The sequence below is a fragment of the Oryctolagus cuniculus genome, chromosome 5 (assembly GCF_964237555.1).
Source record: "Oryctolagus cuniculus chromosome 5, mOryCun1.1, whole genome shotgun sequence".
Taxonomy (NCBI): Eukaryota; Metazoa; Chordata; class Mammalia; order Lagomorpha; family Leporidae; genus Oryctolagus; species Oryctolagus cuniculus.
Genome location: NC_091436.1, coordinates 53,438,454 through 53,561,591, shown reverse-complemented (window position 1 = coordinate 53,561,591; position 123,138 = coordinate 53,438,454). Strand labels below are relative to the sequence as shown.

Below are 123,138 nucleotides of genomic sequence, written 5' to 3'. Positions count from 1 at the left end.
TATTTATTTTAATTTTTAATCAATTTTAACATGTCCTATGTGTTTTGTAGATAAAATTCTTTTTTCAATCTTTATTTTTTTTTTAAAATTTTAAGGTAAGTGAACACATCTCACTTATTTCATATATGCAGATTTAGGAACATAGTGATACTTCCCACCCCACTCTCCCTCCAGCCCACACTCCAACCCCTCCTTCTCTTTCCTTTTTTATTCCTTCCCTTAATCTTATAAGATTAACCATAAACTAAGTAAATAGTTTAACAAATAGTAAGAAGAAAAAAACACTGTTCCTCAATAGTAGAGACAAGGGCTGTAGTAATCATTGAATCTCAAAATGTCAATTTCAGTAATATACATTACTTTTTTGGTACTCTATTAGTTATCACAGATCAGAGAAAACATATGGTATTTGTCTTTTTGGGACTGGCTTATTTCACTAAGTTAACGTTTTCCAGTTGCATCTATTTTGTTGCAAAAGAAAAGATTTCATTGTTTTTTACCACTAAGTAGTGGCCCATACCATACACACACACACACACACCCCATACCATTCATCAGTTGATGGACATCTGGGTTGATTCCATATTTTAGCTATTGTGAATTGAGCTACAATACACATGGAGGTACAGATAACTCTTTAACATGCTGATTTGATTTCTTTTGGGTAAAATCCCAGGAGTGAGATTGCTAAGTCATATGATAGATCTATTTTCACCTTTCTAAGGTATCTCCATAGTGTCTTCCACAATGGCTGTTACTAGTATACATTCCCACTAACAGTGAATTAGGGAAACTTTTCCCCCACATCTTCACCAGCATTTAATGTTTTCTTGATTTCTATATGACAGCCATTCTAATTGGGGTGAGGAAAAACCTCATTGAGGTTTTGATTTGCATTTCCCTGTTGGCTAGTGATCAGGAGCATTTTTTATGTGTCTGTTGTCCTTTTGAATTTCTTCATTTGAAAAATACCTGTTCAAGTCCTTTGCCCATTTCTTAAGTGGATTGTTTGTTTTGTTGTTGTTGAGTTTCTTGAGCTCTTTTTAGATTCTGGATATTAATCATTTATTAGTTTGCAAGTATTTTCTCCCATTCTCTCAGTTGCCTCTTCACCATACTGTGTATTTCCTTTCCTTCTCAGCTTGATGTAATCCCATTTGTCAGTTTTGGCTTTGATTGCCTGTGCTTCTGGGTTCTTTTCCAAGAAGTCTTTGCCTATGTCAGTATCTTGCACAGTTTCCCCAATGTTCTCTCTAGTAATTTGATGGTATCAGGTCATTGATTTAAATCCTTGATGCTTTTTGAGTTGAATATAAAGTTTAAGGCTGTGATCTTGTTTCATAGCTTCTGCATATGAAGATTCAATTTTCCCAGCACCATTTGTTGAAGAGAGTATCTTTTCTCCAGGGATTGATTATAGCTCCTTTGTCGAAGATTAGTTCGTAGTAGATATGCGGATTGATTTCTGGAGTGTCTATTTTGTTTCATTAGTCTACATGTTTATTTTTGTTTCAATACCAGGCTGTTTTGATTTTAACTGCCTTGTAGTACATCTTGACATCTAGTATTGTGCTGTGTCTGAATTTGTTTTTGCTTTGTAAGATTGCTTTTTAGCTATTCAGGGTATTTTCTATTTCTATATAAATTTTAGCATCATTTTTTCTAAAACTGAGAAGAATGTCTTTTTTGTTTTAATTAGGATAGCATTGAATCTGCAAATTTTTTTGATACTATGGGTGTTTTGATGATATTAACTCTTACAATCCACAAACATGGAAGATTTTTCCATTTTAATATCTTCTATTTCTTTGTTTAATATTTTGTAATTTTCACCATAGAGATCTTTCATCTCCTTGGTTATTTATATTTTAAGGTATTTCATTTTTTTGTAGCTATTATTAATGAGACTGATCTTACAACTTCTTTCTCAACTATGGCATTGTCTATGTATGCAAAGACTATTGATTTTTTGTGTGTTAATTTTATATTATCTGACTTTACCAAACTCTCTTAGGAATTCCAATATTCTCTTAGTGGAGTTTTTTGGTTCCTCTATGTATAGAATCATGTCACCTGTAAATAGGGATAATTTGACTTCCTCTTTTCCAATTTTGATACCCTTTATTTCTTTCTCTTCCCTACTATTCCTGCTAAAACTGCCAGTACTATATTGAATAAGAGTGGCAAAAGTGGACAGCCTTATCTTGTTCCACATCTGATGCTTTCAGTTTTTCCCCATTCAGTACAATACTGGCAGTTTTTAATAAATAACTTTTATAATTTTGAGGAATGATCCTTCTATACCTAATTTGTGGAGGGTTTTTGTCATGAAGGGGTGTTGAATCTTATCAAATGGTTTCTTTGCATCTATTGAGATGACCGCATGATTTTTGTTCTTTATTTTATTGAAGTGATTTATAACATTTATTGATTTGAGAATGTTGAACCACCCTTATATTTCTGCGATAAATCCCACTTAATCATGATTATGATCCTTTTGATTTGGTTTTGGATTTAATTTGCTATTATTTTGTAGAGAATCTTTGCATCTATGTTCATTAATGTTATAGGTCTGTAGTTTTCTTTGTTTCATGTCTTTGGTTTTGGTATCAAAATGATACTGGCCTCATAAAAAGAGTTTCGCAGAGTTCCATCATGTTCAATATTTTCGAATATTTTGAAAAATATTGTAATTACTTCCTCTTTGAATGTTTTGTGGAGTTCAACAGTAGAGCTATCATGTCCTGGACTTCTCATTTATGGTAGATTTTATTTATTGCCTCAATCTCATTGCTTGTTATGGCTCTGTTTATATTGTCTGTATCTTATTGATCTTGATTGGTTTTATGTAGCCAGGAATTTATGCATTTCTTTGAGTTTTTCCAGTTTATCAGCATAAAATTCTTCATAGTAATTTATTATGATCTTTTGTATTTTAGTGGTATAAGCTGTAATGTCTCTTTTTGCATATCTAATTTTATTTATTTAAGTTTTTTCTCTTTTTTTGGTTAGTCTGGTTAAAGGTTTGAATATTTTGTTTATCTTCAAAAAAACCAACTTTTCATTTTGTTGCTCTTTTGTATTTAACTTTCAATTTCTTTTATTAATGTTCTGATTCTTATTATTTCTCACCTCCTGTTGATTTGGGGTTTGGTTTGTTTGTATTTTTCTAAGTTTTCAAGATGCATCATTAGATCTTTAATTTGAGAGTTTTTTTAATCAGTGTAAGCACTTAATGATATGAACTTTCCTCTTAATACTGCTTTTGCTGTATCCCACAGGTTTTGATATATTCTATCTTCCTTTTAATTTATTTTAAGAAAGTTTTTGAATTTCTTTTTGGTATTTTCAATGACTCATTGATCATTCAATAGCATGTTACTTAATTTCCAAGCATTTGTGAATGTTCTATTGTTCTTCTTTCTGTTGATTTTTAGTTTTATTCCTTTATGGTCTGAGAAGATACATGGTACAATTTCAATTTTTTAATATTTATTTTATTTATCTGAAAGTTAGAGTTACAGAGTGAGAGAGAGAAGAAGAGAAAGAAAGAGAAAGAGAGAGATCTTCCATCCCTTGGTTCACTTGCCATTGGCTTCAATGACCGGAGTTTCATCTGGATCTCCCACATGGTTGCAGAGCCCAAGGACTTATGCCATCTTTCCCTGCTTTTTCTAGAGCTGTATGGGAAGTGGAGCAGTGGGGACTCAAAGCAGCACCACTATGGGATGCCAGCATTGTAGCTTAACTTATTAGGCCACAGATCCATGCCTGATTTTATCCTTTTAAGTTTGCTGAGACTTGATTTGTGGACTAATTCGTGGTCTATTCTAGAAAATGTTCCATACGCTGATTAGAAGAATATATATTATGTAGCTATTGAGTGAAATTCCTGTAAACGTCTGTTAGGTCCATTTGCTCAATAGTATGTTTCAACTCTGTTGCATCCTTACTGACTTTTTGTTGATGATCTGTCCATTGATGAGAGAGGAATATTGAAGTCACACTATAACTCTCCCTTTTTTTTCATTTTCATTTCTCTTTATATACAGAAGATCAGTTTAGCATACATTAAGTAAAGATTTCAACAGTTTGCTCCCACACAGAAATATAAAGTGAAAAATACTGTTTGAGTACTAGTTATAGCATTAAATCTCAATGTACAGCACACTAAGGACAAAGATCCTACATGAGGAGTAAGTGCACAGTGACGCCTGTTGTTGACTTAACAAATTGACACTCTTGTTTATGGCATCAGTAATCACCCTAGGCTCTTGTCATGAGCTGCCAAGGCTATGGAAGCCCCCTGAGTTCACTGACTCTGATAATTTTTAGACAAGGCCATGGTCAAAGTGGAAGTTCTCTCCTCCCTTCAGAGAAAGGTACCTCCTTCTTTGATGACCCGTTCTTTCCACTGGGATCTCACTGTGGAGATCTTTCATTTAGGTTTTTTTTTTTTTTTTTTTTTCCCAGAGTGTCTTGGCTTTCCATGCCTGAAATAGTCTCATGGGCTTTTCAACCGGATCTGCATGCCTTAAGGGCTGACTCTGAGGCCAGAGTGCTGTTTAGGACATCTGCCATTCTATGGGTCTGCTGTGTATCTCACTTCCCATGTTGGATCATTCTCTCCCTTTTTGATTCTATCAGCTAGTATTTGCAGACACTATTCTTGTTTATGTGATCCCTTTGGTTCTTAGTCCTATCATTATGATCAATTTTGAACAGAATTTGACTTGATCAGCCCTCACCCTGACTGTTGATGAGCAACTTGATATGTTATCCCTCTTAGTATTTTTTTTTGTTTGTTCTACTTAATACTTTTGGTTGAATACTGTAATCAATATACAATTCTTCTTAAGTGCTGAAACTTAACTGAAAAGTGATCACTGTTAAATATAAGAGTGGGAATAAGAGAGGGAAGAGATGTGCAATTCGGGACATGCTCAAGCTGACTTATCTCAAACGGTAGAGTTAGAAACATACCAAGGGATTCCAATTCAATCCCATCAAGGTGGCATGTACCAATGCCATCTCGCTAGTCCCAGTGATCAATTTCTAACTCTCCCTTTAAGTCTAATAGTGTTTATTTATCTGTATGACCTTGTGTTGGGTACATATATATTTATGATTGTCATGTTTTCCTGCTGAATCAAATCTTTTATCAAAACAAAATGTCCTTCTTTCTCTCTCTCTTTTTAAAAGATTTATTTTATTTTAAAAGCAAAGTTAGAGAGAGGGATACACACACACACACACACACAGAAAGAGAGAGAGAGAGAGAGAGATGACTGAAATGGCCAGAAGAGGGCCAGACCAAAGCTAGGAGCCAGGAGCTTCTTCTGGGTCTCTCACATGGCCTTGGATAATTTTCTGCTGCTTTCCTAGGTGCATTATCAGAGAGCTGGATCAGAAGTGGAGCAGCCAGGACTTGAACCCAAGCCCATATGAAATGTTGGTCCAATAGGTGGAGACTTATTCCACTATGCCACAGTTCCTGCCCCCCTTCTTTATCTCCTTTTAAAGATTTTGATATAAAATGTGTTTTATTTGATATCAGTATAGATATGCCTACTCACTTTTGGTTTCCATTTTTCTGGTACCTTCCAAACCTTCTTTTCCAAACCTTCACTTGTGGTCTGTATGTATCTTTTTTTGTGAAGTGAGTTTCATATAAAGCAGCATATGATGGGATCACAATTTTTTATCCATTCAACCAAACTAAGTCTTTAGGTTGGTGAATTTAATTCATTTACATTCAAGGTTAGCAGTAATAAATGAGAAATAATACCTGTCATTTTGTTGATAGGATAATGATTCTACCTTGCTCTGCTAGTGAATTCGATGGTGTCATGTCAGAATAATGAGTTCTATCTCCTTAGTAATATATTCATTCATGTCACTCATTGAGTTCCTCATTTCTTTAATCTATCTGTATTCTCTTGCATTTCATTGAGTTTTTTTTATATTCATTATTTTGAATTCTGTATTTATCATTTCACAGATTTCCTTCAGTTCAGGATTTAATTCTGGAGGATTATCGTGTTCTTTTGGAGACATCATGTCTCCTGTGTCCCTATATTGATGTCTGCCCATCTGGTGTAGTCATCCCTTCTTCTTTATGGAGTAGGCTTGTTTGTAACAGAGTTTGTGGTTTAGCTGGAATGCAAGGTATCACTTGGCTTGTTGCTTTGACTTTGGTTCTAGGTGAGCCAAAAGGTGTAGTCTCTGAGTGATTTCTTTTGTCTTTTCATTGTCAACTGTGTCTATAAATGACACAGTGGTCTAGTCTGCTGCAGTTCCTAGGGATACAAGTGTGGCTTTGAGAAGAATAAGGGTTTTCTTATCTTTAGCCCACAGAGAGTTCAGACATCTATCATATTTTAGCACTTTTTTTTTCCTTCCTGTTATTCCAGCATCACACTCACTCTCCTCCATTGCATATTCCATTTTCATAGATAATTAAATTTCATGCTATTATTTGTACCTGACATAAGATTTTTAAAACAGAAGCATCTTCAAGGTTAAAGGAATAGGACCAGTGTTGTGGTGAAACATGTGAAGTTGCTGCCTGCAATGCCAGCATCTCATATGGGCCTTTGTTTGAGTCCCAGCTGTTTTAGTTCTGACCCAGCTCCCTGCTGATGTACCTGGGCAAGCAGTGGAGGACAGCCCAAGTCCTTGGCCCCTGTGCACATGTGGGAGGCCCAAATGAAACTCTTGGCTTGTGGATTCATCCTGGTCCAGTCCTGGTGGTTGTGGCCTTTTGTGGAGTGAATGGAAGATTCTCTCTCTCTATCTCTCCCTCTGTCTCTCTGTTACTCTGCCTTTCAAATAGAGAAAATGCATATTTTATTTTATTTTTTTTTAACTTTTATTTAATGAATATACGTTTCCAAAGTACGAATAATGGATTACTATGGCTTCCCCCCCATACCGTCCCTCCCACCCACAACCCTCCCCTTTCCCACTCCCTCTCCCCTTCCATTCACATCAAGATTCATTTTCGATTATCTTAATATACAGAAGATCAGCTTAGTATACATTAAGTAAGGATTTCAACAGTTTGCTCCCACACAGAAACATAAAGTGAAAAATAATAGATGATTTTTTTTAATGATGATGAAATCAGATCAGACCTATTGTCATGTTTAATCCCAGTGAGAGTCAAGTTGGGAGTTGATAGTTTCTTTTCTTTTCTTTTTTTTTTTTTTTTTTTTTTTTACAGAGGATCAGTTTAGTATGCATTAAGTAAAGATTTCAACAGTTTGCACCCCCATAGAAACACAAAGTGAAATATATTATTTGAGTACTCGTTATAGCATTAAATCTCAATGCACAGCACATTAAGGACAGAGATCCTACATGAGGAGTAAGTGCACAGTGACTCCTGTTGTTGACTTTACCAATTGACACTCCTGTCTATGGCATCAGTAATCTCCCTATGCTCCAGTCATGAGTTTCCAAGGCTATGGAAGCCCCTTGAGTTCTCCGACTCTTATCTTGTTTAGACAAGGTCATAGTCAAAGTGGAGGTTCTCTCCTCCCTTCAGAGAAAGGTACCTCCTTCTTTGAAGACCTGTTCTTTCCACTGAGATCTCACTCACAGAGATCTTTTGCCAGAGTGTCTTGGCTTTCCATGCCTGAAATACTCTCATGGGCTTTTCAGCCAGATCTGAATGCCTTTAGGGCTGATTCTGAGGCCAGAGTGCTATTTAGGACATCTGCCATTCTATGAGTCTGCTGAGTATCTCACTTCCCATGTTGGATCACTCTCCCCTTTATTTATTCTATCGGTTAGTGTTAGCAGGTACTAGACTTGCTTATGTGCTCCCTTTGACTCTTAGTCCTTTCATTATGATCAATTGCGAACTGAAATTGATCACTTGGACTAGTGAGATGGCATTGGTACATGCCACCTTGATGGGATTAAATTGGAGTCCCCTGGTATGTTTCTAACTCTACCATTTGGGGCAAGTCAGCTTGAGCATGTCCCAAATTATATATCTCTTCCTTCTCTTATTCCTACTCTTATGTTTAACAGGGATCACATTTCAGTTAAATTTCAACACTTAAGAATAACTGTGTATTAATTACAGAATTAAACCAGTCATATTAAGTAGAACAGACAAAAAAACTACTAAGAGGGATAATGTATTAAGTTGTTCATTAACAGTCAGGGCTATGCTGATCAAGTCACCGTTTCCCATAGTGTCCCTTTCACTTCAACAGGTTTCCTTTTTGGTGTTCAGTCAGTTGTCACCGATCACGGAGAACATATGGTATTTGTCCCTTTGGGACTGGCTTATTTCACTCAGCATGATGTGTTCCAGATTCCTCCATTTTGTTGCAAATGACTGGATTTCGTTGTTTCTTACTGCGGTATAGTATTCTAAAGAGTACATATCCCATAATTTCTTTATCCAGTCTACCGTTGATGGGCATTTAGGTTGGTTCCAGGTCTTAGCTATTGTGAATTGAGCTGCAATAAACATTAGGCTGCAGACCGCTTTTTTGTTTGCCAATTTAAATTCCTTTGGGTAAATTCCAAGGAGTGGGATGGCTGGGTCGAACGGTAGGGTTATCTTCAGGTTTCTGAGGAATCTCCAGACTGACTTCCATAGTGGCTTGACCAGTTTGCATTCCCACCAACAGTGGGTTAGTGTCCCTTTTTCCCCACATCCTCGCCAGCATCTGTTGTTGGTAGATTTCTGAATGTGAGCCATTCTAACCGGGGTGAGGTGGAACCTCATTGTGGTTTTGATTTGCATTTCTCTGATTGCTAATGACCTTGAACATTTTTTCATGTGCCTGTTGGCCATTTGGATTTCCTCTTTTGAAAAATGTCTATTGAGGTCCTTGGCCCATCTCTTAATTGGGTTGTTGGTTTTGTTTTTTTGGAGTTTCTTGATCTCTTTGTAGATTCTGGTTATTAACCCTTTATCTGTTGCATAGTTTGCAAATATTTTTTCCCATTCTGACGGTTGTCTCTTCACTCTCCTGACTGTTTCTTTTGCAGTACAGAAACTTCTCAATTTGATGCAATCCCAATAGTTGATTTTGGCTTTGACTGCCTGTGCCTCCCGGGTCTTTTCCAGAAACTCTTTGCCTGTGCCAATATCTTGAAGGGTTTCTCCAATGTTCTCTAGTAACTTGATGGTGTCAGGTCGTAGATTTAGGTCTTTAATCCATTTTGAGTGGATTTTTGTGTAAGGTGTAAGGTAGGGGTCTTGCTTCATGATTCTGCACGTGGAAATCCAATTTTCCCAGCACCATTTATTGAATAGACTGTCCTTGCTCCAGGAATTAGTTTTAGATCCTTGATCAAATATAAGTTGGCTGTAGATGTTTGGGTTGATTTCTGGTGTTTCAATTCTGTTCCATTGGTCTATCCTTCTGTTTCTGTACCAGTACCATGCTGTTTTGATTACAACTGCCCTGTAGTATGTCCTGAAAACTGGTATTGTGATGCCTCCGGCTTTGTTTTTGTTGTACAAGATTGCTTTAGCTATTCGAGGTCTCTTGTGCCTCCATATAAATTTCAGCACCATTTTTTCCAGATCTGAGAAGAAGGTCTTCGGTATCTTGATTGGTATTGCATTGAATCTGTAAATTGCTTTTGGGAGAATGGACATTTTGATGATATTGATTCTTCCAATCCATGAGCATGGAAGATTTTTCCATTTCTTGGTATCCTCTTCTATTTCTTTCTTTAAGGTTTTGTAATTTTCATCGTAGAGATCTTTAACGTCCTTGGTTAAGTTTATTCCAAGGTATTTGATTGTTTTTGTAGCTATTGTGAATGGGATTGATCTTAGAAGTTCTTCCTCAGCCATGGCATTGTCTGTGTATACAAAGGCTGTTGATTTTTGTGCATTGATTTTATACCCTGCTACTTTGCCAAACTCTTCTATGAGTTCCAATAGTCTCTTGGTAGAGTTCTTTGGGTCCCCTAAATAAAGAATCATGTCATCTGCAAAGAGGGATAGTTTGAGTTCTTCCTTCCCAATTTGTATCCCTTTAATTTCTTTTTCTTGCCTAATAGCTCTGGCTAGAACCTCCAGAACTATATTGAATAGCAGTGGTGAGAGTGGACATCCCTGTCTGGTCCCAGATCTCAGTGGAAATGCTTCCAACTTTTCCCCATTCAATAGGATGTTGGCCGTGGGTTTTTCATAGATTGCTTTGATTGTATTGAGGAATGTTCCTTCCAAACCCAGTTTGCTTAGAGTTTTCATCATGAACGGGTGTTGTATTTTATCAAATGCTTTGTCGGCATCTATTGAGAGAATCATATGGTTTTTCTTCTGCAGTCTGTTAATGTGGTGTATCACATTGATTGTCTTGCGCACATTAAACCATCCCTGCATACCAGGGATAAATCCCACTTGGTCTGGGTGGATGATCTTTCTGATGTGTTGTTGCATTCTATTGGCGAGAATTTTATTGAGGATTTTTGCATCTATGTTCATCAGGGATATTGGTCTGTAATTCTCTTTCAGTGCTGCATCTTTTCCCGGCTTAGGAATTAAGGTGATGCTGGCTTCATAGAACGAATTTGGGAGGATTCCCTCTTCTTCAATTGTTCTGAATAGTTTGAGAAGAATTGGAGTTAGTTCTTCTTTAAATGTCTGGTAGAATTCAGCAGTGAATCCATCTGGTCCTGGGCTTTTCTTTGTTGGGAGGGCCTTTATTACTGTTTCAATTTCTGTCTCAGTTATGGGTCTGTTTAGGTTTTCGATGTCTTCCTGGTTCAATTTAGGTAGGTTGCATGTGTCCAGGAATCTATCCATTTCTGATAGGTTTCCCTGTTTGCTGGCATACAAGTCCTTGTAGTAATTTCTGATGATTCTTTTTATTTCTGTGGTGTCTGTTGTTACATTTCCTTTTTCATCTCTGATTTTATTGATTTGGGTCTTTTCTCTTCTTTTTTTAGTTAGTTGGGCCAATGGGGTGTCAATTTTGTTTATTTTTTCAAAAAACCAGCTCTTCGTTTGGCTGATTTTTTGTAATGTTTTTCTTGATTCAATCCTGTTGATTTCTTCTCTGATTTTAATTATTTCTCTTCTCCTACTAGATTTGGGTCTGGTTTGCTGTAGGTTTTCTAGATCCTTGAGGTGAATAGAAAGCTCATATATTTGGTGCCTTTCCAATTTCTTGATGTAGGCACCTATTGATATAAACTTTCCTCTTAACACTGCTTTTGCTGCGTCCCATAAGTTTTGGTATGTTGTGCTGTTATCCTCATTTACTTCCAGAAAGTTTTTGATTTCTCTTTTGATTTCTTCTATGACCCATTGTTCATTCAGGAGCATGTTGTTCAATGTCCATGTGTTTGCGTATGCTCTAGGGATTCCTGAGTTGTTCATTTCCAACTTCATTCCTTTATGGTCTGAGAAGCTGCATGGTATGATTCTAATTCTTTTGAATTTGCTGAGACTTGCTTTATGGCCTAGTATGTGGTCAATCCTAGAGAAGGTTCCATGTACTGCTGAGAAGAATGTATAATCTTTAGCTGTAGGATTGAAAGTTCTGTATATATCTGTTAGATCCATTTGGGCTATAGTGTCGTTTAAATCTACTGTATCCTTGTTGATCTTCTGTCCTATTGATCTGTCTATTTCTGAGAGTGGAGTATTGAAGTCCCCCAGTACTATTGTATTGGGGTCTAAGTCTCCCTTTAAGTCCCTTAACAAATCTTTTAGATAAACCGGTGCCCTGTAGTTAGGTGCATATACATTGATAATTGTTATATCTTCCTGTTGAATTGATCCCTTAATCATTATGTAGTGTCCCTCTTTGTCTCTCTTAACGGTTTTTGTGGTAAAGTTTATGGTGTCTGATATTAAGATGGCTACGCCTGCTCTTTTTTCATTTCTGTTGGCATGGTATATCTTTTTCCAGCCTTTCACTTTCAGTCTGTATGGATCTTTGTTGGAAAGATGTGTTTCTTGTAAGCAGCAAATAGATGGGTTTTGTTTTTTAACCCAATCAGCCAAACGGTGTCTTTTAACTGGACAGTTCAGGCCATTCACGTTCAATGTGACTAATGATAAGTGGTAACTTTGCCCTGCCATTTGCCAAAGATAAGTTCTAATATATGCTTTGAATTCCCTGTGATCTTTTGCTGTGAGCTTTCCTTCCTTGGTTTCCTTCCTTTACCTTCTTTCATATTGATGACCGTGTTTCTTTGTTTCTGTGTGTAACACATCTTTAAGCATCTTTTGCAGGGCCGGACGAGTGGCCACAAAGTCTTTCAATTTCTGTTTGCTATGAAAGGTCTTTATTTCACCTTCATTCACAAATGAGAGCTTGGCAGGATATAATATTCTGGGCTGGCAGTTGTTCTCTCTTAGTACCTGGGCTATATCTCGCCATTCCCTCCTAGCTTGTAGAGTTTCTGATGAGAAGTCAGCTGTGAGTCTGATTGGAGATCCTCTGAGAGTAATCTGACGTTTCTCTCTTGGACATTTTAGGATCTTTTCTTTATGTTTCACTGTGGAGAGTTTAATTACAACGTGTCGTGGTGAGGGTCTCTTTTGGTCGTGTTTATTAGGGGTTCTGTGAGCTTCCTGTACTAGGATTTCTCTGTCCTTCTCCAAACCTGGGAAATTTTCTGCTAATATCTCACTAAAAAGGCCTTCTAATCCTTTCTCCCTCTCCATGCCTTCAGGAACTCCTAGAACCCGAATGTTGGGTTTTTTAATAGTATCCTGAAGATTCCTGACAATATGTTTTAGATTTCTAATTTCCTCTTCTTTTCTTTGGTCTGACTGTATCCTTTCCTGTTCTCTGTCTTCTAAGTCCGATATTCTCTCTTCTGCTTCTCCCATTCTGTTTGTAAGGCTCTCTATTGTGTTTTTCATTTGATCTATTGAATTCTTCACTTCAGTCACTATCCCAGTTTCCTGTTGTACTAGTTGTTTCGTTTCATTTTGATTCCTCCTTAATATTTCATTTTCACGAGAGAGATTTTCTATCTTGTCCATTAAGGATTTCTGTAGTTCAAGAATTTGTTTTTGAGAACTTCTTAATGTTCTTATCAATTTTTTGAGATCTGCTTCTTGCATTTCTTCTATGTCATCATCCTCATAATCTTGAATTGGGGTGTCTTTTTCATTTGAGGGCTTCATGGTGACTTCCTTGTTTTTATTACCTTGGTTTTTGTGTTTGTTATTTGTCATATTGGAGATATTTGGTTTCTTCACTGTGGTGCTTTTTCTTGTTATACTATGACTCTAGATTAAGTGGACTATCTGTTTTTGATGGAGCCTTAGGGCTTGAGATGGGTGTGGCCTGAGAGCTCTGTTTGGTGTGCCAAAGGTGACACTCCCAGGTTAGGCGTGGTAAACCTCTCTCTCTCTCTCTCTCTTTTTTTTTGATTCAAAAGGGAAGTTATTCTGCACAGCTGAACAAAGTTGGAGGTAGTTAGCAGGCAAATGATATACCCACAGGAGCCAGAGATCAGAAGCTCTTTCCCAAGGACCACACAGGGAATCTGTTCGGCCCTTAGAGTGGGCTCAAATTCTCCTTCAGTCTCCCACTGGGTTGCCAAAGTTACGGAATTGTAGTGTCTCTGGAGAGTGCTCACGTGAATTCCGTGAGTTCTCTCCCCCACCGTCTCTTTTTTCACAGTCTCAGTTCAGTAGCACCATAAATTTACTAAGTCCTAATCTCCTGTTAATTCGCCCCACCCAGAGTCAGGTTTTACTGCTAGGCTCAGGGCCGGTGCAGACCTGAGGTCGCTCTGCTTATGACGTATGTCCAAGATGGCGCCTGCTCTTTGTCTTGCTCGCCCTTGAGAGGTGAGCGGAGAGAGAGAAACCCGTGTCCGTACCAGTCACTTTTTTTTTTTTTTTTCCCTCTCTCTTTCTTCCAGTTAGCTTGGTGAAGTCCCCCCCGCCCCGGGGGTCGTTCCCTCTAGTCTCCTCTCTCCGCTTGCCTGCCGGTGTCTCGGGTTATTGAGGTTCGGCTCACCTCGCGTTCCAGCGCTGGTGTGTTGAGTCTGCCGCTGATGTCCCGAACTGTGGGCTCCCACGCTCTCCACGCAGGTCTGCTCCCCTTCCAGCGCCGATGTGTGGACTCGGAGCCCTGGACGTCCCAAGTCTCCCCGCTGTTGCACTCCCCTTCGAGCACTTGCGCGCAGACCCTGCAGCTTGCGCAGCTCAGTCCCGCAGCTCGGCTTCTGAAAATGCATATTTTTTAAAAAAAAGATTAAAGGGATAAACCCAAAATAATGGAATTTCAGTTACCTGCAAGGAGGGTTTGGGAGAAATACTGCATGAGATCAGTCATGGGGGGCTGGATTGGAAGAGGAGCAGCCGGGACTAGAACTGGCGCCCATATGGGATGCCGGTGCCACAGGCCAGGGCTTTAACCCACTGAGCCACAGCGCTGGCCCCCACTGAGTTCTTTTCTACATGGTAGACAAATAAGGTAGAGTTTATCAAATAAATTTTGTTCAGGAATCTTGAACTGTACTCCCTATAATCACATATTCCCTAATACAACATTATGCACACAATACAGAAGTTTAAAATGATGAAACATCTATTTCTTTTTACCCAGATTGCTGTATTGGACTAATAGTTGAGAGTCATAAAAATATTCTTTTTACCCTGCAAATGTTGGTGTTACAGTATTTTGAGCCTTCTTTTATTTTATTTTGGCCAAAATATGATTTCCTCAGGAAACATATCCATTTTCTTCAGAGAATTTACAAATAATCATCACTGTTAGTTGTTTGGTGTCCATCTCTTCTATTGTACTTGTAAAATATTTATTATTTGTTTATTTATGTGTTTTTTAACTTTTTATGTAATAAATATAAATTTCCAAAGTACAGTTTATGGATTACAATGGCTTTCCCCCCTCATAACTTCCCTCCCACCTGCAACCCTCCCATCTCCCGCTCCCTCTCCCATTCCGTTCACATTAAGATTCATTTTCAATTATCTTTATATACAGAAGATAAATTTGGTATATATTAAGTAAAGATTTCAACAATTTGCACCCACACTGAAACACAAAGTGTAAAATACTGTTTTAGTACTAGTTATAACATTAATTCACATTGGACAACACATTAAGGACAGAGATCCTACATGAGGAGTTAAGTGCACAGTGATTCCTGTTGTTAACAATTTGACACTCTTGTTTATGGCGTCAGAAATCCCCCTAGGCTCTAGCCATAAGTTTCCAAGGCTATGGAAGCCTCTTGATTTCACTGACTTCGATCTTATTTAGACAAGGTCATAGTCAAAGTGAAAGTTCTCTCCTCCCTTCAGAGAAAGGTACCTCCTTCTTTGATGGCCCGTTCTTTCTTTCTACTGGGATCTCACTCGCAGAGACCTTTCATTTAGGTTTTTTTTTTTTTTTTTTTTTTCTATCACAGTGTCTAGGCTTTCCATGCCTCAGGTACTCTCATGGGCTCTTCAGCCAGATCCGAGTGCTTTAAGGGCTGATTCTGAGGCCAGAGTGCTGTTTAGGACATCTGCCATTCTATGAGTCTGCTGTGTATCCCACTTCCCATGTTGGATCCTTCTCTCCCTTTTTCATTCTATCAGTTAGTATTAGCAGACACTAGTCTTGTTTATGGGATCTCTTTAATTCTTAGACCTATCAGTGTGATCAATTGTGAGTTGAAATTGATCACTTGGACTAGTGAGATGGCATTGGTACATGCCACCTTGATGGGATTGTTTTGGGATCCCCTGGCACGTTTCTAACTCTACCATTTGGGGCAAGTCCGATTGAGCATGTCCCAAATTGTACATCTCCTCCCTCTCTTATTCCCACTCTTAATAATTAATAGAGATCACTTTTCAGTTAAATTTCAACACCTAAGGATAATTGTGTGTTAATTACAGAGTTCAACCAATAGTGTTAAGTAGGACAAAAAATACTAAAAGAGATGAAGTATTAATTTGTTTATCAACAGTCAGGACAAGGGCTGATCAAGTCACTGTTTCTCATAGTGTCCATTTCGCTTCAACAGGTTTCCTTTTTGGTACTCGGTTAGTGGTCACCAATCAGGGAGAACATATGATATGATATTTGTCCCTTTGGGACTGGATTATTTCACTCAGCGTGATGTTTTCCAGTTTCCTCCATTTTGTTGTAAATGACTGGATTTCATTGTTTTTGACTGCTGTATAGTATTCTATAGAGTACATGTCCCACAATTTCTTTATCCAGTCTACTGTTGATGGGCATTTAAGTTGATTCCAGGTCTTAGCTATTGTGAATTGAGCTGCAATAATCATTAAGGTGCAGACAGTTTTTTTGTTTGCTAATTTAATTTCCTTTGGGTAAATTCCAAGTAGTGGGATGGCTGGGTTGTATAGTAGGATTATATTCAGGTTTCTGAGGAATCTCCAGACTGATTTCCATCATGGCTTTACCAGTTTGCAAATGTGTTTGTTTAATTTGAGAGAATGAGAGGAGAGAGAAGGAAAGAAAGTAAGGGAGTTGGGGTGGGGAAAATGGTTTCCCATTAACTTTTTTAATCCCCAAATGCCACAGCAGCCTGTGTTAGACCAGGTCAAAGTTAAAGCCAGGAACTCAATCTGATTCTCCCACATGAGTGACAAAAACCCAGCTATTTGAGCCATCACCACTGCCTTCCAGGATTTGCATTAACAAAAAGCTGGAGATGGGAAATAAACCCAGATACTCTGATGTGGCATGCAGACATCAGAGATTTAAATTTATTTATTTGAAAGACAGAATTACCAAGAGAGGTCGAGACAGAGAGAGAGGTCTTCCATCCACTGGTTCACTCCCTAGATGGCCACAATGGCCAGAGCTGAGATGATCTAAAGCCAGGAGCCAGGAGCCAGGAGCTTCCTCGGGGTGTCCCAGATGGGTGCAGGGACCCAAGGACTTGGGTGATCTTCTACTGCTTTCCCACCCCATAGCGGAGAGCTGGAGAGCTGGATCGGAAGAGGAGAAGCCAGGTCTTGAACCAGTGCCCATATGGGATGCCAGTGCTTCAGGCTAGGGCTTTAACCCTCTGCGCCTCAGCGCCAGCCCCAACTAATAATGTCTTAAACACTAGACCAGACACCCTCCTTCCTCTGTTATATTATAAAACACTGTGAAGCTAAATAATGTATCTATGTTTACTGGAACATACTCAATATCTTATATAGAGCCTGCACATAATAGACACTCAATAATTAGTTATTGAATGAATGAAAATGTATATTGGAACAGCACTGAAATGTATAATTATAGCTTAGCCTGTGCTTCTTAGATGGATGAATGTAGCTTTAGGAATCCTGCAGCACGCAGAAATATTCTGAGCGCTGAATATTGGTAAAGATAATTCACAAGCTAAAAGCAGAAACTCCAAGTTTATATTAGTGTTCTCCACTTTGAAATGTCATAATGAGGATTTGTTTGGGAAATCAGTAACATCTGCTTCCTTATTTATTCATTCTTTGCTCTTCTCTCTTAATGAGGCTATATAGCAAGCACCTGTCTGATTGTGAGCACAAGAGATTGTTTACCACCTTCTTGTTATTTGTTTTCAACAAACATACTCCACCAGGTTCACGGTTCATGTTATGAATGTGGCATGTGTGTATTTTAAGGAAAAATATGTGCTACATACAGCTCTTTTACAAACGCTCATTTATTTATTTGAAAAGCAGAGTGGGGAGGAGTGAGAAAGATTGATATTTCATCCTCTGGTTCATTTCTCAAATATCCGCAACTCAGTAAAACAAGGAACAGTCCAAACCAAATATCTAATTTGACAAAACATTAGGAAATTATGTTATAGGAATAGGCTATCAGTGAATTTTCTGTAAGAGTTGCTTAGGAGTAGAATAGTTGCAGTTATATGCTTCTACATGAATATAAACAAAAATATGGGGTTGGCAGTTTTGCATGGGCGATAGAACATTGGTAAGAGACAAAAATCAGGCTTCTTCCTTGAGATTCCAGGAAATTAACAGCTTTAATACCTCAAACAAAGACAGACAGCTATGCGTAGACTAGCTAGTGAATTATTGCAGATCTGGCTGCTTTGGTTGGCAAGCAATCGTTGAAAGTTTTCTTCAAAAGCTTCCTTGTAGAAAGAGATAATAGAGCTATTTAAAACAAACAGGTACGTGCTTGCTTTGGCAGCACATATACTAAAACAAACAGGTAGAAACCTCTGTTATGATCAAAGACAGTGTAACAGATAACTAACAGATAAATTTATCTATGACTGCTATATAGAATTCTGCTTGGTTAAATTTTTTTAATAGGCAAATCATTTGATTTAACACTGCAAATTCTTCAATTGGTCCTCAAATATTATAGAAAAAATAACCCTTTAAATATGCAAAGTAGAATATTGAAGCTGTAAACAAGAAATGAGATTGAATCATAAATATGCTTGTAGTGAAAACTATCATTGAATCTCTTGCAGTGTTAACAGTAAATTGATTATGTAGCAATGTAGTGCTTTGGGGAAGTATAGTGAGAAATTGGGCCATTTATACTGATCATTCTATTCTGAGAATTGCTTGCTTTATCTGAATTAGCTTCAGAAAATTATCTGGCAATTGAACAAAGTTACTTTTCATTTGCTTGTGGATGCTTCCTTCCTTTTCTTGCTGAAGATATTAAACAATGCCTCTAGTCTATTCCTTTATTCGACAAATACTTATTTACTCTTTTTTTTTTTCTGTCCTCCCACACTTTATTGACAGCACAGGTCTGCGCGGCTGGGTGTGGCCCACGTGAGGGGCGCTGTGAAGCATGGGGGGGGGGGGGCATAAATAACATGGGAGGAGGTGGCAGGAGAGAGAGAGCCTCCGGGGACCCTCCGGGACAAGGGCAGGCAGGGGGTGGCTCCCTCCTGCTCCAGCGCCCACCAGCAGGCAGGGGGACGCTGGGCAGGGCAGAGCCCAGCGGGGATTGAGGCCGAGGGGCCCTGCTCCTGAGGCTGGCTGGTGCCTTCAGGGGCGTCGTAGATGTAGCTGCCCACTGCTCCGCTGTTCACTCCCTTGGGTCCGAAGAGTATTCCATAGCAGGGCTTGTGGCAGTAAGGGCTGGCCATCGTGCTCCGCGTGCCCGCTCGGCGTCAGCGTCTTCCCACAGCGCTTGCATCGCAGGCATGGCCGGTGCCAATCCTTGCCCAGTGACGTCACCTTCTTGGCGAAATACACTCGCTTGTTGCAGCGAGGGCACACTTGGGCTCCCCGGTGAAGGTGGTGACGCTGGAGGCTTTGCTGGGCCCCTTCAGGGGGCCACTCGCCACCGCTCTTCAGGTCGGGCGGCGGGGACCTCGATGGGGCCGGTGACTGCAGGCCCCTCGGCCGGGGTTTCTCGTAGATGTAGATGTAGGAGCCGGCACCGCCGATGTTCACGCCTTTGGGTCCGAACAACATGGGTAGCAGGGCTTGTGGCAGAAGGGCTTCCTGTCACGCTCGGCGTGGCCGCCTGGCGTCAGCGTCTTGTTGCAGCGCTCGCACTTGAGACAGAACTTGTGCCAGTCCTTGCCCAGGGAGCTCACCTTCTCAGCGAAGTACACCGTCTTGTCGCACTTGGGGCACTTGGAAGCCATTGTCGGTGCGCCCAGTCGGCCCGCGCCCTCCGCCCGCGCCTCCGCCCGCCCCGCCGCCAGACGTCCCTATTTACTCTTTGTTAGTCATTGTTCTGTGTGTCAGAATAAACCAACAAAACAGGAGGTAAAATCCCTCATGAATTTTATATTTTGTTGAGAGAAGAGGACAATTTAAAATGTGTTTTTATAATATTTTAGAAGGTATTAAGAAGATTGTGAAGAATAATAAAATAGTGAAGGGGCATAGAAAGTTCCAGGCTAGGGATTTTAGTCAGGCAAGGTGATCAATCAAAACTCTGGTCAGAAGATGACATTTGGATAAAAACCAAAGGTGGAGAAAACCATGTGATGTGGGAGGCCAAGTCATCCAGGTAAGGGAGTACGAAGGGCTGAAGAGGCAGCCCAGTAGACCAGCGAGGGGGCAAGTGAATTTGGAGTAGAGTGAGCAAGAAGGAAAAAGAGATGAGGTCAAGAAACACCAAGAGACTGTATCGTGAAAGCTGTTCAAATCTTGATAAGGACCATGAGTTTTGCTTCATTAACAGAAAGTCAAGGGAAGTTTTTTTAGTAAAGTGATATATTCTGATTCTGATTTTTAAAGGGCCTTTTTATTTCTCTGTTGAGAATAGGTTAGAGGCTGCTTGGTAACTTTTGGAATAATTCAGGCAAGGAGATACCAGTTTTGATGACCCTGGAAGTAGTGGAAGAAGTGAGAATGAGTCAAATTCTGAATAGATTTTAAAAATGGAGCCACAAGTTTTATTGACACAATGAACATGGGATATAAGAAAAAAGAGAGTCAATGATGACTAAGTTTTCATTGTGAGCAACTGGAGGCACCAAGTTGCTATTACTTGGAATGAATAAGAATGAAAGAGAAGCAGAATTAGAATGAGAAATACCAGAATTTCGACTTTGGATTTTGCAGTTTGAAATGTCTACAGTTTTCACATTTAAGTGAAGAAGTCCAGTAGGAAATAGAATGTAAATGTAGAGTTCAGAAGTGATTTTTGGGACTAGGAATATAAATATAAATAATTAATATATAGATGATATTAAAGCTATGAAACTGGAAGAGATCTTCATTAAAAGTTTGTGTATATGTTAAAGAGATGAGGTATAAGGACTTACCCTTAAAACAAATGACAGGGAAGCTAGAAGAATAAATAATGAGGTGAAGCAACCAGTGAGGTATAAGGAGACTCAGTAGATGAAAGAGGTATTTCTAGGATTGATCCATCTTATCAAATATTCCACAGAAGAAATAAGATGAGATCTGGGATTTTTTTTTTTTTTTTTGAGATCTGGGAATTGACTACTATTTTTGGCAATGTTGAAGACACTGATGATCTTGAAAAGAGTAATTTTGGTGGAGGAATGGGGGTAAATTAACATACAATAATAACACAAATGGTCACCTCCAGACTGATGGTTCAGTTATTGTAGGCTTATCAGGTTAATATTGTACTATTTGAAATATTCAAAAGGCTAGCCTATTAATCAACTATTCAAGCATCAAAATATTATTAATCCTTTGCCTATAAAATGTAATGAAATATAATAGATAATATTCATTGAGAATTTATCCTATTTCAGCCACTATGCTGAAAGTTCTACAAGATAGGTCCTATTTTTTTTTTTTTTTTTTGACAGGCAGAGTGGACAGAGAGACAGAGAGAAAGGTCTTCCTTTGCTGTTGGTTCACCCTCCAACGGCCGCCGCAGCCGGTGCGCTACAGCCTGCGCACCGCGCTGATCCGAAGGCAGGAGCCAGGTGCTTCTCCTGGTCTCCCATGGGGTGCAGGGCCCAAGCACTTGGACCATCCTCCACTGCACTCCCTGGCCACAGCATAGAGCTGGACTGGAAGAGGGGCAACCGGGACAGAATCCAGCACCCCAACCGGGACTAGAACCCGTGTGCTGGCGCCGCAAGGCGGAGGATTAGCCTAGTGAGCCGCGGCGCCGACGTCAAGATAGGTCCTATTAACATGCCTATCCCAGCCTGGAAGGGACTATGTAAGTTGTTGAAGTTGGCATGGCCTAAATGCTTCAGCTGGGATTCAGCTCCATATCAGTCTGGATGCAGAGCCTTAGTTCTTACCTTCCCTAATCCATATCCATTCCTTAATTACCCAAGAGACACAAGTCCTTAATCTCTTACTGATGTCTGTTCTAGATGCCCTGCTATAGAGAGAATTTAGTGGAGCTTTTGGATGAATTTATCAAACATTCCAGAAGAAAGATGTCGTATATTTAAAGAAAACAAAACACCACAACATCTTATGCTGAGATTCTTTCTTATCCATTTCTTTTGATCAGTGTGACTCCCATGGTGATTTCTATCCATTGAGAAAAATTAGTGTCCTTCATGACAGTCATTTCTGTGTCTATGTGTCTTATTGCATATGATTGAAGCAAATCCTCCATATACTTAAAACATTTCTTTAACTGGAGAACTTTCTACTTGGAACTTCCCTTAGCCACTCTTTTAGGATGGGTCTTCAGGTGATAAATTCCCCTAGTTTTCCTTCAACTGTGAATGTCTTACTTTGCCTCATATTTTTTTAAGGACAATTTTACTGGTAATAGGATTCTGGCTTCCCAGGTTTTTTTTTTTTTTTTTTTTTTTTTTTTTTTTTTTTTTTTTTTTTTTTCAGCACTGAAAAATTTGTTCCACTTTCTTCTCAGTAGTGGAAGTCAATACTTTTATTTTAGTACTTGTTGCATAAACAATTATTATAGCAGTATTATAACACTTGTCTATCCATCTGTGTTTTCTATAATTTTTGAATTCCTTGAGAATTAAAGTCTAGCTCCCAAATGCCAAGTACATTCTGTCCAGTAGTGTGTATGCCACACAGAGTTGTAGAACAAATTGATCTTGAAATAATATTCTGATGCTAATACTTAAATGAATACTGAATATTTGATTTATGCAAAGAATTTTAAGTTATCAACTCCTTGAAGTGAGCACTTTTTATTATAAATAGCTTTCCAATTAAGACACACATTTGTGAGATAAATAGAATTTACACTTTGCCAAAGGAAAGACAGAGTGAATCTTTCATTCTGCTTTTGTTCTGATCAAGTGTCTGTCCTGCCAAAATGACTAGAAAAATTGCCAGTTATAAAAATTCATGTCTTTTTCATTTCTCAATTTTCCTCCACAGATGCACTACAGGTCTAAGGAAAATTTAAAATGGTGAACAGCTTGGCTACACTGTCTGTATCCTGAAATAGATAAAATTTTGAAAGGACTACACCCTATTTCTCAATATTTTTCTGTTATTATATTTATCCTAGAATATTTAGATAAAATGGGGAAAAAGATAAAATGCAAACTGTCTTTCTCTTAGTAAATATTATCTTAATGAGGTGTGGCTGAAACATCTGACTTGAAATTCATGGTTGTTATCTTAGTGTATCTCTAACAATAACAGAATATATGTATCTTGAAAAACACAGAAGATCAAAGGTTGGCTGTTTGTTCAAAGACAGTAAAGGGACAAACATGAAAAGACTAATAATTATTTTCTAACTTTTGAACTTTGTTACTATTTCTTAGTATATTTTTGCATTTTGCTTTCATGGTTAGTTTAAAATAACTATAATTTGCCCTAGTAAATAAGAGATGATAAAAGCATTTTCTCATGGTCGTAAAGTAAACAGAAAGCCTTCACTCTACTTCAGAAAATCTTCCAGGAGATACAAGGAAAAAAATAATTCAGTGAAGGATAGCATCTGAAGGGAGATTTCTGATAACTTAGAAAAAGTGAGCTACTAGAAGAAAAGACCAAGAATTAAAAGGTCTACATTTATGTTTCCCAAACTGTTGTTTAAGCTGGTGTTAACAGTAGTTCTCTGATACATTGATTTTTATGTATAAATATAATGGTAAATGTTGGGTTGAACTCAGTTACCAGATTATTTTCTCAAGAGCTCTCACTTAACCCTTATCTATCCCAGATATAGGCCATATCCAGACAGATACAGGCTGCAGCATTCTCCAAACCTGGAAAATGAAATGTGTTGCCATTGAGTCTTCACTGGTTATTTTTGACCTTGCCATCTGCTTCCTGTCACAGATCCATAATCATCTGGGCAAATTTTCCACAATATTAATACCCAAAGTAGTTTCAACTTGTTCCAGAGTCCATTGGTCCAGGGAACTAAAGGAGAACTTTGAAACAAACAAAAACTGGCTCATTATTTATTTATGATTTTTAAACATTTTATTCAGAACAGATTCAAATTTATAAAGCAGAAATTATGAGCTTGTAATACCGTGTGGTTGTCATATACCTTATTTCCCATTAACATATCATATTAGTAACTTTCTCAGAATTAATGAACCACCCCCCCCAGCTTCCCCTAATTTTTCAATCTGAAAACATTTTATGCCTCTTATCCTTGTTCCCAGTCTCTAGAAGTCAGTTTTGTATGCTTGGATTGAGGTATTTTATTTTATTTTATTTTATTTTATTTTAACTTCCACTTAGAAGAAAGAACACTTGGTTTTTGTCTTTTTTTAAAAAAAATATTTAAGTTAGATTTCTTTAATATGAGGGAAAAAGGACTCAAAATCCACCACTATTTCTTAATGACTGTTAACATGTTAGAATACACCTTTCCAGAGTGTTTCCTAAATACCTATATCAGAGTATATGAACTCTTTCCTCCCCCATCCCTCCCTTCCTCTATCCTCTTATCTTCCATTTTATATTAAACAACACAGCATAGACAAATGTACAATTCATTGCAGTTTTAAATGAATATAAAACATTCTTTTGTAAAACAAATACAACATAATCTGGTCTCTTTTGGTTGATTTTAGGTTGTCCACAAGTTTTGTTGATGGTGCTCTCCCTATCACAGACAACACTGTAACCAGTAGACTGGTTTGTACACCCCAAAAACTGTTTCTGTAGGAAAGATTCCTACTTGAGGGGTTGCTAGTCAAAAATAATATACATTTTAAATTCCAATAGCTACTCCTTATATTTTTCATAAAATCTTGCACTAGAAATGTATTTTTACCAACTATACTGACAATAGCAAAAACTTTTTGATGTAGTAGTCCGAAAAACATCATTATTGTAATTTGTATTACCCTTACTGCTAGTGAAGTTACAGAACTCCACTTGTTTTTTACTATAACTTTTCTCTTAAAGTTAATTATATTCTATGCCCACTTTTAATGTGAAATTTGTTTTGCTTACATAATTTCAAATAAATTTTAATTTGGTATAGTGGGGATATAGTGTTTTCTTAAGTACATCTCAGCATTCTCTTTAGATTTTTTTTTTCATTTTTAACATCATAAGAAAGAAGTCTTAAGGATTTCGTGTAATGTAGCAGTTTTTTATGCTTAATATTATACAATTATGGACCTATATAAGGTGAGAAATTCAGACTGTCAAATCTTACTCTTGATTCTTGATTTTCTATAATTATAGATTCATATATATGCATAATCTGATTGTCAAACATAAATTTTTAAAATATTACAGTATATATATGTTTGCTTTTTGTATTTTTAAAATTTTATTTAAGTTATACAAGTTTCATGTATTTCATATATACAGATTTAGGAATATAGTGATACTTCTCACCCCATCCTTCCTCCTGTCAGTGCTCCAATCCTTTTAACTGCCACTTAGAAAGGAGAACATTTGGTATTTTTCTCTCTGTGTCTGTTTTTTTTTTTTTTTTTTGACTCAACGTGGTGTCCTCCATTTCCGTCCATTTTAGTGCAGAAGAAAGAATTTTGTTCTTTTTCATAGCTCATTAGCTTTCTATTATGTACACGTACCACATTTTCTTTATCCATTTATCTGATGATAGACACCTAGATTGATTTGGTATTTTGACTATTGTGAATAGTGTTGCTATAAAAATGTTAGAGCTGATATTTCTTTGATGCAATGAAGCATATATTTTGGGTATATTCTCAGTAGTGGATTTGCTGGGTCATATGACAGTTCCATGTTCAGTTTTTAAAGAAATGTCCATACTAACAGCATTGTGATTAGAAAATATAAACTGTATACAGATTTTTAAAAATTTACCAAGCATCTCTTTGTGACATAGTCAATTTTTACCAAATTCCTTTGTATTAAATGGGATGTCAATTCTGTTTTTAGATATAAAAATATACATCATAAAACTTCTAAATATCCATCATTCTTTCCAATATTTTATTATTTTACATAAGATATCAGTTATACAGATCTTCTAAGTATTCAAACCTAGAATCTATTTTTAAAACTCTTTTAGATCAATAAAGAATATACAGATAACCCAGTAGAAAAAAAAAAGACAAAAGGCTTTAAAAGGCACTTCACAAATGAGGATATTAAAATAACCAATATCCTATGAAAAGAGGTCCAACTCCTTTCATTGAAATGAAAATTAAAACCATGAATACCAATATACACATCAGAATGGTAACATGACAAGGATAGGCAACAGTGGGAAGCAGTCGGAGTCCTTACATACCAATGAGAGTATAAACTGTTGCAACATTGGAAAACTATTTGCAAGTTTGTACTGAAGTTGAACATATACCTATACAAATTACCCAATAACTTCACTGCTGGGAATATTTCCAAACAAATGTAAACATATAAGTTTACAAAAATATTTGCAAAGTGATTTTGTTAGTGTCATGGTGAAATTCTGACATTGCTGTACTTATTTCATGGTGCACACATCCATGTTCCTGATAGTTGTATATTTGTATCTTTTAATTTTTCCCTAATAATATATACATTTATATAATAATTTAATATAATAATATAATATACAATATAATATATGTAACAATATAATAAAATATAATATATAACATATATGTTATATATAATAGTATAATATATATTTATAGATTAAATGTATCCCTAATAATGTATATATTTTATCAGTCTCTATATTGTCTGTTACTGAAATTTTACTACCAGCTTTCTACTGACTAGTATTTTATCTAGAGTAAAATTTTTCTATATTTTTCAACATTCATGTGCCATTTTGTTTTAGGCTTCTTATAAGTAGCATACAGCCGATTTCTAAAAATCTACCTTGATTTTGAAATTCTAACAAGTGAATTCATCTACCTGCAAGAAAAAAATGACCAACTCTGATCTTGTTTAGACAAGGCCATAATCAAAGTGGAAGTTCTCTCCTCCCTTCAGAGAAAGGTACTGCCTTTTTTGATGGCCCATTCTTACCGCTAGGGTCTCACTCACAGACATCTTTCACTTAGGTCATTTTTTTTTTTGCCACAGTGTCTTGACTTTCCATGCTTGCAAAACTCTCATGGGCTTGTTAGCCAGATCCAAATGCTTTAAGGGCTGATTCTGAGGCCAGAGTGCTGTTTAGGGCATTTGCAGTTCTATGAGTCTGCTGCATATCCTGCTTCCCATGTAGGATCATTCTCTCCTTTTTAATTCTATCAATTATTATTTGCAGCCACTGGTCTTATTTATGTAATCCCTTTGACACTTAATCCTATCTTTTTAATCAATCATGAACTTAAACTGATCACTTTAACAAGTAAGATAGCATTGGTACATGCCACCTTGATGGGATTGAATTAGAATCCCCTGGCACATTTCTAGCTCTAACATTAGGGGTAAGTCCAAGTGAGCATGTGCTGAAATGTACATCTCCTCCCTCTCTTATTCCCACTCTTATATTTAACAGGGATCACTTTTCTGTCTTGATCAGCCCTTGTCCTGACTGTCGAGGAATAACTTACTATTTTATTCCTTTTAGTATTTGTTTTGTTCTACTTAGTACCATTGGTTGAACTCTTTATTTAACACACAATTATTCTTAGTCATTTAAATTTAACTGAAAAGTGATCCCTGTTAAATATGAGTGTAGTAATTCTTGATGAATTTTTTATTTCTGTGGTATCTCTTATTAAGTTTCCATTTTATTGCTGATTTTATTGATTTGGGTCTTCTCTCTCTTTTTTTGGTTAGTTGAGCCATGCTGTATCGATTTTGTTTATTTTTTTCAAACACCCAGCTCTTCATTTCATTGGTTTGCTATTTTGTTTCCATTTTGTTTATTTCTTCTCTAATTGTAATTATTTCTTTCCTCCTACTAATTTTTATTTTGGTTTCTTGTTGTTTTTCTAGGTCCTTGAGATACATTGGTAGTTCATTTATTTGATGTCTTTCCAGTTTCTTTTTTTTAAAACTGTTATTTAGTAAATATAATTTTCCAAAGTACAGTTTATGGATTACAATGGCTCCCCCCCCCCATAACTTGCCTCCCACCCGCACCCCTCCCATCTCCCGCTCCCTCTCCCATTCCATTCACATCAAGTTTCATTTTCAATTATTTTTATATACAGAAGATCAATTCAGTATATATTAAGTAAAGATTTCTTTTTCTTTTTCTTTTTTTTTTTTTTTTACAGGCAGAGTGGATAGTGAGAGAGAGAGACAGAGAGAAAGGTCTTCCTTTGCCATAGGTTCACCCTCCAATGGCCGCCGCCGCAGCCGGTGCGCTACAGCCTGCGCACCGCGCCTATCTGATGGCAGGAGCCAGGTGCTTCTCCTGGTCTCCCATGGGGTGCAGGGCCCAAGCACTTGGGCTATCCTCCACTGCACTCCCAGGCCACAGCAGAGAGCTGGCCTGGAAGAGGGGCAACTGGGACAGAATCCAGAGTCCCGACTGGGACTAGAACCTGGTGTGCCGGCGCCGCAAGGCGGAGGATTAGCCTGTTGAGCCACGGCGCCAGCCATATTAAGTAAAGATTTCATCAATTTTCACCCACCCACACAGAACCACAAAGTGTAAAATACTGTTTGAGTACTAGTTATAGCATCAATTCACAGTGGACAAAACATTAAAGACGGAGATCCCATATAAGGAGTAAGTACACAGTGACTCCTGTTGTTGACTTAACAATTTGACACTCTTACTTATGGTGTCAGAAATCTCCCTAGGCTCTAGCCATGAGTTTCCAAGGCTATGGAAGCCGATTGAGTTCGCTGACTTCGATCTTATTTAGACAAGGTCATAGTCAAAGTGGAAGTTCTCTCCTCCCTTCAGAGAAAGGTACCTCCTTCTTTGATGGCCCATTCTTTCTTTCTACTGGGATCTCACTTGCAGAGACCTTTCATTTAGGTGTTTTTTTTTGTTGTTGTTGTTGTTGTTTTTTTTTTTTTTTTTCCAGAGTGTCTTGGCTTTCCATGCCTCAAGTACTCTCACGGGCTCTTCAGCCAGATCCGAGTGCTTTAAGGGCTGATTCTGAGGCCAGAGTGCTGTTTAGGACATCTGCCATTCTATGAGTCTGCTGTGTATCCCACTTCCCATGTTGGATCCTTCTCTCCCTTTTTCATTCTATCAGTTAGTATTAGCAGACACTAGTCTTGTTTGTGTGATCCCTTTGACTCTTAGACCTATCAGTGTGATCAATTGTGAGTTGAAATTGATCACTTGGACTAGTGAGATAGTAGTGGTACATGCCACCTTGATGGGATTGTTTTGGGATCCCCTGGCACGTTTCTAACTCCACCATTTGGGGCAAGTCCGATTGAGCATGTCCCAAATTGTACATCTCCTCCCTCTCTTATTCCCACTCTTATGTTTAACAGAGATCACTTTTCAGTTAAATTTCAACACCTAAGAATAAATGTGTGTTGATTACAGAGTTCAACCAATAGTATTAACTAGAACAAAATGGATAAAGTATTAATTTGTTTATCAACAGTCAGGACAAGGGCTGATCAAGTCACTGTTTCTCATAGTGTCCATTTTGCTTCAACAGGTTTCCTTTTTTGTGGTTGGTTAGTTGTCACTGATCAGGGAGAACGTATGATATTTGTCCCTTTGGAATTTTCAACAAAATGTAGGAATCTGGAAAACATGATGTCTTTCCAGTTTCTAAATAATTTGTCACCAATCTTTGCTCAATACAGCGATCATTGCTGCACTGTCAACTTCATTCATTTCCGTGAATTTTTTGATTTCCCCATTTCTTTCTTTCTTTCTTTCTTTTGACAGGCAGAATGGACAGTGAGAGAGAGAGACAGAGAGAAAGGTCTTCCTTTGCTGTTGGTTCACCCTCCAATGGCCGCTGCAGCTGGTGCGCTGCGGCCGGCACACAGCGCTGATCCGAAGGCAGGAGCCAGGTGCTTCTCCTGGTCTCCCATGGGGTGCAGGGCCCAAGCACTTGGGCTATCCTCCACTGCACTCCCTGACCACAGCATAGAGCTGGCCTGGAAGAGGGGCAACCAGGACAGAATCTAGTCCTGACCAGGACTAGAACCCGGTGTGCTGGTGCCGCAAGGCGGAGGATTAGCCTATTGAGCCACAGCGCCGGCCTCCCCTTTGATTTCTTATATAATATGCTGGTCATTCAGGAGGATGTTGTTCAGTCTCCATGTGTTTGCATATGTTCTAGAGATTCTTGAGTTGTTAATTTCCAGCTTCATTCTATTGTGGTCAGAAAAGATACATGGCATGATTTATTTATTTTTTAAGCTATTAGGCAAGAAAAAGAAATTAAAGGGATACAAATTGGGAAGGAAGAACTCAAACTATCCCTCTTTGCAGATGATATGATTCTTTATTTAGGGGACCCAAAGAATTCTACTAAGAGACTTTTGGAACTCATAGAAGATTTTGGCAAAGTAGCAGGGTATAAAATCAATGCACAAAAATCAATAGCCTTTGTATACACAGGCAATGCCACGGCTGAGAAAGAACTTCTAAGATCAATCCCATTCACAATAGCTACAAAAACAATCAAATACCTTGGAATAAACTTAACCAAGGACGTTAAATATCTCTACGATGAGAATTACAAAACCTTAAAGAAAGAAATAGAAGAGGATACCAAGAAATGGAAAAATCTTCCATGCGCATGGATTGGAAGAATCAACATCATCAAAATGTCCATTCTCCCAAAAGCAATTTACAGATTCAATGCGATACAAATCAAGATACCGAAGACCTTCTTCTCAGATCTGGAAAAATGATGCTGAAATTCATATGGAGACACAGGAGACCTCGAATAGCTAAAGCAATCTTGTACAACAAAAACAAAAACAAAGCCGGAGGCATCACAATACCAGATTTCAGGACATACTACAGGGCAGTTGTAATCAAAACAGCATGGTACTGGTACAGAAACAGATGGATAGACCAATGGAACAGAATTGAAACACCGGAAATCAATCCAAACATCTACAGCCAACTCATATTTGATCAAGGATCCAAAACCAATCCCTGGAGTAAGGACAATCTATTCAATAAATGGTGCTGGGAAAATTGGATTTCCATGTGCAGAATCATGAAGCAAGACCCCTACCTTTCACCTTACACAAAAATTCACTCAACATGGATTAAAGACTTAAATCTACGACCTGACACCATCAAATTATTAGAGAGCATTGGAAAAACCCTGCAAGACATAGGTACCGGCAATGACTTCTTGGAAAACACCCCAGAAGCACAGGCAGTCAAAGCCAAAATTAACATTTGGGATTGCATCAAATTGAGAAGTTTCTGTACTGCAAAAGAAACAGTCAGGAAAGTGAAGAGACAACCAACAGAATGGGAAAATATATTTGCAAACTATGCAACTGATAAAGGATTGATAACCAGAATCTACAAAGAAATCAGGAAACTCCACAAGATCAAAACAAACAACCCAATTAAGAGATGGGCCAAGGACCTCAATAGACATTTTTCAAAAGAGGAAATCCAAAGGGCCAACAGACACATGAAAACATGTTCAAGATCACCAGCAATCAGGGAAATGCAAATCAAAACCACAATGAGGTTTCACCTCACCCCGGTTAGAATGGCTCACATTAAGAAATCTACCAACAATAGATGCTGGAGAGGATGTGGGGAAAAAGGGACACTAACCCACTGTTGGTGGGAATGCAAATTGGTTAAGCTGCTATGGAATTCAGTTTGGAGATTCCTCAGAAACCTGAATATAACCCTACCATTCAACCCAGCCATCCCACTACTTGGAATTTACCCAAAGGAAATTAAATTGGCAAACAAACAAGCTGTCTGCACATTAATGTTTATTGCAGCTCAATTCACAATAGCTAAGACCTGGAACCAACCCAAATGCCCATCAACAGTAGACTGGATAAAGAAATGATGGGACATGTACTCTATAGAATACTATACAGCAGTCAAAAACAATGAAACTCGGTCATTTGCAACAAGATGGAGGAATTTGGAAAACATCATGCTGAGTGAATTAAGCCAGTCCCAAAGGGACAAATATCATATATTCTCCCTGATCTGTGACAAAGGGGAAACTTGTTGAAATGAAATGGACACTATGAGAAACAGTGACTTGATCAGCTCTTGTCCTGACAGTTGATGTACAATGTAATACTTTATCCATTTTAGTATTTTTTTTTGTTCTAGTACCGTGGTTGAACTCTGTAATTAATACACAATTATTCTTAGGTGTTTAAATTTTAACTGAAAAGTGATCCCTGTTAGGAATTTGGAAAACATTATGCTGAGTGAAATAAGCCAATCCCAAAAGGACAAACACTACTTGTTCTCCTTGATAGGTGACAACTAACTGAGCACCAAAAAGGAAACCTGTTAAAGTGAAATGAACACTATGAGAAACGGTGACTTGATCAGCCCTCACCCTGACTGTTGATGAGCAACTTGATATGTTATCCCTCTTAGTATTTTTTTTGTTTGTTCTACTTAATACTTTTGGTTGAATACTGTAATCAATACACAATTCTTCTTAAGTGCTGAAACTTAACTGAAAAGTGATCACTGTTAAATATAAGAGTGCGAATAAGAGAGGGAAGAGATGTGCAATTCGGGATATGCTCAAGCTGACTTACCTCAAACGGTAGAGTTAGAAACATACCAGGGGATTCCAATTCAATCCCATCAAGGTGGTATGTACCAATGCCAGCTCACTAGTCCCAGTGATCAATTTCTGTTCACAATTGATCATAATGATAGGACTAAGAACCAAAGGGATCACCTAAATAAGAATAGTGTCTGCAAATACTAGCTGATAGAATCAAAAAGGGAGAGAATGGTCCAACATGGGAAGTGAGATACACAGCAGACCCATAGAATGGCAGAAGTCCTAAACAGCACTCTGGCCTCAGAATCAACCCTTAAGGCATGCGGATCTGGCTGAAAAGCCCATGAGAGTATTTCAGGCATGGAAAGCCAAGACACTCTGGAAAAAAAAAAAAAAAAAAAAACCTAAATGAAAGATCTCTGCAAGTGAGATCCCAGTGGAAAGAATGGGTCATCAAAGAAGGAGGTACCTTTCTCTGAAGGGAGGAGAGAACTTCCACTTTGACCATGGCCTTGTCTAAAAATTATCAGAGTCAGTGAACTCAGGGGGCTTCCATAGCCTTGGCAGCTCATGACAAGAGCCTAGGGTGATTACTGATGCCATCAACAAGAGTGTCAATTTGTTAAGTCAACAACAGGCGTCACTGTGCACTTACTCCTCATGTAGGATCTTTGTCCTTAGTGTGCTGTACATTGAGATTTAATGCTATAACTAGTACTCAAACAGTATTTGTCACTTTATGTTTCTGTGTGGGAGCAAACTGTTGAAATCTTTACTTAATGTATGCTAAACTGATCTTCTGTATAGAAAGAGAAACGAAAATGAATCTTGATGTGAATGGAAGGGGAGAGGGAGTGTGAAAGGGGAGGGTTGCGGGTGGGAGGAACGTTATGAGGGGGAAGCCATTGTAATCCATAAGCTGTACTTTGGAAATTTATATTCATTAAATAAAAGTTTAAAAAAAAGAATTATCTTAAAAATTTTATCTACATATTTTAAAGGCAATATTACAGAAGGAAGCAGAATCGGTGGTGGGGGAGTGGGGGGAAGAGGTCTTCTATTTGCTGGTTCATTCCAATGTCCAGGAGTGGATCAAGCTGAAGTCAGGAGTCCAGAACTACATGTGAGTCTTCCACATGGGTTCAGGGACCTAAGGACTTGTGCCATCTTTAAGTGCCTTCCCAGGTGCATTAGCAGGGAATTGGATCAGAAGTGGGGCAGTGAGGACTTGAACTGGCACCCATATATTGCAGGAATTAACTTGCAATTAACTTTTGTGAGGTGCCTGTTCTATGTGTTTTCCTAGTTAAAAACAGAGACTCATATTGCCTCTTTGTTTTTAACACTCTGTATGTTGTTTCTTCAGACTTCCTCCCTTTTGTTATTCCTTAAAGATTTGGGGTGGGGATTTGAACCAATGGTTAGGATGCTCCAGTCACATATAGGAATATATCTGGGTTTCATACCTGTCTCTATCTCCTGACTTTAGTTTCATATCTACTAGCTCCTGACTTTAGTTTCATATCTAGGGAAACAGTGCTGGTGGCTTGATTGGGTCCTCTAAATGGGACACCTGGATTGATATCCAGGCCCCTGGCTTATTACAAGCATTTGGGGGAGTGGAGTATTTGATGAGAATTCTCTCTCTCTATCGCTCTCACTCTTGCTCTTGCTCTCACTGTCACTCTCTGCCTGTGAAATAAATAATTTTTTAAAGAATTATTATTTATGTATTTATTTGAAGGACAGAGTTACAGAGAGATGTAGAGCCAGAGAGAGAGAGAGGTCTTCCATTCTGCTGGTTCACTCCCCAAATGATCACAATGGCCAGAGCTGAGCTGATCCGAAGCCAGGAACCAGGAGCTTCTCCCGGGTCTCCTATGAGGGTGCAGGGGCCTAAGGGGTTGAGCCATCTTCTATTGCTTTCCCAGGCCATAGCAGCAAGCTGGATCAGAAGTGGAGCAGCCAGGACATGAACCAGTGTGAATTGGGAGTGAACCATCAGATGGAAGACCTCTCTCTCTCTCTCTCTCTCTCTCTCTCTGCCTCTCCTCTCTCTGTGTAACTCTGACTTTCAAATAAATAAATAAATCTTTATTAAAAATAAAATTCAACAAATATAATTTGTTATCTTATTAGGTAGATGAAAAATAAAACAGGAGGGTCAGGCAAGGCTGTGTTCAAAATCTGTGTTCGTTGTTTAGTAATCAAAGCCAAGCAACTGCATCATTATCATTCAGTGTCTATTAAATATGAATAACAACACTGACCTTCTGTGACTGCTGTGAGGATTAAGTTAGACTAAGTATGGGAAGCACTTAATTTAGTACTTGATACCAGGTTGTACTTACTGAACTTACTGAATAACAATCATTAACTGAAGGAAAATAACAAGAGTGAGACTCTATCATTGTATTTTCAGCACGTGGGTCAAACACTGGCATTTATACATCATTCATATTTCATAATCCATTCTTAAAGCCTTGGATGCAAAGTTTTAAAGATGATTTTGATTTAAAGTCCATGAGAGAATGTAGAGGCAAAAGGCTGAAGTATTGACCCTGTGCAGTGAAGAGTCCCTGTCTTAGAGCCTCAGAGTTCACACTGTACATTGAACTTAGTCATTTTTATTCATTGTGAAACCTTTTAAAATATAATTTTTGAAAACTTTTATTACAAAGATTGGATTATGTAATAAAATAGAACAGATATTTATTCATGGGGCCTACTTTTCTTTTGTCAGGAACCAGGATGTGATAACCCCGAAAATATTATTCAACATCCCCACCTACTGGTAACTCTACACAATATTATTCAATAAATGAATAACTGAAAACATCTGGTTTTAAAGATAGCAAGTACTGTGAATATACAAATATGATTTATGTGTATTGACCACTTACACTGAGTTGGAGACCTTTTTAAGAGCTTTAAAATATGGCAAATCATAGAATAGTAAAACTATTTTGGGAGTTATATCAATATAACCTAATGAAGAAAAATTTTTTATCATTGTTGAGCTGAAGAACAAGTCAACTACTCCACACAGACAGAATATTGGGCACTAGCAGGGAGTTGGATCCACAATATCTCATGTCAAAAGAGGATTGTAATCCTCCCCAATGCAGCCCCCTAAACGACTTTTCTGTCTGCAGTTTCTTCCCAAGCCAGTCCATTCTGCATTATGACATTAATTTACTCACAGTGATAAAACAAAAAATGAAGTATGTTTCTGAATAGATTATTATGAAATGTTAAAAGAATTTTCCTAGCAGAGGCAATAGTCTTCAAAACCGAGACCCTTCATTTGATAGAGTTGGACTTGTCAAACAAAAAGAGTCAAATGTGAAGCCCTGAACGCCATTGAATATGAAATGTTTGCTCTAAAAAGTTAACTTGAAAAAAAAAATGGTGATCTCAAAGCGAGTTCTTTACTCCATTAAAGGTCTCACAGTCTGGGAGAAGTGGGAGTTTGTAAAAGGATGTAATCTAGATAATGACATTCTAATCTTTAAGCCTGAGTGTGATGCCATAAGGGATGACATTTTAGGGACTTGGGGAGAAAGTGAGTTTATTTTATAAGGTGAAGCACTGTAAGTAATTCATCCCTGGAGAATGGATTGTAGAATTTGCCATAAATTCCTTGACCTTCTTCCCATTGAGAGATTAAGGTCTATGACCCTTCTAGTTAAATTTTGTTGGGTTCTGGGGCAACCTTAACACATATGGTATCACAGAAGCGACATTGTGCCACTTTCCAGGCAAAGGTCTTAAGAAATGGGCCATTTACTCTTCTTGGCTCTTGGGACACTCTCTGGAAATCCTGAGGCTCTCTGTGTATGACTCCAACTCCCCTTAGAACAATATGGTGGAGACCGGCGCTGTGGCACAGTTGGTTAATGCCCTGGCCTGAAGCGCCAGCATCCCATATGGGCACCGGTTTTAGTCCCGGCTGCTCCACTTCCAATCCAGCTCTCTGCTATGGCCTGGGAAAGCAGTAGAAGATGGCCCAACTCCTTGGGCCTTGCACCCACATTGGAGACCTGGAAGAAGCTCCTGGCTCCTGGCTTTGGATCAGCACAGTTCCCGCCGTTGCGGCCAATTGGGGAGTGAACCATCGGATGGAAGATCTCTCTCTTTCTCTCTCTCTGCCTCTCCTCTTTTTCTGTGTAACTCTGACTTTCAAATAAATAAATAAATCTTTAAAAAAAAAAAAAAGAACACTATGGTGTGGAGGCCATGTGTAAGAGCTCCAGCTGACAGTGTCAGTCTAACCTTCAAAAGCACTGAACGCCACATGGACTCTCCAAAACATCCCTTATACCAGCAAAATACCATGAATTGATCTCTGTTATTGCTACATGGAATACATAAATTGCTCAGCTGAGTCTTGTCTGAGATTTTGACTCATGAAATCAAGATATATAAAAAAAATTTGTTGTTTTATGATAGGGTAAATTGTTATCCAGCAATGGTAACCGGAAGATTCCTTCCCAACTCATTCCCAGCCCAAATGTCCTTATCCCTAAGCTCCCCGTGCCTCCCAGCACTTTTAAGCCCTCTAATCTATATTATTTCGACATTTTTCCATATTTATACCCTTTAAATCTATTACATAATTTATTCATTAATAATGCTATGTCTACCTTCTTAGCTAGAATATAAGACTCTCAAGGGTAGAGTCTTTTTGTTTGTTTGTTTTGCTCACTGGTAAATCTTAAGTATGTGGCATGTTCTATGTACTCAGTAAATATTTGTTGAATATTTGTATGAATGACTTTAGCTTGAAATAATAATTTTGTGTTACCCATTCCTAAGCAGATATGGGGTCTTGTGAAATAAGTTTACTTTAATTTTAAACATAAAAATATGTTAAATTAAGCTTGTATGTTTCCCGAATGTGGAGATATCTTCTTTGCTGTATTAATTCAGACCAGAATACTCCAGTCAGTAAGAGGTATCCTGAAACAATTTTCTAAGTAGAAAACAAGAAATATCCTTGTAGTCCTTACTATTGCCATCATCATCTTTCTGACTGCTTTCAAACCAAAGTGAAAAGCAAGAATAAACTTCACTAATGTAATTCGTTCTGTGAGGCAACAGCCAAAATGTTATCTCAACTTATTTTTATTCATTCTTTTCTGTAATAGTTTTCTTTTTTAAATCTAATTGAGTTTGCCTTCTTTCCCTAGTTTGTTGAGTACATTCATGTCTTTTCTAAATCTAATGAGATATTTGCTTTCCTTTATTGCGTTAATATTATGAATTATATTGATTAACTTCCGACACTTGAAATATCCTTGCTTTCCTGGAATAAACTTTTTTGTCATATGTATCATGCTGTTAAGCTATTGTATTGTTGGATCATTAATTTAAACCTTTTTTTTCTGATTGTATATTTTAAAACTCCAAATTTCTCTCATAGTACTGCTTTTTCTGACTATCATAAATCTTGGTCAAAAATCAAATTTGATTATTGTAATTATCAGTCATTTAAAATGTTGTGATTTTTTTGTTGACTAATATATTACCTAAAAGTGTGTTACTTAATTTGCAGATATGTGGAGATTTTCAAGATATCTTATTGTTTTCAAGTTCAGGTGTAATTCTATCAAGAGAACACACTAATATTTCAGTCTTTTGATATACACTGAAACTTTTATCTTTTTTTTAAGATTTGTTTTATTTGTTGCAAAGGCAGTTACAGAAAGAGAGAGAGAGAGAGAGAGAGAGAGAGAGAGTGACAGAGAGACTGAGATATCTTCTACCTGCTGGTTCACTACTCATATGGTCATGATGGCCAGGGATGGGCCAGACCAAAGCTGGGAGACAGGAGCTTCTTCTAGGTCTCCCATGTGGGATGCAGGTGCCCAAGGACTTGGGCCATATTCTACTGCTTTCCCAGGTACAATAGAAGGTAGCTGGATTGGAAGTGGAGCAGCCAGGACTGGAACAAGCACCCAAATTGGATGCCTGCGTCGCAGGTGGCAGCTTTACCCCCACCACTCAATACTGATCTTGAGATTTGTATCTTAATGACTCAGTATTTTTGTTTAATGTTTCACATGTGCATGAAAGGACACATATGTAATTACTTAGTGTTTGTAAATATCAATATGATCTCATTGCCTAATAATTTTTCTGATCTGCTATATTTATACTAATTTTGTACACTTATTCTACCAGTTATTAAGATATGAGTGTCAAAATCTCTAAATATGATTATTGATTTTCTGTCTTACAATTTAGTTTTATCAGTTTTTGCTTTATGGATTTTGAAATTTTGTTATTAGGTACATGCATATTGCCTTAAAGAACTGACTCCTAAAAGGGTCAATTTGTAATGGGTTAAAATGAAATGGTTTTCTTTAACTGTGAGAATATTCCTAGATCTGAATTCTCCTTCATTTTAAGCTAAACCACTCCATCTTTCTCCTGAATTGTTCTTGAAATATATAAATTTAGATTTTCTTATTTATCCAATTTATTTTATTCAAATTTCTTGAATTTGTGGTTTTATATCTTTTGTTAAAGTAAGAAAATCCTCATATATTTCCAAATACTGTTATTTATTCAGTTCACCTCTCCCTTCCTCTTCAATGACAATATTTCTAACTCTATACTCTAGATGCCTGTGATAATTAATTTATGTGTAGACTGGGTTGTAAGTTTCTAGATATTTGACAAAACACTGTTCAGTGTGTGTCTGTGAAAGTATTTCTGAATGAGATTAACATTTGAATGGCTAGACTGAGGACAGAATATTGCCTTCCCCATGTGAGTGGGCTTTATCTAGTTACTAAAGTCCTTATAAGAACAAAAATGTGGATCCCAGGAGATTAAGAAAATATTTTTCCTGCTTTGAGCTGAGACATTGTTTCTTTCTTGTCTTCAGACTTGAATTGAAACACTGAAATTTTTTGTCTTCAGCTTCCTAGAATTTGGATTCTAATTATATCATTGTCTCTTTGCTCCCACTTTTTAAGATTTGGACTGGAATTACAATATCATCACTTGAAACTTGCTAGCATCCATAATTCTGTGAGTCAATTTTATAAATCTTTATAATACATCTTTTCTTACTCAGTCATAGGACTAGTGTGTTACTATGAGTTCTACCATGGTTTTTCTAATTATGCTGAATTCTACTCCTTTCAATTGTCTTGTTTATTTCCTCCAGATTTTAAATTCGCATTCAAATATATCAGAGAGTGTTTCTACTTTTTTCTATTTCTTTTATCTCTTCTCCATGTGCTTATCAGCACTTCTTGTTTCTCTGCTAGATCTCAGGATTGCACACAGTTGTATATGAGTTTTCAGATCTTGTTTGGATGTCATAAGTCCACCGTGTGGAGGAGCTAATTTTGTTCAGTGAGACTACAGGAAGCTTGATTTCCTAGCAAGTCTGGGTGTGTCCTTACACTGCAAGCCCCTGACATCCCTGACAGGGAGCTTTACTTTCTGAAGGAATTTCTACAAAGCTGTTCACACAGAAAGTCCTCCATTCCGGCCCCTCACTGAATAAAGCAGTGAAGACATTGTATCCTTTCACTCTGTGAAAGAATCTTAATAAAATATGGTAAAGTCACAAATTTGAAAATGTCATTTTACAATCTAAATTTTTAAGTTAAAACTCAAAATTTCTTTATCTATAACATACATTCATAATTCTATAAGTTTTATGAGTATCACTTGTTTTAGTTCAAACCTTTTGGATTCATCACATCGAAGTGATGATGAAATAATTGAAATTCCAATATATGCCTATTATTGGCACCTTAGAATTATTTTTCTCTCTGTAAGCCTATACTTAATACACCAGAATAGAGTCAGAGCAGAAATCACCCTTACCTTGACCTTGACTGTATTAAAATCCTCATTTTTTACTTTAATCACTTCCTGTCTCAACTATTGCAATTTCCTTTTTTTAATGGTCTTCTTCCATCTCTGATTTCTAACACTAAGTGAATGCTGAAGGCAGCTGGCAATCCATAGAGCTTTTAATGGAAACTTGCCATCGGAGAACTTTCCATTATGTTAATTTTGCTTATATGGTCAACCAGCAAATCCTACAATAACATTGTTAATTTACCTACTACCTCTGTAGCGACTAATTGACTTACATCTCTGATGTGTCCCTTCAAAATTAACTCATAGTTATAAACATAATCATACTTTATGTGATTTAAGTTCTAATTTAATAGTTATGATAACTGAGCTTTAAAGGATGAAATGGGTGAATATTCACCTTATAAAATTGAATCTTAGTTCACATTTACTGCAAGCTCATGAATATACTTCATATGAGCTTTTTAAAATTTTTTTTGAATCTCATTGTGCATATTTTATCATTTAAAGATTTTTTTATTTACTTATTTCTGAGTCAGAGAGCTAGAGTGCCAATCCTCTGGTTCACTCTCCAGATGTCCACAGCAGTTTGGTCAAGGATAGGGGTGGAGGGATTTTTGGGGGAGGGCAAAGCTTGAGCCAATACCACAGCTTCCCAGGACTTATATTAGGAGGAAGCTCAAGTCAGGAGCTAGAGCTGGAATCAAACCCAGGCACTGAGACAAGGAACATGGGCATCTTAACTGCTGGGGTAAATACCCACTCTTGCACTTTGGTTTTACATTTTTTTGTTACTTATTTGTCAGTGTTTTAAGTTTTTGAAAGTGTGAGCCAATAGAAATTACAAACAGAATAACCTAAAATATGAAATCATATGTAATTATTTGCTTTCCATGTTAGTGTAAATGTTATTCTAGTTTATTTTTACTTCTTGTGCCATTTAATTTTTAATTGTACATATGGATTTTCATATATATCAATATTCTAAAATATTGTGCAATGCTTTGATGAATCAGTTAATGCTGAAAGATATATTGTTAAAGTTCAACAAAGTCTGAGTTATATATGAAAACCTACATTTTTAGTACTACAGAATATAGGAAGATGATCAATAAGTCATTTTATTTGAAATTTTTTAAAGATTTATTTATTTGAAAGAGTTACACACAGAGAGGGAGAGAGCTCTTCCATCCACTGGTTCACTCCCTAGAGGAGCCAGGAGTTTCCTTTGGGTGTCCTACGTAGGTACAGGGGCCTAAGCACTTGGGCCATCCTATGCTATCTTCCCAGATACATTAGCAGGGATCTTGGTGGGAAGTGGAGCATCTGGGACTTGAACTCACACCCATATGAGATGCTGGCACTTCAGGCAGTGACTTTACCTGCTGTACCACAGTGCTAGCCCCCTTATTTGAAATATTAATCATGTAGTATTTTTAGTTATTTTTAAATGTTAATTCACTTGGAAGGTAGAGGTACAGAGAAAGAGAGAGACATATTCTGTCTGCTTATTCACTCCCCAGTCCTCCCAATAGCTGAGGCTGGGCCAGGCTGATGCCAGGAGTCTGGATCTCCATCCAGGTTTTCCAAGTAGGCAGAAGGACTCAAATACTTCAGCCATCATCTTCTGCCTCTAAAGTGCATTATCAGGAAGCTGGCTCAAAAGCACAGTAGCTGGGACTCAAACTAGGCTCTCTGATATGGGATGTGGGCTTAACCCATTAAGTCACAATTTTTAGGTATTTTGATTTCATAAAAGTTAATGTCAAAGCCATTTTTTGACTTTTCTATTTCTAAATCATTCCTTCCCTTACTTTTATTTTAATATGGAATGCATGTTTTTTATTTTTTTAAAGATGCAAGCATGATCAACAAATAGTGGACATTTAAGGATAAGTAAAATAGATTCGATCTAATGCTTTTCTGTGGATTTCGCACTTTATTCCTTTGTGCATAACCAAAATTCTCTTAAAACATCACCTGGCTCCTGGTTTCCGATCAGCGCGGTGCGCCGGCCATAGCAGCCATTGGGGGGGTGAACCAACGGAAAAGGAAGACCTTTCTCTCTGTCTCTCTCTCTCACTGTCCACTCTGCCTGTCAAAAAAAAAAAAAAAAATCACTTCACAACATCATTGATCATTAATGGAAAAAATAATACAGGTACATTGTATATGTTTTCTGATGAAATAATTATTATATTTCATTCAAATGTGAATGAAATATAATAATTAAGAAAAATATTTTCTATGTAATGTCATATTTGTTTAATTATGAGTTGGCAGTCAAAGTGGAGAAACTATCACATATCATTTTTTAAAAAGTGTTGGAAAATTATCCCAGCACATATTCTTGCTATTAGTCACCCTGTTCTACAAAGTAGAGAAGGCAAAACCATTGCTTAGGATTGCCAAGGCAATGTAGAGATGAGCATATTTATAAAGAAAGTGATGAGTAATTCCTGGAGCAATGTCCCAGCAGGGGAATGCCCAAAGGCGTGTCACTGATCCCTTCAGTCTCTTTTGGAGTGTCCAGAGTCTTGGGTCTGCCTGTCTCTATTTCTGACCAGACCCATCTGCTTATCCTTGTGATCTGGATATACTTTTTACATGTCATGATATTAAACACCGGGAATGTCTGCTTGAACAATTGGGGAAGCGCACTTATTCTCATTGGCGCAGTCTTCAATCTACCCCTCTTTCCTTCTACAATTCTCTCCACTCTGCCCTTCTGAATGAGCCAATGCTGAATTGTAGTTTGGTTGAAAGTATCTTCTTTCATATCTTTTAAGATTCTAGACCATGTTTCAGGCTGGGACTTTTTTCTCCTTCATAACTTCTAAAATCCTAATGTCTTCATCTTAATGTGAGAAATGTATAAAATATGGTGCTATGTATTAACAAATATCATTTCATGCATTGATTTGCTGTGGTTCTGAGGCTAAAATCTGCATGTTTCACATTTCTTCAGGTAATTATCATACAGGTGGTCTGACTTCAAGAAACACTGTTGGGGGTTGGCATTGTGGCACAGGATTAAGCTTCTGCCTGCAATGCTGGCATCTCATATGGGCTCCTGTTCCAGTCCTAGCTGCTCCACTTCCAACCCAGTTCCCTATTGATGCACTTCCAATCCAGTTCCCTGCTAATGCTCCTGGGAAAGCAGCAGAGGATGGCCCTTGCCACTCATGTGGGAGACACAGATAAGATTCCAGGCGCTTGGTTTTGGACTGGCCCAGCCTTGACCATTGCAGCCACTTTGGTAGTGAACCAGTGGATGGAGGATCCCCCCAACCCCCGTCTCTGTTTCTGCCTTTCTCTCTGTAACTCTGACTTTCAAATAAATAAATCTTTTAAAAAAGAAAGAACACTGTTGGGGGCTGGAAGTTTGGTCCATCAAGTTAAGTTGCCAATTATAGCACCAGCATCCCATATCAGATTGCCAGTTCAAGTCCAGGCTACTCTCCTGACAATCCAGATTCCTTCTCATGTGCCTAAGAAGGCCGCAGATTACCCACATACTTGGTGCCCTGCCACTCATAGAGGAGACCAGGATGAAGATCCTGACTCCTAACTTTAATCTGGTACAGACCTTGCTGTTGTGGTCATGTAGGGAGTGAATCAGTGGATGGAAGATTGATCTCTCTGTTACTCTTTCAAATAAAAAAATAAAGGTTAAAAAGAAAAATTGTTATAATCCTTGGGATATTTATATAGCCAACTACCTCATCTTGATCTGATGATTACTTACTTATTATGTTATTGTATTGTTATTTATCTATCTTCCACTGGCACACAAAGGCAATATACTATGGAAAAGTAGCATTTACTTAGCTCTTCCATTTGATAAATTGTTATATAAAAATGATATGCTGGGATCAAAAGCTTTCAAACAAAGTGAGAAATAAGGAATAAATTCATTGTACACAACTTTAGAACTACAACCTAAAGGTAATAGACATAATTATCCATTTCCCTTAGTGACACAGTACAAAACTAGTAATTTAAACAAAACTAATTTGTTTAGCTTGGGGAAATTACCTGGGTTCTGAAAAGAGTTATTGATTTCAATTCATATTTAAAAAACAATAGATCTCATCAAACTTACTTATGATTATTAGTCAAATTATGTAATGTAAAAAATGATTAAAATTAGCATACTAACATATTTTTAAAAATATAAAAAGAATGTTGAAAAAATAAATGCTGTAATCTTAAATATTCATAAAACAGGTATTATGAGTAAAGGAGCCATTTACAGTATATTTCATAATGGAGCAATGACACAGAGAAGTTTATTGAGAATACTTGGATTCATCAATTTATTCTTAAAAATATTAACTGCTCTTTTATAGTAAGTCAAACGTACAAATTTATCATAAATAATGTGTACTGTCTTAAATTTTTGATGACTCGATTTCTTTTGTATTAAGCAATTTATTGTCTTTATCTCTTAGACCATCCATTATGTTTTGAAATTAAATGATGGATAAAATAGCATATCTTATTGAAAAGTTTATTATCTGAAATAATAGATACTTTAGTCCCAAATCTACTAGAAAAATATGTAGTAGCTAAATACTGTAATTAAACAGTTTGAGAGTGAAGTGTTGTTTAGCCCTCAGCCATGTTTAATTTCTTTAGAGGCTTTAGGGTTCATACTTGAACTGTTTATACCCATTGAGCATGTTGCTGTGAGGACACAATTTTGGAGGAGCAACTGCAGAGTTCTCTTATTTTAGGGGTAGAAGGAGAGATTTACCTGCAAAAAAATACATCCCACCTGTAGCCAGAAATTTAGGGTATGGGTGACAGCATTGTGGCATAATGGGTAAAAAAGCCACCACCTGCAACAGGCATCCCTTATTGGCACCAGTTCATGTCCCAGCTTCTCCATTTCTTATCCTGCTCCCTGATTAATGCCCTAGGAAACTTGTCAAGCTCATTATTCTAGCTGATATCCAGAATTAGCCACTAGCCAGACCCAATTTTGAGATGTGTTAGTGATAGGAACAAAAGTATTAAAAAAAAGTTAATAAATGATTGCAATTTTAACCCACTAAAACTTGGGACGGTGTGTTACATAGTCAAACCAACTGTTACAATAGAGGATTGGCTGTAACATCGTATGTCACAGAAAGTTGGTTGACTTTCTTGCTTGCTTGCTTACTTTTTAAGTTTTTTCTGTTTTCTGTTTGCTTTTGGTTGTGTCTGCTTCAATTTAGAAATGAGAAGAATATTCAAAATTGAGATACAATTTGGAAAGTAAAACTTAAAGAGTTCATGTAAAAGTTAAATGCAATAATACACAAACACCAAATGAAAAGCAATTTTATCTTATGTCTGTATATATGTTCATTACGTGTGCTTTACTTTATATTTTATTCTTAATGGAATTCACACAAGTGGGTTTACACATGTAGACATAAACAAATGCACTCCATTTGGGGGAGAAGCAACTTGAGTGCCATAATATGCTGGCATGACTGGTCTTGGCCACATGACAGTGATGCCAAGGTTTCCAGCATCAGCAAGGGAAATGAAATCCCAGCATAGAAGTGTTTTTCAAGCCTCTGCTTGCATGTTTGCTAAAAGATGAGTACAAAGTCCTGAAAGGATGGCACGGAAGGGCACAGATAGAGAATGCACGTATCGCTAGAGGCCAGCCCACCAGTGGTCTACCACAATCACCATGTATGCAATCTCAGAAGTTCTTTAATCATGCTTTTCTTTTCTTTTTTCACTGGCATGGTCTCATCCAACCTTCACTTTATTACTTGGTCTTCATAGCTTTCCTTCCCTACAATTAGCTCATTCTTTAAGATTTTTTTTCCCAATTTTTTCCTAAAACTCTTTAATTATTTGTTATTGGCAATTTTAACAAAGCATACATTTCTTAACTTGAACAAAGCCCTCCAAGATCTGACCTCATCTCATGATCCTCCATGTCCTGTGATGTTCCTTATCATCCAACTGCACATACTGACACCTCTAGCTAGCTGTACTCTTTCCTGCCTTGTGTCTCTGCACAGTCTATTACCTCTGTCTGGAATTTATTTTCCCCACAATTCCACCTGTGAGTGCATACAAATTCTCCTAGCCAGTTAAATGTTACATTCTCTGTGACACCTTCTGCTTGCTATTTATCAATTAAGGTTAAGGTTGTCTTTGACTGAGTTGGTCAGCCTTGCCTTGTGATTCCAGAACACTGTTACAAACCATCATGCTGTTTTCCATGTTGTATTCTATTATACATACCTACTCCACTAGAATGATTTTGAAAGGAGAGTAATCATGTCTTACTTATTTTTGTTCCATCAGGTCATGTTAAACTTTTCTTGTGGAATAAAGGAGAGGATGGAGGGCTGCTACCCTTCCCATTCACCTTTGTAACATGTATTTAGTAGGTATCTATTATGTGCCAGCTGCTGTTTGACATATACGTTTTGTATTTAATTTGATTTGCAACTAATATTTTTCCCATTAGTTACATGTATTCATAGAAGTCATTCTCAAATACACATAAAGCAGTACATTATTTACTTTTATGCACTGACTGACAATCTATTTTCTTTTCTTTCCTATAGCAAACATATAATTACTTTTATATTAATCTAAAGAAGAGCATTAGCCTATCATTTATTGAAATTGGAAAGAAATGTAGGTGTTTATCCATATGAGGGACAAAGGTTGTTGGAAACAATGGATGCCAAGATTCAACAAATTAACTTTCAATAACAAGTAGAGTGACTTTATTTTAACTAAAAATGTGAATTTTAAAATATTTTAAGTATACTTTCTCCACTTTAACAGCAAAATTTATATTTTTAAAAAATCTTTCCCAAGCTTTCACATATTTTATGTATAAATAAAATCCCTAGAATTGGGTAAATATCTTCTTTTTTATTTTTTTTAACTTGACAGAGTTAGACAGTGAGAGAGAGAGACAAAGAGAAAGGTCTCCCTTCCGTTGGTTCATCTCCCAAATGAGCTACGCCTATCTGAAGCCAGGAGCCAGGTGCTTTCTCCTGGTCTCCCATGCGGGTGCAGGGTCCCAAGCACTTGGACCATCCTCCACTGCCTTCCTGGGCCACAGCAGAGAGCTGGACTGGAAGAGGAGGAACCAGGACTAGAACCCAACACCCATATTGGATGCCGGCACTGCAGGTGGAGGATTAACCAAGTGAGCCACGGCTCTGGCCCTAAATATCTTCTGTTTACAAGGAGCCACAGGGCAACTTTTGATAAATATGAATAAACAAAACCTCACTAAGCTTTTAAAATCTTACATTGAAATGATTTTAAACCAGAGAAAAGTAAAGAAAGTAATATAACAAGCACCTATTAAACTTTCTATCCTGACAATTTTACTTTTCTAAATGATTTATCAAATAAGAAATCAGAATATTAGAATCAGTCACTTATGAGGGATTATAGTATGCAGGATTACAAAGGAAGAATTTCTGATTATACCATTTAGGAAAACCTAATGAAATTCCTCAACTCTTGAAATGAATGTCAATAGCACGTTCTATCAGCCATGCCTGGCTCCTTGGCTGAACTATCCTTTCTGGACCTCAAGTCAAGCTGAAATTTCTATCCTGGATTTAAGATACATGTCTATCTTTCTAATGATGATGGTACAAGAGATAGGTTTTTATTTTCATTAAATTGTCTGGTAACTGTTTTTGTTAGCTGCTGTAAGATTTCTGATGTTAATCACAAAAACTAGCTGAGAAATCACATATATGAAAGGTTTTTTTTTAATTTTAATTAAAATTTTTGAAGTTTTAAAATGTATTGATTAAAAAGTGTTGATTAGGGACTGGCATTGTGAGATAGGAGGTAAAGCCTGCAACACTGGAGTCCCATATGGGTGTCAGTTCAGATTGGGGATGCCCCACTTCAGATCCAGCTCCCTGCTAATAGCCTGGGAAGGACAGCAAAGGATGGCCCAAGTGCAAAGGGCCCCTGCCACCCACATGAGAGATCCAGATGGAGTTTCTTGTTCCTGCTTCAGCCTGTCCCAGACCCGGCTGTTGTGGCTATTTGGGGAGTGAACCAGTGGGTGAAGCATCTTTCTTTTTGTCTCTTTCACTGTAACTGTGCCTTTCAGAGAATTAAATAAAAAAAAACCACAGAGCTCTATATAGAACAAAAAAATTCTTTAAGAAAGTGTTGATTGATGATTAACAATAATTGTACATATTTATGGGGACATATATGTATGATGTGTATGTGTGTGTGTACTGATCAAATCAGGGTAATTCACATTTCCCTCGTCATGAAAGTAAATGAAATATTTCACTGTGAAATTTTCTTTTATTCATTGTAACTTATTGGCTGTTTCAAGAGAATTATTTTTTAATGATTTATTTATTTACTTACAAGGCAGAATTACAGAGAGAGAGGGAGACACAGAGAAAGAGATTTTCCATCCATTCGTTCACTCCCCAAATGGATGCTACAGCATACTGGAATTCCCAGCCTTGTCTCTCATGTGGGTTGCACTTAAGCCACATTCTGCTGCTTTCTCAGGCACATCAGCAGGGAGCTAGATCAGAAGTGGGATGGCTGGGATGCCAACAGCACAAGCGACAGCTTAACCTGCTATGCCATAATGCTGGCAGAGAATAATCTTAAAAAAATAGAGCCATTTCCCTAAATGAAAGATCTCTGTGAGTGAGACCCCAGAAGAAAGAATGAGCCATCAAAGAAGGAGGTACCTTTCTCTGAAGGGAGGAGAGAACTTCCACTTTGATTATGGCCTTGTATAAATAAGATTAAAGTTAGTGAACTCAAGAGGCTTCCATAGCCTTGGCAGCTCGTGACAAGAGCCTCGGGTGATTACTGAAGTCATAAATAAGAGTGTCAATTGTTAAATCAACAACAGGAGTCACTGTGCACTTACTCCCCATGTAGGATCTCTGTCCTTAATGTGTTGTACTATGTGAATTAACAGTATAACTAGTACTCAAACAGTACTTTATACTTTGTGTGTCTGTGCGGGTGCAAACTGTTGAAATCTTTACTTAGTATATACTAAATTGATCTTCTATAAATAAAGATAATTGAAAATGAATCTTGATATGAATGGGATGAGAGAGGGAGTGGGAGATGGGATGGCTGCAGGTAGGAGGGAGGTTATGGGGGGGGGAGCCACTATAATCCAAAAGTTGTACTTTGGAAATTTATATTTATTAAATAAAAGTTAAAAAATATAGAGTAATTTTATTTGTATCACTAATGTTTCTGTAAATGCCTTTTCAAAATCCATATTTGTCATAAAACTGTATTTAATATTTTTTCCATTCTGAAATAAATTTATGCAACTTTAAAGCATGAAAATTAAAAAAGAAAGCACTTACTTTCCTTTATGTTTCCTAAAGACTGTAATCTGGGAAATCACTCTTCCTTCCCACACAAAACTTGCCAGCTTGTCACCAGACAGTGTTGATTTGTCCTTTAAATAATATTAGTTATCTACCCCATTACCAATCACATACTTCATTTCCTGGCCCTGATTGTGGCACAACTGGAATCTAGCTATGGCTTCCTAGAAAATATCCGTCTTGATTTTCTCCAAATTAATTTATCTTTTACACTGACTTACAGTTTTGGACGAAACAACTGTTCTAACCATTAACTGGACCCCAACTAATTCTCCTAAATTCTCACTTGCTGTACAATTTTAATCTCTACCTTTATTCTTTATGGACTCCTGCAATCTTCTTAGCCATTCCTTGACCGTTCTTTCTCTCTCTGCTTTGTGCTCTCCTCTCAATCTTCTCTCATCTGACATGCATTAAGGTCCCCTTCCCTCAAATTAACATATGGTATAGTTAAGATGGAAGAAGGAAGAAATCAGACTTAAAAAAGGAATGGAGATATAAGCAATTGATGTTTATGGAACCATAGCAAAACTTGTAGCTCATCTTTTGAAAATGAGCCTAGGAGGTTTGCCCAAATTTTGTCAATTCCCTTCCCACAACGTCTGGCATAAGCAGTACTTCTCACCTGCTAAGAAAGCAGAAGATTCCTAAAGTCATTTCCTTTTAACTTGAACTTCCTTATTGTAAAACATTTTTCTTTATTGTGATAAAACTTACCACAAATATAAAATTCAGTGGTTTTTAGTACATTCACAGTGTTGTATAACTGTTGTCACTAATTCCAGAATATTTTCATGGCCCTAAAAAGAAACCCATACCCTAATGCCCTACCTCCAGCCCCTGAAAACTCCATTAAGTTACTTTTGTCTCTAACTTTATTTATTCTGGACATTTCATATAAGTGCAATCATATAATATATGACCTTTATATATGACTTATTTTACTTAGCACATGATTTTTAAGATTTATCTATACTGCAGCATGTTATCTGTACTTCATTATTTTTCTAAAAAAGATTTGTTTTATTTATTATTTATTTGAAAGACAGAGTTTCAGAGAGAGAGGGAGAGAGAGTGCATGAGAGATATATCAGTCTTCCTTCCACTGGTTTACACCCCAAATGGCAGCAATGGGCCAGGCTAAAGCCAGGAGCCAGGAGCTTCATGCGAGTCTCCTATGTGGGCACAGAGGCCCAAGGCCTTGGGCCATATTCTGCTGCTTTCCCAGGAACATTAGTAGGGAGCTGGATTTGAAATGCAGCAGCCGGGACTCAAAATGGTACCCATATGGGATGCCAGCACTGCAGACGGCAGCATAACCACCTATGCCGCAATGCCAGCCCCCACATCATTACTTTTTGTAGTGGAATAATATTCCTTTGAATGAAATAACACATCATATTTATCTATTCAACAGCTGAAAGAATTTTAGGTTGTGCTGACTTTTTGACTATTACTATAAACATTTGTAAACAATTTGTTTCTGTTTTTGGTATGTGAATACACATTTAATTCTGGTGGGTATACACTGTTGGTGGGAATGCAAACTAGTGCAACTATTATGAAGATAAGAAGATTCATCAGAAAACAAAAAATAGGTGTACATTATTACTCAGCTATCCAATTACCAGAAATATAAACAAAGAGAATGAACACATGTGAAGGGTCGGTGCTGTGGCACAGCAAGTTAAAGCCCCAGCCTACAATGCAGGCATCCCATATGGGCGCCAGTTCAAGTCCTGGCTGCTCCTCTTCTTATCCAGCTCTCTGCTATGGCCTGGGAAAACAGTAGAAGATAACTCCTTGCACCCCAGCACCTGTGTGGGAGACCAGGAAGAATCTCCTCTCTCCTGTCTTCAGTTCAACTCAGCTCTGGCCATTACAGTCATTTGGGAAGTAAACCAGCAGAATGGAAGATCTTGCTCCCTTTCTCTCTAGCTCTATGTCTCTCTGTAACTCTGTCTTTCAAATAAATAAAATAATTTTTTTTAAAAAAAAGAAATCAGCATGTAAAAGTTACCTGTACCCCCATATTTATAGCTAAGATATGGAATCAACCTAGATGTCCATCAGCTGATGAATATATTAAGAGTGGGAATAAAAGAGGGAAGAGATGTGCAATTCGGGATATGCTCAAGCTGACTTACCTCAAATGGTAGAGTTAGAAACATATCAGGGGATTCCAATTCAATCCCATCAAGGTGGCATGTACCAATGCCAGCTCACTAGTCCCAGTGATCAATTTCTGTTCACAATTGATCATAATGATAGGACTAAGAACCAAAGGGATCACCTAAACAAGAATAGTGTCTGCAAATACTAGCTGATAGAATCAAAAAGGGAGAGAATGATCCAACATGGGAAGTGAGATACACAGCAGACCCATAGAATGGCAGATGTCCTAAACAGCACTCTGGCCTCAGAATCAGCCCTTAAGGCATGTGGATCCGGCTGAAAAGTCCATGAGAGTATTTCAGGCATGGAAAGCCAAGACACTCTGGGGGGAAAAAAAAAACCTAAATGAAAGTTCTCCACAAGTGAGATCCCAGTGGAAAGAATGGGTCATCAAAGAAGGAGGTACCTTTCTCTGAAGGGAGGAAAGAACTTCCACTTTGACCATGGCCTTGTCTAAAAATTATCAGAGTCAGTGAACTCAGGGGGCTTCCATAGCCTTGGCAGCTCATGACAAGAGCCTAGGGTGATTACTGATGCCATAAACAGGAGTGTCAATTTGTTAAGTCAACAACAGGCGTCACTGTGCACTTACTCCTCATGTAGGATCTTTGTCCTTAGTGTGCTGTACATTGAGATTTAATGCTATAACTAGTACTCAAACAGTATTTTTCACTTTATGTTTCTGTGTGGGAGCAAACTGTTGAAATCTTTACTTGATGTATGCTAAACTGATCTTCTGTATATAAAGAGAATCGAAAATGAATCTTGATGTGAATGGAAGGGGAGAGGGAGTGGAAAGGGGAGGGTTGCGGGTGGGAGGTATGTTATGGGGGGGAAGCCATTGTAGTCCATAAGCTGTACTTTGGAAATTTATTTTCATTAAATAAAAGTTTAAAAAAAAAATGTGGCATACACATAGAATGACATGCTATTCAGCCACAAAAAGAATGAAATCCAGGGGCTGGTGTTGTGGGGAAGCAGGTAAAACTGCTGCCTGGGAAGTTCATGTCCCAGCTGGTTCATGTCCCAACTTCTCCACTTCTGATACAACCCCCTACTGATGGCCTGGACAAAGCAGCAGGAGATCGCCCAAGTACTTGGGCCCATGCACCCATGAGGAAGACTCAGAAGAAGTTCAAAGGAATATTAATCAGCTATAATTTTTTTTCAATATTCTGTATATTAGCTACTACTAATCAGAGAAAACATGTAATATTTGTCTTCGGGTATGGCTTAATTCAGTAAGCATAGTGATCTCCAGTTGCATCCATTTTGTTACAAAGTCAAAATTTTAATATTTTTTAAAAAAGAATATTTATTTGAAAGTCAGAGTTACAGAGAGAGAGGGAGAAACACACACAGAGAGATATTTCATCTGCTAGTTCCCTCCCAGATGGTCTCAACACTCAGGGCTGGGCCAGGCAGAAGCCAGGAGCCTAGAGCTTCATCAGGGTCTCCCACGTGGAAGTAGGCCAAGCGCTTGCATCATCTTCTACTGCTTTCTCAGGCCATTGGTAGTGAGCTGGACTGGAAGTGGAGCAGCAGGGACTCCAACATTGTGCCCACACTGGACGCCAGTGCAGCAGGCATCGGCTTGACCTGCTACACCACAGTGCTGCACTTGCCCAACCCCCTCCCTCCCAAACTTTCACTATCATTTTCTTGATGGTGTTTTTGATGCAGATATTTTGGTGGAGTTCAATTCATCTAATTTTTCTTTTGTTGCTTGTATTTTTCTATCATATTTAAGAAAAATACATATAAAACAAAGCCATGAGGATTTACCACAGTTTCCTTTTTTTAAACTCTTATTTAATAAATATAAATTTCCAAAGTACAACTTTTGGATTATAGCGGCTTTTTTCCCCATAACCTCCCTCCCACCCGCAACCATCCCATCTCACACTCCCTCTCCCATCCCATTCTTCATCAAGATTCATTTTCAATTATCTTTATTTATAGAAGATCAATTTAGTATATGCTAAGTAAAGATTTCAACAGTTTGCACCCACACAGACACACAAAGTATAAAGCACTGTTTGAGTACTAGTTATACCGTTAATTTGCACAGTTTTCCTTTAAGACCTGGTGTCTTCAGTTCCATATCCAGGACTTTGATTGACTTAAATTTTCATATGCTGTGTGAAGTAGGGTTTCAGATTCATTCTTTTGCATGTGGATGGACACCCAGTGGCTTCAGTAGCATTTATTGAAAAGGCTATTCCTTTCCTCTTGAATTAATTTCACATCTTTATTTAAAATCGAATGTGTGTTATGTATTTTGCAGCTCTATTGTTAGGTTTATGACTTGCCTTAACTTTGATTTGAAATCAACATAAACCTGAATTTATACCATAGAAGGAAGAATCTGAAGTGCTTTCTGTATTCACAAAGTAATCTCAGTGCATCAAAGAAAGAGAGAGAGAGAGACAGAGAGAGAGAGAGAGAGAGAAAGGGGTACATGAACTTTCACAAAACTTTCAGGAGAAAGGTGTTTCTGAGAAACCTTCTGAAATGAAAGAAAAAAAACATCTTTTTAAAAAAGATTCATTTATTTATTTGCAAGTCAGAGTTCCACAGAGAGAGAGGAGAGAGAGAGAGAGAGAGAGAGAGAGAGAGAGAGAGGTCTTCCATCCAATGGTTCATTCCCCAATTGGCTGCAATGGCCTGTGCTGATCCGAAGCCAGGAGCCAGGAGCTTCTTTCAGGTCTCACACAAGAGTGCAGGGGTCCAAGGACTTGGGCTGTCTTCTACTGCTTTTCCAGGCCATAGCAGAGAGATGGATAGAAAATGGAGTAGCCGGGACTTGAACCGGCACCCATATGGGATGCTGGCACTTCAGGCCAGGGTATTAACCTGCTGTGCCACAGCACTGGCCCCGAGAAAACATTTTCTCTTGCCCGTGAGAAGTAAAAGGATCTAATGTTTCAGAAAAGAAATCCAGGTACCTTTTATTGAGGGCTTACTTAGTTCCAGGCACAGTACGAGATTTTTCTTTCTAATATTCCATTTAATTCTTAGATCAATTCTACAATAAGATGTCTTAAGTCACAGAGTGAGAGTCAAGTATTCATCTGCAGAAGTGATTTTGCAGAAGTGTTTCTAGAAGTCGCTGTGGCAGGACAGAGAAGGAAATGAAGTCAAACAAGGGGGGAGATGTCAGGATGGTCTGGTGGAGGATGGCTTCAGAAACTCCAGCTTGGATTTATCAGGCATGAATTCAAGGAGCTGGGCATGTAAGTATCCAGGTACCTGGGCTGTCTCTGCCTATGGGCAATGATGCTCTGGTGGCCAAGGAAACTTCCTCCAAAGAAACTCAGGTGGTAGCCTAGGACTGGTTACTGGAAACAAGCAGAGGCTGAAGCTGGGAAAGCAGTGTTCAGAAAATGTGAAAGGGATACAAGGGATCTGGACAGAGTACCTACAAGGCCTACTGTAGGCAGGAACTATTCTTCCAATTTAGGAAGAAGAAAACAGGTTCAGAAAGGTTAAGTGTCCAGAGTTACAAAGAAAATAACTACAAACACATCTAATTCCAAATTCCTTTTCTTTAATGTAGTGCCCCCTCTTATGAAGGTACTATTATGTAGGAACTTCCACCAATCTCCTCTTTCAGATATCCTGGTTTTTTTTTCCCTTAAAATGGATCAAATTTTCAGGTATTTTTTACTTGGGACTTATTATTCTGTTTACAGAATTTTGTTCATATATATATTTGTGTGTGTGTGTGTGTGTGTGTGTTATTCTCCCTGAGGAGTTTATAGCTCACATAAATTTTCTTTAAAAGAATATTTAAAACACAATCTTAAGAATCACTATTTTGAAAGACCATTCTCCTTATTTATGTATTTTTTTGCCCAGGACCTTATGGCTTGTTTAGCACTATTACTTCACTAAAAGATCAGTCCCTAGAGCTCAAATCAATCATAATAACCACAAATTGGGATAACAGCTTTCCCTGGCTCTCCAGAGCACTGTGTGCACCACAACGCAGGTTTGACAAAGGTTGATTTTAATTCTTCAGATATTGTGTAATTTGTCAGTAAGGTCAGCTTGTCCTGGGCTCTTTAATGTCAAATTTTTTTTCACTACTGATTCAATCTACTTACTTGTAATAGATCTATTCATTTCAGAAGAGAATCACAAAAACAAGGGTGGATGTTTGGTATAGAAGTTAAGATGTCACTTGGGATACTCATGTTCCACACTGGAGAGCGTGTGTTTGATCCTGCTCTTGCTTTCCATTCCAGCTTCTTGCCAATATGCAGCTTTGGGCTTGGGTCCCTGCCACCTATGTGGGACACCTAGATTGAGTAACTGGATCATGCCTTCTGCCTGGCCTACCCCTCGCTATTATGACTATTTGGGGAATGTTAAATGGAATCTCTCTGTCTCTTGATCTCTCTGTGCATGTGTCTACATATTTTTCAAATACATAAAATAAATAAATAAACACTAGAATAACAAAATACTTTAACATTATATTGCTAGGCAGACAGTTTACTTTAAACTAAGGCAACAAGTTCATGTAGGATTTTAAATGATCTTGTGCTTTCCCACTGATCAATTCAATTGAAAAACTGCCAGAAATTCACTTAGTGTCTGTATGACTTACACACACACCTTGGATGTCAAATGTTCAGTATTTTTAAAAAATGTAAAAAGAAATTCCAGTAATTTTTCTGAACATTTTTCTTCTGGCTATGTGATATAAGTGAGCAGAGCATACACAGTTGACCACAAGGACTCCCTTTATAGGTTGGGTCTGAGGGTGACAGTATCCTGACCTTCAGTGTTGTGGAGCTAAACCCCGTGGACTGAGCAGGTTCCCAGGCACTCAGTGAACTGGCAGAGAAGATGCCGTGCAAAGTCATCCTGTGGGGTAACAACCCCAGAGCTCTGGGTGTGTGGGTAAGTGGGTGGACTCAGCCTGAATTCAACAGCTGGAGGTACCAAGTAAAGAGAAACCCTTGGACAGAGCAAGGACGCCTTTCCCACAAGTAGTGCTATAAAATGGGGGAGGTTCAAACACAGAGTTTCATCTGCCTAGGCAAGATATTGCTCATAGACTGTATTACTCTTCCTATTAATTTACCCATCAGTCAACCACCACCATGGGTCCCACTTCGGGTTTCCTATATTAATTTTAATGCAGTGTAGATTAATATTAATGAAAGCTCAAAGGTGATTTCTCTCTCTAATGCTCCAAGAGGGGGCAACAGGCTGTAGGTGGTGATAAGGCAATGTGGGCCCAAGCAGGAACCTTGGTTTTCCTGCAGAGCAGTAGGCATATAAAGGCACCTCACAATGGGAGGATTATGTGGCCATCCACTTGAGGTGGATACCTCAAGTATCCACCAAGGACTCGTGCTTAAAGAGAGCACAGCTCTGATTTTTCCACCACTCATGACTTACCATTTTGGTTTGGAAAACGATTGCAATTTTATTTTCATTCAAGCGAACGCCCATCTCACTGCAGCTAGGTATTAGAGAAGAGGGATCACCAGGGATGCATTTAAATTACAAAATACTGTAGATGGGCGTAAATGCCAGGTGAGGGCCACATCCGGTAGTGCTGCAAGGCTCAGGAATCCCAGTCTGAGTGCCTCTGCGCACAGCAGTGTGTGATGCTGTAGGATTGTCCACCAGCCACTGAGGAGTGCCCTCACAACCCCTCGGGTTATTCCAGGAGTAATTAAGTCCGCAAAGACTCGGGTACTCTCTTCCTCACGCGTGGCTGGGGCCAACTTACGCCTGCATAGAGGAGAGTGAAGTTTTCTCATACCTTCCTGGGAGTTTGAGGTGTGAAACGTGTTACTGGTGTCCTGGGCAAGAAGAGAAGGAAGAGAAAGAGGAAAGGGTGTGGGGACCCGGACTCCATTGCTAAGGGCGTGACGGGCGCAGGTGAGGAAGTGAGTTCCTTGCAGAGCATCTGCTCGGACAGCAGACAGTGGGGAAAGGCAGTGCCCTCTCGGCCTGCCTCTGGGCAGTCAGAGCTGCACCTGTGCACCTACCTCGTCCTTTCTCTGCCCAGTCCGGGGGCCCCTGCAGCTGCGGTCTCCTCCCCCGTCCCTGCGGCCCCGGGTCCTCCGCCCCGCCCCGCCCCGCCCAATCCCGGGCTCGGGACTCCGCGGGGGTGCGGGCCGAGCGACGGGTGCGGAGGTTTCTGACGGCCAGGACGATGGCCAGGGTCCCAGAGTTGGGAGACGCCTTCTCGCAGGCGCAGGCTTCGCCCAAACTTTCCCCGGAGACCCAGCAGGACTGTTGCTTGCAGCTCCTGGGCAAGGGCTTGCTCGGCTACCCGGAGGAGCGACGGTACTTGGCGGCTGAAGCGCAGCCCAGGGGCGCTCCGGGCGGCGGGCTGATCGGGGAAGACGCGGAGCTGCGGGTTGGAGTTAAATCAGGTGAGTGCCTTTCTCCCTCCGGGGATGTGAGCGGGAGGAGGAGGTGTTGTAAGCAGGGCGTCGGTAATCAAAATAAACACTTCCCAAATATGCACATAGGGAGAATGTTCTTTCCGAAAGATTGTGTTTGACAAATGAGATGAGTTCTAGGGGGTTTCGCTTAGCGCTCGGGCCCTCCTCCCCGGATAGGCCACCTGAGGACGCTTACAGGCTACTTCATTGATTTTATATCGTATTTTTCTTTATCATCCCTTCGACCTGCGATCAGAAATGCATTTAAATAACGGTAGCTTTTCCTCTGAAGAGGAGGATTCGGACAACCATGACAGCAAAACCAAAGCAGACGATCAACACCTGTCTCAGAAAAAAACCATCACGCAGATTATGAAGGACAAAAAGAAGCAGACCCAGCTCACGCTGCAGTGGTAAGACTCGCCCACGGGGGTACCAGCAAGCACCTGCCCGCGCCGTGAAAGTCTGCGGTTGTAGGAGCTTTGCTTTCCACACTTTGATTCTCCCTCAAACTTTCTGGGGAAGTTTAGAAGATGAGTTATGAATTTACCCAAAACATTCATTTTTGCTGATTATTTAGTATACAGGCATTCTGAGAAAAATGAAAAATAATCTGCAATACAAATAAAAGCTATACTATTTTGTTCATCATTGATAAAAATTACAATTTCTTTCCGTGTAAGCAATATAATGAACGTTTTATGGTTTATTTGCTGAACATGCAATCAAGTTAGTATTTGTTATTTGGTATTTTTGTGTTCATAAAACAAGGCATTAAAATAATTTAAAAGGAGAAGCAGTCTTAACGACTGCCTTTATCCAGAGGACAAATAAAAAATAATGTGTTGATTGTAAGATGAAATGTGTTTGAAATCAAAGACATACAAAATTAGTCAAGATATCATTATTAGCTTAAGAAAATGCTTGGCTATTTTTATGACACCTGTCATATATGATTTATTATAGTGGAATATCATAAATTTGATTTTGTGAAAATTATTTAAAACTTAGTTTATCAGTAGGTGTTATACGTATACAGAGCATTTTGTAATATTTATCATAAAAGGAAGAAAGATCTTAAGTAAAAATGTAATATAAAGCTTTACTACCTAGTATGAAGAAATAGTAGTACAAATTTCCTCCCAAATTCCAAATAATAAACAAGCAAATAGATAAAAAGGCTATGTATTTACTAATTAGTTATGTAATCTGCTTATGTATAAAGAATAATCTAAACATTAGAAAAATACAGCAAAATATAGAATCAGAAACTATCAAATTTTATTTTTATTCATTTAAAAATTAAAATACAATTTATACATACTATATTTTTGTGCAAATACTTGAACCTTTTCAAATATTTGAAACATAAACCAAATATTCCTCAAAAGCTAGTTAAATTATTGAAATTGGTGTCATGATTACTGCTTAAGAATACACTAAAGCAGTAAATGAACTAATTATCTGGAATATTTGGGTCCAACTATTTTCATTAAGATAATTGGGTCAAAAATGTTTTTGATTTCAGGTATATTGGAAGATCTCTCCCATTTTTCAGTTCAAATTGAATGAGTGGAAGCAACCTTAGATTTATCCAAATTGAACATTGCAGCTATGTGTAGGATTACTCTGTGTTTTGAAAACTAAAACAAAGCCGACAACAATATCAAAATTAGCCAGATGAAAAGTGGACATATGTGTGTCATTAATATCTAATTTTAAACAGCTAAATGTTTCTGATAAAAATTTCCAGTTTTTGAAACTATTACAGTCAATTTTGTATGAATTTTCCATACCTTCTCCTAAAACAAATGAGTGTTAAAGATTTGAGTCATTCCCATTTTTGAGAATTATCCTTAAGATATAGGATTATCTTGGAAGTGTTAAAAATTAAAATTGAAAATTGAAGTGAAAAAATTATCTTCAATTTTCATTGTCAACCAGGTGTTTGATTTATTGTATGCAAATTTATTTTATGTTTTGTTTTGCAACACTAGAGCAATTCTGGGTCTTGTACTTTTTTTTCTCCTTACATAGTTGCAATATGTTGCAATATGAATATATATTTGCTGCAATATATAGTTGCAATATGAATATATATTTGCTGCACTTAACTGAATGGCAAATGAAATTATCTTCAGATTTTCAAATTTTATATAGTTACATTTGTAAAAAATGGGTGAAGGCACTTATAAGGAATTATATTGTGTCTCAGTTGTATAGGATATTTCAGATAATTATAGTACTGTTCATAATAAAAGGTATAAGGATAGAAATAGATTAATATTATTTCAGACTTAAATATATGAGTTTGCCATTATGTATTTGCAAATGAATATATCACCATCTTTTCCTAACTACTTAGGGTTCAGAACTAGTGTGTGAATAAAAGTAAAGGAATGGGAGCATTTGCCAAGCTGGAACCTGTGAGCCCTTTTGTGTTGTAAATATTCTTTTAACTAAAACAGCTATCTTTAATTTCACCATTCCTATTTATATTTCATGGAACAAGCCATGATATACAGTGAGGATTCATATAGAGTAAGACATACTATTGGGAAATTAGACCACACAGAGTGATTTTACTTTAGCTGTGTTACTTTAATTTCACTAGCAGATATTCATTGGGCCATTTGCTCTTCTAGCATTAATTCTTGTGATATTATTTTTAATAATATCCATAATTGTAAAAGTCCATTCAAGTCTACTTATTAACTCATCTGTACAAATGTGTCTGTATTCAAAATGGGTATTAAGTCAATGAGCAAGTGGAAATAAAAGGAGAAAGAAAAGACTTGACTTAATTTTTGACCTCTTTTTCCCTTAGGCTTGAAGAAAATTACATTGTATGTGAAGGAGTTTGCTTGCCAAGGTGCATCCTTTATGCACACTACTTAGATTTCTGCAGGAAAGAGAAGCTGGAGCCAGCCTGTGCAGCCACATTTGGAAAGGTAAATGACATACTGCCTACTGCTTTGTAACTACTATTACTTAATAACTAAAGTCATATCAGGCAAGCAGAATGGAAACAAGTTCATCCAAGATAGTTCTCTTAACAAATAGTAGTACATTCATTTTGCAGGCAGAAATGAAATCTTGTAAGGACTGTGTTTGAAACTATAATGTGTTTCTATGTTGATTTGGAATATTAGAACCCTGGCTATCAGAAGATCTAATATGAACTTAAAACAAGTTTCATTTAAGGAGTAGCATTTCCCTTCAAACAGCATTAAGGACTCCGATATGGGTTGTGTGGAGGGGCAAAATTAAATGAGGTGACAAGTTTCTTGTTAATACTGTTAGTGGCTATTCTTACTACGTAGGTGGCTCAAGTATGTTTGTTCTTAGTAAGTTTTTAATGTTAACTAAATAGGTCTCCTAATTCTCTACTTCATCCTCAATATGTTTATATTCCAAACTCCAAGATTTTATGTTTGGATTGGTTAAATTGTTGTCATTGAATAATCTTCCTTTCTTCCCAACCTGTATGGTTAGCATAGGAATCTATAAATATGGCATTATCATACTAATTAAATTTTTTGAAGAATCAGGAAATAATGTTATTTTTTTGGGAAAGCTTTGATTTTTGATATTCTTGTCATGCTTTGTTTAAGAACCTGGGATATCTCAGAAATTCTAGGAAGTGTGGGTCTCAACTATTGTATCTCATGTAAACTGAAATCTAAATAGTAACCTGTAGAGGGACTCATTGTTCATAAAATAATGAATTCTGTGGTCAAGCCTCCTGTTTTTTTTTTTTTTTTTTTTTTTTTTTTTTTTTTTTTTTTTTTTTTTTAGCTTAGTTTTTCTATTTTGGAAGTTTATCTGTTTGTGTGGATAGTGAGATATAAAACATGATCATCAAATGACCTGCTTCTAGCTTGGACTGTATCCAATTCCTTTTGAGACCCTCTGCAAAGCATATAATCTCTTCAAAACTCAGTTGACCCATTCTATAAAATGAGGAAGTTGGGTAGGACAACTTACGTTCATGTTCGCATCACATTTTGTGCCTGCCATATGACAATATTCTTAACTGTTGACTGCTGAAGCACCTTGAGAATCTGATAAAAACTATAGATTTAGCCCCCCAAGAAATTAACAGATCATAAATTTGTGAGGGAGTGCTGTGAGGTTCATGTATAGAATATAAAATCCAAGTTAAAACTCCTGTATTATGTAGAACATGTTTTTTTTTTTTTTTAATCTTTATAACCTTTTCTTCATTTTAGCAAATTTAGGGAAAGGAGCATACAAAAGAAAACTTTTGTAATGCTACTATCAAGTAAGACAGTGGAAGTTTCATGGGATCTTCCAAAGTGGGGGAAGGATATTTAATTATGGATAAATCTGTGAGTGGAATTATTACTGAGAAACCCAAATCTCACTTGTACATAAATAAAGTAAAAATTGCTTTGGTATTACTATCAAGCAAAGGTAGGTGCAGATATCATCTGCCTTAGACATAGAGAATATTGCAACCTGAAAAGTATCTCCCTGCCTCTGCTGATATATTTCTTTCCAATTTGCACTATTAAATACATTTTCCATAGTAACTCTTTCAATTCACAGCTCATTTAAAGTTCAGCATTTACTTGATCAAAGGAATTGGGAGTGAGTGTCTTGCATTAGAGCCACACATTTTCTAAAAACTGAAGTAGTTGTCTTTCTTTTCAGACAATTCGCCAGAAATTTCCCCTCCTAACAACCCGGCGGCTTGGAACAAGAGGTCATTCAAAGTAAGACATATCAATGAACAAATATCAGATTCTTCGCTTGTATGTGAGGATTAACACAAATGTGAAACAAGTATTGCCTTTATCAGTGACTAGCACTGGGTATGCCCTTCTTGATGAAGTAGACATTTACCAACTATAAGAACTAAAACTATTTTTGTTTTAGATTTAGTATTTAGATTAGTATTTAGTTTAGTATTTAGATTTAGTATTTAGATTTTAGTATAATGCTTTGAAAGCAAAATGACACAGAAAAATCATCAGCTATTACTCTTTCTGCTGCAATAACTTAAATTATGCGGTGATTTCTTGTTGGGAGCCATACCTTCCTTCTGTCTACTTGTTACAAGTATAGGTTCCCTCTGAGAAAAATAATGAAACATATACAAATCCTGAAGCCATTACTGAAAGCATCAGTGTGAAGAAAGATGAATGTGAAAGACTAAATACACGACCAGGAGCAATCAACAACACTCCTAAAGAGCCAGTCCAAAACCAGGGAGCAGGAAACTGTGAATAGAAAGAAATGCCTTGACGAGGTTCAGAGCTTTTTTTCTTTTCAGTTTTCTTTCCAAGAAAATAATTTCTTAGCATATTCTTCTTTTCCATTCAAGACAAATGGCGTGCACAGATCACCTCTTTGGTTGTCTCTTCATGTAAATATAAAGAAAATAAGCTATCACATATATCCCCTCTCAGTGTCTTTCACTTTTCTTCTGGTTTATGGCCATCTCTGTACAACTCCCAGCTACAAGCTTTTGTTTATCTTATATCCTCTGTTCACTGTATTTTCATTTATCTTTTTCTTCTGCATACAAGAATATCCAGATCTCTTTTATGTGAGATAAAAAAAAGTCACCTCAGACTTGCTATCCCCTTCACCTTGCTCTGCTATTTTCTTTCTGTTTTCTAATTCTTGAAAGTGTAGCTATTTGTTCACTTGCCCTACACCTGATCTTATTTTTCTGTTTTAGTCCATTTCTTCATCTGGACAAAACCCTACAGGATAGTTATTACTGTTACTAATCTTTTTTGACTCCTGTCTATAATTTGAGCATTGGTACATAAACATAGGAATAATTACTGTGGTAGTAACATCAAGCAAAAGCAGATACTGACATGATCTGTCTTGGAAATTAAAGAAATATATACAGGAAACTTAGAAAACAGAAAAAGTCTCCCGTGGCTTCTCCATCACAGCATGGGGTCCTCTTTCCTCTTCTACCACTTCTTTTCTAGCTTCTCCACTGTCTCTTCCTGCCCTGACATCTAGCCCTGTACTAATCAATGGAAATATAATGTAACAACATACTTGATTCACAAGCTTCTAGTACCTTAAAAAAGTAAAACAGAACAGATGAAATTAACAATAATAATATTTTATTTAACCCAGTATATCTAAAATATTGTCATTTTACCATGTAATCAGTATAAAATTGCTAATAGTATATTTCACATTTTTTCATAGTAAGTTTTGGAAATTCCTTGTGTATTTCACATTTATAACATGACTCAGTTTAGACTAGCCACATTTTAAGTTCTCAATTCACTGATATAGATAGGAGTTTGCCTTGTTGATTACTCAAGTCACTTGCCCATAACTTTGTCTCTCCTCATTCCCACCTTCATAACCTGGTCTTGGCTCTGTCTTTCTAGTCCATTCAATGCAACTTTCTCAACCTGACCTTCTATGGTACCAATTAAATCTTAAAGTTCCTGTGCTCAGAGACTTTCACCGATTCATAATTTCTACCATTGAAGACAAAACTTTTTTTCACTTTGACATCCAAGATCCAGTATGATTTAGTAGCAACTCGCTTTCCTATCTTATCATCTACTTCTCATTTTTCATCATGGAAATTATACTCTCACTAAATTATTACTCCCAATACTCTTCACTCCGATCTGTTGCTCTTTTTATGCTGTCTCGCCACTGCCCCAAAACAATGTCCTTTCCCCCCCCATATATATATATATATATATATATATATAAATCTTACCCATTTAAAAGAACCTCATGAATTTCCTCTTTTGACTCTTTTCCTAACTTATTGATTATTGTAAGCACTTTATTTGTGCCCTTATAGCAGTTTGTTGGTACCTATCTTAATGTGAAATGAACTTATCTCCTCTCCTAAACAGACTCGATCTGTCTCCTACTGAATTTGATTCCTGTTGAATTGTGTAGGTGAAGTAAAGAGGAGACAGTGTTGACTTAGATAGATAGGAAAGAAAGAAGCAAAGCAATGCAGAGAAATCTTCTTGACAGGATCTACAAGCGAGTGGGTAGGCAGACTAGAGAGAAAGCCAATTAATCCTAGAAGGAGCCTTCAGGATTAGGGATGAATCATTAACCCTGACATTGTGACATGTGAGGCTCTACTTCTTAGCTGGATAGAACATGTGGTGACTTCTGGCAATTTATTTGATATCTATGAGCTCTAGATGTACTAAAGAGAAAGCATTAACAATTTAAATTTTTTCCTATCTTACTAATTTATATTGAAAGATATACCTAGATGTAGATCTTTATTTTATAAATCTTATAAATGGCAATGTTTTGATCTAATTATTCTTAGCCAGAAAGTTTTTCTGTCTTTATTTCCAAGAACTGTGAATATCCTTAAACTTTATCTTGGAAGATAATGTATCCACATAGTGATTATGAACATGGGGTTTTAATTTGCCCAAATCCAAGCATTAATGTCACTCCTAATTCCATATATAGTTATATGACACTGAATAGATCACTCAGCTTTTCAATAGTAAAGTGGGTATGCTATATCTCATACTATTGTTGTAGAGGATTAAATGAGGTAAAGTATAAGAATGAAGGAAGGAGTGAATATTCTTTCAATCTAACATATCCTTAATAATATGAAATTAATGACTCAATGCATCAAAAATCAGCAATACAATTGTATTATTATTTATTGAGTCTCTCATTATCTCTGATCCATCCAATAATGACACAAAATAGGAATTGCTATTTTATAAATGAAGAAATGAGAAAACTACAGTTCAAAGGTTATTGACTTGCCAAGGGCCGCACAGATACAACACAGTAATACTGTTGGCATTTAAATCAGGCTTACCTGAATTTAAAGTTTGTGCTTTTATCATATAGTAATTTAGTGAAGCCTACACTTTTTCAGATATCAGTCATATCAGCAAACAATTTCAATTGAAATTTTTGGTATTTAAAATGTCTTATTAAGATTTTTTTTACTGATCTAACAGTTCTTAAAATTTATTAATGTATTGGATTCTTCCTCAAAGTGCCAACAACAATTCAACAAGCCTCAGTCATAAAGCATTTTATTTAGAGATATTTATATTCTATATAAAAATGAATTTGTAGTACAAATACAAGTTTACTTTCTGACTTGGAATTTTTGTCCTAAGTATTTCTCTATGGTATTATTTTCACAGCTGTAATTTCTAATGTCTGTTTAGTATAGCATAAATTTATATAAAATATTTTTATCTATAAACTATGAACAATTGAACAAAACAGAAATATAAATATGTTAAGAATATCTTAGAAAATCAAGAAATAGTTTCTCCCAATTTTATTAGTAATTTTGCAAACTTATTTTATTGTCATTGTCATGTTTAATATAGTTCTCTAAACATACTGCAGTTAATATGAGGGTACTTCAAAAAGTTTGTGGACAATGGAATTAAGAGATTATTTTAGGAATAAACATTTTGAAATTGATATGTATGACAGTTCTACAAAGAGTTTATTAAATTAATGGTTATTGTGGAGTAGCAGGATAGGTTGTATCTTAGGATGCCTACATCCCAAAACGAAGTACCTGAGTTTGAGTCCTGCCAATACTTCCAATCCAGCTTCTTACTGACCCACAGCCTGAGAGACAGAAGATGGTGGCTCAAATGCTTTGTTCCCTGCCACCGATGTATGAGATCCTAATGGAGTTTGTGGCTCCTGGTTTCAGCCTGGACAAGCACAGGCTGTTGTAGGCATTTAGAGAAGATGTCTGTCTGTCTGTCTCTCTCCCTTGCTCTGCCTTTCAAATAAATAAAAATAAATATTTTTAATAGTTCGCTGAAAATGTGTATTTCGAATTTCATGGATTTTTTGTAAGATTAATTTTTCATAAACTTTTTGAAGTAGTCTTGTGTTTATTAAATTATTATGATATAAAAATGATATTAATTTATTCTAATTCCATTGGATTACATGTTAAAACATATTAATATTATGTACCTCTTCTGATGACAACTGCCTTAAAATATTCTTAATTTTTACCATAGTCTCATAAAATACCCAGAATGTGTTCAATCATTTCATTTAGAGCTTCATCATTTATATTAGATCATGATTAACTCAAAAGATTCTGTATTCCAGGAACAAGGTAGTACTACTGTTTCTAAAACTGTCCTTAGTTGTCTGAGATTCATGGAGCAATATCACCCTCCCAATGTTACTGGTTCATTTATGAAATTCAAAGTTTGGGAAACATTGATGGACAGGACAAGCACATGGTTAGTACAGTCTGAGAATTGTGAGTGAATTCTGTATCTATTATTAAGTAATAATAGAATAATTTTTCTTAAATTTTGAAGGATTTATTTATTTTCTTGAAAGGCAGAGTGAGAGAGAGAGAGAGAAAGAGAGGGAGAGAGAGAAGGAGAGAGAGATATCCTACATCAACTGCTTCACTCTCCAAATGTCTGCAACAGGCCAGGGCTAGGCCAGGCCTAAGCCAAGTGCCAGAAACTCCATTTGTGTCTCCTCTGTGGGTGCGGAGGCCTGAGCACTGTAGCCACTTGCGCTGCTTTCCCAGGCACATTAGCTGGGATCTGGATCAGAAGTGGAGCAGCCAGGATTCAAACTAACACCCATATGGGGTGCTGGTGTTGCAGGATGTGGCTTTACCTGCTGTGCCACAAGGCAGGCCCCTAAGTTCTGTTTTTCAAAGTTCTGAAATAACCAGGTATCAGTGTGACCAGTCCTCAAAGCTCTCAACTTTGTTTAGGTACTATTTCTTTCCCTCATTAAAAAGTGAAAGGTGAAAAAAATTTAGTAAAATAAACCAAATTTATTCAATTGAAAGGAAGAGATAAAATAGTTTTAAAAAGTGATATATAAAAACAAGCATAAAATCTGAAATTACAGAATCACAGTGTAGGCTCAGGTATCATTCAGTGTTGACTTTTTTTAAGATTTATTTTTATTTATTGGAAAGAGTGGTTTACAAAGAGAGAGAGGGAGAGACAGAGAAATCTTCCATCTGCTGATTCACTCCCCAAGTGGCTACAATGGGCTGAGCTGGGCCAGCCCAAAGCCAGAAGCCAAGAGCTTCTTCTGGGTCTCCCACGTGGATACAGGGGCCCAGACACTTGGGTCATCCTCAGCTGCTTTCCCAGGAGCATTAGCTGGGAAGCTGGCTCAGAAGCAGAGCAGCCGAGACTCAAACCAATGCCCATATGGAATGCTGGCATGGCAGGTGATGGCTTTACCCTCTAGGCCACAATGCTGGCCCCCAGTGTCAACATTTGAAATAATCAAAAATGGAAGAGTAATTTGTTTCCAGTGACAAGTCATGTGCTCCACATAGGAAACCACTGCCGGTGGCTTAAGGGGGAAAATCTCTCTAAAGCTTAACGTGGGTCAGAAAGCCTCACCCTAGAGCACCTACCAAACCTGCTTTTTTAACAGACAGTCAGTATGCTCGCAGTATTAAGAGCTCAGTCCTCCATCCATTCCCTCCCTTTAAAAATCTCCTCCCAGTGAAGAACACTAGCACCCCTAAAGGCAGACTGCACATTTTCTGCAAGATAAAACTAATCTCATGTTCATGTTTTATTTATCTTACGTGGTTTGACCACCAGTGTCCAAACTATACACCTGGTTTTATCCTCTGTAATATGTCTAAATTCAGATTTTGTTTAAGTTGAAATAAAATTCTGTTGATGCAAGAGTAATGAAGAGTAATTCTTCATGTTTTATGGTTATGAATGTTTTATGCCATGAATAAGCAATCTATACATATTTATATTGATGGACAATGCAAGATGTTAAAAGGTTTTTGAGGTTTATAATAGGATACACACTTTCAAAGAATTTTCACTGTTAATATTAACTTATTTAGCAAGCATTCTACTGAAGTTCTCAGTGCTAAGTAGGCCTGAGTAGTACAGTGGTGAGCAAACAGAGCCTGAATCCCACCATTGCTCAGAATGGCTCAGCAAAGTAAAGGAGAACATACTTGAACTCTCAAATAGATTTCATGCACATGACAGACTGTTTGATTTGAAGTTACATTTTAATTTCTTGTAGACTTTGATCAGTCAAATCTTGGTTTTCAGACATGATCGACAAATGCTATCATCTTATTTATTAGTAGTGATTTAGTGGGTTAATAAAACTGATATGGCAGCTGCCCTTATCATAGCAAGTTATTGCAAGTCCCTGAACAGCCTAATCCCATCATTTCCTTATCAGTTATCATTTGTGTAGTGTAAACTAACATCGGGGCTACTAACTCAGTGGGAACATATGTTTCAGGAATTCTATATAAGGACTGAAATGGGAAAGAAGAAATATAAGTGCAGGCATAAATTGATCAACAAATGAAGAAAAACATTAGATATAATGTAAATATTTTAGTAGTAAAAAGGAACAACAGTAATTTCATGTGTCCTGTTAAAAATCTCTTATATTTCATAATATGTTCACTTTAAAATGTGGACACAAGCATTAATTAATTATTCCTTATTTATAAATTCTAAATGATATCCATCACTTGAAATAAGGCCAAAGGCAAAGGATAGTTACTACTAATGAATGAAAATAATTCTGTTACACAGACATAAAGGCTACTTTTGTGATGCATACATTTTCTTAGAGAATTAATTAATTGTGTCCAGTATTTTTGAGCATTATTCATGTATCTACTTTAATAAAAACGGACAGCAGTCATATAGGGGGGAAATAATACAAGGGTTTGGAAATCTTTATTCAGAGTAACCTGTAAGAAAAGCACCAGACAGTAGTATATAAATTAAAACTAGTTGTTCCAGACCAGCGCCGTGGCTGACTTGGTTAATCCTCCGCCTGCGGTGCCAGCATCCCATATGGGCACCGGGTTCTAGTCCTGGTTGCTCCTCTTCCAGTCTAGCTCTCTGCTGGGGACCAGGAAGGCAGTGGAGGATGGCCCAAGAGCTTGGGCCCCTGCATCCGCATGGGAGACCAGGAGGAAGCACCTGGCTCTTGGCTTTGGATCGGCGCAGTGCCCGGCCTTAGCGGCCATTTGAGGGGTGAACCAATGGAAGGAAGACCTTTCTGTCTGTCTCTCTGTCTAACTCTGCCTGTCAAAAAACAACAACAAACAAAACAACAACAACAAAAAAACTAGTTGTTCCACAGTGAGATAGGCCTCACTTTTTATTTAACAATCACCAGCATATGTTCCTGTTATGTTAGAATATTCCTGGTAAATGTTTCCTAGTAGGATCTATTTTAAGGACATCTATAAACAGCAAAATAATGCAATAAAATATTGCAAGGAAGATGAAAAAATCCATGTGTACTTTGCATGAACCCACTCTCTTCATTTTATGAGGTTTATCTTTTGCTGTTAGAAAGGCAGAGAGCTGCTCATTTGTTCTCTCTTCTCTCTTCTCCAAGACACTAAATGATTATTTAGATTATAAAACATACCTAGTTAGACTAGAAAAAAAGATTAAAGAGGAGAGATTATTTTATTGATTTCATAAGAAACTGGGTATGACAGTGTTAAAACACTACAATGATTTTGCCAAATATTGAGATGTATATTGTAACAACAATCTTTCTACCTAAATAGAAATATTTTAAAATATACTAACATATTTTAAATATTAAGGTACAAATTTTTGCCCAATTTTAATATTTCACTGTGAATAAGGAAATGCATGTTCATGAGTCATTGGAAACTGCTTTATTGATTTCAATATCTCAGAAGAAAATATTTACTCATCTAATAGATGTTTGAAGATTTTTCATTACAGCAAATTTTTTTTTTTAAGATTTATTTATTTGAAAGTCAGAGTTACACAGAGAGAGGAGAGGCAGAGAGAGAGAGAGGTCTTCCTTCTGATGGTTCACTCTCCAGTTGGCTGCAATGGCTGGAGCCATGCCAAAGCCAGGAGCTTCTTCTGGGTCTCCCACTTGGGTGCAGGGGCCCAAGGACTTGGGACATCCTCTACTGCTTTCCCAGGCCATACCAGACAGCTGGATCAGAAATGGAGCAGCCAGGTCTCGAACTGGCGCCCATATGGGATACCAGCGCTTCAGGCCAGGATGTTAACTCGCTGTGCCACAGTGCCAGTCCCTCATTACAGCAAATTCTAATACAGGATACAACAAATGTAAGGATCTAGTTCTTTACCTCCAAATGTTAGAGATTGGTAGTGGAGGTAAACCACGTGCACAAATGTCAGTGATGCAAAAGATATGCCTCATGGGATAAATTACCCAGAGAGATCAGGACATAGATTAGTTTTGTCTGAAAGAACAAAAGAAGCTTTGTGAGTTAAAGGTTGGACTCGAGATATGAGTAAGAAATGAGTTTGAAAAGAGAGAAGAATATTTCCAATGGAGAGCTCAACAAAACAAAGGCACCAAGGTAGAAGACACAAGCTATTTATGGAGAGCAACTAATCCTAATAGTAATAAATAAGTTTACATAGTAAATGAGTTGGTAGAGTTTCTTGTATTGTGTTAGATAAGAGAATCTTTACTCTCTACCAAATTTAAAATTCTGCTGCCCTTGACAGAAGTTCTTGTTTATAGTTTTTTAATGACACATTGTTATTTTTTCACTTTTTTTCATGTTAGTCATTCATTTATTCCACAAATGTTTATTGAATTCCTATTATAATAAGCTTACAGTCTAGCCTGGCACCGTGGCTCACTTGGTTAATCCTCTGCCTGTGGCGCCGGCATCACATATGGGCACCAGGTTCTAGTCCTGGTTGCTCCTCTTTCAGTCCAGCTCTCTTCTGTGGCCCAGGAGGGCAGTGGAGGATGGCCCAAATGCTTGGGCCCCTGCTCCCAACATGGGAGACCAGGAAGAAGTACCTGGCTCCTGGCTTCAGATCAGCACAGTGCCGGCCATAGCGGCCATTTGGGGAGTGAACCAAGGGAAGGAAGACCTTTCTCTCTGTCTCTCTCTCTCTCACTATCTATAATTTTACCTGTCAAATAAAAAAAAAAGGAAGTTTACAGTCTAGAAGAAATCTTTATTTATATATGAATGACAAATATGAAATATTCAGATTAGTGGTACAGGTCTTAATGATTCATTTTAATTATCTGTGTTTACTCTGTCTCCATACTCAACCAGAAGAGAGTGTATTTGTGTGCATACATATTCAAACTGCATTTCTGTTAAGAATTTCTAATTGTAAATAAAATTGATATTCAAGATTTGATAAATATTTTGCACCTTAAATGTGGAGACAACATGATCTGTTGAAAGAATGTTATGTGGAGATGTGAGTGCGAATTTTGCCTTCAAACTCATTACTTTTTTATGTAAACTTTTGGAACAAATCAGATAATATTTGAACCTCTGTTTTTGCAGGTTGATATAGAAATTTGGTATCATACATGCATAACTTTTTAAAATATATTATAGATAAAAATATAAAATTTATTGCAGGTGCTTAATAAATGATTATTGCTTTTATTGTCTACTATCACCTGCTCTGATTGTAGCACAAATTAATTTGATATTCTAATCCTTTCTTTGCTTACTTTTCTCCTTCACTAGACACTCCTATAAGGTAGAGATCTTCCTCTACCTCTCTTTGAAATCTCAGCACTTAGTGCCTAGTAAGCACTGAATACATGTTTGAAGAAAGAAAGAATGCACTCTTTTATACATCCCTATAACCGGCATGTTTATAAGATTGCCTTGCAGAACATACTTTGCCAAATCAATGTATCTAAATGTAATTGGTAATGAGAAATGGATAAGCTGTTTCTTATTTGCAGAGCTGAATGTGTCTGAGCAAGTTACTTTCCTCAGGTTTCAGTCCATGTCTAGATTGACAATGCCATTTTCATTGGATCTTGAATAAAATTCATACATTACTGAAAGATAACTCTGAATGTAGGTAGAGGCATTAACTATTTCTGTTTGTAAACATCTTCTCCCCTAACTATTGGGAACGGATAGCAAAACAATAGTCATTTTATAAAGATAAGAGCCAAATAAATTGTCATGAAAATATTTTCTTAAAAGTAATAAGAAAAAAAATTACAGACCTATATTAGTATATATTGAGCCCTAAAGAATATTGCAACTTTTAAAAAATGTGATCATCTAGTGTTTTTAAAATCCAAAATAAACTGTACCTCAGTGTTGGTCAGTCTGGCTACTGTTTGTCGATCTCAGGAAGCCATGGAATTTTGGAAACATGAATGTTACTGACCATATTTTTTGACCTGTATTGATCATTGTTGCCCTGAAGTAGCAGTCAGAACACAATGTATACTCTGGCATGTTTTGAACTTCTGGTGATCACTTTGACTTTTCTTGGGATTTTTGTCTACCATCTCTGAAGGCAAAGCAGATTCTTAGTATACATGGCAAACCACTCATCCATGGTGCAATATTATTAACATGTTGAAAAAAGGGTTAGAAATGAGAAACAAGAATATCAAAATTATTATGTTTATCAACTTTTAAAGCAATGCTTAACATACTGCATCAGCAAGCATCTAAAATGTAGTCATTTAACTATAAAATTTGTAGCACAAACAACAACCTTTGCAAAGGAAATGAAATCACAGTATCTTTCCATTGTAACAGATCATCATCATCATCTATTTTATTTCTTCCAATATACAAACATTTCCTTTAGTAATGTAGTTCTTCTTATAAAGGAAACGTTAATATCTATTCCAAACTGCCAGGCTCATTTAATCTTCTTATGTAATTGCCTAAATATCATTTAAATTTGCTAATTCGTTCATGGTTTTCATGTATTTCTCTTACCTAATTCTATTAATATGACTCTTTCAGTAGATTCTGTATGACATGAACATTTCTTTCTTTTAGTTTCTAATTAAAGACATACATTAGTTCCATATTTTGGAGTTTTCATAAGTTTTTTATTTCCCCCTTCTCCTTTTTCTATATATCTCAAAAGTTCTTTGTCCCGTCTACCAGGGGACTTTGTTTCTTTCCTGCAGACACTGAGCAGCTTTGAGCTTCCTCTCTTCAGATGAACAGACTCACATTGGCTTTTTACCAAGATTGAGGACTTGAAAACTACTTTCTCGCCTGCCACAATCATAGAATATCTTCATTTACCTTAGTCACTCCACATTACTGTTTCCAAATATAGTAATTATTTCTTGAAATACTTTGTGTTATAATATAGGTGTGTATTTTTTTTTTTTTTATGTTTAAAGATCCTTTCTGTCTCAAGTGAACCTGTGTCAGCAGAGGTAACTTTGCTGTCCCAGTCCTGCTCTTGGAACATGACAAGAGAGAGCCCTTCTCCTGACCTCACACATTGGAAGCCTCTGTTCTGGTTGTCCCCAGACACACCCCCTGTTGGAAGCAAGGAGTCTGTAGTCTGAGTGAATGTGTTCACCCAGAGAGCAGATGCCTATAGTTAGTTCCCTGGGACTCTGGAATTCCCTGTCCAAATAGCCCCAGTGTGTGCCTCCTGGGACTCTGTTGTTTGCCCCAATCCATCCTCAGGAGGCTACAGGGCTCCACCAGTGCACATAGCCCTAGATTGAAGAGTTATGTAGGCAGAGGAGCAAGGGCTGAGCAGTGGGGAGAGGCGGGTCTTCCCTACCTCCCTGTTCCCATGTGAAAATCCAGGAGTCTAAGAATTCTAAATTCAAATCTGTCTACTAGACCACTGTAGAGGTACATTGTCAGTGCAGGATGGCAGGAATATTTTCCTTAGCAGTTTGTTAGCTTAGTGTATATTTTTGAAATATTTAGATATGTGATGTTTAGGCTTCCATTTGTACTCTTGTCCTGGAAAGTAAAAATGTGTAGGGGTGGAACTGCTGGCTCAAATCCTATGTTCATGAGGCCTTGAAACTTCGATCCTTCATTGTCTTGTTCACTGTAAATGCAGAAGATGATGCCAAGAAATAACATATTGAAATAGAGTTAAGTTGTAAACCCCTTCATTCTCTTATCTTTCCTGATCTTCGATGAATGCAAACTGAAAAGATAGGCAGACAAGTGGATAGTGGAGTTTTGTGGGGGAGGAGTGGAGGTAGGTGGGAGATGACAAAAGACAGCAAAAGTTAGAGGATTTTGGCCTCCATCATTACACACCCGTTATTTGACTAGCTTTTGTACAATATTTGTAGTGTTTGTAATGGGTGTATAATATGTCATGTGTCTACAGCTTAGGAGAAAGAGCTATAATTTTAGAATCAGTGGGATTTTATGCTTGACTGTGGCTCATGAATCACTGACATATTTCCTTAAATGTTTATGTATTTATTTTCATCTACTTCAAGGACAGAGTGATAGAGAGAGAGAGTGAGTGAGTGAGCAAGCTCCCTTCCACTGGCTTACTCCCCAGATGCCTACCACAGCCAGGACTAGATCAGGCAAAAGCCAGGAATCCAGCAAAGGTGCAAGCACTTGAGCTATCATCTTCCTCCTAGAATTCATTAACATGGAGCTTGACCTGAAGCAGAGTATACAGGACTCAAACTGGTGCTGTGATGGGGAGTGTGGGTATCTCAAGTGGTGGCTTAACCCACTGGCATAGTGCCAACTTCTCCCTGACATGGCAGAATATCCACAATACTTACTTTGCATGTGTAATTTCCGTTTGATTTGTGTTATATTTTTCTCCATTGTTGCACAAAAGTTGGAAGTGAAAATAACAATTGGGCTTTTCATTCCTCATGTGGAAAATAATGTTCAAAGTGTCACATGCTTCATACATATTCCCAATCATGACATCCGTGTTCTTCACATAAAGTGGCACATATTTTTCTCTATCCCATAGATATACTGTAAAGGAAACCATACCATCTTCTTGTTCAGTCTAGTAAGCTCAAGTTGAAGCAATCAATTTGCTAATGAATATGGTTGACATAGACCTATGCCTACATATACATATTTTAGAGTTTGGAACCAAGGCTTTTAGGGGCTGAAGAGGATTAGCAGTAAGAGAATCTTGTGTTTTGGAGGCCTAGAGTCAGAAGTACAAGCATAAGTAGGATTAGTGACCCACAAAGTAGGATGAAGTGCATTAAGATGCTAATTGAAAAGAATCAGGAAAGCAATGTCATCCAGGGTTGCATTTCTACTTGTGTCACTTCAATTATACATTAGTCTCTTTTATCTATCGTAAATTCCTTTATTAACACAGAGCTTGTTCCTGTCCTTGCCCTAGGTATCATTACTATGGGATTGGCATCAAAGAGAGCAGCGCATATTACCACTCCGTTTATTCAGGAAAGGGCCTGACCAGGTAGACTTACATCATCTTCAAGACAAATTCTGTTTCTTTAAAAATGCATGATATCTATTGAATAAAATATCTTTCTAATTTTTCTGATGAAATGTTTTATTTTAAACATTAGACATTAGTGTCAACTTTGTGTGTGGACATTTGCAATTATATAGTGAAATTACTAGGTAATTTATACAATTTAATACATAAAGGGAAATAGATGCTAAACTAAGTGTGCAAAAAGATGAAAAGGAGAAATCAAGGGAGCTGAATTGTTCTTAAAGTAGTATGTATTTGTAAGGCTGAGTCCATTTTTCATATTATATTCAATAAAATAAAGGCAGAAAATGTAAATGTGTTTTTTTCTAAGAGAAAGCTTGTTGTAAACATCTATGTGCTTGACTAGTAGCTTACCAAAATGAAAAGCTTATTACAACCACCTGTAATCATGCCTATTTGACTCATCTTACCTGAGAAGGCGAAGCTACTGAGTTGTTTACATCATTGTGAAAAGAAAGACATACATGACTAGAAAGAGCCCATTGCTCTAAGCCATCATTAACCAACAGAAGGGGGTTATTAATAAGTGGGTGACAATGAATGAAACTAATGGAAATACATAGAAACTCTGAATAATTAAAACTGCATCTAAGACTGTTTTATGATTTACCAGGAACTGCTCATAGAAAAAGAAATTATTTTTTGAAGTAAAGCATCCTGTGGAAAACATACTCCCCAGGGTCATACAACAATAAATTCAGATATTACAAGGAGCAATAATGGCAGCTCACTAGCCATCAGGCTGTAATAGGCACAAGTGTGTAACATCAACTGCTTTTTGCATGCCGTAAGTGGTGTCTGGCTTCCCTCAATAGTCCTCATTTTACTACCTTCTAAAGGATAGCTATAGCTATCTTTTTTTTTTTTTTAATTTGAGATAGATTCTTGGTTTTGTTATGTTTTGTTTTGAAAAACATGTTTCTCTACGTTATTTCACTAACCGTGGTATGAAGTGACTACCTGTTAAGGTCCTTTGCATTTCCTTGAATGCTGCAGCAGAAACTTTTTAACTAATGGAAAATGTACTGATTTTTAAGGTTTTCTGGAAGCAAGCTGAAGAATGAGGTAAGAATTATTTTATTTCTATTTTTTACCTGCCACAATACGTCTTACAAGCCAAAAAATGCAAGTTAATCATTCCCACTGGGGGATATAGAAATAAATGTCATTTGTTCAGAGCCCATTGAAGACTATGGACTTAGATACAGCTAAGTTATATTTAAGGCAATTAAGGAATTTACATGAATCTGCTAAACAGCTCCAATTGACATAGGAGGGATGCTTTTTTGATGATTCTTATCAATAGCAGATATTTGGGATATTGAGGGGGACAAAAAGACTCATTTATGGAAGAAGCTTCCACTTAATATAAACCAAAAGCCTAAGCTAAAGATATGGAAAGAATTGATATTTGGACTACACCATTTAGAAAAGAAGCTCAAATGCCGTGTTGTATTATGGTTTGTTTTACTACTTTGTGTACACACACACACATACACACACGTGTATAATCGTTCTCTCTAGGTTTCCTCTCCACCCACTTCTTAAAGAACAGATCAGCAAACTGACATTATCTAAATGAGTTAGACTCCCATTAGGGGCTGCATGGCTAATTAGGCACATGATAAGGCCTTCATTATCCTCAGGTTAACTAATCATTAAAAAGGGTGCCACAGGACTGAGGGCTGAGACAATGTACTGTGTGCTAAAGCCGGACCTGAGGTAAAGTGTAACTCCATTAGTTTGGTGAAATGATGCAAACATATTATCTTAAAAAATATAAAAGTCCCCAACCTTCTGAAATGACTGATTTCTTTTTACCACTACTTTTAATGCAGTTACTAATCACATAATAAAATCTTCCACATCGCCCTTTTTATCAAAGAAATAGTAGCTTTTTGTTTGATAAACAGTTGTGAAACTGTAAAAATATTGACTTAGAAATACACTTTGGTTAACAAAAGTTTATGTCAATAGGGAATATTAATAATTTCTCTCAGGTCCTTCCTGCCAGTTTGATGAGCCTGGTGGTACTTGTGAGAGGTCAGTTGATACATCATGTATGTCAAGTCTTGGTTGATAGAATAAAAGAAAAAATCATTTCTTATGTCAACTTTTTACTGTTTTGAAAAATACAGTTATAAATTCCATTGTGGATTTTGTTAGTAAAATAAAAATATTCTGTTTAGGCTCTTTAGCCATGAATTTTCTGTAAATTCTTGAAGCAATAATAGTATATTATGATGATGATTATAAGAACTAACATGATTAAGAGGTTTCTAAGTGTTCAGAGCTACTCTAAATACTTTCAAAAATGACAATAAAATATTTGCATAACAAAACTGAAATTAAAAATATTTTAGGTTGACTGAACATCTGATTTATTCAGAACACAAAATTTTCAGTGCAACCCTTCATATGATTTAGTTCATTTGCATATTAATATTTATGAAGTAGAAAAAAATAGGTGTTTACTTTGCTAATTTACAGCTAGGGAAAATGAGGCTCAAGGATGTATTTTCTTTTTAAAAGATTCAGAGTAAAGTTTTATTATTTTAAACCCATGGTTTAAATTATTAACATATCCATAGTGTTTTAGAGAATAGGTACTAGAGGACAATACAGTAAATGTATGTATTTGATCCTGTCCTCACAGAGCTTGATAGTATAGCAAGAAAACATCTTGAACGAGTGATTTAAGAAATTATAAAGGCTTTCATGGGGATCAAATGAGGGCATTTAGGAAATTTCCCACATGTTTAAGGTAATGATGTTTCAAAAAGAACTGAGAGTAAGTAAGGAGGAATGGAATAGAGGAAGATGAAGGAAAAGTGGTGCAGGCACATGGAATAGCACATGTATAGCCTTGGTGCTATGTACATTTGCACCCAGATACCTCTGTTTGTAGGCGACATCTTGCACATTATAGGAAGCCTCATAGTGTCAGTATCCCTAGATTCTGTCTCCTAGATCCCAGCAATTACTGCCCACTGCCCACCCTGACCTTGTGACAACCCAAAATGTTTCTGAATTTGCCAAAAATTAACTACTGGCATACATTGAGGCAAAGCAAGAGGATCCTGCTGAAAAAATAAATAAATAAAACAATTTCAGAATGGCTATAGAGTAGTTAAGGTGGAGAGTAGAGCTATGTAACAGGTCGGTGCTGGATTAAACATGGTAATATTAGGTTAAGAATTCTAGAATGGAAAGGCAGCAGAAGCAGATGATGTCATCTAACTTCAGTATTATAAAATTTTTCTAGCTATGTTATGGAGAGCCAGTTAAAAGAGAGTAAGAAGGGAAGCTGGTAGACCCGGAGAAGATCTTGATTAGGATCATAGCCTTAGGTGTAGGTAGAAGTGATTGATTTTAGTTAGGAAACATTGAAGGAAAACCAGGTGAAAAGATCAGAAAAGTAGCAGTTTCAGTTTGTGACTTGTCATATTTATTTGATTTGTTTGTAAAACTATACATTTTAAGAGGGAAGTTGTGTCTGGAAAAGATTGAGAGATTCCTTTGGATGACGATTGAATAGATAAGAATGCTGAAATGGCAGGGTGGGGGATGAATGTAAAGAGAGGAGGTTACCAGAAAAGAGTTGTGGAGAGTGGGAAGGTCAGTGAAATATCTGAGGAGTAATGGAGAAGTAAAACGGGAAGAATAGTGTGTCAGAGAAGCTAGGAGGAAATAAAATGTGCCTCCAGCAGAAGGGAATGCTCACAAATGTCAAATGCAAAAGGTTCTCAATATAAGGACTGAAAAGGGAGACAATTTGATGACCTCAGGGAGAGCCTTTTCAGAGGTGAGCTGGGGTTGGCTTCAATTATGAAATGAGTGGGAAATGGTACCAAGTGTAGAGAACTTTGGTCAAGTTGAGGGTAATCATTGAAAGAGGATTTGGAATTTAGTTTGGAAGAATAGTAAAGCTAGTGTTCCAGTGCTGGTAAAATAGATCCTATAAAGAGATGGAAGAGGGGAAAGTTAAGAGGAGAAGGTCAGCGAGAAGGTGGGGAGAGAAGAGTTTCAGTCTGCAGAAACTGGCCCTAGAGAGAAGGAGCACTGTTTCCACCAAAACTGGGAAGGGGAACGGGAAACTTGATTTTTTGGCAGGAGGTTGAAACAACTTGTTGGAGATTTCAGACTTCCCTCAGAGATAGAATTCAGGTCATCTTCTGTGAGTGAATGCCATGGGGAGAAAGTAGAAATTTGAAGAGGTCAAAGAGTTCCAGGATTCCCAGGGAGAATGCAGCCCTAACACTGTGAGGTACCCATTGCAGGAAAGGGATGGAATCTTCTATGCATATAGACTAATACTATCTAAGGGCCATCCTTGGAAGAACTGAGAAAACACTCAACAGGTTTTCTGTGGCACTTACTTTCTCACAGATTTTTTTGTTGAGAGATGGGAACAGTTTTGTGAAAAGCAAGAATTAGGAAATTGTCAAATTTAAATGGCAGAAATGTAAAATTTTAAGGAGCAGACATAATAAGAAATGCATACTCCATTTGAAAACAATGCAGGTATAAAAGGAAATTTTCAGTGCAAAGATATACCATATGCCTTGATTGTAATCCTAAACACTGTAAATGTGCCAGATAATTTTCAGTTTCTCAGTTACACTACTTACACCTGAAGTGCTTAAAAGCCATATGTGTCTAGTGGCAACTGTACTGGACAATATAGCTTTAGAACATTTCCATCATAACATAAAGATATATTAGACAGCACTGCCATGAAGCATATAAAGAATTCAACTCAATAATGAAAAGACAATCCAACAGAAATATAACAAAATACATTAACAGGCAGTTCACAAAAGTGAAAAAAAGAATAACAAATAAATCATGCTGGTGGTCATGGCACCCATTCTGTTGCATAAGAGTCCATAGCACATGGTCAATAAATATTTTAAATGGCATCATTTCCAGTAAAATTGTTCATTATAAATATTAATCAGGGAAAGGCAAATTCAAACCATAATGAGTGAGTTTTTCATTATCGTTGGATTAGCAACAATTGAAAAGTCTGAAGACACATATTCTTTTTTTTTAATAATTTTATTTATTTATTTGAGAGGTGGAGTTGTATACAGAGAGAGGGAGAGATAGAGAGAGAAAGGTCTTCCATCCTCTGGTTCACTGCCCAAATGGCCACAAAAGCCAGAGCTGAGATGATTTGAAGTCAGGAGCCAGGAGCTTCTTCTAGGTCCCTGATGCAGTTGCAAGGGCCTAAGTACATGGGCCATCCTCTACTGCCTTCCCAGACCATAGCAGAGAGCTGGATCAGAAGGGGAGCAGCCATATACGATGCCAGTGCCACAGGCAGAGGTTTAGCCTACTATGCCACAGTACCAGCCCCTGAAGAAATATCTTAGGAATGCGGTACAAAGGAACTCTTGTGAATGATAGAAGAAACAATATTGAGTACAGTTGAGATACAAACACTTTATGACTGCAATCCTGGAGAGGTCCTCACACTCTGCACAAGGAAACCAGTATGAGGATGTTCATTGCAGTATTGTTTATGAATGGAAGAATCTAAATACTCACTACGATGCAATGAAGGAAACTTTTTATATATTTATACAATGAAATACTATACTGCTATATATGAGTGAACTACAAGTCTAAGAAAAACACTGGAATTATGTCAAAAAGCTAAAGTTGAGCAAAAAAAGTGTTAAATGTAGAATACATATTGTAAGGTACCAGTTTAGAACAATACTATGTATTGCTTAAGAAAACTTACATATGAGGTAAACTATTAAAGACCTGAATAGAAATGATCTAAGCCACATTCAGAACATTATTTTTTTTTTGTAAAGAAGGAAGGAAATAAAACTAGGGAAGGATACAAAAGCTGATTTAACATTGGAAATGCCTGATAACTTCATCAGGATGGCAAGTACACGAGTGCGTGAGTGTTTTTTTTTTTTTTCTGCATGCCTTTTTTTTAGTAAATTTTAAATAGTTCAATGTAGAGAAACAAATAAAGCCAGTGACAACAACAAAAGCACTACACACACTCACACACCCACACACAAATAGGAAGAGGATGACAAGAACAGTTACCATTTGTTGGTAAGAATTTTGATAGTTTGAAATATTTTATTCATAAATGTAGTATTTTTAATTTCATAAACATCAGAGAATCTCCCAAAGTCCTTAAATTCCCTCAAATCAAAGAAACACAATCTAATTCTTTTTCTTTGTTCTGGTCAAAGAAAGAGTTTATTTTCCATTGTGGGCCAAACTTTGTTTTAACCAGTTTAAGTAAGGAAGTTGCCATTTTTCCTAAGAATAAGTCCCTTGATGTCACACATTTCAACCAGGAAGTTTCTCTGATAGCTTGAGTTCCCTTCTCCTTCACATTGACCATTCATGCCCAGTTGAACAACTTTGTACCAAGATAAATATCAAATCCTCCCTGCTGGGTGTATGCTTTTCAAATATTTGTAGACTGTTATCTCGCTCTCCTTTGTCATCACTTAGCCAAACTATGCTGCTTAACTCCTTTAATCTTTCCTCATAAATCAGACCCTCTTGCCTTCTAATCATATTTGTTTCTTTTCTTTAGGTTCATTCTTATTTTGTCTTAGAATTCTTAACAGTTCACCCCAAAATATTGAAATCTTCAGCTGAAGAAGGAAAAGAGAAGCAACAACAAACCTAGACCTCTGTAGCCAGCCTATGATCTGGCACTTATTTTAACATAATTATAATGCAGACATTTAGGGGAATTAAAATAAGCATCCAATAGTTTTTTATTTTTTTATTTTATTTTTATTTTTTTGACAGGCAGAGTGGACAGTGAGAGAGAGAGACAGAGACAGAGAGAAAGGTCTTCCTTTGCCATTGGTTCACCCTACAATGGCCGCTGCGGCCGGCGCGCTGCTGCCAGCACACTGCGCTGATCCGAAGCCAGGAGCCAGGTGCTTCTCCTGGTCTCCCATGCAGGTGCAGGGCCCAAGCACTTGGGCCATCTTCCACTGCACTCCCTGGCCACAGCAGAGAGCTGGACTAGAAGAGGAGCAACAGGGACAGAATCCAGCACCCTGACCGGGACTAGAACCCAGGGTGCCGGCACCGCAGTTGGAGGATTAGCCTAGTGAGCTGCAGCGCAGGCCTCTCCTTTCTTTCTTTCCTTTCTTCCTTCCTCCTGGGTCTTTTGTGGTACGATAAGAATTTTTAGAAATTTTTTTCTGATTCTGTAAGAAATTCCATTGACCTTTCTATAGGGATTGCATTGAATCATTGAATCTGGGGGGACAGTGTCGTGCCTCACTTGGTTAATACTCTGCCTGTGGCGCCGGCATCCCATATGGGCACCAGTTCTAGTCCTGGTTGCTCCTCTTCCAGTCCAGCTCTCTGCTGTGGCCCAGGAGGGCAGTGGAGGATGGCCCAAGTGCTTGGGCCCCTGTACCCGCATGGGAGACCAGGAAGAAGCACCTGGCTCCTGGCTTCAGATCAGCACAGTGCCGGCCATAGTGGCCATCTGGGGAGTGAACCAAGGGAAAGAAGACCTTTCTCTCTGTCTCTCTCTCTCTCACTATCTATAACTCTACCTGTCAAGCAAACAAACAAATGAACAAAAACAAAAAGAAAAAGAAAGAAATAGAGCAAATAATTTCTCCAGAAAATATCAATTTTTAAAAAAATCATTGAATCTGTAGATTGCTTTAGTAGTATGAACACTTAAATAATATGAGTTCTTGCAATCAGTGAAGGAAATATATTTCCATTTTTGTCTCCTTGATATTTGCTTTTATCCTTATTTTGTAGTTTTCATCGTAGTTTGTTATGGTCCATTGTATCAGTTGTAATGTCTCCTTTTTCATTTCTAATTCTATTTATTTGAATATTTTCTCTTTTTTTCCCTTGTTAGTTTGTCTAAAGTTTATCTGTTTATCCTTTCAGAAAACTAGCTTTTTGATTTATTGATATTTTATTTTGTTTCAAGAATCAATTTCAATTTTTTTTCTGCTCTGTCCCTTATTTCTTCAATCTTGCTACATTGGGCTTTGCTTTGTTCTTGCTTTTCTAAGTTCTTAAAATGCATCATTATAGTTTTTACTTGATTTTTTTTTTAAATCTATGCACTTAATTGCTACATATTTTCCACTTAAAACTGCTTTTGCTACATTCCACAGCTTTTGATATATTCTATTTTCGTTTTCATTTGTTTCAAGAAATTTACTAACTTATTTTTCATTTCTTCAATAGTACATTGGTCATTCAGGAGCATTTTTTCAATTTCCATGTATTTGTGAATTATCTATTGTTCTTTCTGTTGATTGTTAGCTTTATTCCTTTCTGGTCTGAAAAACACCTAGTATGATTTCAATTTTTAATGCACTGAAATATTATTTATAACCTAATATATGCTCTATCCTGGAAACTGTTCCTTCTGCTGATGAGAAGATTATGCATTCTGTGGCTATTGAATGAAATGTTCTATAGGCCGGCGCCGAGGCTCACTAGGCTAATCCTCTGCCTGCGGCGCCGGCACACCGGGTTCTAGTCCCGGTCGGGGTGCCAGATTCTGTCCCGGTTGCTCCTCTTCCAGTCCAGCTCTCTGCTGTGGCCAGGGATGCAGTGCAGGATGGCCCAAGTGCTTGGGCTCTGCACCTGCATGGGAGACCAGGAGGAAGCACCTGGCTCCTGGCTTCAGATCAGTGCAGCGCCGGCTGCAGAGGCTATTTGGGGGGGAACCAATGGCAAAGGAAGACCTTTCTCTCTGTCTCTGTCTCTCACTGTCTAATTCTGCCTGTCAAAAAAAAAAAAAAAAAAAAAAAGGAAATGTTCTATAAATGTCTTTTAGGTACATTTGCACTACAGTTTGATTCAACTCTAATGTAGCTTTGTTGATATTCTCTCCAGATGATCTGCCCATTGATGACAGTAGGGTGTTGAGTTCCCACAACATGTATTGAGGTTCCATATCTCCCTTTTGGTCTAATAATGTTGCTTTATGTATTTCAGTGGTTTTGCGTTGGGTGAATATATGTATTTATGATTGTTATCTTGTTGCTCAATTGATCTTCTTATCAATATATAATGTCCTTCTTTGCCTCTTTTTGCAATTTTTGATTTAAAATCTGTTTTATCTGACTTTAGTATAGCTACTCCTATTCATTTTTTATTTCCATTTGCTTGGTATCTATTTTCCCAACCCTTCACATTTAGTCTATGTGCATCTTTTCCTGAGAGGTGAGTTTCTTGTAGGGGGCAATTAGTGTGTGTGTGTGTGTGTGTGTGTGTGTGTGTATCCACTTGATTATATCATCTAACTGGAGAATTTAATCCTTTTATATTCAATGTTAATTTTGATAAAGAACTAACTCCAGTTATTTTATTGATTATTTTATATGTTATGTTTCTTCATTCTTTATTATTATTTATCTTTGTGTTTTGGAAGATTTCTATGATGATACGATCAAATACTCTTCTCTCTCTCTTTTTTTTTTTACTTTTGACTGTCCGCCCTGTGCATGAATTTTTTACTGTCATGTGTTTTCATGGTGCTACAATCCTTTTATTTTCAACATTGGACTCCTTTCAGTACTTCTTGTATGAATGGTCTGGTGGTGGTGACTTCTCACAGTTTTTGTTTGTGTGTGAAAGACTTTATTTCCCCTTTGCTTTTATTTTTTATTTTTTTGTTAATAGTTACCACTTTTTTTAAAAAGAAGATTTATTTATTTATTTGAACGTCAAAGTTACACAGAGAGAGGAGAGACAAAGGAAAGACAGTGAGGTCTTCAATCTGCTGGTTCACTCCCCAAATGGCCGCAATGGCTGAAGCTGCACTGATCCGAAGCCAGGATCCAGGAGCTTCTTCCTGGTTTCCAACATGGGTGCAGGGGCCCAAGGACTTGAGCCATCCTCCACTGCTTTCCCAGGCCACAGCAGAGAGCTGGATTGAAAGTGGAGCAGCCGGGTGTTGAACCAGCACCCATATGGGATGCCGGCACTTCAGGCCAGGGCGTTAACCCGCTGTGCCACAGCACCAGCTCCTCCCCTTCACTTTTAAAAAATAACTTTACTGGATATAGTATTCTTGGTTAGAAGAGTTTTTTGTTGTTGTTTTGCCTTTTTTTTTCTGAAAAGCTAAAATGTATCATCCTGTTCTCTTATGGTTTGCACAGTTTATGTTGTGAAGTCTTCTGTTAGTTTAATGGGTTTTCCTTAATATGTAACAACGTTTTTCTGTCACTATCTTTAGGATTCTCACGTTGTTCTTAGCTTTTGATGATTTAACTATAGTATGTTTTGGTTAGGGTCTTTTTTGATTGAATCTGCTTGGGGTCCTTTGAGCTTCCTGTATTTATATGTTCCTATCTTCTTCAAGAATTTCAAATATTATTTCATTACACAGAATCTCACAGAATCTCAATTTATTTTTTATTCTCTGCTCCTTCAGGTATCCCTGTAATATAAAATTTGTTTGCTTTTCTATATCCTATATGTTTCCTAGAGTTTCTCATTCTTCTTGTTTTCTGTTTATTTTTGTCTGGTTGTGTTACTTCAAAAATCTTGTCCTAAAGATTAGAAATTCTTTTTATGCTTCATCTATTTTGTTGAAGCTCTCAATTGCATTATTTAAAAATACTTATTTATTTATTTATTTGAAAGGCAGAGTTGTGGGAGAGAGAAAGAGAGAGAGGGGTATATTCCATCTGCTAGTTCACTCTCCAAATGGCCAAAATGGCTGGGACTGGGCAGGTTCAAAGCCAGGAGCCAGGAGCTTCTTCTAGGCTTCCATATGGATGCAGGGACCAAGCAATTGGGCAATCCTCTGCTGCCTTCTCAGTCACCTTAGCAGGGAGCTGGATGGGAAGTGGAGCAGCTGGGTATCAAACCAGCACCAGTAGGGGGTGCTGTCATATCAGTTGGCAGCTTTACTTGCTACACCACAATGTGGGCCACTCAATTGAATTTTTTATCTCAATGATTGAAGTTTTCATCTCCAAAAGTTCTTATTGACTTTTTTTTTTTTTTAAAGATTTTACTTACTTATTTGAAAGAGTTATAGACAGTGAGAGGGAGAGACAGAGAAAAAGGTCTTCCATCTGCTGGTTCACTCCCCAGATGGCTGCAATGGCTGGAGCTGTGCCAAACCAAAGCCAGGAGCCAGGAACTTCTACCAGGTCTCCCACGTGAGACAAGAGCCCAAGCATCTGGGCCATCTTCCACTGCTTCTCCAGGCCATAGCAGAGAGCTAGATCCAAAGAGGAGCAGCCGGAATTATAACCAGTGCCCATACAGGAAGCTGGTGCTGCAGGTAGAGGATTAACCCACTGAGCCAACCCCCTGATTAACTCTTTTTAGTTAATTTCTATCTTTGTTGAATTCCTCATTCATATCATGAGTTGTCTTCATTTACTTGAGTTGTCTGTTTTCTCCTGTGTCTCATTGAGTTTCCTTAGGATCATTAATTTTAATTCTTTTCCAGACATTTCATAAATTTCATTTAAAATGTGATCTATTTTGAGAGAGCTATGGTGTTCTTTTGGCGGTCTCATGCTTCCTTGCTTCTTTATGTTTACTATGTTCCTTATTGGTATCTGCACATCTGGGAAAGGGGTCATTCTGAATGGAGTAGCTTTCATTGGAAAAGTTTTTTTGTTTAGAAGTAATGCAGGATTTCAGTTGGGTGATTGCTTTAGCTTTGGTTCTGAGTAAGCCCAGAATTGTAACTCTTAATTATATCTTTTTTTTTAAGATTTATTTTGTCATTTAAAAGGCAGAGTTATAGAGAGGCAGAGGCAGAAAGAGAGAGAGAGAGAGAGAGAGAGAGAGAGAGGTCTTTCATCCACTGGTTCACTCCCCAGATGGCCACAACAGCCAGAACTGCGCCAATCCGAAGCCAGGAGCCTGGAGCTTCTTCTGGGTCTCCCACACTGGTGCAGGGGCCCAAGAACTTGGGCCATCTTCTACTGCTTTCCCAGGCCATAGCAGATAGCTGAACCAGCAGTAGAACAGCCAGGACTCCAACCGGTACCCATAGGGGATGCTATGCCACAGTGCCAGCCCTTGATGATATCTTGATTTGTAATCAAGGTCAGAAGTCTCTAAGTGCCACAGTTGTCTAGTATGCATCAGTTTGTGGAGGTCAGAGCATGGATGTGCGCTTCCAAAAGTGTGTGACTTCAGGCCCCAGAAAGGCTTCCCAGGTCCCACTGATTGGGCTTAGATGACTGTAGGAAATATAGTACTAATAGTCACAGTATTGGAGCTGCAGCACAGGAAAGGTACCTTGCTCAAGTCCAAGGGGAGTGAACTCAGGTGTCTCTGTGGAATAAAGCTTCAACAGTCTTGGTCCCAGAGCTGCAAGACTCAAAGGGTACCTTACTCATCCCACACTGATGAACAGTTATGTTGGGATTATGTGTAAGCCTGGGATAGTGGGATGCAGATATAGCATTTTCCTCACTCCATGTGTGTGCACAGGTGCTCCTGGAACGTATAGAGCAAACACTCACAGACCCAGGTCCCTCAAGGTGAACTCAAGTTACTCTGGAATATAGCTCCAGCAGTCACAGTCCCATAGCTTCAGTTCTAGGAAGGTAACTTACCCAGGTTCCACATGATGACTGCAGGTTATACTGGGGATTGTACACTAGAAGGTGCAGACATGGAGCAGAAAAATGCAGGGAGGAGGTGATTCCTGTAGCCCCACAGAGGAGTGTAGCTATCTCTAGGGTTTGTAGAACCAACAGTATCATCCCCAAAGCCTCAGGATACAGTGAAGTCCTTACCCAGGCTTCACAGGATGAGTTCAGATGCTGGGGATTGTGGACCTGTAGCTACCAGCCTAAAGCAGAAGAATAAAAATAGGCCTGCCCAGGTCCCACCAATGCTCACAAGTTACTCCAGGGCTTGTGGCACCAACAGCCACATTCTCAGAGCTGAATGACACAGATGAGATTGCCCCCTCCTCCCAGTTCCCACAGGGCTTTCAAGGGTGATTCTAGGCATTATGATTTGGATACCCAGTAGCATGTACTAAGAGATACTGAAGGGGTCTTTTCTGATGGTTTGGACTTATGTATCAGCTGCTTCTGGTGGTGAGTCCCAAGACAAGGAAGGCAATTTCCATAGGTGGCACAGAAAGAAAAAGCATGGCTCAGGGGCTTGTGCCCAGAAATCCTGCAGGTACAGGAGGAGGGGCCTGATTTCCGTCTTGTGACGCACCCTGAGTCAAGTGGGCAGGATAGAGAGTTCTGGAGGCAACAGCACTCCTTGCTGTCCCTAATAACGAATGCGCTTTTATTATAGCTTTGCCAGAGCAGCTTAGGTCTGGGACTTTGGGGACTGGGAGGTGAGTGGGTAGGGCAATGTGGGTTCCTTTTTAGGAGCAAAGCAGTCACTAGAACCACAGTTAGATTTCTAGACTGGATTTAAAACCAGTGAGGACTGTTGGATTCACCTGAATTAGAGCTGCAGGTCTGTGAGGATAGTGGGGGTCACAGAGCCTTGCACTTAATATCTTCCCAGCAGGATGCATCACCTGCTCCTTTCTATCTCAAGCTGGAAAGCTTAGTAAGAGCTGAGTATGTGCTTTGTTTCTGTGTGCTGGGATTCCAAGTCCCTGTGTGCTGTTAAGAGTTTCTATCACTTCTTTATTAAAAATTTCCCTTAGTCAATATCTTGGAAATATGATCCTTCATTTTTATGGTTCCTCTCTGTTGTGGAGGTGAATTTAGACCCTATCACCCATCTTGGATCTTCTCCTGATAACACTTTTTATTGGGAAATGCATTATTTGTAGTCTTTGCCCACCTGCCAAGCATAAATTTTTTTTTTTTTTTAAAAATAGTCTGCTATAGATTTATTGAATTTCTTCTTTTTAGAAAACTTTTATTTAATAAATATAAATTTTGTAAGTACAACTTTTGGATTATAGCAGTTTTCCTCCCATAACCACCCTCCCACCCACAAAACATCCCATCTCCTACTCCCTCTCCCATCCCATTCTTCATTAAGATTCATTTTCAATTATCTTTATATACAGAAGATCAATTTAGTGTATACTAAGTAAAGATTTCAAAAGTTTGCACCCACACAGAAACACAAAGTATAAAGTACTGCTTGAATGCTAGTTTTACTGTTAATTTGCATAGTACAACACATTAAGTACAGAGATCCTACATGTGGAGTGAGTGCACAGTGACTCCTGTTGTTGATTTAACAATTGACACTCTTATTTATGATGTCAGTAATCACTCGAGGTTCTTGTCTTGAGCTGCCAAGGCTATGGAAGCCTCTTGAGTTCACAAACTCCGACCTTATTTAGACAATGCCATAATCAAAGTAGAAGTTCTCTCCTCCCTTCAGAGAAAGGTATCTCCTTCTTTGATGGCCCATTCCTTCTACTGGGATCTCATTCACAGAGATCTTTCATTTAGGTCATTTTTGCCACAGTGTCTTGGTTTTCCATGCCTGAGAAACTCTCATGGGATTTTTAGCCAGATCAAAATGCCTTAAAGGCTGATTCTGAGGCCAGAGTGCTGATAAACACTGTTTTTAAAATAACCATAAAATGCACTCCATAGCTTAAAGAGAGAATTCCTCTGTGCATACACCACAATCACTTTTCCTTCCAGCTTACCAAAAATGTTGCTCTCTGGAATTTGGTGTTACTTACTTCTTTGTTTTTCTTAAAGATTTGAGTATACCCCTAAATAATGCTTGCTTATTATTTGCCCTGTTTCTCTAATGTTTTAAGTTCTGTTTTTTCATTTTGCTGTTGTACAGTTTTTCATTGAATGAAAATATCACAATGCAACCTACTTATGCCACTGTTGATGGAACTATTTTGCTTAGAAAAAAATTAATGTGAGCATTGTCCATATATATATATATGTATATATATATGAGAAAAATTCAAGATCCTACATACACTTGTGTAATTTTACCAGTTAAGGTAAAGTTGTTTTCTCAGGTGGTTGTGTCAGCTTATATCTTTCTGTGTGATCATTCCTTTTGCACCACATGAAATCTTAGTTTTTGCCAATCCTGTGAGTGGAGGATGGTATCTTTGGTTTTCACTTGAAAGTTATGACAACTTATAAACTGAATATCATTTTGTGCATTTTATTTCTGAGATTTATTTACTTATTTATTTATTTGAAAAGCATAATGACAGAGGTAAAGGGGGAGATATTCTGTCTGTTGGCTCTCTCCCCAAATGCCTACAACAGCCCAGGACGAGCTAGACTGAAGTCAGGAGCCCAAAATTCCATACCAATCTTTCATGTGCAAGGCAGCAACACAAATACAGCAATACAAATACTTGGGCCATCATCTACTACCTTCCCAAGGGCATTAGCAGGGAGCTGGATCAAAAGTGGAGTCTCCAGAATTTGTAGGAAGCAGGTGTCCCAAGCCATGGCTTACCTTGCTACATCATAATGCCTGCCCCTTTTTTGGATAGTTTACTTTCCAGTTCTCTTGTGCAAGATGTTTGTTTCAGATCACACTTTTTAATTTAAAAAATTAAATGTTAGGAGTCCTTTAAACATTCTGGATACTAGTTTCCTGTAGGGTACATGTTGTATACAACCTACTCCTGTTGGTTATATGATTCAGTATAGAGTTTAGCCAAATAATCTTTTTGTATTTTGTTTTCCTTGAAGTTGTATATATTCCAAATCATAAAAATGTTCTCTATAAATTATTTAAAAAAGATACAATTGCTATAAACATTTAAGCTATTTCATGTGTAAATGATCAAAATATGTTATTTATTTATATAATTATATAATATTTATTATTAAATACATATGAAATTTTCAGTTCTCTAGTATTAAGTACTTTCATGTAGTTGTGCAACTATCACCAGTATGTTCAGAGCTCTTCCATTTTGTAAACTAGAACTCTTCACTAATTAAACACTAACTCCCCATTTCACCTCCCTCCAATTCCTGGCAACCTCCATTATCATTTCTATCGCTAGGACTTTTACCGTTCTATGTACTTCTTTTATATGGAATCATAGGTACTGTATATCTGTGACTGGCTTATTTAATGAAGTGTAATGTTCTCAAAGTTCTTCATGTTGTAGCATATGTTAGATTTTCCTCCTTTTTTATTTAAAGGTTTATTGATTTTATTTGAAAAGTGGAGTTACAGAGGCAGAAGCAGAGGCAGAGAAAGAGATGTCTGCCATCCACTGGTTCTCTCCCCAAATGGCTGCAATGGCCAGAGCTGAGCTGATACAACGCCAGGAGCCAGGAGCTTCTTCTGGGTCTCCCATGTGGGTGCAAGCACTTGAGCCACCTTCCACTGCTTTCCCAGGCCATAGCAGAGAGCTGGATTGGAAGTGGAACAGCGGGGACTCAAACTGGCACCCATATGGGATGCCAGCACTGCAGGTGGCAGCTTTACACGCTATGCCACAGTGCTGGCCCCAGAATTTCCTCCTTTTTAAGGCTTCATAATACTCCTTTATATATAGAAACCACATTTGGCTTATTCATTCATCTGTTGATGAAAACATGGCTTGCTTTTATGCACAAGCGATTGTGATGCACAGATACCTCTGGAAGACCCTACTTTCATTTCTTTCATATACACACTCCGAATTGGAATTACTAGATCATGTAATAATTCTATTCTTTAATTTTTTTGAGGAAATACTATATTATTACACAACAAATATATTTTACAACCCTACATACAGTGGACAAAGATTTCAATTTTTCTCCACTCCCTGATCAGCATTTGTTATTTGTGTGTGTGTGTGTGTGTGTGTGTGTTTAATAATAGCCATCCTATTGATTATAAGATGATATTCTATTGTGGTCTTGGTTTGTGTTTTCCTGATGATTGGTAGCATTGAACATCTTTTATATATTTATTGGCCATTCAGATAGCTCCTTTGGAGAAATGTTTATCAAATTCTATGTCCACTTTCAAATTAAGTTATTGTATTTTTGTGGTTGATTTTTAGGAGTTCTATGTGTATTCTGGGTAATATCTGATCATATGTATTTGTTTGAAAATATTTTATATCATTCCTAGGTTTTCTTGTTACTCAGTTTATGGTTTCCCTTAATGTACAGAAATTTTCTTTTATGAAGCTCAATTTTTTTTTTTACTTTGTTGCATGTGTTTTGGTTTCACATGCAAGAATTCATTGCCAAATCAAATATAATGAATCCTTTACTTCATGTTTTATTCTACAGCTTTTATAATTCTAGCTTTTACATGTAGCTCTTTGATCCAGTTGTAGTTAACTTTTGTATATGGTGTCCAGTAAGAATCTTGACATCATTCTTCTGCATGTGAATATCCAGTTTTACCACCACTGTTTGATAGTAAAGAATGTCCTTTTACCCATTGCATGATCTTGACATATTATCAAAAATAATCAAACTAACAAATTATCAAAAATAATTTGACCATATATATGGAAGTTTGTTTCTGGGGTCTCTATTTAGTTACATAGGTCAATATACCAACTGTATATTATACCACACTTGTTTTTACTGTAACTTTGCAGTAAATTTTGAACTCAGGATGTATGAGTCCTCTGATTGTGTTTTTCCTCAACATTGATTGGCTAATGAGAGACCCTTGAGATTTTGTATGAATTTAAGAATGTATTTTTCCATCTCTGTAAAAAAACATCACTGGGATTTTGCATTGATTCTATTGATAGTTTTAGGTAGTATTGGCATCTTAACAATGTTATCTTCTAATTCATGAACATGGGATGTCTCTTCATTTATTTATGTCTTCTTTTGCGTCTTTAGGTGCTATTTTGCAGCTTTCATTGTACAAATCTTTCATCTTGATTAATTGCTAAATATTTTATTATTTCTTGTACTATTGTAAATGGAATTGTTTTCTTAATTTCCTTTTCTGGGTGTTTATTTTCATGTATAGAAACATAACTGACTTTCGCAGGTTGATTTTTAATCCTGCTACTCTGCTGAATTTTTTAATTCTAATTGTGTGTATGTGTAATCTTTAGGCTTTTATTTTTTTAAAAAGGCTTATTTTATTTATTTGAAAGCAGAGTTACAGAGAGAGGTAGAGACACAGGGAGATGTCTTCCATCCTCTGGTTCACTCCTGCAACAGCCAGAGCCAAGCCGATCCTAAGTCAGGGGCCAGGAGCTTCTTCTAGGTCTCTTATGTGGGTGCAGGGGCCCAAGAATTTGGGCCATCCACTGCCATTTTCCCAGGCACATTAGCAGGGAGCTGGACCAGAAGTGGAACAGCCAAGACTCGAACTGGCACCCATCTGGGATGTTGGTGCTACAGGCCAGGGCTTTAACCCGCTGCACCACATTGTCCACCTGAGGGTTTTCTATGTAAAGTTTATCATCTATGAATAGAGATTACTTTACTTTTCATTTTCAATTTAGATACTGTTTTTTTCCTCTCTTTTTCTTGCCTAATTGTTCTGCTAGGACTTCTAGTTCTTTGTTGAGTAGAAATGTTTAAAAGGTATACCCTTGTTTTATTTCTGGTCTTAGGGGAAAAATTTCCACTGTTAAGTCTACTGCTTGTTGTGCGTTTTTCATATATGTTCTTTATTTTGCTGAAGTAGTTTCCTTTTTTTCCTAATTTGTCGAATGTTTTAGCATGAAAATATGTCAAATTTTGTCAAGTCGTTTTTCTGAATCAATTGAATTAAACATATGACTTTCTCTTTTATTCTGTAATGTGGTAAATCATACTGATTTTCACATTTTGAACTATCCTTTTATTCCAGAAATAAGTACAAACTGGCCCTGGTGTATAATCATTTTACTACGCTGCTAAATTTGCTCTGCTAGTATTTTGTTGAGTACTTGTGTGTCAAAGTTCATAAGGAAAATTAGTCTATAGCTTTAGTGTCTATGTCTGGCTATAGTATCAAGTCAATGCTAGCTTCACAGAATGAATTGCAAAGTGTTCTTTTCAGCTTTCTGGAAAACATTCAGAAGTATTGATATTCCTTTAATTTTTGGACAGAACTCACCAGTATAGGTATCAAATCCAGGACATTTCTTTGTCTTGTGATCATTGATTACTGCTTTAATCTCTTTACTAATTGTAGGTAAATTCATATTTTCAATTTATTCATGATTCAATAATGGTGAGATTTTCTGTTTGCAGAAAGTTGCTCATTTCATTTAAATTGTCGAAGTTTTTTGATATATAATTGTTCATGGAACTCTCTCACGACACATTTTATCCCTTTAGAATCATTAATAATTTCCTCATTGTCATTTCTGATTTTAGTCATTTATTTTTAAGCCAATCTGGCTAAAGGTTTGTCAATTTTGTTGATCTTTTAAAAGCATCAATTGTTGGTTTTGCTGATTTTTTTTTGTTTTTCTATTCTCTGTTTCATTTGTCTCTGCTCCAGTTTTATTATTTTCCTCTTTCTGTTTATTTGGATTCAGTTTGTTGTTTCTCTAGCTCCTTAAGTTGTAAAGTTAGCTTGTTGACTTTGGAATTTTTTTTTTTTGAGATCACATTGAATTTCTTTTTTTTTTTTAACTTTCATTTAATGAATATAAATTTCCAAAGTACAGAATATTGATTACAATGGCTTCCCCCCCATAACGTCCCTCCAACCCGCAACCCTCCCCTTATCTACTCCCTCTCCCCTTCCATTCACATCAAGATTCATTTTCAATTCTCTTTATATACAGAAGATCAGTTTAGCATACATCAAGTAAAGATTTCAACAGTTTGCTCCCACACAGAAACATAAAGTGAAAAATACTGTTTGAGTACTAGTTATAGCATTAAATCTCAATGTACAGCACACTAAGGACAGAGATCCTACATGAGGAGTAAGTGCACAGTGACTCCTGTGTTGACACTCTTGTTTATGGCATCAGTAATCATCCTAGGCTCTTGTCATGAGCTGCCAAGGGTATGGAAGCCCCCTGAGTTCACTGACTCTGATCATACTTAGACAAGGTCATGGTCAAAGTGGAAGTTCTCTCCTCCCTTCAGAGAAAGGTACCTCCTTCTTTGATGACCCGTTCTTTCCATTGGGATCTCACTCGTGGAGATCTTGTTGACTTTGGATGTTGAGTGCTTTTATAGTTGTTAATTTCCTCCTTTTTGTTTCCATTTTAATTGATTTGTAACTGATTCAATATGATTTGTAGATACATGTTTAAGAACATAATGATTTTTGCCTCCTCCTCCCTTTTTTTCCTTCTTTCTTTTTTTTTAAGTCTTTAAGATAACATATTTTAAATTTACATTACAGTAAAAAGTCTTAATACTTCACCAAATAAGTTTTTCCTACTTAACACTGTTTCTGCTATGTCTAATAAGTTTTGGTGTGCTGTGTTTGTGTTTTTGTTTCTTAACAATTTTCTAAATTATCTTGTTTCATCTTTCATCCATTGTTTGTATTGTCTAATTTCAACAACTTGGTGAATTTTCCAGCTTTCTTTCTGTTACTGATTTCTAGCTTCATCTTGTAGAAGAGACTTTGTATGATGTACATCTTTTTAAATTCATTGAGGCTTAGTCTGTGACCTAAATGTGGTCTGTCCTGAAAAATGCCCCATATATACTTGAGAAAAATATGTGTTTCGCTGTTGTTGGGTAGATTATTCTGCCACTATTGCTATTTAATTCATTAACACTTTATATAATATACCTTCATAAACCTGAAACCCTCCTGCCAGATACTTCTTTATCAAAAGTGTTGTGTGTATTCATGGTGTTTTGTATCTCCACATACATTTTAGAACCACCTTGTTAAATTTCATAGCAAACACTGATTAGATTGTCCTTATAATTGTATGGAATGAAAAGATCAATTTTTGTTCAGCTGAAATTTTCTCAGCATTGAATCTTATTTATAACTCACTTAATACCTTTTGATAAAATTTAATCATTTTGTAATTTGCACTTTTTAATTATTCTTAGACATCTTCTATCTGTTTTTATTTCATACAACATCCTTTTGCATGTTATTAATATTCTCTCCTGTTAGAAATTCAGTTGACTTTTAAATTGAACTTGAATCCAACAATTCTGAAACAAACATTTTATTATTAATTGTAACAATCTTTCTGTGGTTTTAGTTTTTCAATATAACAACTACTGGTGACCAAGTTAGTTTTGTTTTTTTCATTTTCAGTACTTTGACTACTTTTGTTGTTTTACTGCTCTGGCTATGAGCTCTAGTGGAGTATTAAATAAAAGATTTGAGAGTGGGTAGCTTTGTCTGATTTGTGGTTTTCTTTTTAAAAAGATTCATTTATTTGTTTGAAGGCAGAGTGGCAGAAAGAGAGAGAGTTAGAGAGAAATTATTCCATCTGCTTGTTCATTCCCCAAATAGCTGCTACATCCATGGTGGGGCATGCCGAAGCCAGTAGAGAGAAATTCTATATGGGTCTCCCATGTGAGTGGCAGGGGTTCAAATACTCGGACCATCTTCCACTGCTTTCCCAGAGTGTGCATTAGCAAGAAGCTGTATCAGAAGCAGAGTAGCTGGGATTCAAACCAGCACACTGATAATAGGATGCCAGTGTTGTAAGTGGAGGCTTAACCTTCTGTGCCAAAACCCTGGCCACTCTGTGATTTTCAAGAGGATCTTTAGTGTTTTACTGTTGAATAAGATATTTGATGCCGATTTGATATATATTATTTGTGCAAAGATTAAGTGTATTCTCCTCTGCTTTTATCTGAGAGAGAAAGATAGAGAGATATAGAAAGGGGGAGAAAGAGAGAATGTAGCATCAACTGAGATAATTTAAAATATATACTCTTTGTGCCAGTGTGATTGATTTGCTGTGGATCCTATTTGTCATGAATGTGCATTCATTAATTCTGTGTTATTTTTTGTAGGTATATCAGCACTGTAGCGTTACATATTTTATATAAATATATGTCAGCTTTTAAAAATTTCTGGAAACTGCTAAAGATGTGCTTTCTCAAAGAGATGTAGAAGTATAACAAATATCAGAATGTAAGGTGGGGGGAAGATTGATATGGGAAAATATGGAGTACTAATTTTGTAACCAGAAGACTTAGACTCTAATCAAAATTCTGCCAGTAGGTACTCAGAGCCTGAGTGAATAAATTTAGTTCTCATCATCTCATTTATCTAATCTGTAAATTAGGACGTTGGATTTGTAAATTGTTGCTCCTCTTCTATTTAAAATAGTTCTGATTGTTTCAAAGGTAGCTTTTCCAAAAACTTATGGCGTCAGCAAGTACAAACTTAAATCTCCAGAAGCTGTGAAAATTGACAGATTATTAAAACTCAAATCCAAAGCAATAGGAAAAATATATTGTCTCTGAAACTACTTAAGATTTGGAAATAATTTTACTGACATATCTAATTCATTCAGTTACAAAAATAGTCTATGCAAATCTAATTTCTCATGGTTCACATAATGAAGAATCAAATTTGGGGGATTTCTGTTTTATGAGTTATATTTTGGAATCATGTAGTTGATAAGTTTTTTTTTATTGTTTTGAATTATAGGGTGGCTTCACTCGAAAATATTCACTTAGCTCAAAAACTGGAACACTTCTTCCAGAATTCCCCAGCGCTCAACACCTTGTGTACCAAGGATGCATTTCTAAGGACAAGGTATCAGTTAAAGATACTTCACTATTGATTTGCAGATATGTTTGTTCCATATCTCGATTTCCTGGGAATCTCATGGTACTTGTAGGAAACACTCAGAAATCTGCATAATCAAACATAATTGACTGATTCATAGGAGAGACAAATGTTTACTAACATTGATTAAGCACTTTCCAATTAATTATTTACTATCTCCATGATAGTATGCAATCAGAAGGTGGTAAAATAAACCGTGAAGAACTAAAGATCATTTTTATTTAAAACTCTTTATTGAGGAAGAAAATACTATAACGTATCTTTCACATGCAGCTCCCTTAATTATAAGGTTTATGTTTTCTGTTAGCTCCATTTATTTTTTCAGGAAGTAGCCATTAATCTGTTCCCAGCACCGAGAAGGTCCTTAGATGAATGCAAATACTTAGCTAGAGGATCATAAAGCTTCCTTTCAATTCTAAATTTCTATGTTCTATTACATTTGAATTTTTTTAAGTTAAGGAAGATACGCTTCCATTGCATTCAACTTATAAAATAATCTTCAATATGACTTGTCAATGCTTATGTAATGAAGTTTAAAGCTAAAACTTTTATTTCTGTAGAGCAGTCATTTGTTGGAGACCTATTGGCTATTTATTATATAAATCATTATTAAAGCAGAGCATAATGATTACTACTTTTTTCTTTCAACTAAATTTCAATTTACATTGGCATGAGGAAAACAACTTTAATTCAGCCAGGTTTTATATATATATATATATATATATATATATATATATATATATTTGTATTGTATAAATTTATTTATTTATTTGAAAGGCAGAGTTACAGAGAGGCAGAGGCAGAGGCAGAAGCAAAGAGAGAGAGAGAATCTTCCATCTACCTGTTCACTCCCTAAATGGCTGCAATGGCCAGGGCTGGGCTGATCCAAAGCCAGAAGCCAGGAGCTTCTCCAGGTTCTCCCACGAGGGTGTAAGGGCCCAAATGTTTGGGCCATTTTCCACTGCTTTCCCAGGCCACAGTAGAGAGCTGGATTGGAAGTGGAGCAGCCGGGACTCAGACTGGTACCCATATGGGGTACTGGCATGGTAGGCAGTGGCTTTACCCACTATGCCACAGCACTGGCCCTGCCAGTTTATATTTTTGAGTTGTAAAGGTAGAGGAATTTGATTAACTAATGTCCAGATGCATTGATTTAGTAATGGACTTTTTGTAGAAACAGGAAATAAATATATCTCATTGATCAAAATCTTATTGCTAGATAAGTAGAGATACATAGTGATTTATAGGATTTGCTTTAATGACAAACATACTCTGCATTTAAGAACAGGCAAAGTATTGAACATAGGCTCTACATGCTGAATCCAGGGGGAGTCTCCTGAAGTATGTCCACTTCCTACTATTCTCTCTCTATTCCATTTCTAAAGCTTATTACATTTTTTACATTATAGATATAATGTGTGATATTATGACTTCCTGTTTAAAAAATTGCCAGCAAGTGGGCATGTGAGGTACTTTGTGAGGAAAGCTGTGAAAACCAGCAGGACCTCAGATCTCTGGGAGAGGGTATTATTGGATCAGCTTTGTGGAAAGGATTGCTTGCATGCAAACAGGTCACAAAGATGTTTACTGCGTAAATATACCTGATGAGGGTAGAAGTGGGGAGCGAGAGTGAGAAACAAAGAAAAAAAGAGAGGTCAGTTACATGCTCCAGTGGTTTATTTCAGTTGCTCTCCTGACTGTAAGAAATTCCTTACCTGCTGACTTGAAAGTGTGGTCTGTTGATCATGTCTCACTCAGGTAAAAAGGTGCTTATATAACCCCTGGTTTCTAAGTTCATTCCAATGGACTCCATTATGAGTACCAGGAACTGACACTCTTCTTTGTCCCTTGAGGACAGATTAGCCCTTTCACCTTCTTAACCAGTAGCCAAGTTCTTCAAGTAACCTGTCATTCCCTAGAAAGAAGGATGGGGCCATGACTAAGCACCTGAAGCACCTGTTTCTGTAAGACAAAAAGAATGGAGACTAGTGAATGAGAAGCTGACTCCAGCAAGACACGGTAGTTGAAGCTGAGGGGCTCTTGATACTGTCACCCAAGGCAGTTGCCACTTCCATCAAATTGTCTTTAATGCAGCCAAGCTTTGCCTCTACTCCTGCCTTCCCTAATATGATGTCTATTCTTAGAAAATTGAGTAAAATTTTGTTTACAAAGTATGCAAAGTATACCATAATTAAAATTTATTACCTATGACAGGCAAATATTAATAAACAATGAAATAGTAATTATAAGATTAATTTTTGATGATCTGTGTATAAAGCAATACATTTTTACACAAGTAAGTAGAAATGTTTGTGAAGACAAAAGCTTACATGTACTTTAGACGGTTTCAGGGTTCAAAGGATTAACTTTTAAAAACACTTAAGATTTGCCTTCCATCTTTAATTTTGCCTTTTCATGTTTTAAAGATATGTCTTGATGACCTGTCTAAAATATAATAGCTTTGTCTAAAGTATAGAGCAAGTATTACTTGTATTGATGGTGTCATATACTGCTAGAAGTCTCCCTCAATTGGTTAGCATATTCCTTGGAAGGCAATTGGTAATTTGTACGTCATCAGTGTGCTACTGTGATCCAGGCCCGCTAAGTTGTGTACTGCTAGTGATTTACAGGAATAAAGAAAAGAATGCAGAAGGTTACCACCACCACCATTATAGGTGGTGTTTTGGATCAAAATAGCTAGCATCCATCAATTTCTTTATATACACTATAGAGTACTCCAGTCACTTTTATATGTGTTTATTTATTTAGTCCTTATAACAATTTATTATATAGTTTAGTGTTATAATTATGCCAATTTCCAGATGAGAAAATTGAAGCACATAAAAATTAAACAATTTGCCCAGAGTCACTTAGCTAGTAAGTGGTAGATCAGAGCTGGAACTCAAATCAAGCTAAGTTGAATGCACAGTTGACAATTTTAACCTCTAAGCTGTACTCCCTCTCACATGGAGCACGCAACTTGTAACACATAGGGACATTTATAGTATATGGGATAAAGATTTTAGTTTAAATATTGTTGACTTGCTAGAATATTACCTAATTCTAATTCACTGCAAATTTTAGAATATGTTGAATCCTTTAAAAATTATGCAATTGAATTTTGATGATATTGCACAAATAGAGACATTTAATAACAGACACTGAATGTTTGAATCCTTTTTGGTAAATATGTCATTTGATATTAATTCTAGATAATATTTAGTAAGCTCTCACTTTGTGCCAGGTATTGCTATGTGTGTCACATTTATTTTATTTGATTTTCTTGATACCAAATGACTAATATGTTATAAATACTTACTTGGAGATAAAAAGCTTTGTGCTCACAAACAAAGCTATTTGTGCAACCACACCTGGTAAGTAGTACAGTGGAGCTGGGCTTTCAGATTCAGCTGACTCCAGAATCAAACTTGAAACCACCAAGCCACACTGTATTAAGTATCCACTTAATAAAACTGAGTGGGGCCGGCGCCGCGGCTCACTAGGCTAATCCTCCGCCTAGCGGCGCCGGCACACCGGGTTCTAGTCCCGGTCGGGGCGCCGGATTCTGTCCCGGTTGCCCCTCTTCCAGGCCAGCCCTCTGCTGTGGCCAGGGAGTGCAGTGGAGGATGGCCCAGGTGCTTGGGCCCTGCACCCCATGGGAGACCAGGAAAAGCACCTGGCTCCTGGCTCCTGCCATCGGATCAGCGCGGTGCGCCGGCCGCAGCGCGCCGGCCGCGGCGGCCATTGGAGGGTGAACCAACGGCAAAAGGAAGACCTTTCTCTTTGTCTCTCTCTCTCACTGTCCACTCTGCCTGTCAAAAAAAAAAAAACAAAAACAAAAACAAAAAAAAAAACAAAAAAAAACTGAGTGAAGGGTTGATGTATATTACATTTTATGTTTATTTCTCTGATCAAAGGTAATTGTCTTATTAAACAGAAAGATATGATGTCGGTTTGGCCCGCAGCTTGCTGCACAGTTATATTTTCCATTGTTCTTTTCATGCTTTACTGTGATTGTAGATTTGTTTGCCTTTCTTCCGGTATAAGACAGTAAGCTCCTTGGTTAGGTTTTGGGACTTTACTTCTGGGTCTTTAGCAATAAATGAAATGCCGGGTATATGAAAGGAGTTTTAGAAATGTTTTTTGAGTGAATGAACAAATGAAATCTGTGTTAAAAGGATACTTTATTTACATTTTTCTTCCCTCATATAGGTTGATACTCTCATAATGATGTACAAAACTCACTGCCAGTGCATCTTGGACAATGCAATTAATGGAAACTTTGAAGAGGTAAGGGTGACAAAGCATGCCCTATGGACCTTCATGTCTTATTCTTAAGGGAAATTCTTAACATGCATACTCTTTTCTCTGCAACTAGATCCAGCATTTCTTATTACACTTTTGGCAAGGAATGCCTGATCATCTTCTTCCCCTGCTTGAAAATCCTGTTATCATTGACATTTTCTGTGTTTGCGACTCAATTCTTTATAAGGTAAGATCTTTGGGGTGTCTTACATATGAAATATTTATTTCTTTAAATAGAATTCTATCTCAATTCTTGCAATAAATCTTTAATAAATTTGTTATTCCTGGATAGAGCTATACTATCCATATTTTTTCTTATGAGAAAGCAAGCAACATAGTAGTGCATTTTCAACAGTCTGTGGACTTTAACATAAACTTACACTAAAACAAAATCCATTTTTGTTTATAAGTAAGAAGTATTCTAAATGTGACATATGAATATATAGTTACTGTTTGTTAACTTTCAGATTAAAATAGCACATTAATTTTCCCTACCATGTCAGTGTTTGGTTTGGGAGGGTACAGAATTGGCATCTTTATGGGATTAACAAATTGAAAATCTTAAAACCCTCCAGCTTTATGAATTAATATCCAGTTCTGTTCTCAAACCAAATTAAGAATCCTGAAGTGTCTGCAGAAAGTCCGTGAAGACATCATGAGTCAAAGGGCTGTTATAGCCAAATGTTCTAGCCAAAATGTTTAGTGGGGAAGGAAGACTAATTCCCAATAGTCTCTTCTCTGGTTAGAGCAGCAGCATATCCCAGGCCAAATGATAAAGCTTTATTGAAATCTGGGCATTTCGAAGTGTTTGACTACATTTACCTACTAAATTGTCATGAAGAAAAACAAAAGCTTTCCTTTTTTTTCATTTTTTAAACTTTTATTTAATGAATATAAATTTCCAAAGTACAGCTTATGGATTACAATGGCTTCCCCCCCATAACATCCCTCCCACCCGCAACCCTCCCCTTTCCCACTCCCTCTCCCCTTCCATTCACATCAAGATTCATTTTCGATTCTCTTTATATACAGAAGATCAGTTTAGCATACATCAAGTAAAGATTTCAACAGTTTGCTCCCACACAGAAACATAAAGTGAAAAATACTGTGAGTACTAGTTATAGCATTAAATCTCAATGTATAGCACACTAAGGACAGAGATCCTACATGAGGAGTAAGTGCACAGTGACTCCTGTGTTGACACTCTTGTTTATGGCCTCAGTAATCACCCTAGGCTCTTGTCATGAGCTGCCAAGGCTATGGAAGCCCCCTGAGTTCACTGACTCTGATCATATTTAGACAAGGCCATGGTCGAAGTGGAAGTTCCCTCCTCCCTTCAGAGAAAGGTACCTCCTTCTTTGATGACCCGTTCTTTCCATTGGGATCTCACTCGCAGAGATCTTTCATTTAGGTTTTTTTTCCCCCAGAGTGTCTTGGCTTTCCATGGCTGAAATACTCTCATGGGCTTTTCAGCCAGATCCTTAAGAGCTGATTCTGAGGCCAGAGTGCTATTTAGGACATCTGCCATTCTATGGGTCTGCTGTGTATCTCACTTCCCATGTTGAATCATTCTCTCCCTTTTTTTTCCTATCAGCTAAAAAAAAAAAAAATAGTCCGAGTTGAGGAGAAAACTCAAGCTGGACACTATTAAACTTTTGGGAAATAAAATCTCTTTAAGTGAATTGTCATTATCAGGTTCTTAGCTATGCAAAAAAGCAAAGCAAAAACTAAATCAACACTGTCCAGAGGCGAATTTGCAGACCAAGTCCTGAGGAGTTTGAGCCAGAAGGAAGGAGCCCATATTTTCATCCTGTCCTCTGTGTCTCACATCACAGGATGAGAGACTAGAGGGGTGAGTGCAGTATATTCTCTGCCAGTAGTTCAAGTGAGAGTTGAGGAAAGGCAAAGGAGAGCAAGAATTGGCTTGTCTTTCTGTGTGGAAAGAGAATGCCATTATTTTGAGAGAAAAAGTTCAAATTGCACTGATTAAAATGCTTAATGGTTGAGGAAGCAACCAAGAAGAGTGAAAGGAAGTAGCACAAAATTGGGTGTAAAACATACCTGGGATTCATGAACACACACTTACCACCATTGTGCCAAAGCTGTTTAGGCTCTCATTTAGCTCTTCCAAGAAATACCCTTGGGGCCCACGTTGCGGTGAAGTGGATTAAGCAACCGCCTACGATGTGAGCATCCCACATGGGAGAAAGTTTGCCTCTTTGCTGCTCCACTCCCTGCTGACACACCTGGGAAAGTAGTGGAAGATGGCCCAAGTCCTTGGGCCCCTGCACCCATATTGAAGACCCAAATGGAGGTCCAGGCTCCTTTCTTTGGCCTGGCCTAGTTCCAGCCATTGTGACCATTTGGGGAGTGAACCAGTAGATGGAAGATCTCTCTGTCTTTCCTTCTCTGTATGTAATTCTGCCTTTCAAATAAATAGAGAATCAATTTCAAAAAAAAAAAAAAAGAAATACCCTTAAAATGTACTTTTCCCCATAAATGATCTATTTTTAAGTCCAGCATAAAAATCCTGAATTTTAGTAACTTCAAATGAACATAGTTTCTCCTCCTTTATGGTAGACCCAGGGAGGCCCACAGAGTACTATCAGCAGAACATGTAAAATGAGCTTCTGCAAGACCCTCATCCCACCTAGAGAGAGTGATCAGCTCTTCAATCATAACAAATTACAAGATTACCAAGGCTATTCCATTGATAATTCTGATCCTGGACATATACAAAACTGTCTCTCTTATTTTACTCCTTGTACACACATGCAGTTTATAGATTCATTTTGCATATAAAATTGTAAACTTCAGGAATAATTTGGCATGTTTTCCTCTAGAAAGCTAGCAGGAAAAGTAATTTATAAATAACATGTCTTTCTATAGGAATACTCAGTAAAGCTTTATTTTATCTCTCTTTTGGTATGATTAAGGTTCTTACAGATGTACTTATTCCTGCAACAATGCAAGAAATGCCTGAAAGGTATGTTCGGTTATTAAAACATGATCATTTCTTAGGATGGGGTTTTGCCTTTACATTGTATTAAAGTAAAACATTTGGTAGTATTTATTAATTTATTAGGAAGATTATTTTCCTACTTCTGGATCTCCATCAACAAAATGGGTGGGACGACCTTCAGATCTCTTCAATAAGAGAGCTAGCTATCCAAAGGAAAAATAGATACTCCAATATGTTTACCTTCAAGATACTGAGAAATTGGAAGAAGATATATGGGGATAATTGATAGAAAATAACTTTAATAATAAAAGATATAAGGAAAATTATTTTGCTTTTATTATTATTTTTGGTCCTGTTTTCAGAAATAAAGGTGGTGTAATGAAACTGTGCCTTTTAACAAAGAAATTAGGGAGCTGGCGTTGTGGCTCACTTGGTTAATCCTCTGCCTGCGGTGCCAGCATCCCATATGGGCACCGGATTCTAGTCCCAGTTGCTCCTCTTCCAGTCCAGCTCTCTGCTGTGGCCTGGGAGGGCAGTGGAGGATGGCCCAAGTACTTGGGCCCCTGTACTCGCATGGGAGACCAGGAGGAAGCACCTGGCTCCTGGCTTCAGATCGGCGCAGTGCCAGCCATAGCGGACATTTGGGGAGTGAACCAACAGAAGGGAGACCTTTCTGCCTGTCTCTCTCTCACTGTCTATAACTCTACCTGTCAAATAAAAAATTAAAAAAAAGAAATTATGTCTCAGATAGTTTATTAATATCATACCTGAAGATTTTTACAAAACAATCAAAACCTGAAAAAAGACCTAATTTTCCTTTGAAAACAAAATCTAGTGAAATTTATTTTAGTATATGAGGGGCATAGATCATGTATAGCTGCTCATAGTGCTCAGTAAATATATATTGATTGACAAATGGAATTTTTAAATTCCTATTTTCCCCTAGATCGCTTTGTTGATTTGTGTAACAGTTGATGTTGGCCTGGTCAAGTTTCTTGTGATTATCGATTTGAGTCTCTACGTCTCTAATCTGTACTCTGAGTCAGGTAGATCTGACATTTCCATGTAATAGGAAAGTGGCTGTGCTTACCTAGCAGCAGGCATCAGTCACGTGAGTTTTGAAAGTGGCACTAATAGCTGACTTTTATTAAAAATAGCACAGCCCTTGAGACTTTCCACATGTTATTTCATTTCCCTACAAGCCTGACTTGTTCCTTGAAGGAAATGAAAAACATACATAAGTGTATTTAAAAAAAAATCCGACTCTCACCCCAATTTTAATATCTTCAATTATCTCCCAGACTTTTTTCTAAAAATATCTGTAAGTATACACACGAATAGCTGCTATAGAAGAATATTTTGAAATATTTTCCATATTCCATTAACATGTTTTTAGTGGTTTCATGAATTTCCAGATTCTAGAGAATACTGTAGTTCAGTTAACCAACTCCTTATCATTGAATAAGCAGACTTTTTTTTAAAATATAGTCTGTCACAGTATTCCCAAGTAGCTACTCAGATTCCAAAATTCACAAGTGAGGAAACTAGGTACATAAAGATGTTAATTTATTTTCCTAAAGGCAGCTAATTAGTGAGAAGAAGAACATAAGATTTTGATCAAATTCTTTTTAACTTCAAATTATGCCTACTTTTTTTTTTGCCATATTATCATTCCCCAGCATATGCACTTTTCCAAATACAGAGTTGTTTTTTTGTGATAAAAATGTGGAGCAGTTAAACTGACTTTTAGAAATTTTTATGTTTTTATAATATATGTGGGGTATTTCAAAAAGTTTGTGGAAACTATAATTAAGACATGTTTATTTTGGTGAAAAGGCTTTTGAAGTCCATATATATTTTTCCTAATGCACATTTTCCATGAACTTTTTGAAGATCCCTTATACACAAACAATATTTGTACCTATAATTAGTATGCTTTTGATAATTCATCCATAAATTATATTTGGATTAAAAAGTATATTACCAGAAACTAATATTTAATAACTAAAGTGATGTTATAATCCCGATGAGCTATCTCTCAAGAAATTGATATATAAAATCAAATGTACTCTTACATTCTCCCAGAAAGATATTTTATAGAAATTATTGAATGAGTTAATGTTTATAATAAAGTATTGTTTTTTGAGTACGCTGTGCATACCAGTCTTGAACTTGACCATTTTCCATAAATTATTTTTAGATAATGCTAACAGCACCTGAAAAAAAGGTACTAGAACTATTCTTATTCCTATTTAATAAACGACAACATTGGAGCTTCAGGATATTGAAGATTTTGAGCACAATTATGAGAAGTGGACCTAGGCTGAATCTGTCTGACTTTCAAAGTAGTGTTCTTGGGAAGCACAGATGAGAGTTTATCTCCATTTTACACTTCCTCAATGCATTTTTGCGCAATGTGTCATTTAACACATAGTTTTCCTTGTAGCTTGTTGGCAGACATAAGGAATTTTGCAAAAAACTGGGAACAGTGGGTTGTTTCATCTTTGGAAAACTTGCCAGAAGCCCTTACTGACAAGAAAATACCTATTGTGCGAAGATTTGTATCTTCTCTGAAACGGCAAACATCTTTCCTGCATCTAGCTCAGGTATGTTGGTAAGCCTAGAGTATTTGAATCATCATCATAAATGGATATTTTGAAGGAAAGACTGAGGAACTTTCATGGGTTGAAGGAAACTGAGTAGACAAAAATTAAGTGCAATGTGATATACTGAGTGAATGCTAGAACTGAAGAAAAATATTAGTGAGAAAACTGGTACAATTTGAATTATGTCTATAGTTTAGTTTGATAGTATTGTACCAATGTTAATTTATTACTATTGGTAATATGTGATAGGTATATAAGACAGTACAAAGCTGGATGGGGAAGGCATAGAAATATTCTGCACTACCATTGCCACTTTTCTATGATTTAAAATTATTTTAAAAGAAAAAGAATCTGAATGCAATCAAAGTGTAGACACTTATTTGCTATTTGAATCTGACTGGTACATATTAAGATTGTGTATAATGAGTTTATGTGATGTTTAATGTTGTAAAACCTACCAATTGAACACATTTACATCTACACACTTATGATGAATCTCTTAACAAGGAAAGGACCAAAGTAATTCTTAAATTAGGAAAGCCGTACTTATATGTTAGTAAGAAATATTTTACCTCACCCTAAATGATTGTTTGCTTTATGAAGTTTTCTAGCCCCTAAATTTTAAAAGAACAGCATGGTATAATTCCAGACCAAAATATAACTTTTAAATCCTTATTTTGTAACTATGAGACAAAAAAATCATCTTATAAATCCCAAAATAATTGTCATACCTTTAACAGAGAAGACAATGAGTCTCAGCTACTGCTTTTAATTTTAAAATAAAGGAAAAAAAGTTAACTGATAATATTTTACCCTTAAGAATCTATTTTTCTTAAAGCTAGCATTTTCTTTTAGATGGACTACAAATGCTGTACTGTAGTGTCTTTTTCTGCTGTCTCTGCAGATTGCCAGACCAGCTCTCTTTGACCAGCATGTTGTGAATTCTATGGTATCTGATATTGAAAAGGTTGATTTAAATAGTATTGGATCTCAGGCCCTTCTTACCATTTCGGGCAGTGCAGACACTGATTCTGACAGCTACACTGAATGTAAGTCTTCTGCCTTAGTTTAGAATAGCTTGCCCGACCTTGGTGCTTTGACATCTTGGAATGGACAGGCCTTTGGGGGTGTGGGGGGCAGTCCGTGTGCATTTAGGACATTTGGCACCTTCTATGGCCTCTATCCACCAGATGCTGGGAGCAGAAGTAAAAATGCCATGAAATTATTTATTACTTTTCCAGTTTTAGGTTGTCTTGTATCTTCAGAATAGAATAGAAGATAATATTCTGCTTCATTTCTTTCCTTTTTTTTTTTTTAACTTGGTAGATGATTCGATCACTGTGTTTCAAGAGCTGAAGGATCTCCTTAAGAAGAATGCCACTGTAGAGGCTTTTATTGAATGGTTGGACACTGTGGTAGAACAGAGAGTTATTAAGGTACTTTTTAATGACAGATTCAGAAAACGTATTTTGTGTTTATGAGTAAATGTTAAACTTTCTGTAATTTTGAGTGGAGGTAGAATTGGGGTCCTTGTGGCAGGCTTCGTGTATAAATACTTTGAAAAACTTTTGAGGCCCCACAAATAAGGCAGTCCAAATATAAAAATTAGGAATATACACATTTGAGAAAAATAAGCATGGAATCAGTTCTGTTTCTCCTTTCTTGACCAACATCTAGGAGTACAAGATGTTATATACCTCAATATCAGTCAATAAACTTAGAATTAAGTAATATCAGTCATGAAAGATAAACTTATAAAAGTGGAAAGATCTCACCTTTTGCTAAGTAGGAAGCTTTCATAAATACTTGCAGAAAATACGGTTTTAAGCATTTGCATTTCTAAATTCTAAAACCTTAGTACTTTTATTTTTTTAATGTAGTTTCTTCAACTCTTTCATTTAACTTCAAGTCGTCCATCATGAATCAAGGCAATAAGGACAGATATATCCTTCATGATCTGTGTTAGTCTTTCCATATCGAAGAACCAGTTACAGTTTGGAGATTTTTTTTCCTTCTGGAAGGAAAACAAATTATTATTTAGGAACAGAAAAGTCAAAGTCAATAATTTCCAGAAATATATAACCATTCCTTCACATTTTGCCTTCTGTTCTTTTAATATTATGTCAAAGAAAATTAAAAGAGAAAAATATTTTAGAAGTATTTCCTTTTGTTGTGTTAAATATTGAGACACAAGCAAATATAGAATAGGCATTATTATCTCTAAAATGACAGTACAGACCAGATAAAATTAAAATCCCTAGACAGATCATTTTACTTGATGAAATAAGTGTTGTGCCATTTGTCATTTTATCTACTTCTTGATCTATTAGGATGCTTGATTTTATGGTTTTATAGTTTCATTTGTTCCTTTACTTTTAGACCAGCAAACAAAATGGAAGATCGTTAAAGAAGAGGGCTCAAGATTTTCTGCTGAAGTGGAGCTTTTTTGGTGCTCGAGTAATGCATAATCTCACCTTGAACAATGCATCCAGTTTTGGTACTCTATGTGCATTATACAACTCTTCTTAAGTGAATTATATTATTCAGTGCCCAGTCACATCTCCTACCAGTGTTTAGACATGTTACATTATCACTTCTCAAACCACATTTGAATATTGAGCTGATAGAGGTTGATAATTATGAGCCGGGGTTTTGGATTCAGACCACATTCAGGTTTCAACCTCAACACTGCTTTTCTCTGGCTGAGAGAAGCGCTCTACTCATTGAAGAAAGGGAAGAATATTATTTTCGTAAGGTTGTAGAGGTACTTTAATGAGTTACCATACATAAAAACACATTTTCTAGCATCCAATAAACACTTAATGACTACGTTTTATTAGATTTGGATAAATATGAATTGTTCAACAAATAACAATAATAAACATTATTTTCCAAACCTTACTAATTGCAATATGGAAACATTTTGCATCTTTTCTGCACCCACATAGCTGACCTCCAGAAAACAAAGAACAGCTTAGAATTCACACTCTTATAGATTAGAGTTATCTTTCCTGATTTGTATAACTTGTGAAACAAGTTGGGTCAAAATAGCTTTTTCCAGTTTGAATGTCTTCTTTTTCCTAGAAACTCTGAAATTCCTAATTTTATATTTATGATGACAAACACGTAGGCAGTAATTGCATTTAATAATTACATTTCAAGAAATCAGTTCACTTGTACTGAAGGATGAATCGAATGCATTTTATGTTGTTTGAAATAGACTTGCTCATATTTAACTTTTCTTAAAATATACAACATTTAGGCCAGCGCCGCGGCTCACTAGGCTAATCCTCCGCCTAGCGGCGCCGGCACACCGGGTTCTAGTCCCGGTTGGGGTGCCGGATTCTGTCCCGGTTGCCCCTCTTCCAGGCCAGCTCTCTGCTGTGGCCAGGGAGTGCAGTGGAGGATGGCCCAGGTGCTTGGGCCCTGCACCCCGTGGGAGACCAGGAAAAGCACCTGGCTCCTGGCTCCTGGCTTCGGATCAGCGCGGTGCGCTGGCCGCAGCGCGCTGGCCGCGGCGGCCATTGGAGGGTGAACCAACGGCAAAGGAAAACCTGTCTCTCTCTCTCACTGTCCACTCTGCCTGTCAAAAAAAAAAAACAAAACAAAACAAAACAAAACAAATTTTATTGGGAAAAGAAGGGTTTGCTGTGAAGCCTGTTGAGTAGTTAAAAGAATTTTTAATTTTTCCAGTTCATCTTTCACTCAAAAATTATTCTTTTGGTATTTTTTTCTGACTCATAGACATACTGTTTCAGGGCAGAAAGACACCTTACTTGATACATTTTTGAGACCATATTGGCTATTGTCTAATTATTGAGTACAAAGTAAACAGAAATAGAGCAGAGTAGAGCTCATTCTACTCAGGTTAAAGCTTATCATACTCCAGTGTGTGCCCTCTTAAAGCATAAAGTATGTCTCACTTTCATCCGTATTTTCCTTTGATGTAATTAGTGGCCAAAGAGCTGGCAGGCCAGTACACACAGTGAGCGGGGCAGGCGGTACACAGAAAGATTAGAGACCCAGGGGAAGCATGTTGGTCTTTGCAGGTCATTTAAAGTCCAACAAGTATTTGCTTATTTCAGTTGCTCCTTGTAAAGTGTGGTGAGATGGTCACAAAGATAATTGACTTCTCTTTTTTTCCTCTCCTTTTTTTCCATCGCACAATGTCCTTTCTCCGTTCCCCATTCATAAACAAGGGTCTTTCCATTTGATCCGAATGCTCCTTGATGAATACATTCTCCTGGCCATGGAGACACAGTTTAATAATGACAAAGAGCAAGAGTTACAGAATTTACTGGACAAGTATATGAAGAATTCAGGTACTTTAAAAGAAATACCTTGCTTTACATATTTTCTTGTTTAAATCTAAGTTCAAGAGTTTGTTAAGTGCACCTGTTGAGTTTATAGTAGTCTGAGTTTTCCCTCAAACATGTAACTACAAACAGAATATTCTCACTCTTAGAGCAGTATTTTTTCCTTTTTTCCATTTATATACATGGAGTAAAGGACTTTATAGGAAACTTTGAAGGATATAAATCAGTGTTCTTAACTTCTGAGAATTAAGAAACTGGAGAAGTCACTATAATATAAGAGATAACTATATATTAAAGAAAACTCATGTGGTTTACTACATGCATATATTGTATGTAAGACCTATAGAAATTTAGGAAAGGAAAGGAACACATCTATTGGAGAAAGCAACTGTTCACTCCAGGGTAAATTCTTTAGTGTTCGTGAGAAAATATCTACACCTGTAAGCATACAGCTAATAAAAGCCAAAACCCCTGTCAAGAACAAAATTCTTCCAGCTTTGATTCCCATGGAAAACATTGCTTAGGGCTATAGCCACACAGCCTTGAGTGCTCCAGATCTCCTCTGATCTCAGAAGCTAAGCTGGGTCAGGGCCTGATTAGTACTTGCATGAGAGAAAATATTGCTTAGGAGTTTCCAGGTTAATTGTTCAACCACAAAACATTTTCAGTTTCTTTTATTAGGACTTCTCTCCTAGGAATATGGGAATAATCTGTTTTCCCACTTCAAAAAAATCTTTCCAGATGCAAGTAAAGCTGCCTTCACTGCTTCTCCAAGTTCGTGCTTTCTGGCCAACCGTAATAAAGGGAGCTCAGTCTCGAGTGACAGCATGAAAAATGAAAGCCAAGTGGAGACCACCTATCTTCCTCTGTCAGCTAGTCAAGGTGGAGGCTTGCCCTCTGCTCTGCACCCATTCCCTACAGGAAACACAGACAACATGCTGCTCGCAGGTACAAAGAGAGCCACTTAGTCTGCAACACATCTCACCGATGATTCACATTGTATTAACATCATTATTAACATAGGTATCACATTGTGATAAGTATGAATAACTATTGGAGGAAAAAATAGAAGTATGAATAATTATCATTTTTAGTGGGGTAAAAAATCGATTAGGTGTATATAAAATCCTTAAAATCTTTGAAGATCAAAAAACAGTTTGCTTATTTATTTTTGACTTTTGAAGAAACTTTATTTCTTCCTCATTATAATATTTTTAATTTATTAAATTAAAATATCCTAATATTTGGCCATATTAGGATAACCAATATAATAATTACCCCCTTTATGCCTTGTATCTTTTTTTTTTAAATCCTGTCATGTACATTATTTCACTGAACATAAAGAAAACCTAGAAGGACCTTACAGTTCAAGAGTTGAGATTTCACCTATGGATTATCAGAAGCCGGGGGAGTTAGTTGGTGGCATTCACGTATTGACATGATATTTGCATGCTGTTTTGAATTGACTGCTTTGAAGCTATGACCATTTTGACCTTAGTGCCTTTTTATTTTACCCTAAAAATATCAAACTTCCAGCTTATTTTTAAATTATGGATAAATATGAACTGCAGACTTTTAAGCATGACTTCTAACCACCTTCATATCTGTGGAGGAATGAAGCCACCTTAGACTTTTCTCTAAAGTCACCAACCCTAAGTCTCCACTATTCTGAAATTTATATGTATTGTAAAGATATATTTAAGTCTAGATATCCTGGATTCCCTTAGTTCAGTTGCTTTTGGAGGATAGCAATGAACAAGTTGGGGGAAAATGTTATAGTAATGAATTAAATAATTAAACACAAAGGATTAAAACGAGAAATCTTTTGAATATATATTTTAAAAATGATAGCTCATCTCCTTTTGTGTGCCACTCTAAGTGAATGTTCTGGGAACTTTTTTTCCAGGTCAAATGGAACTTCCACAGAGTGCTGGTAATCTGATGACACCACCCATTTCTCCAGCCATGGCAAGCCGAGGAAGTGTCATTAACCAGGGGCCAATGGCAGGGAGACCCCCAAGTGTGGGCCCAGTACTCTCAGCTCCATCACACTGCTCAACATACCCAGAGGCCATTTATCCTACTCTTCCTGCAGCCAACCATGACTTCTATGGGACCAGTCCTAACTATCAGACTGTGTTTAGGGCACAGCCCCATCCCCCTTCTGGCCTCTATTCTCATCGTGCTGAGCATGGTCGATGCATGGCCTGGACTGAACAGCAGCTTTCTAGAGACCTCTTCAGTGGCAGTTGTGCTGGATCACCATATAACTCCCGGCCACCTTCTGGCTATGGACTGTCCCCACATGCCCAAGATTCACACAACATGCAGTTTCTAAATACAGGAAGCTTCAATTTCTTAAGCAATACAGGGACCACCAGCTGCCAGGGAGCAACATTGCCTCCTAATTCACCTAATGGTAATCAAATTGTTAAATAGTTTTTTCTGACTTTTGAGATGGTCATAAGGTAAAATCAGGACTGAGTTCCACCTCTGCTGAATAGAATGTCATCCTGTGTGAGGCTTCTAAATATTATGAGAGCTTTAGCTATTTGGAGCTGATTCCTGCTACATATGAATAATATTCCCTAATTCTGTGGATTTATTAAGGTTGCTTTTGTAAAAACCATACATGTTTTATATAATACATATGAAGTCAAGCCATATGCTTGAGATAAACCTTAATAGCCCCTAATGAAGAATGTTTTTTAGTGGATAATGTTTCTTCTGGAAAGCTAAAAGCATATTTTAAAGATTGAAAACCAAACAGTGACTCGGTTAAGTTGAAAAAAACTTGAAGTCCAAGCAATTGGAAAGATCTGTGGACTCCTTTAGCCACCAAAATAGGCCCTATGTATCAGCTTCTTTGATGCTTCTGTATCAAGTGGGTCTTTTTTCCATAAATATAGATCTATAAATAAGATAATAGTTGAAAAGTAGTGCAGTCTTTGTCAGAGGCTAATACTGTGTTTTTTACTTTCTTCATGGGCAGGTCTTATAATTGAATGTATTCTTAAAAAACCCTACTAATGTACATAAGCACAAACCCAACTCAATATTGAATGTAGATACAAATATAATATTTACAGTATGATACCTTTAGGAGTCTATCTAATTATATTGTCTATTTTTCCCCTGATATGTTCCTTGAAATAAGTTAGTATCAAATTCTCAATACTTTTTTGTTATAGGATACTATGGAAACAATATGACTTACCCAGAGTCTCACAGACTCGGGTCAATGGTGAATCAACACGTTTCTGTCATCAGCAGTGTTCGCTCACTGCCTCCCTACAATGATATCCATGATCCGCTTAACATATTAGATGACACTAGCAGGAAGCAAACCAGCTCCTTTTTTGCAGACACATCATCTCCAGTTGCATGTCGGACTCCAGTAGTAGGTAAATTATCTTAGTAGTTCTTGAAAACATTTTCAGTCTTTAACCTTCGTTATGCAGCATAACTCTAGGGAGATGTGTTGAAGTGACCTGGGCATGCATGTTTCCACAGCTGATGTATCACTCTGAATCCAGAATTATATTTTTATATCTGAATCTGTAGTTAGTAAGTGTTCACTTTCTCATTCCTTGTAGGATGAAAGCTGCGGTTAGATCTATTATGCATTACAAAAGAATAGCTGGCATCTATTATATATGCTAAAATTTAATATAACCTATCAAATGCAGACTAAAAGGCAATAAATTTTATGGGATCAATAATGATGTCTGTTTATCACTGTTTCTTTATAACTGGTGGGCTTAACAGCAGTGCCAAGGAGTATCTTTGTAATCCATAATATCCTTCAGTACCCAAAAACGGCTCCAAGTTTTAAAAAATGGTGTCATGAGATGGAGGCTGAACACGTCACATGTGCACCTTTGTAGGAAATGTTGCTATTTTTATTGTTCTATAGCACAAAATTCACGTGAAAATGAGAAAATCATGTGCTTGTCAGAAAGTCTCCTACCATATTTTCCAACTATGATGCAATGCCTAAGTCACATCTATGGAGAAATTCTGCAAGTTATGCTAGTTAAATGTCTACCACACAGTAGGAACTAAAAAAAAAAATCTAGGAATCAAAATAGAAGTAAAAACTAAATCTGCACATAGATTTAGTCTGTAAATAATTAGTTATACATCATTGCTAATAACAGATTTGTGAATAAATCTATGAATAGATTCATACTGATAAGGCATTTTATGGCAAGTATATATTCATTAAATTCAATAAAGACTATTAACATTTATATGAGATGATTGATATATTCCAATGGAATTTATTTCAAACTAACGTCAATAAAGGGCAAAGCATAAGGAAAAATGAGGTAAATGCCCTCTCGTCCCTCAGTGTACTTTTCCAATAATTCAATAGGAAGCACTTCTTTCCTTCCTGTGCCCATCACAGATGCTCTCTGAGCACAGTCGAGCGGCTCATCTCCTGCTTTCTGCAAATGGTCATTGCTTCTAGGTTACTCTAATGAAGCAGAAAATTCCACTTCAGGAAGTTTCCTCATTATGAGACTAAAATGTACCGTGTTGCTATTGTTACTATTAGTTCTATTTACTTGTAGAGATAGTGGAAGCTTTGATGGAACATAGGTAGGGAGTAGGGTGGATTCTAAGCTTTAGTTGTCAGAGATCACTTACTAAGTAGATTCAGAGTGGACTTCAGGGTATAAAGAGGGAATGGAGTAAGTGGGTAAGTCGAACAGGGAGAGCCAAAAGGCTTCCTTAGTTATAAAACTGTTTATAAAGCAATGAAAAGTCATCAACCACAGCTGGTGAGCTAGTTAGTGAATATTTTTGGGAACCTACAATGTGCCATATGCATATTAGGTGAGAGGATATTGTAGTAGTCAGACCATAGTTCCTGTCTGAAAGAAGTTTACAATCTAGAAAAGAGAGACTAAGACAGTATGTATTTAAACAAATGGATTAAAAAGATAATTTCAGGCATATTCAGTTAGAGTAAAAAAGAAGATAGTAACAGAAGATCTGGTAGGGTAGTTAGGAAAGGAATCCCGAGGTATAGAAACTTGAGTATAAAGTTGAATGATAATAAGATGAAGATCTGATGGTGGAGTTATAGCAAAAGAAAGAGCAAGTGCAGAGCCTCTGAAGTTGGAACAAGTTTGTAACCATGAATGGGCAGAGACAAGCCAGTGTGGACTGAACATGGTGAATGATGGAGAGAGTTGAGCAAAATAAACCAAAAGTCAGAGATCAATTCACATGGTGTTTTATGAACCAGAGCAAGAAGCTTGGATTTTATTCCAAAACTTTGGGGAGTCATTGTAGAATTTGAGGACAAAAGTGAAATTTTGATTTACACTTCAGAAAGTTCTGGGTGGTCTTTGGAGATGAAAGGGTAAGACAAGTTGAGGGTCATAAGATCAGTTGGGAGGTTGTTATGTTGGTCCAGGTAAGAGAATATGGTGGTTTGAACTATAATCAGAGAAGTGCAGATGGCAAGAAGAGGTAGATTAGGAGATATATTTTGCAGTAGAACTTCAGTTGAAATCGAGTTTCCTTTATATATAGAAGAAATAATTTTGAGAGAACTGTAAGTCAAAAAAATTGAAAAGATGATTGCTCTTACAGATCATGTGTACTCAAGTTTCAAAGAAATATCGTGTTAAATGCAAAAGTAAAGAACTGATGCTTAAAGTCTCTTAAAGTGGTACTTGCAGAGGAAAGAAAATGTCAATCATTTTCAATTGTTTATTATGTTTTTTCCTTACAGCTTCCAGTTTGCAAACACCAATTTCTTCTTCCTCATCCCAGTGTATGTATGGGACTTCTAATCAATATCCAGCTCAAGAAACCCTGGACTCCCATGGATCTAGCAGTAGAGAAATGGTGTCTTCTTTACCACCCATCAACACTGTGTTCATGGGAACAGCAGCTGGAGGCACTTAAACCAACAACAATGGGAGGAAGTTGACACTAAAAATTTCTACTGCACAAAATATTCACTCAGACTATCATCAGACTAAGGAAAATGAAATATTCAGTGACATTATTTTTCAAGTCACTGGTACTATGGATAACTCCATAGTGAATGGAAACAGTTACAGAGTTTGCCTTGCACACAAATAGTTTAAAATGTGATCTTGTGATTAATCATAGTTTCAAACATTATCAAATGGAACTAACAGGGATTTGAAGATATAAATATTTCAACTATGAAAAATTAATATTTCACTTTTTAATTTATTGTCGATCTGTGTTTCCTTCATCTTTGGTTTATAAAAGCAAAAGCATATTTAATGCCTTTACAATATCTTTAATTTATTAGGATCTCAGAATCATTGTTTACTACCCTTTATTTGACAAGAAGTCAAATGTGTGTGTTCTACCTCCTATGGAAATGTTTACAAAGTCAAGACTTCACTTCAGTTCAGTCTAGACCAAAGTTGCTTGACTTTCAATTCCTGTGCATTAGCATGATGATTTTTGTTACATAGCAGTATTCCAAATCTATGTAACTAATTATAGTTGACAAATGCTTTCCTCTCTTTATTTAAAAGAGATAAGAAGTAAAATAAATAACGTATGGAAATGTTTTTAAAGGTTTGGTTGCTCTCCGGGCTGGTACCATTTCTGACAAAGGCAGGACTCCGCTGGATATAAAATTAAATGGTAAAGCTGCTTGTACAAATGTTTGCATATCAGATCCATGCATATAAATATAAAAAATGATGACTATTCTACTGTTGGAATCTCTTCAGATTTGGAAGCGGTCTTTTATCAAATACTTTGCTTATTGATTGAATGTTCAGGCATCATCTGGATGCAAAGGCTGATTCAGAAGTGAAGGATTCTTTCCATTATATAGATTACCACAAGGTGACAATACCATCAATCTAGCTTTTCATCTTTTTGCTTTGCATATGTACTGTCTGAAAGATCTGTTGTAAGATTCAAGTCCTATAATTGAGACTTCTATTAACTTTACAGGCTTTACCTGTCTTATGACAGAACCATGATATCTTTGTTAAGGAGTAGCTTATACTGTAAACCACATGTGCATGATGAAAGGATCTGTAAGCCCCAAATACCCATTACAAATCACAGTGTAATGTGGTAAAAACAAACTATGAAATTGGTTGCAGCAAGCCAAAAACAATTACCTATGGAAATTTTGGAGTACTGCTACCATTTGCCGAGTAGTGTGCCCAGTAATACGTAGTTCATTATCTGATTAATTAAGCAGGGAAAGTTTGCAATCATAGCACACCAAATGTCATGTACTGTAGTAAAGTTGTAGGAGTAAAGGGTGAAATTAATAAAGGCTTGGAATGAAATAGTAAATGAAAGAGTTCGAAGAAGTATTTGGCAATAAGTCTTGAAGACTAAGAATTAAAATTTGAATGTATAGTGATTAAATATATTCTCAGTATCTGTTTTGTGTCAGACACTTTATTAGACAAAGTGGAAAATATAAAGATAGAAAACATACTGGTGCACTTTACGTATGTTTTGATGTAATGACAAAGAAATTCAATAAAGAGATTTGGTAGACAAGCAATATGAGGGAAGCAGTGTTTAGGGAATGTCTAGTAGCAGTTGGAGCGAGGAGGGAGGAGGAGGAATTAGCCTGAACAGGTACTATTTGGGAGGCTGTTTCTCTCCTCTAGACGTGCAGCAAATACAGAGAAGGCATAAAAGCAAAAGGACCGGCGCTATGGCGTGGCAGGTAAAGCCGCCGCCTGGTGTGCCAGCATCCCATATGGGAGCCAGTTCAAGTCCCGGCAGCTCCACTTCCAATCCAGCTCTCTGCTGTGCCCTGGGAAAGCAGTAGAAGATGGCCCAACTTCTTGGGCCCCTGCACCTACGTGGGAGACCCGGAAGAAGCTCCTGGCTCCTGGCTTCAGATAGGCCCAGCTCCTGCCATTGTGGCCAATTGGAGAGTGAACCATCAGATGGAAGAACTCTCTCTCACTCTCTGCCTCTCCTCTCTCTCTGTGTAATTCTGACTTTCAAATAAATAAATAAATCTTAAAAAAAAGAAAGCAGAAAGAAAGAGACTGTAGATAGAGGAAGAAGCATGAGTGTCATTAAAAAAAATACTATGAAGGATTTCCCCCTCATCCTAGCTACAAAATTTCCCCTACTCTATTTGCAAGACATCAGAGTGTAAATAATTGACTCTGTATTGATAGCTCTTTTATAAGTGAGGGGAAATGGTGTGAAGCAAAGAAAAGCTCAAAAGATGGTAAGCTGCATCTCTGGGATTCATGTGTACCTGGCTGATTACAAGGTACTCAGTCTTGACATCACAAGAGGGCAAATGGCTAACTAGATCTTCCCAAACAATGGGACTTGAGTTTGTCTTGTCAAGTGTATAACAGTGTTTCTCAATGCAGACACAATTAACTTTCAGTCAAGACCATTCTTGATTGTGTTTGACTATTCTATGTATTACACAATATTTAGTGTTGCTGGTCCTCAAACTCTGTCAATAGAATCCCCGTTCCCAGTCATTGTGACAACCAGAAAACTTCATATTTTCTAAATTTGCCCTGGAAATACAATGCTAGTCCTGCATAAATGAAAGGAGAATGAGACAACGAAAGATCTTGCTGAGCTTCAGCTACACTCATAACTTAAGAATTGTTTAATTTCTGGATTTAAAGCCTAGATTCTCAGGACATTTTCAGATATTCTTTTTGCTAATTTTATATAGTCAAAGGTTGTTGCATAGCTTTTTGTAAATTGTTTGCAAGTGGCTTTTGGAGGTTGTGGAGTGTCAGGAAGTAACTGTTCAAGCTACTGTTTGTGTAAAATATAAAATTAAGATTAGAAATCAAAGTTCTAAAATACTTGTTTAAGCTACTTTTTCAAATTTAGATTATGGTGCTTACTCTGGATAAAAGACATGATGACAAATGAACATTACAATTAATTCAGTAGATTCTTAATACAATTTAGAGACCAGACACCTGTTTTATAACACCTTAAAGCCATCTATATCATTAACATAGAATCACAGGTGAAAAAGGACTCACCTTATTTTTTTTTTCTCTCCAGACAGTGTTGCACTGAGAAAAGTTAAGGCTCTCCTTAGTTTCATATTCCCAAGTATTCTTTCAGGTCAGAGAATTTGTTATTGTTGTTGTTTAATATGTAAGCTAAGTTCCAGTTCCAGTTATGATTTAAAAACTGTTCTGATTCTGCCTCTAGAAAGAACAATCTATGAGACACTTGAGGTCTCACACACGGAAAGCCTATTTTTCTAAAAATACATTTATTTCTAAAAAATTTTAACTGGTTTTTTACAGATTCAATATAGTTTTGTAGATAGAATCCCAAGATAATGACATTCCTTTCCTCCTTCCCTATCTTCTCCCTCCCACATCCTCCCTTTCACCCTGCTTTCTTCTCCCTTTCTTTTCTTTTTAGTTTTTGAGATAACATATTTTAAATTTACATTACTGTAAAAAAGACTTAATCCTTCACCAAATTAGAAGTTTAACAAGTAAAAAGCAAAAAGTTATAGTTCGGTGGGAATGTAGATAACAGCTATTGATAATAATTCAATGGAAAAATAACCATTTCACTCATATACAGTAAATTTTTTTTAAACTTTTATTTAATGAATATAGATTTCCAAAGTACATCTTATGGATTACAATGGCTTCCCCCCCCCCCATAACGTCCCTCCCACCCGCAACCCTCCCCTTTCCCACTCCCTCTCCCCTTCCATTCACATCAAGATTCATTTTCATTTCTCTTTATATACAGAAGATCAGTTTAGCATACATATACAGTAAATTTTAAAGCAATCATGAATCATTAAAACCATAGTAGTATAGCATTCTTAACCACTGGTTTGACAAATGTATAAAAG

General features: G+C 37.2%; 1 protein-coding gene and 1 pseudogene across 1 annotated transcript; one reads left to right on the top strand and one right to left on the bottom strand.

The window, feature by feature from the left end:
- Positions 1-18,693: 18,693 nt before the first annotated feature.
- LOC100337813 (cysteine-rich protein 2 pseudogene) lies at positions 18,694-19,594 on the bottom strand (annotated as a pseudogene).
- A 38,333-nt stretch (positions 19,595-57,927) lies between these two features.
- Positions 57,928-120,227, top strand: RFX6 (regulatory factor X6). Its single transcript, XM_002714772.3, has 19 exons — positions 57,928-58,204; positions 58,473-58,629; positions 61,044-61,167; positions 62,894-62,955; positions 76,360-76,437; positions 77,517-77,544; positions 98,950-99,057; positions 103,303-103,380; positions 103,469-103,582; positions 106,332-106,381; positions 108,804-108,963; positions 109,868-110,012; positions 110,290-110,399; positions 111,343-111,460; positions 113,163-113,285; positions 114,021-114,227; positions 115,186-115,698; positions 116,471-116,683; positions 119,029-120,227. The coding sequence occupies exons 1-19, from the start codon at positions 57,982-57,984 to the stop codon at positions 119,202-119,204; spliced, it is 2,787 nt and encodes a 928-aa protein (XP_002714818.1). The 5' UTR covers positions 57,928-57,981; the 3' UTR covers positions 119,205-120,227.
- The last annotated feature ends 2,911 nt before the right edge of the window (positions 120,228-123,138 follow it).

Coding starts and splice junctions, on each gene's coding strand:
- RFX6 (XM_002714772.3), top strand. CDS start 57,982: ATGGCCAGGGTCCCAGAGTTGGGAGACGCCTTCTCGCAGGCGCAGGCT. Junction 113,286..114,020: donor CAAGTATATGAAGAATTCAG/GTACTTTAAAAG, acceptor AAATCTTTCCAG/ATGCAAGTAAAGCTGCCTTC. Junction 115,699..116,470: donor GCCTCCTAATTCACCTAATG/GTAATCAAATTG, acceptor TTTTTGTTATAG/GATACTATGGAAACAATATG.